This window comes from Anoplophora glabripennis, unplaced genomic scaffold (assembly GCF_000390285.2).
Source record: "Anoplophora glabripennis isolate ALB-LARVAE unplaced genomic scaffold, Agla_2.0 scaffold570, whole genome shotgun sequence".
NCBI lineage: Eukaryota > Metazoa > Arthropoda > Insecta > Coleoptera > Cerambycidae > Anoplophora > Anoplophora glabripennis.
In genome coordinates this window covers 59,738-203,916 of record NW_019416711.1, presented here as the reverse complement: position 1 = coordinate 203,916, position 144,179 = coordinate 59,738, and the positions used below count along the sequence as shown (strand labels likewise).

Here is a 144,179-nt window from a genome sequence, read left to right as displayed (position 1 = left end):
GAAAAAATAATTGTATGCTTTCATAATACCCGCGAATTTTAAATAAGTCACCTTATTTTTTGGACACATTAGTATAATTATACAGTAAATATGTAAGTAACGAGCGTTCAAATAAAAACGTGGTCAAGTTGGTTCTGAAAATTTGGACGTAGGGCGTAGCGTATAGCAAATGAACTTAAACGTCATCTGTTAAAGCGCTATATCGCCGCTATCAATTTGAATATTTTCGTTTTAAAAAGCGTTTAAAATGGTGTTTTCTCAAGAACAAAAAGTGTTTATCATAGAGTCCTACTTTAGAAATGGACGCAAGATTGATGGAATATGGAAGTATTCTATTGAGGAATGTTTCATAGAATTTCAAAACCAATTTCCCGGCGTTGTTGAGTACAAAATTTTTCAAAGTGCAGTTCAGCGTTGTGTTAATGTTTTTCGTGAAACGGGCAGTGTAACAAGAAAAGAAGGAAGCGGCCGACCTAAAAAGCGGACTGAAGAATTAAAAGAAAATGTCCAACAAATAATGGAAAATGCGCCAAGAACTTCTGTACGTGTTTTATCACAAATGGTGGGAGTATCAGTCGGTACCTGCCACACAGTGTTAAAAAAAGATTTGCGTTTGTTCTCCTATCGTTTAACTTGTCAGCAAGAACTTCATGAAGTTGATTTTCCGCGACGGGCTGTATTTTGTGAATGGTTTTTAAACAACTACGGTGAACTTCATAATATCACCTTTTTTTCTGATGAAGCCTGGTTTCATTTAAGTGGTTACGTAAACTCACAGAATATGAGAATGTGGTCTTCTGAAAAAACCAGATAACTTTTTTGTCGAGGGCCCTCTACACGCTCAAAAAATTGGAGTTTGGTGTGCTCTCAATCGAAGGAGGATTTATGGACCTATTTTTTTTAATGGTACTCTTACTGCGCAAAGGTATAGAGAAGAAATTATCGCTCCTTTTGTTAACCAGCTGGAAGAAAACGAAATTACAAACTTTTACTTTCAACAAGATGGCGCAAGGGCACATACGGCAGGCGAGACGATGAATATGTTGAGGGAAGTTTTCCAAAATCGACTAATAAGTCTCAATGCTGAGCATGAATTTCCACCGAGGTCATGTGATATTACGCCGTGTGATTTCTTTTTGTGGCCTTACCTTAAAAACACTATTTTTGAACTGCCTATTCCTGATTTAAACCATCTGCAAGCTCGACTTATAGACAAGATTAGTGAAATTAACAATACCCCGAGCATCTTAGAAAATGTCTTTAATTCTTTGAGGAACAGGTGTGAAAAGTGCTTGGAACAAGGAGGAGGACACTTTCAGCAGCTGCTTTAATTTATTGTTATAACGAGGAGGGGGACACTTTCCGCAGCTCCTTTAATTTTTTGTTATTGTTATCACGATTATTCTTTAAAATAAAGTTATATAGTCATTAACGTTATTGAAACTGACAGCTGAGAAATGAGGTTAAGTTGGTCGCTATAAGCTACTCCCTACGTCCAATGTGTCAGAGCCAACTTCGACCACGTTTTTATTTGAACGCTCGTTATATTTTAATATTAAATATTAAGTAATTTCCTACTCCAAAAATAAATGCAAATTCAAATTTTAATGTGAGTATCTTAACACATTTTTAATAGCAGCAAGTTTTGCTTGCATAGTATGACTACCTACTCATGTTCTAATAACATAATTGACATATTACATAGTTCTGTCACATGATTAAACGGTATTTTGAGACATCATATTTGTTGCCTGTACCAAACTAGATTATGATATAAATAGCCCTCTTAATTGCCTGTTAAATAACAGATACAAAGGTAACACTTTTTCAAATGCTATTATGAGAACGCTAAAATAAGTTACATTTGTCCAATGTCCGCAATGCAACTGCATTTTCTTATATTGAATTGCTTCTCTAGGCACTTAATTACCAATCGCGCCAACATACAGAATAATATTGAATTATATTCCAGTTGTATACAAGCCATTATGGTGGCATTACAACAATCTGAACTAGTTCTACGCCTTACACAATTTTCTCAGCATTTCCTTTAAAGGTTGGAATAGTTGGAATTAAAGCAACATTAATTAAAATTACTACACATTGGGGTCTTAAATATCCAACGCAGCTGTGGTAATCGAAAATTAAATTTGCAATTCATCGATTTTAATGAAAAAGTGCCACGCTTTATCATCTGTTGACATTTGTAGTCCCTCCCTCAACATGAGTGTTAAGGCCACTATTTGAATATAAAAAACTCATAAGGTAATTGCTTTATCTCTCACAAGGCGGCTATAAACACATTTCGCTAAACGCGTCAATGTTGTGGCTTTTTACTACAGTTGTAAACGCGACAGTTAAACTCAAGAATTCAGTATTGGAATCCTACTTACTCAAACCCTTTTTTGCTTCCATGAGGGCACTGTTTTTTAAATTTATTTTAATGTTTTTAAATAAGCAAATACAGTCCATACAATATTTGTTGAAATAGAATTCCAAAAAATTCCAAAAAAATAATAAGCCAATAAAGTTCTGTTATCGGAACTACTGTAACAATTTATCAGGCAGGGACGTGCGTTGAAATTTTCCGTGTTATTTTCAGGATATTAAAATATATATTATAATAGACACGATACTCTTTGAGTGAGAATTAATTCATTTCTTTTATTTTTCACCTCCAATGATTTATTTTAATAAGAATTTATACTGAAAATGCACATGGCGACACACTTACGAAGAAACACGTCTTCGTAACTGCAAGGCACAGTATGTACTCGGGTGTCGAATGCGGTTAATTCCAAGAAAGCAATGCAGGGGTCTTCCTGGAATGTTATCTAAACAAATGTTGTACGGACTGTATATAGTTCCAATATCAAATAATTCCCGTTTAGGTTACAGTTATACAGGTTCCTCGAGAATGTTTGCAATTATAAAAAAATCAAGTATTTTGTAAAACAAGTTCAACTTAATATTCAAATCGTAAACGCAGATAAAAATATACAATGTGTTCCACGATTGTGTTCCGCAGAAGAAAATATTTTTATTCATGATCTTATGAGAAAAAAATCATATATTCTTTATCTACATCTTTAAAAAATTTTCTTCTCGTCTTTCTTAAAATCATTGCTGTTCTTGATTTTATGTGCAGGGTATTAATTATATAAGTCAATCAGTTTCTGGCAGAGAAACATATGCACAATTCCATTAAAGTTGAAAAAAAAAACAGTGAGTATCACTTTGACTGAAGTGCTTTCTTGGGACCTAGAGATGCTTTGCCCAAAATCGATTCATTTTATTTTATTTACTTAAAACTGGAAACAATTGTCTTGAAATTTACTAAATGTTTCACAAAAATAGTTGTTTACATTTTTTCCATAGAACAAGTCTGCATCGTGCACACGTGGTGTGCATCAGCAGGTTAAGCGCTGTTGTCACGTTGTGATGAAACTCCCCAACATTAATACTCGCTGTATATTAAAAACTTTTAATCTTACGCCACTATAATATACAACTTTTTTGTTCATTTATGATTACTCTATCTCAGGCTTCTTACACCCTGTATATACATATTATGATTTCATCGAGCTATACCTTTCATGTAAGTCTTGGTTGTAGAATTACGCACAACTGCTATCACACGTGTGAAAAGATTTCTAAAACGTCTTCCACAACACGACAACAAACTATTTACAAATCGCCTTTAATCTGGAGTCAGTACAGCGCTTCACACAGTAATCTTCGCTATTCAAAGTGAATGCTTTTCGGTCAACATTGTTCAAGCGGGGCGCTAATAGAAAGTAAGAGGAATCTCGAGCAAGTAATGTTCTGGTAGTTGCTTCAGTACACACTTTGGTGATTAAAAATCACTCTTTCACTTTTTGTGTAAGTACATGGGATGGGAGGCAGCAAAGCATATCATTGTCCAATTTCCTGTGGACCTCCATCTTAATTGTAAACGGTAATTGGATAGCTGTTTCCTTGTATCTACTGTTAAGCAATGAGTATTTCTTTCTAGGAACCCAACCATAAAAATCCTAGCTGCTATCTGTTGGTATGATGAGCACAATTACACTAATATTTGTGATCAACTACTATTACTTGATTATGTTTTATCACCAAATAATGTTGTAAAACTTTCTTTAATGTCACATACTAGTGGAATATTTAACTGTTATTTATAGGTTATTTGCCAGTTACCTCTAACAGCAGAAAGCTTACTTGAACGTGATTATTGACAATAATGGGAAAAACAATTTCAAGAGTCAACAAACAAAAAAACAGAAATAGTGGTAAGGTTTTTAGTATTTTAATAAATAAGCAATTGTTTCTTAATTAATCCAGTCCCGTTTAGCAGAATACTAAATAATAAATGTTAGAAAATTTAACTTTGAAATTAAAATAATATAAAAAAATTTAAATTTTGGGTCACTTAATTATAATAAAGCGAAATTCTTCTACAACCCTCTTTGACGAGATAAATAACTTATTAAAAAATAATAACTCATTAAACAGACACAAAAAATAGTGGTCTGTTTTTTTTGACCAGACTCAGATGAATACGATTTAGCGTAAAAGTGTTCGATATTGTTTTCTAATTAACGATTTCGCTTTTAACTAACTCTTTTGTTTTTTAAAAGATTTATGTAGTCTTTCTCCTTTTGCCTCTAACCTTCTCTTTGACATTCAACAGTAGTCTGCCAATAATTTCACGTCCCATTTACCATAATACATTTCTTCCATATCTTTTAAATCTTGGTGAAATCGGTCACCTTGTTTTTTGCTATAATCGGAGAAGTAATCTACATAATCCATAAATTGTTGAATGATTTTGTATTGAAAAATAATGAAATTAAGGAGGGCTGTATGACAAAATCTCAAAAATGTAATAGAAACCTTTTTGGATAACTCCAGTGGATATTTAACGAATCTGAGACCACGTGAATATGACGGTTGTTGGATGTTAAAAAGAGACTGTAAGATTAGAGCTAAAAAGAGAAAGAGAAACCATAGAAACAAGACAAAAGAGTTTGCCACAAACCAATTTAAAAAAAGGCTACCGAACACTTTTACACTAAATCGCATAGCATGTCTGGTATATTCGTATATTTTTTTATGAATTCAATGGGAATTTTTTAGAAAATGAAGATATGGGGTAGGGTTATACAATCCAATTTACAGACCAGTTTCTCCCATACGCTACAATCGTTAAGCATATTCGCAAATAATCCATTTTTTAAGGAGTTGGGGGAAATTTTGGGAGCTTAGTGGGTCCTGGTGCCAAACTGACTTCAGAGGATCTGAAAACATAGCAATAATAGGGTCTCATCAAAAGAACAGAGCACCTTTTTGTGTGCTTAAAACGTTTATAACGTTAATTGTTAAATAACTATTGGACGTATCCGACCAGGACTTTAGAGCCAATTTTCAAAAAGTTTTATATTGACAGTTCATGTAATAAACGCGCTAATTAACAATTAATATATTTTTTAAATTATTATTAATTTATTAATTATTAATTTCAAATTTTTGAAATTTTTGTTTTTCGATCCATTTTTTGGATCAATTAGAACATACAGTGTCCCCTTAAAGTCGTGCACAAATTCATTATTAGGTAAACAAATGAAATTATTAAAAATTCCCGAAACAGGTCGATTTTTGAATTTAATTTACTATTTTTTCAAATAATAATTTAATATACAGGGTGACCTATGTTCGAGTCATCACATTTTTTTTTTAAATGGAACACTCCACTTTTTTTCCAATTTTCGGATTGCCCTAACAGAGCTGATTCCAAAAATATACCGCAAATTGCTTCTAATTGTTACAGGGAGGACAACAATACCCAAATTATTTACAAATACTAAATTTATTTACAAATAAATAAACGTACTAAAAATTGAATCAAATCACCAGAAACACCTAAATTAAATGTTCAAATTGTTGACCATTTACTGCCAAACAATGGGCCAGACGGGAAGTAAATTCTTGCTGTACATTCCCAATAACTTCAGGCGGGATCGCTCGAACTTCTTGCCGAATTCGTTCCTTCAGATCGTTATTACTGTTTGGTTTATTGACGTATATTTTGCTTTTTACATAACCCCAAAGAAAAAAGTCGAGCGCTGTTAAATCTGGTGATCTGGCGGGCCATTCCTTAGGTCCTCTTCTGCCAATTCACCGATGAGGAAACACGTCATCTAAAGAGCGGCGAACAGAGCTGGCATAGTGCGGTGGTGATCTGGATCTAAATTTCCTTCAAAGAAATACGGCCCCAAAATTCGATTACCAACAATTCCGGCCCAAACATTGATCTTTTGGGGATGCTGAGTGTGTGCTTCCATCATCCAATGTGGATTGCGATCTGACCAGTACCGGCAATTCTGTTTATTGACGGTGCCATTCAAATAAAAAGACGCCTCGTCGGAGAAAATTATGCGTTTCACAAAATCCGGATCTGCCTGACATTCTTCCATCATCATTTCGCAAAATTCTGTGCGTCTGTCGAAATCATCGTCACATAATTCTTGTACTAAGTGGACTTTGTAGGGATGATACTTGTTTCTGTGAAGAAGTCTACTCAATGTACTTTCACTAATTCCTAAATTATCTGCTACGACTCTCAGACTGGATGGTCAAAAGGGCTTGTAACTGCACTTCTTCATCTACAGTCGGTCGGCCAGATCTGGGCATATCTTTAACATGACCATGATTTCGAAACTTTGCTTCAGTTCGGCTAACCGTGGATCGATTTATTGGTGGACGATTGGGATGAATTTCATTAAACAAAACCCAAACTTCCTCATGAGTTCGAATTTTATCACCATCTCCGATCATCATAAGAATTTCAATCCGTTCGGTTTCACTTAGAATCATGTTTTTTAATTAATTCAAAAATACTCAATATTTTAAGGAAGAATCATTCAAAATGGTTAAAAATGATTGCCTGCAAGAAATACACGAGCACGTTCTATCAGGCAGATAAAATTAAAAAAGCATCAAAGAAATTATAGCAAAAAATAATGACATTTTAAAATGATATGTGCTGATTTGATTCAATTTTTAGTACGTTTATTTATTTGTAAATAAATTTAGTATTTGTAAATAATTTGGGTATTGTTGTGCTCCCTGTAACAATTAGAAGCAACTTATGGTATATTTTTGGAATCAGCTCAGTTAGGGCAATCCGAAAATTGGAAAAAAAGTGGGGTGTTCCATTTAAAAAAAATTGTGATGACGTCATTATTCGAACATAGGTCACCCTGTATATTAAATTATTATTTGAAATAATAGTAAATTAAATTCAAAAATCGACCTGTTTCGGGAATTTTTAATAATTTCTTTTGTTTACCTAATAATGAATTTGTGCACGACTTTAGGGGGACACTGTATATCTGCGATATTTACTTCTATAATTAACGTTTAGTAATTAAACAATTAGTTGTAAAAAAATCAATGAAATTAATTAACAAATACCTGAAAAAACAATTTCACAGTCAATGGAATCGGCCTTTGGCACACACCATGTTGGTCATTGGATTGACCGTCTTTTCCATAAATTTTATTATCATCCATCGCTTTTTGCAATAATGCGCAATTTCCGAAAACTGGTTTTCCGCTTTCGACCTTTATTTTATGACTTTAAGTACATTAAATTGTAGGTAATTTAATTGTCTACAACATAAAATAACTAATTTTTCGAGGGGTTTACATGGACAGTAAAAAAAGTGAAAAATCACGTAATTTTTCAATTTCAATTTGCCAACTTAGCGTCACCTCTTTCGAGTTAGTTTTTTGATATTATCATTCATAAAGTGCAATAAAATTTCTACTAATAATTTTTTTACGTTCAAACTCTGATTTACAACAACGCGCAAAGTTTTTAGTGGTTCGCATTTTAGACATCGCTGATACAGAGATGAAATTAGTTCGATACCTAAGTATAATTGATTTTTTTCCTCAAATCTGGATTAAAATATGAAATATGCACTACAGCTTGATTTTTACTTTTTTAGTAATACATATGATCATTAATTTATTTATATTTTTTTTTTCACTTATCATGCCGCATTGAAAGACTTAAACAATCATTAATAAAATATGGATGTCTATAGAACAATCGGCAATTTAATTTTAATCATACCTTCCAAGTTTGTTGGCTGGAGAGGCAATGCAATCTGCGAGCAATGCACGGCCGTATTAATTGCAGTGATCGTCTTCGTGCAATAAGGAAAGAATAGGCGAGGGCGAGGGTCAGTTTACTCACAGTCACATGATGAGTTTCTCTTGCATCACGGACCTCTCACCTCAGTCACGTGAAATGAATAAAACTAATGATGCCATAGGCATCAGCAGGTAGCGTCCTTTTAAAGTAATTTAATAAATTGCTCGCTAATCGCAAAAAGGTTAGAAGATAGCTAACCGTTCGCATAATTTCTGATACACAGTTTTCCCTAACATTTCTCAATCGTATTCACTCATGTTTATTCATCGCTCCAAAGTGGACCAAAAACTATGTTTTTTAATCGGAAGTTTAAGGTCATAGAGAAAAAAGCTAATCAAAAACTTGTTTAAAACTGTTTTGGAACTGCTGAAATACATGTATTTTATCACGGCGAGTACAAAAATCCTGTAACACTTTTTACGAGTTTATAGGTTTCCTATGAAGCCGGATTGTATTTGAAAGTCAGTTTGTAATACATTGTTGTAGTGATTGCTGTGCTGTTTTTCGAGAGTACATTTAATAGGTGTATTTCCAAGTTTTCTTTTGAAAATGGCGCATTTATTTAGCAATCGCGAATATTATGAAATGCTCATAATTTATGGTGAAGCAAACGAAAATGCCCACAGAGCTTGTCAAGTGTGCCGTGCAAGATATCCTGAACGACGTGAACCCGCACCGCGAACATTTGTCGCGGTAGCGCAAAGAGTTTTGGACACCAGTGAAGTACAGCTGCGTCCAGGGCGACCACTAAGAATCTTAAATGTCGAGGAAATAATTTTAGATCTCGTCGAAGAAGATCCGCATCGTAGCATCAGAAATATCGCACAGCAAGTAAATATTTCGCATCCTATTGTGTGGCGGACATTATGAGGTTTTTGCGAATGGTTGCTTCAGGAACATGCAAGAAATCCTCAATTTACAGCGCAAATACTTGAAACCTGCTTCGGTCGAAATGGTGACGTAACTTCCACAACACTCACCACTGGACTATCGAAAATTCAAACGAAATATTTCGCGGCGCCATTCAGCAACAATTTTCAGTGAACAGGTGGGTCGGTATCGTTAATGACCTTTTGAATTGCCTAGACACTTAGACGGTGCTTCACATCTAGATTTTTTTTCAAAATCGCTTGACGGAGTTATTGAAAGACGTGTCATCAAATGTTCGCCAAAATATGTGGTTACTGCATGACGGAGTGTCCACTCATTTTTTTCGGAGAGTGCGCGACTTTCTAAACATTACTTTTCCCGATCGCTGGATAGGCCGCGGCAGCCTAGTACGATTCGAGAGGACGTGGCAATGTTGCAACGCATGCGAGCGAATTGGATACGTCGCGCTGAAGCTTGTGTGCAAGCAAATGGTGGATACATCGAATTACATTTTACTCAACACAAATCCGTGTACTTACGTAATTATTAGTGATTGTATAAATTACTAGACAGCATCACGTCACTCTTAACATAAATATAAAGAAATTCTTGATTCTATCTAGAAAATTATATTCTCTTATTGCATTTTGTCAGCACTAAATTACTAAATTGCACTAAATAAAGTGAAATTATATTTTAAAATTAAATAGACTTGTCAGAAACACAGAAAATAATATTTAAATTTATAATAAAAACGTTTATAATAAGTTAAATCTGGAGCTTTGTAGAAAAAGGGCCAATGTCCATTGCAGTGGGCATTGGTCGTTTGTCAAACGTTTTAAAAGTATTTCAAGGACCAAAGTCCATACATTGGCCCTTTTTCTATTAAACTAAGATGGACTTGGGCCATTTTAAAATTTAAATAATTAAGGCTTATAATACTTGTTGACATTGGCCCTTTTTGTGATGCAAATATGTAACATGGGTAGTCCAGGAGACTCATTGGCTGTTAAATGTAATTTTTGGACATTGGCTCTTCATATCATGTAAGTATGCAGACGGTACTGTTAGATACACCCACTTCTCGACAAATGTCGCGAGTACTGTGCCTCGGAGCTTCCTCATCGAGGTATATGATGTTTTCTTAGTCCACGACCATCATATATGTCAGGTAGACATTCCCGGTATCCTGTGATCTTTGAAATACCTTCTGTATCGTTCTACTGTTAGATTGGCTCCCGTTACGAAAACGGACCACATACAAACGGCAAGTCTCATTTAAATTGTACTAACATTCTCCGTACATTAACACCACATCTGATAGTTCTTGATCAGAAAACATTTTATACGCCGGCTAAGTAATACTGCAACACACAACTGAAGAACACAAGATATACTGATTTAGATTTGTTTGATTGTTGAAGTCACGAGAAACGTAGGCCAATTAGATAATCACTTCGCGCATGTAACGAATTTGAAGCCATGCACGTGCACAAGATGCACAGGGTCGGCTAACATTTATGATTAATTTTCTTGAAAACAGAAGCATTTAGACGTTTAGACCATTCGTTGCTTAATAAAAATTGTTCATTTTCATCCCCTCTATCACCCTTTTCAAGGAAGGCTTTTATTTCAGAAACTAGCTTTAGATATATGGAGAATATAGATCTATAGATGTAGATCTTTAGCATCAGCAAGCAGATATGATGAAAAGTTTCCTGGCCAGCAAGTTTCTTGTTCCAGCATTTTTTCTGCAATTAACCGAAGGTTTCGACAAAGAACTAGTTTTAGGTCATACTAGAGGACAGTCTTTAAAGACTGTGGATGTCTTTGAATTCTGTTGAAGAAAATACACACACACAGTACACACACAAGTGTAAGAAGAATAATTGCTGCCGATTACAATGTTCCAAAGTCTACAGTCCACACAACATTAAGAAAACAACAATAACGGTTCTATCACCTAACAAAAGTTCAACGAATTTTGCCCCAAGGTGACAACTAACTATATTTTTGTAACTGGTTCAGGAATCGGCAAAACGAAATTAATGACTTTTGCAACACAGTCCTGTTCACCGACTAGTCGGGTTTTACAAAAAATTAAGTACCTAATAAATCTGCACAACACGGTAATACAAAGGCGTTCCATTCTCTACATCAATATGTTACTAAGATATGAGCTAGAATTATCGGTGATTTATTAGGTCCCGCTGAGCTGCCGCCATGTTTAAATAATATTCAGTATCTAAATTTCTTAGGACAGATGTACTTTGCTAGACCTTTTAGAGGATCTGCGCTTGAATGTTAAAAAGACGCATGGTTTATGCATGACCGACCGACCGAATATTCTGGATTTTATTTTTGGGGACCCATAAAAAGCAAGATTTACGCCACATTACCCGCCAAGTGGCGTATAGGCACGAATTGTGGAAGCGTCAAGTTTTGTCTAGGGAGCAGACATTATTTCTTCAACATATAGCCTTGTGCATAGTAGAAAATTGTATGCACTTTCATTATTTGCTATAATATTTTGTTTATTTAATGGCTTCAAAAAAGAAAATACATTTTTTTCTCTACAAATATCAGTTAAAAGAAAAACCTTACCTTTGTCCTACTTCTAGATTACCTTAATGAATGCTCTTGAAAATAAAATATGTAATATATTTTATTTATATTAATAATAAAACTAGATATCTGTAGAATAGTTAAATTACTTAAAGTGTTTTGCTCCAAATTTGTTTATGTTCCTTTCTAGATAAATTCAATATTTAAGCAATGCTATAAGATCTCATAAATCATTGAAAATTTATGCACAGGACCACGCAAACAACTTTTGCACCAATTAATTTAATCGATTCTCTATTTTTTTATATTGAATTTTGCGTCTTAGATAATAGCTTCATTAATCTCTTCGATTTTTTTAAGTAGGTAAGTGGTCCTAAACTACAAATTATGTAAATAAATATCAAATACCGAGGTTTATTAGAACTGTCGAAAGGATATAGACCAATCAATAAAATACTAGTATTATATAACGTCAATTTTTTATCCAGATTAACTGGTGCTCTTTGTAACCTCTTAATTGAGAAAATAGGGCATCAAAAAAGAATATATGAATTAGGTATGAAGTTGTGTGTTTCTAAAGGAAATTGTTTTGTATATTTATATAATACACTTTCGAATATTTATTTATTTTTTGTAAAAAAATTATCGGGCACTCTATTTTTTCTTGTACTGGAAAAATTTCATCTCCTAGTTAAGAATTTTGCAATATTTCACATTACAAATTTGGATTGGGGCGACGAAAATAGTTGTCTAAACATTTCACGTCAGTTATTTAACGACTGGAGACGTCTTAATTTGCAAATTACATATTCCACTTTCCTAAAAACGCGGTCTATAATTAAATATTATCTGTAACAACTTTTTTATATTATATTTTGAAACATGTAATAAGATAATCATCAATCACGGTAACCTAGTTATGTTGTACATCATATCATCACATTTAGATGTATTTTCCCATGGTTCATATATGACTATAATTATCGCTAGTTTCCAATATGTTTGGTATATATGGTAACATCTATTTTCTAGGTTAATGTAATTCATTTTATTTAATAAATCGATAGGCGTTTTGTCAGTTTACGTATTCTTTGGTGATTAAAAAATTGTATTATTAATGCCGATGGGTATAAAATATTTCTGTACTTGTATCGTTCTACTGCTTAAACAGTTGTTCCTAATCCTACTTTTATAAATCGTAAAGCTATGTTATTTCTGAATAAGTGAATGGTTATTCCTTTATAAGGATTAGTAATAATAATTAATAACTTATTTTTAATGTCTTTATTAGATTTGAATGGGTTTTTGACACCAATAACCAAATAAAGGACTTCTAGTTAACTATTATAAAGATCATTCAATATAAAGTTGTTACTTGTTTCATAACAGTTCAACTTTGTTGAGGTAAATTCATTTTTGTTTGCATTTGATTGCCTACTAATGTAATTCTATAACCAGCAGGACATTTGTCAATAATAGACGTCTGATTCGTATATTTTTCTTCAAAAAAAAAATAAAGTTCACAAGTAAGTACTTCGTGATAAAACATAACGTTGTTATGGGGAATAAACACTTTTCAAGAAGACCACATTATCTAAATGAAATTAAAAGCCTGGTAACTGTCGTCCCTTAATAAAATACATTACTCCTAATGTACTTAAAGTAAGAATTTGCATAAGGAGATACAGTAATGTCTTTCAAGGTTATAGTCTAGCGTTAGGTGAAAGTCAATAATTTTGTTACTTAAAAATGCTTTTTAAATAGTATATTCATATCTTAGGAGTATTTTGTGCCGTATTGGGGTCTGAAGAACTGTAGAAATTACTTGAAACCAATTAAGGATTTATAGGACTCCTCGTGGACAGTTAAGTAGCGCAAATGTGTTTAACAAAAGAACACCAACACCACACCTGAATTAAAATCATTTAATCTTACTGGTACGTGATGGGATTTGAAGGCATTATTAAGTCGTTTAAACTGGTATAAAAAATGAACTTACTGCGATCCAGCTGGATTCTCGTTTGGTCTTTCGGGTCATGGTGATTGAAATTGGTACTTAATTTGCTAATTGTGTAATTAAATCCAGTTGTTTGAAGTTTTATTGAAATGTTTACGTTAGCCGAAACGTGGAAAATATTGTTTACGCCTTGCATTTAAATTCAGTACCTATGACTGAAGTAGTACTTGAATACTTAAATTGAAATGCGTATGTATTTTTGTTTAAATGTCTGTAGCTATCTAACTTAATTAATCTTTGTTTATGTGCTTCTATTATCATACCGCGTCAAGTCATATTTAATTGATTGTTACTTTTTTCATAACTGCAAGTAAATATTTATGTGTAAAACAGCAGGAAGCTAATTGTGACGTAAAGACCTTGCGTGCACAATATTATGAAAGTTTTATTATTCATCAGAATATTTAATGAAAACCACTTTAGATTGATTCTTGGATATTAATTTTAAATAGTAGTACGTTTTCGTATACTGTTACATAATAGGACATATATTATTTATAACAATTTGTTATAGAGCGTGCTTCCTTATCATGGGTGGTATTTTAGCGCCACTTAATAGCAAGTATTGCTCAATGCGAATACCTTAGTGTTGACGGCAAAATCTTTTCTATAATTTATAGCAGCATGGAAATAATGTCATCAGAAACTTTCTCAAAATGCCACAAATTATTACACAGTCACACAAATCAAAAAAGTTATTTGTTCTTTTGACCAGACCCATCGACCACGAATCTGAAGTCAATTTGGTCCAACTCTACATTTTCGAGAAAATGCCCCTCGAATCCTTAAAAAATTTTCGAATTGATTGTAACGACGTGGAAGAAGATGGTCTGTATATTGAATTCCATAACTCTATAACTCGAAAATTTAGGACCTGCTGAATGCGAATTTCAGTTTGGCATCAGCACAAACCATTTTCGTGAAAATGCCCACAAAATTCACACAAAACGGTGTAATTTGGGGTAAAAATGTTCAATAATTTTTTTTGTGTCAACGTTTTCGGTTCCACCAAACTTTTTTTTGTCTTAATAAGATCTATGTAGTGGGTTTCTCTTTCCCTTTTTACCTCTAACCTTACATTCCTTTTTCAACATCTAATAGCTTTTCATCATGTTTACGTCCCACTTAATCTTTTTTGATTCCTTAAATCTTCATGAAAGCGTTCATCTTACTCTTCTCTATAGTCAACTTAGGTGAAGTTCGGGGAAGTAATCCACAGTATCCAAATTTTCTAAAATTCTTCACCATTTCCGCATTAGTTCTAAAATTATGACTTTTGTAGTTAGGTACTCAATCAATTTTCTGTCACATTTTTAAAGACTTACTATGTAACCGTCTCAATTTCATTAATTTTTTATATAAAATCGTCACTCAATATTATACAGTGTGTGGCGTGTATAATCTATAAAAATTAAACTACAGCTTCCTAACGATATTTGTAATAGAAAAAAGTCTTATACGAAAAAGTTCTATTTTCGCGCTTTTTTTCGTAAATTAAAGTTCAATTATGAATCAAAATATTTTCTCTGGAACGGTACTATCCGTGTATTGTACGATGAGTTACATGCTGTAGACCAGCCGCGTAAACAAATCTTCGTTGAAAGATAGAAAGATACTTCTCAATTTTTGGGGAATTTTTCAATGCAAAAGTACAAACTAAGAAAAAAAGATATTTAAAAAAAACTGATATTTTCTTATTATAATAATTAATAGTAATTACAATCTTAAATACATTGTTGGTACAGTTACTGCAAGAGTTCGCAAACAAAACCACATCCGTAAGCATCTGTAGTTGCCATCTAAACAAACTCCCTTAAAATATGGAACAAAATGAAATAAAACTTACCATTTCTAGAGAAAATGTTGAAATTCATCCCCACTTCAAGTGACTCCAAAGATTAAAGTCCATTGGAGTTAGATCGGGTGACTGAGGTGGCCACGGCACAGGACCAAAGCGTCCAATCCATCGCTGAGAAAACATTTCTTTCAAAAGAGTCGTCACTTCTCTAATACTGTGTGAAGGAGCCTCATCTTGAAGATAAAACATGCGTGCCCGAACTTGTAATGCCACATCGTCCAATAATTCAGGAAACCGGTTCTCCAAAAAGTCAGCATTGTTGGTCCATTTAGTCGTCCTTCAAAGAAATAGGGTCCCACAACCCACAAGTACATCTCCTATTGTGCCAGCCCAAACATTTACCGAGAACCGATGTTGAAAATGAGTTTTCCTTGTCGCGTGAGGATTTTCATCGGCCCATACGTGCATATTATGAAAATTCACTTCATCACGGGTAAATGTCGCCTCATCTGTTACACAAACATAAGCGGGAAAGTCTACTTGATTGGCATATTGTCGTAAAAATCTTCTCCAAAAACGCATTCGTTGATCACAATCTTGGTGAAAATCTGGTAAAATCTGTTGAACTGGCTGCAGATGATTGCAACAGCTGGCGCCTTAAGATACGATGTACGCTACGAAATGAGGTTCCTACTTGCTGTGTGAGTCGTCGAGTACTAATTGTGGGGTCTTCGTCAAGATTTTCCAACACTGCATCTTCAACATTAAGGTTCACTTGCTGATCACGTCTTTCTCCTCGAGGAATAACATTTCCCATATCTCGCAGCCGCTGAACGCACTGTAGGATTGTNGGGGGGGGTGACGTTGTAGCCATTGTTCCCGGTACAACTGCGTTTTCTCCGGCTGCACAATACACTAACACCATATCGACACGTTCGAAAATAGTAAATGCATTGTTTTCTCGATTCATTGTAAAACTAGTTTGTGCACAAACTAAAAAATTAAGCAAAGTAAGAAATAAGAATCTCATTTTTAATGTAATTGGCACGCTAATCTTATTTTCTACTTCTATATAAAAATTACACTGCCACTATCGTGGAATTACAAAATAAAAACTTTTGTCTGGAATCGTTCACTTTTTAACACTGATGGGTCGATGGACGATGCTTAATATTTAATAATTAAGTGAATAATGAATTCAGTACAAATACAATATCAGTTGACTGCACAAATTTTTTGACAATGTAACCTAACTTTCTCTTAGTATTACTAGTATTAGATTATACCGACTTAAATTATAGGGTTGCATCTCGGGTCGCATAAAAATATTTCCAAAGTTTTTAATAAATAACACAGAGTCGACCTTCACTTTCGTTGAATAAATGAACTTTACAAAAAAAAAACGCGAAGATGGAACTTTTTCGTATAAGACTTCTCTATTACAAATATCATCAGGAAGCTGTAGTTTAATTTTTATAGATTATACCCGCCACACCCTGTAGACATTTAAGGTACATCGAATATACCTTCTTTCAGTTTAACATTGCTGATTTCTGAAAATATTTGGCCAAAAATCCATAACATTTACCTTCAAAGCCTCAACGAATAGTTTAGTTTTATATTTTCTTTAGAATAAAATATACATCCCGGAATACACCAAGTAAAACAGAGGAATAACATTTTATCCTTAAAAAAACTTTCACCTTCCTCACGACTTGGTTTCACGCCTTCAAAAATTTACTTATACCTTTTAATCGGCAAAAGTGATACATTTACGTAAAATAAGGTCACGGTGAACTACGGCCGGGCACTTGAATGTTGGCAATTTGATTTTTTATCAGTGTTACATAAAAATTTCCACAGTATCCGCGCCTGATTTAATCATTTTTGAAATCCGGTTACGTTCAACTTATAGTTGTATTCAAAGGTCTCATTCATACTTATTTGTAATCAAATTAAATAATATTATTATATAGATAATTATAGTTTCATATCTGATGGATACAAACGTGCGACAGATATATTTCTGACTCATTTTATTAATGAATGTTGTTTTGTTTTAGGGTCAGAGTCAGCGCATATTAACAAAATTAGTCCTCGAATCGATCTTTCACAGTAAACAAGAACCGATAACAATTTATATTCAATTATGATAAAGTTGGTAAAAATAAAATTAATTAATTAATTAATATTTTGATCTACTTGTACTATTTATCTGTAAGACACAAGAAACATTAAATAATTGATTAATTTTATACCTATTTGTTCTTTTTGCTTTCACAAGAGACAGAATTTTAATTTCTCATACATTTGTAATATATGAAAGGGAATGGCATATTTGTTTGCTTTCTCAGAAAAATTGCATTATGTCATTTCGTTTGTGGGCAGAAATGCATATAAAGCGATGCTATTAATTTTGCAAATTTGTAATTTTAGAGAGGTACCTACTTTTACTATATGAATAAAAATAGCTGAATACAGAATTATGAAGAATATTCCAAATTTTTAGTATATTAGGAAATAAGGCGAGTGAACGACCGATTATGTCTAGTATCTTATGTAATTTATTCAGTTTTATACGGGGTGTTTCAGAATAAAGTACTATACATTTACAGATTGTGCGAATAATTTAGTAAAACAGATTACTTTTGTATAACTTGTTTTATTAAGGTAATATATTATACTTACATAAAAAATAAATACAAATACCAATCTGACTTATATGAAATATTTTTTAAATCGTTTAAAATTTTTACAATTACTATTTTCTTAAGAACTGTATGTTTTCAACTTGTGAATCTCGATGTCAATGACCTCTGGCATTGACCTTGTTCAGCTGAACTGTACTACTGTCACTACGTACAGTAGAAATGAACCCCTTTAAGAAAGTTAAAGCAGGTACGTCAAGAAAGTATATTTCCACTCTTCTGATTGATTCAGCAGCGAATCACTGCTAGACATATTAAATTAATTCAAATTAATAAAATAGCAACAAAATTAAACCGCGAACAATTTAAATTTAAGCCAAATCCCATCATGTTCCGAACGCCTCCGAAAGGCAACGAAGGTTAGCCATAACTATGGAATTGATATGCCGCATCTCGTGTTTGAAAGGTGGTTACTGCAAATTGACTTTACACCTGGTATGATATGACGCTATGGTAAACAGGTTTGTTACATTTCTATTTTAGTTTTCCACTTAATCTGTTTACGAGAGCGTGCTTGTAAAGTACCTGTGATGTAAGTCTATAACCCTATAAAGTTATTTATTTCAGTGTTTGGTGACGGTACAGTGTAGTTTTGTTTATTAATTTTCAAGTTTTAGTATGATATTATGAAAAAGCATGTATACGAATCAGGAAGGAGTTGACATGGTCACAGCCTACTTTTTGTCCGGAGAAAACAAAAGACGATATCAGATGGATTTTCTAGACCATCAAATAAGAAAATGTTTGTAAGATTGGTTCAACATTTAAGAGGTTATGGGACCTTTGAACGCCAAAACGCGAATGTTAGACGAGAACAGACTCAGAGAATGATAAATTTGGAACTAGAATCTTTGATCGCTGTGAAGAGGATCCTTGCACTACTACTCACTCGAAGATTAACCGCAAAATTTCAACTATCTCATATGCTGTAAAAATCAGGTGAGTAAACAGATTATGTACTTATTTTTGTGTATTTCATTTATTGTTACTGATTACTGCCTGATTTTTCTCTCAGATTAATTTTTTAAGTACTTTTTCATGCTTTATCTTATTTAAAGAAATTAAATTTTCGCTTATGACCGATGATGGGGCTCCTTGGTAACACGAAGTCAAGAAAATTAACGCGTCAAAGAGTAGTACCACACAGTGGGTTGTGTGAATATTTGCGTTTTAATAACTTTTCTTTAAATTATGATATTTGACAACAATGCATAGCCCAGTTCTCAATTTAGCATGCGCTGAGACTAATGCTCGCCCTTGTTTGAGGTCGCACTAGCTTGTCCAGCGGCGGGGGTATGAAAATTGCTAAAAAAGTTGAAAAAAAATTAAGATTTCTCGACAAAATTTGAAAAAATAAACTGTTGATACATGTTTCTAAAGGTCAAACGTAGCATCCGTATAAATTTGACACCCATTCAAAGTTACCCTGTATAATTGAAAAATTTAAATTAGATAACTCTCAGAAAAAATAGGACACCCTGTTTAATTGAAAATAATTTACTTCAAATAATACTTTTATATTTATGAAACTTTTTGTATTTAAATTTTGAAAATATTTATGGCATAATACAATTTCTTCATAAACGAAATCAAGTAGGTAATGTACATTTCGCAATATGTTTCACAATAACTGCGTTATGTAATCGAAGACCTTATAAAGGTTTACTACCTATTTAAAAAATCCTAAATAAACGAGTCTCCTATAAAAATAGATACTTAACGTGTTATTGGTTTCCTCCGCGAGTCCTTACTATTAAAAAATAATGATTTGAAGACTTCCTGTTACTTCATAGAGGGCTTTTAGATTCATGGGAAAAATTCTCAATTCAAAATGAGATCACTCGAACTTGTTTAATTTTGCGAAACCACAAACTGGTCGTAATTAAACTCATATAGCATATAAATACCAAGCTTACATAAATGAAATATTTATATGAATGTAAGCATTTAAATTAAGTACTCTCTCATTTACATAAATTGCTGATGCGTTAGATTTCGTGTTACTAATGACTAGCATTTTTACTTTCTTCAATGCGCTTTTTAGAAAGTACCCAAGAAGAATACAAAGTGAAATACGATGAGTAATTTGGTTCATTTCGTAAAAAGCATTGTCCGTCACGTTTTCATAGCAGCTAAAATATGTCATCCTTCTAATTTGTTTACATATTCTTAATAAAACATATGTTATGCATTTTAAAAACAATGTTCTATACTATATATAAGTCGTCGACTAAAAGAAAAAATATGATAAAAAAATTAAATCGTTTGCAACAAACAACCTACCCAAATATTATACGATTTTTGCCAAACCTTGTTACAACAATTTTAATAATTAACAATAAAATATTAAAATCTACCATTAGAAATTTCAAAATGATGGATATTTTATCTTTTATGGCAGTATCAGTTTACTGATAAATAATACCCTATAACACGGAATTAAATCCAGTTTTACGTTTTACGCCTTGTTACCAACCGGACTTAATCCATTTTCTTCCATTGGTAATATTTATATGATACATGATTATTGTAACGTAATCATTTTTAGCCGTAAAAGGAAGGTACACTCGTTTTAATCTCCTGTGTTGTGTAGATAGGTGTTGAGTAGCTTTATAAATATTTATTAGACGAGGAAGTTTGATTTTATAAAATTGAGTTACAGCATATCATTATGTCGAAATGAGTCATCTGTTGAATAAGTGAATTTTTGGTTGTACTACTTTGGGAAACGTGATAAGTTTATATAGTTTTATTTCTCAGCACGTGTTTGTTTCGCATTTCCCAACTTTTCATTCAGAAAGTGTCCATTTTTAAACAAAATTACTTATTGTTCAATATCTAAATAAAATTGTCATTGCTTTTTAGAGGCATTGTCTATTATTGTATAAACAGTAGTGAATTATCACATGGCATAAAGCCACGTAAACCAGCAAATTCAGATGATCAGAAATCATGACACGCACATAACAGACTGTTTTCAGTCTGTAGAGACCCCCCACAATTCACTAGCTATGTATAAACAGAGAGATATTTAAACATTTTACAGTTTGGAAATCATATTCGATAAAAATCGAAATGATGTACAGCTTTTACAAACGCAAATATTTCTTACAGTAGTTCCTATATTTGCCATACATTTTAATAATAAAATATTTCAGGCAATGCATTGCATAATAGTTTTCACACAGAAGCATTTCCGACCGTATTTTTGCATTAGAGAGTTCATCTTGGAATTATATAGACTATTCCATTGCTTTTGTATGCAAAAAATACTTTTTTAATTTAGTAAACAACATGGTGAAGATAACATGTTAAATAATAAAAACTTGTACATAGTAAATATAACATATACATTCTGTCAAAAAAGTATCCGGAATTTGACATTTAAAAATCCCGCGTAAAGTAGATTTATTTTTTTATTGGAAGTTGGTAGCACTGTGCTTTACTCCGGCCTTAGACCTAGTAAACTATGGACTGGCCCTAGAAAGAGAGGTCAATCACGCTGATGTGTGCAAGGCAGATGAAGATAGTGCAGGCAAGTATAGGTAAAACAAATAACGGTACACCGGTATACCGGCACAAAAAAACCGTAAACAAATCTTAATGTTAGAGTAAAAGTCATGTAGAAGGTATCTTAAATTTTTGTGTGATGTAGCTTATGTGAAATAATTGTGAAAACTAAATATGGTGCAATCGTAGTAATTTTGTTACTTGGAAAGGTTTTTTAATTTGTGGTAAGGAATCGAGTATAGCTAGCTGATTGGTTGAATTAAGTTTAGCGCGCTACAGTCGAAGTTCTGTGTACGAAGCATTAGACTGCGCTATCTCTCTTGCACACGTCTGTGCGATTGCCGTTTATATTGGCAAAATGGCAGTTGGGTAAGTCCAGTAGTTTGAGCGCGATCTGTCAAGTAGTTTGTTTACAGCTGTTAATTTTGTTAGTCCACCTAAAGTCTGTTCCGAGAATTTTACTATGGATAATATTATTGAATAAAGAGTTTGCCTAAAATTTTGTGCTACCAACGGAATTTCTTGTGTTGAATCGTTGAAAGTGTTGGAAAATATTTACGGTAATTCGGTTTTGCCGAAAGTTCAAGTATGCGATTGATGCAAAGCATATAAACATGGTCGAGAAGTGGTTAATGATTTGCCACGTTCTGGTGGTCCTTCAATGTCTTCAACTGAAGAAAATAATCGTTATAGTTTCATAGAGCTGACACATGAACTAAACATATCTCACGAATCAGTTTGCACCATTTTAGTTGAAGTTTTGGGTATGAAACCTGTCGTAGCACAGCTAATTCCAAAAGAGCTCAATTTTCTTCAAAAACATCGCAAATATGTCGCTGAAGACATGCACGAACGAGCTAATTCGGACTTTACATTCACGCAACTCATCATAACGAGAGACGGTTTAAGAGTTTAACATGCAAATGAGCCAACAAAATGGCGTTTTTCTAATGAACCGAAACAAAAAAAAACACGTGAAAGTCGATCAAAAATCAAAGTCATATTGAATGTTTTCTTTGACTATCGTGGTGTTGTTCACACAAAGTGCCTCCCGGATGGAGAAACAGTCGAGAAAGAATATTATCCAGGCGTTTGGGAGGAAGTATCCGCCTCAAAAGACCAGATATATGGAAGGACAATTCTTGGATTTTGCACCATGATAATCCACCATCACACAAAGCGATAATTGTGAATGAATTTTGACCAAAATCTTAACAAATGTCATCGAGTAGTCACCGTATTCACCGGATATGGATTCTGTTGACTTTTCCTCTTTTCCATACTCAAATTACCACTTCGTGGAACACGTTTTAGGTCGATAAAAGCCATAAAACAAAAATCGCTAAAGGAATTTAAGAACATACTGGAATATGTGTTTAAAAAGTGCTTTGACGATTGGGTTGTTCATTAGAGAAAGTGTATTGCTTCAAATGGAGCCTATTTTGAAGGAGACAAAATAAATTTTGATGATGAATTGAATAGGTATATTGTATATTATTTACAAACTCCGGATACTGTTTTGACATAGTGTATAGTTGCAAGCATTAATATCAAGTAATTTTAAGCAGCATAATACCAAAATAATTTTCCAGCGGGACTATGGCTCTTTCCCAACAATTAAAATGCCGACAACGGAATGAAATTGTTGGTTTACATATATACGCCGAGGATGAATTAGGGTTTAACAAAATAAAGGTCACAAACAATTCCTAAACTTAGAGCACAAAATAATGTATGTTATGCAGATTTTTTGTAAGACATATAAAATTCCTCAGATTTTCTTATAACGGTAGACACATTTCCTGGTTCACAAAATCCTTGTGCCGCAGCTATTGTTATTATGTCAATTTTCCTCGATATTAATATTCATAAAGAGATTGTTTAGTATTTTATAAGAATGTTGCACGATCTATCTGTTACTGTACGACATAAATAGATCGGTCCTAGATACTATAATGATGTTTCGACATAGAAAACTAGGGAGGTGGTCTAAGAATCCGACAATGAATCTATAGTATGTACGCACTCCATGTGAGATTGTGCAATACTCAGTAGGTCCATACTGCTACAACTATATGAGAAAGGAGGGGAAGAAAGAAAGAAGCACATGCGGCTTGATGAACCACGAGTGAACTAAATTGTGAAACGAATGAGATTAGTCTCGGCCAATTTTTTTTGCAAGATCATTGCTAGACGCAATATGATTTATTAGAAAGTAATATGTTCTTCTGCTACACATTGTTTACAGAACATTCTTAATTAATTCTACGTAGTCATATATATTTTTATAAATATTCTTTTATAAAATTATTTCCTGAGGACAATAAAACTTTTGAAAGAAAAATTTAAAAATACATTCCAGCAAATAACTTTTTATGGACATTCTAGTTTAATAAAGCTTCCAAATTTTTTTACCCTAACATTTCTTTGTTCTTTCTTTCGTAAGCATATTTTTCAATAACCAATATTTGAAACTTTTGCCTTTCGTCTTCGCTATTTAAATTTTAAGTTAAATGTTTATATTTGCTAGCGTTTTTAGTTTGACCAATTTCCTTGTGTCCTGATGTATTTAGACATTCTATTTCCTATTGTATGATTTGTCGACAACAAAAATTTACATGTAACAGGTGTCAACTGTTGACGTGTATTTAGTGCGGAGGTCATATTTTAACTGTTATACAATGGAACTTGTAGAGTAATGGCTTCTGGAGGCCATCTTCGTTCTTTGCTACTAATATGAAGTAGTAGGCGTAGAACAGAATTGAAAATTCACGACCTCCCGTTCTATATTCTTTCAATCGTTTTTGTCTAGTGTCAAAGTGATTTCATAGCCGCCTTGTCGAAATGTTCTGTTTTTCTGCTTCACTACATAAATAAGAGTGGGTATATAAAAGATTTGTCAATAATTGTGCTTCAAAATATGTCAAAGACAAACAGTTTCGCTTTAAATTATAATTTTTTTAATGACGGGCGGTATGTTCTATAAATGGATTAAAATAATTTACTAAATAATAAGTTGTATTCTATAAATGATATAAATAATGTCTACTGAAGGGTTGTAAAAAAAATTAATAAACATTTATTAATTTCGTGGTAAGATTAGATAAGATAGAATTGGGTTAAGGTAGGTTAGGTTAAGCTTCTATTAATAGATTTAGAACATAAACGATGCAGACATTTATTATAACTAATTGTTTACCTTTGGGTAAATTAAAAAAAATGGTAATAGATAATACAAGCATGACACCGTATGAAATATAGGTGTATATCTAAGCAAATACCCATAATAAGTGCAGTTTTAATACACTACAATCATTTCTGGGAAGAAACTGAATATTAGGGTTAACTTTAATGTATAAATAATAAACAGCAACAGTAATTTTTTTCATACTAGCTGAGCTCCGTCATGCTTTGCAGTGGCTATTTTCTTTTCCTTATTGCTATTATTACATTACAATATTGTACATTATTACCGTACAATAATGGCAATCGATTGAATTTCTGTAATAACGCTCAGCGCCACCTATTGAAAAATGCTCAAGCTGCTTTATGTATTTTTTCAGTAATGTGTCGAACATAACCTATAAAGAGCTCAATCAATCTAATAAGTGACATACAGACTAACGTTGATTTATATATATATATATAATAGATCTTATCTAATATCATTAGAAGAAAGTATTTCAGATTATACACATTGTGTGCAATACAGCCTTTGAAAACCCAAGTTCAATATATTTCCTGTTGTGACATAATGTGAATAAAATCTTTTTTAAAAAGAAAAATCACATGTTTTATTGGCGTTTATATAATATCTTTAATTATGTGAGATATTTCACCTGATCGTACAAAACGTTTATATCATCGTATATGAAATAATGGTATTCATTCAACCGTATATGAAAATGTACATAGAACTGCCGCAGTATCAGTATTTAAACAGGCATACTTGTATGTCAGTTTTAGAAAGCATACAGTGAACTACATTGATATCGTTAAAATCTTGTCTGGCGTGTTATGCAAAATGTGAGGCAAAATGTGTAGGAGGAAATTTTGTAATATACCTATAATACGTTCAAATTTTCTAATCTATATGATTCATCTTTCACTTGTTTCCGAGATCTCGTGAAATTTGTGAAACTGGTACTAAATCAACTGCTTATTTTTCTTTGCATGAAGGATTTACACTACCTACCATTTAAGTCTAAATAGTTTATTCTTTTGTTTTCGGGATCACTGAGTCTTATTAAACTTTACTATTAATAATAATAATTATGTTTTCTCATCTGAAACTACTTTCTGTATTTTGCAACGGAAGTAATTAGGCACAGGTAAACAAAAATTGTGGGAACTGTTCAAATCGATGTAAATTTTGCAGACTTAAATATAATAGACTTTATAGTAATGCAGCAATTTTTACACTGGATGTTATTCTGTATAATTTGTAGCTTTAACAGGCATTTTTTATTTCTAATTGTACATTATTATTTTTCTAAATGTAGTTGCTTGTACCTGACTAAAATATAATCAAATGGGCAGTATTTAGTTCTCTATTAAATAATTTATGATATTGAAAAAGAAGAACCCACTGTTATATCGGTTACTTAACATTAAACTAACTAAATTTGAATAAATCATCTTAGTTTAATTTAAATATGTTCTGTGCGCACCTAAAAATATTTAAGAAGTAGCAACATTTGACTTGACAAGTACCTTCTTTTGAAACAGCAACAGCAACATTTTCGGATATTTCTCTAAATTCTTCCTTATTTCGACTTCAGTTTTAATTTTTCATTAAAATATGAATTAAGTAATCTGTATTTTTTCTATGTTTAGGCTTACTACGTTCTTAAGTATTTACTTATATCTAAATAATTTTGTTCATAAAAATATTCCATTTTTAATCCCATACATCGAATTGAACTATTAACAGTAATAGGTATGGGATATACAGGGTGTCCGGTAAGTACCTCCTAATCTCTCGGGAGTGTATAGGGGAGGTCAAAATAAAACTAGTCCTTCCTATAATTTTTTTTCCTAATGTGCCCCCTAACGGAGTTATGGGGGGTCAAAGGGGTACCTAGAAATTAACGTTTAGGGTTATAACTTTGAAACCACCCTGTATATTTTAATAAAATTTTCGTACGTTGTATTACACATGGAGCTCTACGATTTGATGCTAAAATCAACTTTTTGCTATTATCAGGTGTCCAGAAACGGACTGGCCCTATCACAATTTTTCTCAAAATTTTGACAGAAGTAATTTTATCAAACTGAAAATATTATTATTAGATACTCTGAAGGTTTTTCTTTAAAAATGGTACTCTTTATTTATTTCGAAAAAATGAACGGTTTGCGAGATAAATCGGTTTTGAAAAAAATTGGTAACAAATACAACAACAATTAAAATTTATTTTTTTTACATATTATTTCATGCATTTAATTTCTTTAACTTTATCAAGTCCAGAAATCTTTGAACGGGTTGGCTATACTTTATGAGCAAGTAGTGACCAATTAAAAATAACATTTGAAAAATAACTTACTTACAAGACATGCAACAAAGAACATTCAACAATGAACAAAGGTACCTAAATGTTACTTCGGTAGATGTTCAAAATGAGCACCCCGTACTTCAATGCACTTTCTAATCCTACGAATGTTTTCCCGGTGCACTTGAAATAATATTCCGTGATTATTGCGGAGATGGTCACAGTTCTGTGTTAGCCTCAGCAGAAGTTCCTCTCTACTATTTACGGGTGTTGAATAAACGTTATTTTTTAAATGACCCCACAGAAAAAAGTCTAATGGGTTTAGGTCGGGCGACCTAGGTGGCCATAATACAGGTCCGCCTCGACCTATCCATCGATCACCAAAAACATTCGTCAGATGTTGACGTACTAAACGATCAAAGTGGGGTGGTGCACCGTCATGCATGTACCACATTTCAGTTCTTATTTGAAGGGGCACTTCTTCTAACAAAATATTTAGATTTTCCTCTAAAAATTGCAAATAAAGAGCACCATTAAGTCTTTGCTCCAGAATAAATGGACCAATCAAATGATTCCCGATAATGCCAGCCCACACATTCACCATAAACCTTTGTTGGTAGCGAGTTTGAACTAAAGCGTGAGGGTTTTCTTCATCCCAGACATGTAGATTATGCGAATTAATTATGCCGTCTCTTGTAAAACCTGCTTCATCGGTGAACAAAATAGATGTACCAAAATTATGATTCCGAATATGATGCTGTAAAAACCAATTGGCGTATTGAAGTCTTTTTGGATAATCATCTGGAGACATAGCATGTACTTTTTGGATGTGGTACGGGTAAAGCAATTGTTCTTTCAGAGTTTCATGTACAGCCCATTTTGTAACATTGTTTTGCGCCGCAAGCTTCCTTATGCTATTTGAAGGATTATTAGCAACGTCTTCCAATATTTGTTCCTCTACATGAGGGTCTCGTACTCTCCTCGGGGCTCCTGCTCCACCACGGCGTGGCAAAAAGCTTCCTAAATAAAGGATTCGGAAGAAATTAGTTTCACTAACGTTTTTCACTATTTTTTTTTACCTGTTTCTCTTAAACTACGATCAACTCTTTCAAAAGTTTTTGGACTCGGCAAATGTCGACCCGGAAACCTTTCCTCATAAAGTCTTCTTGCCTCCACGGAGTTGCATAATGCTTCCCCATAAATTAGGTGCATATCAGCATATTCTGCACAGGAATATTCTTCCATTTTTAAATGTTATTTCTAACGGCTTAAAACGAATACCACAATAAAATTGAATTTTTATTCTGTCACGCGCCTTTGACAAGTACTTTAAAATCAACAGGGTCTAACAACGAAAACAATAGAAAAGAACTCCATGGAGACAAGAGCAATAATAATTTGTAGATGTATTTTGGTCATAGATGTTGATTTTACAAGAAACGGCATTATTCATTCCCTTAATTCACCACCAGTAAATGTTTATGGTGAATCTGTAGGCTGGCACTAGCGGGAATGATTTTATTGTAAAAAAATAAATTTTAATTGTTGTTGTATTTGTTACCAATTTTTTTCAAAACCGATTTATCTCGCAAACCGTTCATTTTTTCGAAATAAATAAAGAGTACCATTTTTAAAGAAAAACCTTCAGAGTATCTAATAATAATATTTTCAGTTTGATAAAATTACTTCTGTCAAAATTTTGAGAAAAATTGTGATAGGGCCAGTCCGTTTCTGGACACCTGATAATAGCAAAAAGTTGATTTTAGCATCAAATCGTAGAGCTCCATGTGTAATACAACGTACGAAAATTTTATTAAAATATACAGGGTGATTTCAAAATTATAACCCTAAACGTTAATTTCTAGGTACCCCTTTGACCCCCATAACTCCGTTAGGTTAGGTTAGGTTAGGCACATTAGGAAAAAAAATTATAGGAAGGACTAGTTTTATTTTGACCTCCCCTATACACTCCCGAGAGATTAGGAGGTACTTACCGGACACCCTGTATATTAGTAAACAAAATCTATTGCCAATAATGTGTTTTTAACAGTTATAGAAAGTACCTACTTATTATAAACATTGGCAAGGGAAAATGTGTCACAAGTGGGTTGTCAATTTATTCTAAAATTATTGCAAAACTCATATAGCATTGTTGCAAATCACTACAACATTTTTATAACTGTCACACCTAAGTTTAAATATCCGTTAGTTGTAAAAAATTTAAATTGAAATTTCCAACTACTACTTCGTTTTGCAATGGAATTCAACATTTGCCGTATATTTTATTATCTCCTTAAAATAGTTATGGTTGATTCTAGATTTTGCTAACGTCATCAATTAAAAAAGCATGAGAGAATGTAAAAACGACTTTGCAATTATGTATCAAACAATAATTTTTCGAAAAATTACTGTAAGTATTTTTAAAATTAGTAAAAAAGGAAATTAATATTTACTACAGTATAAAAAACTAATTTGATGATTATAATAGAAACATGTATTGATTAGATTTTGACCTAAAATCTTATGACATACCATAGGAACCAGACAAAATATCAATAATCATTTGGTTCTGGACACAAAGCATAGTTTATGCTTTGTAGTTCTGGATACCATATTTGTTATACCTGTTGTATTGCTTAATACCTTAATAAAGAGTAAAAAAACTGTGAGAATAATAATAATAGAATATATTTATGAAAGAAATTTAATAATCTTGTTTCAAAACTGTTTAATATTTTTTTATAATTAGATAATATAGTTTTGAAAATGAATTAATTCTGTTAAGTGCATAAATGAGTATAAAAAATTTTCCTCGCTATGGTAATTTGGTTGTCCTTGCCCCAACCACATTATACTGTACGCATTCCAGTCCATCTAGACATACAGCTTTCGAAGTTGTCTGTAATTAAGCTTTGCAAATTGCTGCTCATATTTAATTATGTACGTGAAATCGGTATGTACTTTTTTTTTAATCAATCCCTAGAGTTGTTTCTCTGCTTCTCCAGCTAATTCAGCTAAATGTTGAAATGTTTCTAAAATGATTTACTCTACAGTACTTAATAGGCCATTTCATATTTTTATATATCTACAGGATGTTCCCTTTTTAAAAGTACTAATTTTAACAGTTGATAGAGGACTTGATTTGGAACAAAGGGTTCATTGAAGACAGACGTGAGTTGCTTCCTAATCGAGATACCGGGTATCGAATTTAATTTTGTTTACCGTTTTTTCAGGATACCTAAAAAACAGCAAGTAATAAAGAAAACAAATTTGCGATATAATGTTCTTTAAAAATGACCTATAAACAGTCCACTACAACCATCAGTGACGTGGTAAATGGGTGGTCAGTGTTTTTTTTAAATAATTCTACGCTTGTGTCATATTGTCAGAATTAAAGGATTCTGAGTAAATGGCATGAAATCCATTATTTTAGCTAAACTCAACAATTTTTATTATTATTTCTATAATATATGTATAAATTATTGTGTTATTAATTTCAAAATAGGAATTTAACCCGTTAACGCCTGAAGGCACGTATTTTCACGTATTTTTTTTTCTTTTTTCAACGGCTGCAATGACAAAAAAAGGTCAGATTCCTCGAAAAATGCAGCTGGAAGTAACTATATGGGATTTTTCCAAAAGATTCCGAATTTTCTACTTGACTTAATTTTTTTCAAACTGGATTTCCGTATCTAAATCAGATAAGGATTTATAAGTGGATTGAAAATATCGTGGCCTACGACCCTAAACTTAAAGATGCGTGCATCCAAAAATTTTTTTTGAGATCTTAGCAAAAAAGACCTCAAAATCTTTAGAAATTTTTTTCTTGAAAATGGTGGGGTTTTCGAAAAAATGTTATAAAACAGAAAGTTGTTGGTATTATGCAAAGAATACGCTCAAATTTTTTCACAATTTTTTGAGACGTTTTTACATTTTTCAAATTTGGCCGTTTTTTGAAAAATCCAAAAATCATTCCAAAAATTCTGAAAAAATTTGAGTATACTCGCTGTTATTGCAGCCGTTGAAAATTTTTTAAAAATACGTCCCTTCAGGCGTTAACAGATTAAAAGCGACCGGTACCCACAGAAGTATGTAGCAGTAAACAGAAGTCTTTCAAAAATCACTAGAAATGAAAATTTTTCTATGCGCGTAAAAAAAACGTGGGCTTAACTTTTGGCGGCACAATATGTTTAAAAAATTCGAAGAATGTCATATTTTTCTTCCTATTTAATTATGTATCTTTTCAAGAGTTGATTTTAGGCGAAAATGGAGGAGGAAAAAAATGTTTGCAATAAAATTTTTTACAAAACATGTCTAGTTACAAATCGAATTAATCATGATTATTATGGTAATAATCGAAAAAATCGCAAAAATGGGGTTAAAAAACAATACTTTTTTGGGAATTTTTTTGGGGCATTTAAATTGGGTATAGGACCTTTATACTTGGCTCAAAAAAACTTCATGTTATGTAGAATTATCACACCAAATTTCATCAAAATCGGTTCGATAGATTTTGCATAATAATTTTGCAATCCAGATTTTGAAAAAAAAATTGCAAATTTTCAAAATTTTGCACAGCATAAACCAAGGCACTTAGATACTTGAAAATTTTATCACATATAGAAGGGCTCTCAAGCTTTCAAACTTTTTTTGAAAATCCGAATCCGTCAATTAGGAGAGATCTGGCGCTTGTATAAACATTGGTCGAATTTTTGTACTTATAAACAATTAGAACTTTGTGAATATTCAATCAAATCAAATTTTTTAAAGCAGGTTTTAAAAATTCTTGGAATTCTTTAAAAAAAAACAGAACGATTGATCAATTATTTACGTAGTTATAGCCGATTCAATTTCGAGCAGGCCGAAGCGGCCACGCTCTCTGCTTTGCTGTTTTTTTAATATCATCAAAAAAACGTAAAAAAATAATTCAAGACCCTTTTTCTCGGTTAGGAAGCTATTTACGACCTATGTTCACATGTTCAATAAATACAGTGTGTTCACCCTGTATATATTTTAATACGTACATCTTAAATTTTATTTAGTTATGTTTACAAGTTGAGAATTTTTAAAGGAAAAAAAAACATACATTTTATCCTGTGCTATGCCACGAGGGACAAGGATTTTAGAAAGTAAAGCTAAACCGTTTTTTTTTATAAATGTAGAATTTAAACACAGACCACGCCGGGGCTATTGGCCATGAATAAAAACCGTCTCATTTTTATTAACGTCGTTATTCAATGATAACGAGGAAACATTTTTTATATGCTAGTAAATTTCACTTTTCCCGTACTTTAGATGCCAATCATACAGCAGAAGTAGCCGCAACTGTTTTAAGTTGCTAAAGATAACAGTATCTGTGCAGTGAATGTTAATATGAAAATTAACACAGAATGGAAAAAAAGTCAAAATATTTATAGCATAATACAAACGTTGTGACAGATACACAAATAAATTTAAAAAATTTCGAAGTTAGTTGCATTTTCTTATTTTCAGTCATCCAGTGACAAATTAAAAAAAAGTTATATAATTTTTTGTCACATTTTTTTTTTATTCAGGGGAATAATACAAATACCACTGTTTTTTAGACACGTAAATTATATCTATATACGATGCATTGTTGTGACGAAAAAGGCAAAGACAGGTTCAGAAACGAAATTAAGATTACCGAAATGGAGATCGCAATCGGTAAAGGGATTATAAAACATTAATTCATCATCGTCAATAGCTGTCAGTCAGTTTCTAGGCGTAGACTTCAAGCAGTATCAATTATTTTTGATAATTTTGAGCCACACCCGCTCACGATCATCTAACCATGTAAATTATACGAATTTTTAAACCTGTACGTCCATAAAATTGTTCGTACAGAAGGGTATCATACTAAAAATTGAGAGGTATCGAAAACATAAAAAGATATTCGTAGCTTTATCGATTTAGGCAAACCAAATATTCATTAAAAGCTAAAACGGTATCTAACACGAATCAAATTCTCTTTGTAACTTACTCATCATACTTAAGTAAGTAACTAATTTAAATAATATTCATAAAATAAATGATCTTGCAGTTAATCAGATAAAATTGAATAAGTGAAATTTAAAATAGTAAGCCAAAAAACTTGCGTGAGAAATTCAGGAGAAATTTTTAATATAGTTCGTAAAAACTGTATATAAGATACAAATTGCCCAAGAAATTACAGTAACAACGAAATTATTAAATTATCCAACACAAAAGGAAATATGAAGACACAATTAAAGCTTCACTTCAGTGATTTCTCAACATGTATGTAGATCCATACGAGGCGATGGTCGAGGCACGCGGCAAATGCGATTCCATGGGCGTATCATTTTAGAAGGTTCCAAAAACTTTTTATAGATAACAGTAAATCATACGTCGATTTTAGTAAAAATTAGATTACACTCACCTTGGTATATCCAATTTGCAACAGGTAGATGGTACTTTACTATTTATACTTTTTCCTTCTTCTTTTTGTACGCGCATAATGCTCTTATTCCATATCTCCGAAATTTCCCGATTAATCACCTCCTACAGAAGTACTTTTATAAATCTCCTAATCTAAAAGTTGTATATTTCGTGATGCCACATAAATTTTTATATTCGCCCATATTAGAAGTATAATACCCTTTTCATCTACTACACATTTCATCTATTTGTATTTTTATCGCACCTTTATCTTTAATATGTTTTTCATTCAACCATTTCATGACTTCCATTTTCTCCATGCAGATGGCGGCAATTTTTATATTCGCGGGAAGGCGCCTTATCCATAACAATCATTGCACCAGTTTGCATTACATGAGACAAAATGGATGCAAACCGTTTTTCGAATACCCCACTATTGTCCGAAAATTCGCATTTACTTCACAGAAAGTTACTTTAAATCAGTAGAAAATTCTCCTAAAAATGCTTCTCAACTGCTATTGGTAAGTATATAAATTTTGGCAAACTTTGGAAATCGTATGTCCTTCATTATTTGAATCAAATGAGCAGATGACATTATTTACCGTAAATGTTATTTTATTCTATTCAAATGTATATATTACTTTCGCCAACCTATGTGAAATATTTGCTGTGATCTATAATTTATCTGTTTAGTATTAATGTAGGAATTATTCAAGATAAATGTAGCATATTATAATCATACTTGTGTTTTTTTGAAAGAAAATTGTAGCAGGTCACAGAATGGCGTAGGTGGGAAGTAACACGACAGATGGAGCCACTTACGCTCTGTGTATACTCATCTCCTTGTGAGTAATGACACTACATCAATGAGTCTCAAACCGACCTATGTCTGGTTGGTTAAACTTAGTAACGATCCTAACTGTTGTACTAGAGGGTAGAGGTGTTTTGGGTATGAAACAAAATATTTTTTATTACTAAGAAATATTTATATCCAATTAAAATAATTAAAGTACATACAATTTGACCAAAATGATTCAATTTTGTATTAAACAAACGATACATTAATACAATACAAAACATATTTCTATAAAATCTATGTAGATCATAAAATTAAGAATAGAATTCGTTTAACCGTATCAACTATTTATTTTAAATGCTGGCTATTTTTAAAGTAAGAAATTATATTTCTGGGTAAAAATTTAAAATATTTAAATAAATAAATAATTTTCTTGAAAGAAGAAAATATTTTCTTGCGTATATACGGGGTGGGCCATTAATGTGAGAAAGTAAAATAACTCCCTTTTTACTCATAATACAGAAAAAAGTTTATATAAAAGTTATACAGAATCAAGAAACTTAAACTACAAAATTAATTTTATACATACAGGCTGACGAGAAAAACGGGACACGCCAAATATTACATTTTTTTTAATGGAACACCCTGTATTTTATTGTTCTATTTTATCCACATATCGGTCCACTTCAACTTTTATTAAGCACGTTCTATATCTAAAATTGTTAGTTTTTAAGATATAGCAACATTTCTGAAAAAACTTAATTTTTATTATTTTATAGAATACCACAAATAAATATTAACTAATAAAATTAACTCAAAATGGAATGATAAATTATGAACTGACAAGTTGACACAATGTGACAGTTTTTTCCAAAGCCATTTGGTGCGGCCCGAAAATAATAAAAATTAGGTTTTTCCAGAAATGTTGCTATATCTTAAAAACTAACAACTTTAGGTGTAGAACATACATACTTAATAAAAGTTGAAGTGGACTGATGTGAATAAAATAGAACAATAAAATATAAGGTGTTCCATTTGAAAATCAAGTTTATACTTTCTTAATATCGATATTAGCTAATATAGAAGTCTTTGCCTAACATTTGCCTTCTGTACTACTTTCATAAACATTTTTTCTGTATTATGAATAACAAGGGAGTTATTTTACTTTCTCACACTAATGGCCCACCCTGTATGTATAAACGTTCGATACTTTAAAACCAAATGTTATACATTTGAAGCAAGATTTTTTTTGCGTGTATATTTCAGCGAGACAAAAAACTTTTCGTTTTAGATGTATGACACTATTATATTCTCTAACTTTTATTCTTTTTTGGCATACTTTTTGAATTTAATTCCAGAAAAACTTTTTGGAACAACATAGGCAAATCTACGTCTTCTGCGATTGCAATTTTTTAAGGTTGGATGTTCACTTTTAACGGAAAGTCAGTGGATCTCCCTATACATGTCGTACATTTAACGTCTTTTTTCTATGCTGTATGTTTCTCTGCTTTTTTACATTCTCACCACTTTTAACACGATAAACACTTCTGACAGACTTTTAAACAACTACACTTTTAGGCGACACATCACCCGACACATCCTTATTTCGTGCTAGCTTATCGTACGAGCTTTTTGATCTGTTAAACTTCCACAGGATTCCATTTTTAACAGAACTTATTAAAATGACTAAAATGTAAAAATACTAACAGGTTTTTCTTACTTGTGCGCTTATGACTCGCACTGACACGCATTATATGGCAGAATTTCAAGAAGTCAAACAATGCTGTCTCTCTTTTTATGCTCGATGCCAGTCTCTTGCGCGGGCTAAACATATAATGAAAATCATGGACTGTTTTGTAGTAATTAGTCAAAAAAATGCACAAATAAGCTGTCATATCTGACAATATTGGTCATTTTGATGGATTACGAATTTGATGAATTGCTTGTATATTAATAGTATATTAAACAACAAGGTTTGGAAACGACTCTTTGCACACGAGTCTTTGCATACTGGTGGACCGAGCCGAAGGCGAGGTCTACAAGTCGAGCGAGTGTGCAAAGATGTTTTCAAACGGTTTTTTTTACGATACTTTTTATACGACTGCAAACAGAGACCACAAAAATCAAATTTTAATTTTAATCGTTTTTATTACTAAAATTGCCAACGCATTAACAAAATAAATTAAATACAACTTTTAATTTAACTCGTTTTTATTAAGAAAATTACTAACGCATTAACAAAAGAAACTAATATTTAATATTTATGGTAACATTTGAACATTCCTTCAAGGTTGCGCTGGGAAAAGCAGTATTATTGTGCACCTTGTTTTCGGTAACAGAGAATATTTTTGGTGTCGTGTTTTTAGTGCAGTTTTTCAGCGTGCGGTCGTTGTTTTCTTGTTATATTCCAGTAGACGATCGTTGTTCTGGTTCTGTGGCAGCAGAAGACACTGAAGACTCTATCTTTTTCGAAACTTCAAGTTTGGACATTTTTGGCTAGTCGCCAGTCCATAAATCGGCTTAACTCAGCTTCATACCTGCTTCTGGATTTTTTGGGCAGCAGTTCCGAACATATTTCGCTTGCTTTCTGTAAAATCTCTTCAGAATCACACATTTTCACACCCAAACTTCGGGAATTCAACAATTTTTGAAGTATCTAATCAACAAAATAAAGGAGCCGTGACGGTTGCTATGAAACTCAGCCAACTTGAAACATTGCATAATTTGGGTGACAACATCAAACAAAAATCACAATCTGGAGACGCGTGTGCAAAGATGACATAACCGTGTGCAAAATGTTTAACACACGGCGGGTGCAAAATACCGTTTTCAGAGCGTGTTTTCCATGCGCAAAACCCCCTTTTGCAAGGCAGTATATAAAAAATATTTATCATATTTGTTGTTTGGACACAATGTATTGCCTAAATTAGTTCCTTTTTCCTATTTAGGTATTTAAATAATGGATTCTAGCAGTTATAAAAATCGCTATTGAACCAAATTACCGCATTATAAATCATAATGCAAGATCTATTATTATTATGTGTATACAGTATGTTATTGGTTCTAATTAGAATTGCGTAGTAAATACCAACGCCATCGCAACCGTTTTATAGGTTACGCATCATTAATTTATTGAAAAATGGTCTCAAATCTATTGCCACACTCCTTTCAAATTTTAAATCATATCTATAAAGTCAAATTAAAAGAGTTACTCAAACAAACCGTTAACTTTAGACCGTAAATTATAAATTGTTAATAATACGTTGTAGATACAAAATGTGTATTGCATTTCGAAACTCGTGGTGGGCGCGGTGACTTAACAATAAGCACGCAGACAATCTTGACAAGTAGTTCACCAGATCGCAGACGGTGTGATTCTTATGCTTATACTTACTAACCTTGAGTATAGGAAACGAAAATTCTGTAAAGGTCCCCTGAAGTATATATTGTTAAATTTGGATAAGGCACTTGGAACCAATCCTTGAGCTTAGCTTTCATCCGGATCCTTGTTACTTTTTTTGGATGATGTAAAAACAACTTTGCGTATGTTTATCTTCTGCCACTTCTATCCGCATAGTCAATAAAAAAATCCAATAGGTACTACCCAAAGGACGTACTTGAATTTCGAAAATATTGACTCAATGTAACTTTTTTACGTATCACCGTCTGTTTTGAACTTAAATAATTTTTTTTTGGCAATATCCCAATCTATAAATGTACTTGAAAATAGTTATGTTATGTTTTATACAACCTTACTGAATATTGAGTGATTTTATTGAGTTATTTACAAAATAAGGAAACTAGCAGCATTTCTCCAGTGCATCTGTCTTGTTTTATTAAAACCTTAATCAACCCCGCAGGCGTGGTCTCTAAAACTGATTAAATATTTATTTATTAATTTAATTGATATTAAAAAAAACATCCGCATGTGATTGTGTCCATTAACTTTTTTTTATAAATGAGGAAACATTAGTATAATACACGTTTTATAACCGCTTGATACTTCCTAGTATTATCGCATCAAAAGGTGAATTAAATATATGTACAATATTACAATATTAGTAATAAAGAAGGAAAATTACTTGTTTAATGAATTAATAATAACGCATAACTTAAAATTTAAAACTGAATTAGTGTCGTTAATAAATTACATTCTGCTTAAGGAAGTGACAGTTTTGATCTAAATAAAAATAACAGTTACATTAGTTACTAAAATAATTTTTCATTCAACTTTATATATAAAGTTTATATATAACAATGTATAATAATATTTCGCGAAATGTAGATATTGTTGTAATGTATAATATTCAATCAGGAAATATGTAAAACATTAAAAAATATACAATATATCCGCGAATTGAGTTGACAAGAGGACAAATGGACCAAAAAGTAAAAGTTACGAAAAAAGGCTTTCTTGATAAAAGTAGAATCACTATGACGAACTTCAATTTTGTTTTACAGTGTCGGTCAAAAATACAAAAATGTTATTTTGCTTAAGAGTAAACATACCTTATTGTGCAAAATACGAAAAAAAGGTATTCTTGATAAAAGTTTTTGCTGGTTTATAGAATACGAATCACCGTGACGAACTTCAATTTTGTTGTACAGGGTGGGCCAAAAACACAAAAATGTTATTTTTCTTAAGAGTAAACATACCTTATTTGCAGGATACACAAAAAAATTTTTTCTTGAAAAATGTATAAAAGTCGATATCTGCCCACGCCATACTTTTACAATAACACCTGCAATATAATATCGTACTTAGAAAAGCTTGTTACATTTTTTTAGAAATTCTTTCGGATATTTAATGAAGCAATTAGAATAATGTGATTCTGATTATGGGGGTGGTGTTTTTGAAATTTGATATCTTCATCATATTGCTTTGTTTAATTTTTTTTAGATTAATTGTAATTATTTTTGTATTTAAAAATTACACTTTAGTAAGACGTATTTTAGTTTTATACTTTATTCCCTGTATAAAAAATTAAATTTTTGATAACCTGATTCATATTTCAAGCAAAAATTTTTATCAAGAATGTCTTTTTTCGTATCTTGCAAAATAAGGTAAGTTTACTTTTACGCAACATAAGATTTTTGCGTTTTTGACCCACCCTGTACAATAAAATTAAAGTTCGTCATGGTGATTCGTATTTTCTAACCAAGCAAAAACTTTTATTAAGAATACCTTTTTTTCGTATCTTTCAGTTTTTGGTTCATTTGTCCTCTCGTAAACTCAATCCGCGGACATACTGTAGACAAATTAAAAGAACTTATACAAGCTATAGAATAAATAAAACAAAATTTGTATCCAGCTAATACCATCTGCTGGCAATTACATGAACTAGACATAAACCAGCTAACAAACATATTTCTTTACGTAAAGTTGGCTAAACATTAAACCATAGTGATTCTAAATTTGAAATAATGACTTTAGATCAACTAATAAAAGCACGATTTCTAGTTTTTGGAAACAATTTATGTCATTCAAAATGAATTCGAATGGGGGATACAGCATCTCTAAACGTATACCAAAATGTAGAGCACTACATATATTTCACTAGTAGTTGTTGGTTAGTTAGTTTAATTGGTTGTTGATAAAGTGCAACGATACCTCTTACGGCAATTATCAACTACACACTAAAATTTAGATAGGATTATATTATTTTTTTAAGTTAAGGCTGAAGTTAAAAAATAAATGATAATTAAATAATTTAAAAAAAATTAATATTACTATTTCTTTAGAATGTATTTTTTATCAATATTTAAATCTTGCAATTATTGTCATCTTCTTCTTCTTCTAGTGGTTGGTCCTAATAAGTCCCATAGCACTGCGGCCTAATTAAGCCTATTGTGCGTCCCACTACTAGTCCTATTCAGCAAGTAGATTTATCCTTTTTACAAAGTCCAAAAGCTTCCTTGCTGACACTTCTCTCAGTTTCTTGGGTTCCAAATAGGGTCTCCCAAGGAGCGCCATTCTGCTACGTGCAAACGCCCGGCACTCGCCCAGGATATGCAGAGAAGTTTCATCCGCCGATTCACATCCTCGGCAGACCGGACTGTCTACCAGCTTATGTAGATGTTTCCTAAAGTGACAATGTCCCGTTATGAGTCCTGTCACTCTCCTGAGCCGGATTCTGTTCAAGCTCAGTAAATCATTCGCTCTTTCCTTCGAAAGATACTCCATGAGCTCCTTAGAATGGCTATGTCCTGGCCTTGAAGTCCAGTATTTCCTGTGTTCTGTCTCAGTCCATTTGCCCAGAGCTCGCCTGACCACAGTGGGAGATGTGCTACAGAAGGGCTCCGGGCCAATGAACTCTGTCTCGGATCCCTTCCTAGCAAGTTCATCCGCTTTCTCATTTCCACAAATGCCTTTGTGCCCTAGCACCCAACACAGTCTGACTGTATTGTTGGTGGCCAGTTCAGTTCAATTATTCCGCGCTAGCCTAAGGGCCACCTTAGCAAAGCGCATCCCAGGCTGCGTAGCCGCACTGCCCTACCCAACCATACCACACATAAACATGACACCACTCCCGGGGTTTACACAGACGAGCCGGCGAAGCAAGAAGAACGCCAGAAGAAAGGGCCCTAGCCGGCGGGGCCCAGCCAGGACAAAAGGAGGTCCCACAAAGCGCCTACACTGGCCGCATTTGCGGTCGGGGTAGACGACGGATGGGGCCCACCTACGAAGGCTGTCCAGGCCTACACGAGATGAAGCAGGATAAAGAGGGATAATCCCCCTCGATCCAAATCATTGAGGCCAATTTCTAGCCATGGAATAATGGCGCGCGAGTTCAATTATTGTCATAGTCATTGGGATAATAAACTTGCAGCTTTACTTTGGTTAATTTGAACACTTAAATGACAATAACACAGCTCCACAAAAAAAATGGAGAAATATTATCCCTGGAGTCTGACTATGAAAAATCCTGACGTGATTAGATTAAACGGATCCCGAATTTGGATTCAGAGGTCCCGAGAACATATAATAGACATAGTCAGACTCCAGGAATAATTTTCTCGATTTTTTTTTTTGTGGAGCTGTGTAATTTATTAGACCTGACTGACGTTTTATTCCCATGAGGCTTGAGTACATTTATCTGGTTATGTAAACAAACAGAATGATAGAACTGGGACTCCAGAAAATCTGTATAATTTTATTGAAACAATGTTACATTCTTAGAAGATAGATGGATACCAGTTTCAAGAGGACCGATAATAAGCCCATTTTTTTTCCGAGAAGTCATAAATGAAGAACGATAACGTAACATTTTACAGCAAGCCCTGGAATTAATGCATGACGATGAACATGGGTACTTTAAGTAAGATGGAGCTACAGCATATACTGCAGCAAAAACTATCTTCAGGAAGATATCTTCAGGAATATGGGTTTGTGGCCTCCTCGAAGCCCTGATCTCATACCTTTAGATTTTTATCTTTTTAGCCACATCAGAAATAGTATATTTAAACATCTTCTCCACACACTTGAAGAGCTGGAAGCAACAATTGAACATGAAATATACATTATAACAGCAAATGAACTTGAACGCTTTTTGGGTGCATGAAACGCAGAGTAAATTTATGATTGGCAAAAGAAGGTGGTCATTTTGAATATCTAATATAAATATGATTAATATAATAAGTATTTGTTAGCTGAGTAACTCTGTGTCTATGCTCTTAGCATTGTAAGGTAAAACAATTTACCTATTTGTATTTAGTTAGTTAGATAGTTAGTTAGTTCATTGACCACGTTTACATACATTAGTACATTTGAAGTCATAAATTTAGGTGGTAGATCTACAGTCACATCCACTTAAATAATTGATATATTCATTTACTGTGTAGAAACATTTCTTGAGTAACTCACCTTTAGCAAGTTTAACAAATTGATTAAAGTTCATATTATTTGTCTGAATGTAATAATTAGTGAATTTATTATAGAAATTTATATCCAATTTGTTAAGCTTAGTTGTACGGATTCGGGAATACGGCTGAATTAAATTTTCCGCAAACCTTGTATCATTAAATAATGAAATAATAATGATAATAATAATAATGAAACAAATGTTTTGTATTTTATTAATATTATTTTTATTATCTCCGAATGAAAGTGGTTACAAAAGAGACTATAGTTTTTAAAGAACAACCTCCTTCAATCAAAAAATACTTTTTCAATATAGAATGAGATAAAAATTCAAAATATTTTAGAGGAGTATGATTATTTTGTTAAGTAAAAATGTAAAAAATGAATTTTTTCTATTTGCAGATTGAAGCAAAGTTTGTAAAGCAATGTAAATGTACCCCACTGGTCTCTCATTTGTCTTTAGGGAATAGTGTACTAATCAATGCACGCAGTGTAAGTGTGGTTGCCTAATAGTCTCGGTCTCATGGAACTCGGACATTTATGAAAGCACTGTATGTATTTTATCAACCTCATAGAGCAGGGGTCGGCAACTGGCGGACCGCGGTCCAGGTACGGACCGCGGAAGGTAAAATACTGGACCGCCAAAAATTTTTTGAAAGTGTAAAATACTCAAATAAATTATTTAAAAAATGTTTTTTTGCGATTGAGTGCCAACCTTATCATTTTTTCTAGTATGTTACAACTGTGTGAGTGTTTTGAGTTCTTAATGGTTAATAAGCAGATTAAATTTGAATCCAAATTAAAATAAAAAATTTGTAAGAAATATGATTTTTTTTTTCTGGACCTCGTTAAAAACTTTCAAAAGTATCCGGACCCCACCTAAAATTACTTGCCGACCCCTGTCATAGAGCATAATCGGTTTGGACTTCTGCTGATTTCATCAGTTTAATAACAATAATAAAATAATGATAATATACATTACTGTCGTATATATCCATAACAATTATTATTTACAAATATCTAACAGTACATGTTGTTTTACAATTTCGTGTAAAAACATATTTTTTCTTAATTTTCAAAAAACATTCAAATTGTGTCGTTTCCCGTCGATTATTTCTTTCTGACACAAGTCAAAAGGGGTCGCTTACAATGTGAATGATTTGTTCCAAACATTTTGTTCTTTGCTATTTAACCAATGAAATATTATTCTTTCTGAGCAGTGTATTTATCTACAAACATGGAATGATCGCCTGAATATTTCTATTGCTTGCTAAAGGCCTACGAATTGAGACACAAGGCACAATTTACGAATCGTTTGGAAAAATTTACATGTATTTCTCGTTAGAATAAGTATTGGGACATTTGCCAAATATCCCAGTAGGCTGGGACCAGCTTTAGAGGGTATAGCACAACTACTTTAAAAAAATGTATACTGTGTGCAGGTTTTGTCAAATAAAAGATTTTATTCAAATAAAAATAACGACTTATGTACAACTGAAGTATAAACTATACATACATCTATAAAATGTTTAATAATTAAGCTATATCTTTAACAAAAATATATTTAATATGTTAATTTTATGATGATATTTTTGCAACACAGTTATTAAATACAAAGGAATTATTTACATTATTAATATGATACAATTTTTACATTCAATGATATTGCTATTTGCACTCTGATAGCTTTCAATGTCACTTAGTAAGCTATATAATAGCTCTCTCTGTTAGTAAGTAGTAATCCAAAAAATACCTAAGGATGCGGAAAATTTTAGTTAAATCCTATCAAGTCTTAATTCTATAGATTGCAAAGCAGCAGAACCGCTGTGACACTGTCTATATTTAAAAAATTGTTATTATTTATAATTAAGCTAAGTGATCAATGTGATTGTAATACTATTTGTACCACAGTTATAAAGTACAAACATAAATATAGAATGTACTGTAAAGAATACATTGTAATAAATATTTCAATGTAAGACAAATGACCTATATCTATTTGGGATCACATTTCGTAGCGTTCCTATTTTACTAGGTGCTTTCAAAAAGTAATATTATCTCAAATCAAGAACACTTCTATTTACCTGCATATTATAATTGAATTAATTAAAATTTCTTAAATAAATGTCTCCTTGGAGGAAAAGAATTTACTTAATTTAAGATTATGGTATGCCCATCAACAGCAAATAAGTGTGGTTGTCTCAAGATAATATTTTCTTCTGTGTATCTTGTTTGTCACCATCGGAAGGCTTATCGGAAGGTATGAACCTTCACTTTGATTATGAGAAATGAAAAAATTTGAAAAAATTGCAGTCATGCGTGTTTTTATTCCTCAGTTTTTGAGTTAAATCCAGTCAAAATGATGGGTCAATACCTTTGCATCCGACAGCAGTTCAAATGATCTACATAACCTAAGTTTATATTAACATTGATTTCCTTATAGATACTATCACATTAAATCTGACACCATAGGAGTCACTTATTCATTTTTCCATCTCGAACGCAGGATTTGCTACTCCATTCTCCGAATTTTTATCGCTCACGTTTTTATTCTTGTCATTCTCCTCCTTCACTATGCCGTTCTCGATGCTTCTGTTCCTGATTCCGTTCATGATTGGTGATCCTATCCGCGCCTCCTTGGGCGTTGTCGATAAGATAACATCAGTGATAACGGAATTCTCTTCTGGTTTAACGCCACTTTCTAAGTCTTTCTTGGCTTCAAGGGACTGTGCGTCTTTCTTGTGTTGGACGTACATCCACCTGAAACGGTCAGTGATTAGCATTAGTTCACTTCTTTTCGTAAACAACTGTGGTTGTTCTCGAAAGATATTTACGAAAGCTTAATAACATGTTCTACGACACAATCTAAAAAATTGTTTTTATTGCAATATAGACATGTAAAAAGATCTGGGAACTCAGAATATAGTAAAGACTATTAGCCAATTTTTTGGTAGTAGTAGAAATAATAATATTTAATAATTCAAATACATATTTAACGGAAAATTTAACAATGGACTCCTTATAGTGAGAAAAACCTGAAATCTAGTAGAGAAGCAAAGTAGACATATGTAGATATTATACACTTTGTCGTATTTCGTATCGAAACTTTAGTAGTAACATATAGTTATTTACACCGTAAAGGATGTAAGTATTATTTGCACGATTTGCACGAGGACGATTTTGCGCCCGAGCGGAGCGAGGGCTGGCAATAGAGTCCGAGACTGGTAAATTATACTTAACTGCTGCGTGGTGTATAACATTTTATCTGCTCCTACAGTTCATTATGGTTCATGAAATAAAGATTAGATTTTATTTTTTGATATTTCTTAATCGATTCATTTCGACATTATTCGAAATCTTGCAAAGTCTCCTTGGTTGTTTGGATTTTGTCGTTTCTAAGGTGTTTATAAGCAAAGCTACATAAAAGTTGCAATTTTGTTGGTTTCGAATTATTATTTCTAAATGAGTGATTTTCAAATAGAAAGTGATGCCTGCGAATTTTTATTTCCCGAGAAGTCGAAAGTGCGCTACGGACGAGCATATAGAATTTTTAAAGAATGGTGCCAGATCAAAAATACTAGTGTTTCTGAAATGTCACTGCTAACATATTTTATGGAGGAGTCAAGAACTTAAAATCACCGGCGAGTTTGTGGAGTGAAAAAGTCAAACGTTTTTACAAGAGAACAAGTGAACGATTTTCTCGTTCGGGCACCCGATAACACATATTTGCTAATGATGGTAGTGACGGTCTTAGGCATTGCAGAAGCATGCCGTTCTGATGAGTTATGCAAACTTACTTTGGACAACGTCAATTTCAAAAAATTCGATGACATTATTATAGTTACAATTCCAGATTCTAAAAATGGTATGTCACGCGCATTTACAATTACTTCTGTTTCTCACCTAGAAATTGTCAAGAAATATAGCAAGATTAAATTGGAACCAGTCGGCAAGAATGCCCGTTCTACGATTCCTAATAAGATTGCACAGTTTTGGAAACTAGAACATCCTGAAACATATACAGGCCATTCATTCCGAAGAACATTGGCAACGTTACTGGCTAATACAGGAGTTGGAGTATTAGCAATCAAGATACATGGTGGGTGGAAATCAGCCACAATTGCAGAAAATTATGTATCGTAATATTTCGTATACTTACCCAAATATTAAAACTGCAGGCACGGTAAGTATTCCGCCGAGAATGTAAAAAGCTCCTGGCATGGCGTTAATTGTAGCAGCGTACGTGGCGCTGTACATAGGTCCATAAACGAGAGGCATCAGTGCCTCGCAAGCTCCAAAGAGTGAGTTTACCTTCCCTGAAAGCATATTTATTAAACTATATAATTCGTCCCCAACATTTCTTGAAATATTGAAGAATATGTGTCACTTATTATATTATTCACGTTGCTTCAGTTAAACCAGATTTTTCTATAGCGCTGTCAATATTAATAATATAAAAAAGTATTTCGAATATTTCCATTATAAATTTTTCTTTGCGAGTATAGGTGTGTCCCATTTCTTATGGATGCTAGTTAATTCCATTTTTTCGAGTAGAACACTGCGAAAAAGACGTATTGAATTTTTTTAGTTATTCGTTGAAATTAAATCACCCTTTGACAAACAAATATTGTTTCTAAGACAGTTTGTTTCGGTATTATTTGACATTTTTTGATGGCGTTTGTACAATCTTCGAATAGTTATTTATGTACCAAGGGAGATACAGGGACGATTATGCCCGCAGAGCAGTCGCCTAAGAACATAATCATCCTAGTGTCTCCCGTGGTGCATACAACGTTTTATTATTTTTTTTCAGACATCTGATTTTATATTTATTTTTAATTTAATAATTAGTAAATAAGAATGAAATCAGTTTTTCAATATATAAACGATGTATCCAATATGTATCTATGACACCCGCAAATTTGTTGATTTTGATAGTTTAATGTTTTATTCTGAGGATACATGTTGAAAAGGCAGAATAGATAATATTCCAGCAATAGTTGCTGCTAGAGCCAATAAAGCCAACGAACAATTACTGCCTAATAAATCTAAATTACTTTATGATAAAGATTATAAACGTTTTGAGACTTGGACAAGCAGAAATCCAGTGACAGCTGTTAGTGATGAGATATTTAGTAGTTAGTAAGGAGATATTTCCAAGCCCTAACACATTGTGGACAAAGCATTCAGTCTGAGGACCACAATATTAATGCGCAGAAAAGTAAATATAGGAGAATATCATCGATTAGAGGCTTATTTGAAGCAAATATCGAAAGGATATATTCCAAAAAAATCTAAGATATTGACAAGAGAGGATATTTTGAAATTTATTAGAGAAGCATACACATCTTTTGGAAAAGGTAATATAGGAAATAATTGGCTATATTATTGCATGTGCTTAATAGGTTTTTGTTATTGTAGATTATTCTAGTAATGGGTGTTGTTGGAGGATTAAGAAGAGATGAGTTAGTAAAACTCTCGATAGATGGTATAGATGACAACAGAATCGTTGTTGTAGTAAAAATTAACGATACAAAAACTGGAGTACCAAAATCTTTTACTTTGTGGAAGAAAACGCTCTCCAATTGTATCGACCAAATGAAATTAAAGAACGGCGGATTTTTCTGACATATTGGAATGGTCGATGTACTGCGTAACCAGTGGACAAAAATAGTTTCGGTAGCGTACCGTCCAGGATTGTAAAGTATTTCAGCTACACAGATGTTAAAATGTACACAGGACATTGTTTGCGTCTTACATCGGCAAGTCGTACATCGTAGATGCAGGTGCAGACATAATAACATTGAATAGACATGGACAATGGAAGAGTGTTGTAGTATCAGGATATGTAGAAGATAGCATAAGGTCCAATAACAAAATATCTCGTTTAATAGCAGGAATCGAAAGAACTACTACTGATGCCAATTTTTCTGAATTAATTGTGAGGGAAAATGAACAACATTTATTCGATGGCAAAGAAAATGTAGGTAGTTTTTCTTGTATTACTGTTAAAGATTCATTCTCAAATTGTACTTTTAAAGACGGTTGTAAATAATATTTGTTGTTAATTTAAAGCAAATTATTGTTATATATCAAATATTAATGTTAATAAACTTTATACTTTCATTTGTTTGCTTCATTTATACAAGACACATTTACTATTCTACCCTTGCAGAAGAGAAGGGTACAAGGGTCAAAATGCGGGTGATAATATTTAGGTCAGCATATTTCGCCCTAGAGTGATATATAACGTTGACTTCCTAATCTGTTTCCTAGTAATAAATAATCGATCTCGTGTAAGTGAAAAATAAATATCAAATATCCCCAAAATTAAACTTGACAAGAAAAAGCGGTTTTCATCATTCCTTTGAGCATGAAAAAAAACTTATATTATCCATGACATAATTAATATATTTCAAATATAAAAATAATTGTTTTGAATCTCGGAAATTTTTTGTTTTTATTAAGGTCATAAGGTTTAAGAGGTATTTACGTCTATTTTAATAAGTACATAATCGTGTTATTTTTTCAAATTATGAAAAAAGTTACAGATTATTATAAACTCCATTGTGACAAACTGTTCATTTTGCGTATGCCATACTTATTCATGAAATGGGACACCCTATGTAACGAAAAATATTTTAAGATACGAAAAAATTTATTTAGTGCAGCTTTGTACTACTGATATTATCAGAGAATACGTTTTGAACAAGACACACTACAGGCAAAATATTTTTTATATTATGGCGAAGTCGCCGGTTAAAGATGTTTGATATAGCAATGTAACCTATTAGCTTTGTTTTGGTTCTCTATTTCTGAACGATTCGGAATTATCCGGAGTTATTTGAAAACCAGTACGCATTACAAAAATATACTCATAAAACCCAATTAAAAGATACTTTTCTTAAACGAAAAACAGGAAATGAAAAAATTATGAATGACAAACGGAGCTTGGGAAAATGGAAATAACTACGCATGCACCAAATAATACAGCTCTATTCGTGCTAGGAAGCAGAAGTACTTCGGATGATTCAGAATGGTTCCGAATCAAGTTCGAATAAAACCAAAACAAACATCTGTGAAATTCTGAACCGTTCAAGTAAACACAAACGCATATTTCAGACTGCGCATGATTAGAACCGTTCGGAACCGGATTTTATGGAAACCAAAACAAAGCTATTATTGTTATTTTGTTACCTTTTACTTTTGTTTTTGTTTAGTTACTATTTATGAGTGCTGCTAATTTATATATTATCAGTAAGTGAAGAAAAATTATATTGGAGTAAAGTTATCGCACTTACCAAGTTCGTCTGTAGGTACAAGTTTTGAAGCGATCGATCTCATAGCTATGAAGGAAGTTCCGTTTAATATTTCAACGATGGCACCTAAAAGAAAGGAAAATAATAAATTTATAAACTTACTTTTATAAAGTTCTTCGCAGCATCTAGAAAATATACAATATACATAAGAATAGTAGGGTAAACATTTTTTTGAAAGTCACCTTCGTTACATCCTGTTGTGTTACTAATCAAAGTACCATTGACTTTCAACTGTAAATACCCCATGCATTTGAATATTCTGTGACAATATGTATACAAAGAAAAACATATGTCTATTATTGGTATCTGCGGTTTAACATTAGAAAGAAATAAATATTCCATGTCTAGTTTAGGAAAATCCAATTTTTATGCAGTGTTGTTCTGAATTTATACAGGGTGTTTCTAAAATAGGGTTCCAAACTTCTGCTGCGTGTATAACCCATTAAAATAAGCCAAAAAGTTCCTATTAACATGTGCCCTAAAACGCACCCTTAGGAATTTATATGCCCTTAAAAGGGCTCAAACAAAACTGTTTTTTTTTTGAAACGGTCGCAAATAAATAGAAAAAAATTTATGGGTCTTACATAACTTTTTACGTTAATTAACATGGGCTGCTCCGTTTTTCGACATGCAAATCATATGCGTCCCATTTAGGTAGGTGTAGGGGGTTTTCGGCCCGTAATTTTTTTTATTTCAATTTTTTTACAATTTTCTCTACAGATTTATAAAATCTTAACAATTTTACGTAAAAAATATTATCTTTGTCCAAATCGATATTTCCAATGGTTTTCGAGTAAATTGAGTTAGGCCAAAAATTACAAAAATCTGTTTACCATGGCAAATAAAAGACTGACGTTGCCACAACGCTTAACAATTTAAGTTATTGATAAACTGTCAATTGAGCTTTGCAGTGTTTAATTAGTAAAAGTGGTGAGTGGAAAATTTAAGTATAAAAAAAAACAGTTTTGTTTGAGCCATTTTAAGGGCATATAACTTCCTAAGGGTGCGTTTTAGGGCACATGTTAATAGGAACTTTTTGGCTTATTTTAATGAGTTATAAACGCAGCAGAAGTTTGGAACCCTATTTTAGAAACACCCTGTATGTTGCGAAAGGTATTAATGCTGGTCTTTCAAGTTTTGTATCTACCAATTTAAAATGTATATAATCATTATATAATAATATTACTTACACCAAAAATGAAGGATATATCTTTTTTGGAACCTAGAACCTAGTTTATGAAATTCCAATTTACTCAGCAAATAATGATAATAATTCAGTGTTGCTGTGTTGCTGAAAAATTCGCAATATTCGCAATACCTCTAAAGAAATGTTACGTATTATTTAGAACCTCACGTGCCATTTTTTACTCAGGAATTTTTGGATTTTCAAACTTCATATTGAATAGAAAAATGTGTGACTTAAAGGGGTAAGTCGGACCTTGGCCTGTAGGTGGTTTCTTTCTAACCTTTTGAGGGATAAGTTATATCATATTTTTTTGGTATGTTGACTATCAATCTACATTTATATACAGGGTGTCCGCAAATTTCACCGACAACGTTTGACTGTATATTCACGACGATAAATAAATACGATCTATGAAATTAAGTTAAATAAAAGCTTGTTGAGTTACATGCCTTCAATATTGTCAAAAATAAAACTAATTTAATTAATTACTTCATAACCCTTTTACGGATCGCGTTAAAATTGGGCACATTTATTTAGACGTTTATGGCGTATTATTTCTTAAAGCTTTAGTCAAATTGATAGTGACTTTTTCATTTACAGTTTATAAAAACCATTGAATGTATACAGCAAAAACGATATTACTAAGCAAATATTCGGTAGGTATATTTTTAACCAATGCCAAAAAACTCGCCGTCATGGTCTCAGTTCAATAAAATTGTTGTAATTGACAGATGTGATTTCGTACACATAATCATTATAACTTGATCTTTGACTTTACTATTGTATGTATTTCATTGCATTCATTGCATGTTCGTTGTTTCCGTAATTAACAATTAATAGATATAAAAATCACTACGACGTTCTCAAATCAGTTTTGTGGTTGATTTTATATATAACACAATTTTTAAAAATTTAATCACGTTTTTATAGGAATGCAATAAATTACACAATTACTGTTGAAGCTGCTAATTAAATTTGTTATGTAAGCTGTTAGAAAAAGTCAGTTATAAAAATTACTTGCACAAAGTTGTTTTGGAACCGCTTTTTTAAATTTAATTTACCATTGAAAAGGCATATAAACTGAATTTTTTTAAATCTATCTATCTGCACGTTCTAAGAAAAATTATATGGTTATTTGGAGGTAAGTTTTGTTATAGCGATTATTGCAGCATGGAAATTTTATTACTTATTTTTTATATATTTTACGTTACTTTTTTTATGCAGTACTTAATTTGCATCTATAAAAACATGCCACATTAACAAATCTGACCATGGAGCCACAATAATAATTAAAGATTAATTATAATTAAAATATTTTATATAGGTATAACAAATTTTAATTGGACGTAGAACACAACCAACTAATTTTGAAACACCCCGTGCTTACTATTTAATATTAATACATTTTTAAATACAGGGTGTTTTTTCGAATTTGACTTATGCTTGAATAACTGTTTTTACGAATATAGTAGTCCTTTTGCAAACCGAAAACCTATTATACTATGAAAAAATAACAGTTTTTTTAAATAGTATATAGATTGGGTAGTAGGATTCAAATAAAAATTTGTATGCAAAGTAGTGGTTTTAAAGTTAAAGCAGAGAACAGTTTCAGTCAAAGCCAAATATGGTAGTTCACCCAAAAAAAGAAATTCTTGAAGCAAGGGTGGTATATTTATGTATACAAAAAGAAATATATTCTTGATACTACCACAGTCTTAAACTAAATAAAATTTCTTCATTTAAATGAACCTTTCCTTGAAAATATTTCTTTGCATATATACAAGGTGATTCACAACTTATCCAAAAAAAATTGGGAATAGATGAAGCATGAGAAATGGAATCAATGTCGTAAAAAATTTTTTGTAAAATCCTTATAGTTTCCGAGAAAAAAAATATTGAAGTTATAGTACATTCAACCACTACATAGCTGGACAACTGTAGTCTCTAGCGTCATTCGCCACGTGGCCTCAGCGACTCCGAATACTGAATTCGGATTTTGCAATCGTCGTTGCGATATTTACGACAGGTTTTTAGTAGTTAGTGTCAAAAATGGGTAGTTTGTGTCAAAAATGGTTTGCGTGTACTCGGAGTTGATGGATATGGTTTTAATTTATGGCGAAGTATTTGTGTTATGGTGAAACAAGACAACATTTGTGTTAGTTCGTAGAAACTGAGTGTCACGGACCCAAATGTGTTTACACATTGGTGGATAAAATTTTGAACAATTGTTGTTGTAACATCGGGTATGTCAAATGATTTTATTATTTAAAAACACAAATTAATTTTATTAATTAATAAAGGCAACGATATAAAATAGGTGCGATAAAATTCTATTTACATATTTCTTTCCTTGCGATTGTTTTTGTCCGTTTTTATCACACCGCCATGCCGGTCGCATTGTGCGAGGTCAGGTTTTACAGTGGACCAGTTTCCAGTGCCGTGCAGAAGTGTATTTTTAAATCATTTTCGAACTGCCCTTTTTGATTTTTTCTTTACAAAATTGTATTTGTAAGGGTCCCCTGTACATCCAGAATTTTTTTTCTTTGATAAGTTCTGAATCACCCTGTATGTATAAATATACCATTCTTGATTTAAGAATGTCTTTTTTGCACGTATGTTGGGACAAAATGCATAAATCGAAACTTTAAATATTAGTAAACTGGAAAATTTGTTATTTTAAAAATATGGTAGAATTTATAAAATTAATTTAATTTTTTTTTAATAAAATATGTTTAATGCCAAAGGAAGTAAATATAAAAAGCAAGTAGAGAAAACCATATCAGAGAGAAGTGGATAGAAAAATATTAAACTGCAATTTTTCAACCTTGTATAGCAATATTAATTGATATGGCCTCAAAGTATTAAGCGAACCTCTTTTTTAAATAAGTTTTACTATTACAGTTCTTTCTTCGTTGTATATCCGTAATTAATAATATATTAGTACATGCAATATGGTAAGAATTTAGTTAAACTTAATGTTATGAACTACTGTTTGGTTACGAGTTACATAATTTCGTTCTTTAAGGTTATTTAATACGTCCGTAAACTGTTACAATCATTCGTTTTTATTATTAACAAAAAAAGTACTTAAATAAACACATTTCTCATTATCGCTAAATGGTACAAAAATACTTCAAACTTACACATTTTACATATGAATTATATATAATATGTAGTTGTAGTTACGAAATATGACGAAAAAAAATAAATGAACGACGTTCAGACCATGAACCACTGTAGTTTGAATGAGAGGTTTGCCTACAGCACGAACACGTAACGATAAATCATTTATCTCTACACAAATCCGCACATTCTTAATATTTGTGCAAACCAAATGATTTCCCAACAACACGTCGCATAAATATACATAATTCGATTTATGTAGATAAATCGTTACGGTTTGTCGTTAAGTGTAAAGCTAGCATTAAGAAATATCACTGAACTTGCTTTGTGGCTTGAGGGATAATAATTTATTCATCCTGTAGGATATCCAAAAAAAGTTTTAACAAAAGCGGAGATTGAGAAATTCGTACGAGGCATCAGATGAAGGCTTATTATTAATGACAGTGAGTGACATTAATTCATTAGTATTTTTATAGATTTGTTGATCAAGTATTTATATTGTTTCAGGTTATTTTAGTATTTTACATATATGGGGCATGGAGAAAAAGCGAAGTATTGAATTTAATAATCGAAGATATTTAGGATAAGGAATCAATTATTATTATTGTTAAAATCCAAGATTCAAAAACTCGCAATCGAAGAACATTCATTATTTCAAATTTGGCTCATATTAAATTAAATTAAAATATTATACTTTGCGACTAGAGTACACTATCAACCGTAGATATTTTATTAGAAATGTCAATAAGTAAATCAGGTTGTTGGTATTAATAAAGTAGAAATACTCATTGCAACATATTTAAAATTACCGAAAACAAAGAGTTACAGTGTCATTGCTTCCGAATATGATCTGCTACACTGCCAGCTGATTCTGGAGCAGATTTTTCCAATCATAAAAGACATGGGGGCTAGAAATCTTCTACGGTTGCGGAGGGATATATTGAGAAATCAATTGAGAAAAAAGTTGAAATTTCTTATAGTATTTTATTTGCTCCCAAATCTGGTGCTTTACAAGTTCCTTAATCAAGAAACTATTGCAGTGAGAGGCTTACCATCCTCGAGTGGAGTCAGTCTTCACAATGTAGAAATAATTACGTAAAAATTTACTAGACGATGTCCATTGACGATGAAGCCATTAGTCCTTTTCAAAAATTACTTAAAGGATTATACTTAACTAAATTATGAAGAAGGAATTTAGAAGCTAAATTATTTAGACGTGATTTATTTCTAAAATATATTTTTTTAATTTTGTTGCGTTTATCGTGGCGCTTCATAACTAATTCAAAATAACCTTCAAGGTTTATTTTTACGAGCTACTTCTCTAGTTATTACTCATCAACATATCCTGTACTTTCTCCTATACCCTACAGATAAAGTTTCAGTACTTAAAAACACATATTTTTCAGTTTTGCAAAACATATCCCATTCTCTAAAGAGTGAAACAACAGAAACTAGTAAGTTTCTAAATCAAGCTAACGTTAGAGAAAGAAAGAAAATAGCTTAAAGTAAAAAAGAGGAAAACATTTTTCATAAAGAAATAGAAATTAAAACACAAGACTTGAAATCTTATAGAACAATATCATATAAAGAACAGAAAAGCAACACAAACAATAGTCACCCTTCGTAGGCAGCATCATTTCAGGCAAAAATTGCAAAAACAGCTGGATTGACTTTCCTGTGGTATGATGATGATAATTAATAAGTTCGAAACTTATACAGGGTGATTCAGAACTTATCCAAAAAAAATTCTGGATGTACAGGGGACTCTTACAAATACAATTTTGTAAAGAAAAAATCAAAAAGGCAGTTCGAAAATGATTTAAAAATACACTTCTGCACGGCACTGGAAACTGGTCCACTGTAAAACCTGACCTCACACAATGCGACCGGCATGAGGGTGTGATAAAAACGGACAAAAACTTTCGCAACGAAAGAAATAAATATAATTTTATAGCACCTATTTTATATCGGCAAATTCAAATGCTTTTGCTTTATTAATTAATAAAATTAATTTGTGTGTTTTTAAATAATAAAATCATTTGACATACCCGATGTTACAACAACAATTGTTCAAAATTTTATCCACTAACGTGTAAACACATTTGGGTCCATCTTAATCACTTTCTACGAACTAACACAAATGATGTCTTGCTTCACCATAACACAAATGCTTCACCACAATACAAATGTTGTCTTGCTTCACCATAAATTAAAACGATATTCATCAACTCTGAGTTGCTATACATGCAAACCATTTTTGACACTAACTACTAAAACACTGTTGTAAGTACCACAGATAACAGATAAAAACACTATCGCAACGACGGATTTCAGTATTCGGAGTCGCTAAGGCCACGTGGCTCTCCTTGCGTATTGCGAATGACGCTAGAGACTACAGTTGTCCAGGTATGTAGTGGTTGAAGGTACTATAACTTCAATAATTTTTTCTCGGAAACTATAAGGATTTTACAAAAATTTTTTTTACGATATTGACTCCATTTCTCATGCCGCATCTATTCCCAATTTTTTTTGTATAAGTTGTGAATCACCCTGTATATGTTTGATGGATCCGCTAAAGAATGATTTTCGCAGATATTACGAGTATAATTCAAGGCTGGTCAGAACTTTAGTCCGCAGAGTTGTTGTTTCGGTTTTGCCAGAAAAAAACTGTTTGTTGTTCTTATTTTTAACAATTCTTATTTACTTTGGAACGCAATACATCAAATTTAATAGTGCTTAGGGAAATATTGGGAAATAACAATAGCAAATACTGCATTAAAACTGCACACAATTCCTATCAACAGAAAAAAAATAAGGAAAAAATAAATCAAATGAAATTGAGAAGATGTGACCATCGTAACACACGTCAGCGAATACAGATGGGATGGCCAATAAAAAATTTAAAGAACATTAACCTTTAAATTTGCTTTGATGACATGACCGAACAAAGCTCCTCAGACCTGCTATTCTGCAGAAAGAAACTATGAAGCGAATCAATGTTGATCTTACGTGCTAGGCATAAGTCTGACTTACCTTCAAAGTAACATATCGCTGACGTCAATTTAAATTCGACAAGTCATTCTAAAGAAACCGGAAGTGATACGAAAACCTCGCTGCTCTTTCAACCCGCGAAGAACCTTCCAGCGTATGCACGCTACATAGTAATTATATTACGATTCTGGACAATATCCCGCAAGCACCTCGTTCTGCATACAATTATATTTCATTACAGCTACAAGGCTTTGGATTACATACATTACCAGATAGCATCAATGACAGCACCTGACATAACAGGCACTTATAGAATTATACGCCAGAGAAGGTATTCATAAAAACGTTTCTGACCTTTGAAAGTACCTGATGGAATTAAATTACTGATCAGTTTGTAAAACCAATTAAACGCAATAATGTTTTTGATTTGTCGCAGTCGTCAATGCTGTAACAATTATCTAAATTGCGGCTTACTAAAAAAATTAGTGGTATACAATGTTCGCCTAGGATTTACAGAGAGGTACAAACATTCTACTATAAAATGGAACTGTAATTATAGATGTGAGCAAAATGTTTACTTTATTTTTTTTGTATTTGTCACGGAATTGCGGCAAATTTAATTTTGTTGTTTTATTTCATATTTCTTGAGAAATAAACTTAAATATTTTCGCAGTGAGAAACTATTCTATTAAACCAATTAGAGTAGATAACTTTCTACAGTAAATAAACTTCCTCATAGCTTCCCCAGATTTCAGAGTACAGTGGCGTGCTTATAGTTTTGCTTGCAGTTCCGAGAGTAAATTAAAAAAAGACACCAGAATTAATAAAAATTTTTTCGAGTAATTATATTATCTATATGTGGGCCACCAGTAACGCCTCGATCGCTAGTGACCAAACGGCAAATGTTACAGAAACCTGTGTAGGTGGGTATGTGTAGGTTGATTACGGCTAGATTTTAAAAATATTTTGAAATATACAGGGTGTCCAAGAAAAGCGTACCATATCAGAGTTATTTTTTTTAATGGAACACCCTGTATTTTATGCATTTTTGAAAGCACCGTAAAAAAATAGGTGAATTTTATTAAAGGTTCTGCATACCTAGGACTTATTGTTTGTGAGATATTTCAATTTTAGTGAAAATGCAGGCAGCTTTAGAGGGTCTATTTTAGATCCTTGAAGTTATAAATTGTTATATTTGTCGTCACTGTATTATAATACAGGGTGTTCAAAAAACTGCTGACTACTTCTCAACTTTAAACAGCAATAACTTGATTATTTTAAATGGAACACCCAGTATATTTTTACTTTGGGAGTTAGGAAATTTAAAACTCTTTCAAACTGTGTAGGTTCCCTATACATATCTCTAACGGTATTGGAGATATTTGAGCTGTTTTATTTTTTATCGATTTTTTTTTGTAAGATGTATGTATCCACGAGTCGTTATCGATGTCTTTACTGAATTGGTTTGGGTTCTTCTTGATGACAAATATAACAATTTATAACTTCAAGGATCTAAAATAGACCCTCTAAAGCTGCCTGCATTTTCACTAAAATTGAAATATCTCACAAACAATAAGTCCTAGGTATGCAGAACCTTTAATAAAATTCACCTATTTTTTACGGTGCTTTCAAAAATGCAGTAAAATACAGGGTGTTCCATTTAAAAAACATAACTTTGATATGGTACGCTTTTCCTGGACACCCTGTATATTTCAAAATATTTTTAAAATGTAGCCGTAATCAACCTACACATACCCACCTAAACAAGTTTCTGTAACACTTGCCGTTTGATCACTAGCGACCGAGGCGTTACTGGTGGCCCACCCTGTATAATTTAGTACGTGACTTTAATATCGTTAACTTAACGTAGTATTAAATTATGACGGTGTCTTTTATACTTGACATCAAATTAATCAAATTTGTCGAGGAAGAAAAGAATGCTCTTTTAAATCTCAACTTTTTTCAGACGATGAGTTTAGTATCCTATCAAAGAATATGCAATCACAAGCTATTTTGTAGATAAAATAATATTAAATGCATGCAGTATATAAAAAATTCGATAAGGGAACTATTTTTCTTAGGAAATCTAAACTGAACATGACAGTTACGAATTATTAATGTAATATCGTGAATTCCAAAGAAAATTATCGAATGCATACCGCACGAATCAGTAATTATTAATAATAAATTGTTACTATTCCTTTTTTTAATTTGTGATAGGTGATTATAGTTCTGAAATTAACATTAGGTTACCTTGACATTGCGGTAATCAGTGTAATAAGTACATGACAATAGAAATACATGTATATTTAGAAATTCCGCATGTGTACTTAAATTGTGATAACATCTAACGTACACATACGTAGTGGGAAGAGGAACCTACTTATGTTTTGTAAATGAGTTAAAATTAAGGAGAATTATACAAATTGTTGTGTTGAAAACAATTTATATACTTATGTTTTATGTTGAAGATGTCCTTAATAATAAATAAAGTTAAAATATTGCGAAATGCCTCTAGGTTTTGCATTTTCAGTTTATAAACGTAGTTGCTTGTAGAGATTCAATACTGTTCATTTTATACGAAGACTATAATTTGCGCAGTACATATTAACTTTGTTCCTAAGTACAGACTCGTATACAAAGTTGAGCGACATGTCGTATTTTCAAAATTCACCTACCTTTCCAATAGGGATTGGAAAACTGGATGAAACCGGAAAATCATCAATCTACCGTCATCAGAACCAAGGATGATGACCATTTGGACCCAAAGTTGCTATACGAAGAAGCTCAGAGCACGGCGTGCCCTAATTTTCGCGCCGTCGCTCCCGATTCCATTCCAACCATTCAACGAAAGCACTGCACACAGCAACCGATGTCGCTCCAAAAGATGGAGCCAATAGCTGCATCCATAAAACGACGTGGGTACAGTTTTCGAAGATGTTTCCAATTTTCCAGCCGCCGCCGTCGCTCCCAGATACCGCTCCACGATACTTTAACCGCCCTGATGTCGAAGCCCTCATTCCCGATAACTAGATTTCCGTATCGAGCCCGACAATTAAGTCCAAATTCAGAAATTTCAAAAATTTCAGAATATTACGAAATTCGGACCTAATATATAATAGTAACACCATGTCCATCACTATTTGAGACGGTCCAGGAAGATTCCATAATTTGGAGTGGGCATAATCTAACATCAATCAATCTGAACCGGAGGGAAGGAGAATCACTCGCCAAACTTGGCAACGCCAGACACCAAATCCAATTTGTGATCGAACTTCAACCCTGGGCATATGCACATCTTTAAGCAGGAGATGGGTGCCTGCCCAGTGTTCGTAGTACTCTCAAAATAGCATAGGAACGAAGTTTTAGAATTCATAGGCACTCTACGGAGGCCTATAGAACTAATATAAATTAAGTGCTCTATGAAATCAATGCAGAAAACTATACAGGGTCAGTCGAAACTCTCAGAAAACAAAAATTTCTTGGAAACCAAAAAGAAAGTGCAGTTCCTAAGTATATCTCCGAACTCAAATAGATCGTGGACCATCATTCCGAAGCCGATACCAACGTGTGGAAGAATGGCAAGATTGGGAAAGTCAAAGGGACTAACCCAGATGGCGACTGGCTCGTATCGTATACTAGGAAAAAAGAAGCCAAGACGTTGGTGGCGACTAAAATTATTTTCTGAAGGATTCAGTGTTGGACGCAACCATTTGGATAGGTTAATACGTTAACGATGGTTCAGGATTTTGAAATTTCACATGCATGCCATCGACTGATTTTGAAATATTACTTGGGCCCAAAATTGCAACATCGGAGACAAGATTTTGAGACGCTATTTTTATCTCAATCAGATTATCTGTTATTATCATGAAAATTTGCGCAACATTGTATAATGTCATCCATTTAAAATTGAAGACTTTTGTACAGCAACTGTCGTAGGACATCAGATTTTGTCGAGATACAGTACAGGAACAAGTCTCGCGGCAATTGCAGACATGTCGAGATATACATGTCGCTCAACTTTGTATACTAATTTGTACTTAATCTTTTTAGAAACAGTTTCCCAATCACATTTGATTCGAAACAATGAGCATGTATTCATTATATCGGAATGAGCAAGCGGCCGACTGTTAGAAATTGTTTTGGATTCCTCTAGGAACAAAGCTATTACGTTAACAATGAATTAATAACCAAGACATACATAACAATCAGACCATTTGAATAATAAGAATAGACTACAAAAATTAATTACACGGTTTAATAGTGGTTCTGGTACATTTACTATAGTGAATATTTTAGTTCTATTTGTAGAACATCTTATGAGAAATATAGCGAATCTTAAAATGGATTATACAAGTGAGGAACTTACCCAAATAAAAAACTAAAGACGTTTTAGCAAACCCATAGACAAAACTTGATAAAATTTTGCTCATCGATGAATATATTCCAATAATGGCATCGTCAATTTTTAAAATGTGGCTGAAGACTCCTACTGACACCGAAGTTCCTGTAATTGAAAAAATATTTTACAAAACAACGTAAATGTGTGTCATTAGAAAATTGCATTTGATTAAGTAATTTTGATTGTCTCAATTAAAGCATTTGTGTGCTCAGCTGTATATTTGTGTAAATGACTTACCTATTAAGTTGGTTACCATGCTGTATGTGGAAAATATACTGAAGTCGACTTCATCCCAGTTGAATCGATATCTTGTAAATAAATACGCCACATTCATCTCACCTAAAACAAACATTTCAGTATAAATTTGACGATTTGTATATGTTTTAATGAAAAAAAATCAAGATTTACTAAAATACATGAAATTCTTGAATTTCAGTCAGTTATACAATAAAGGGTGTCCCATTTTCAAAATCTACTGGTTAAAATTTATACAAGTTCAAACTAACTATTGGTATGATTCCTTTTGAAGATATAGTTGCTTGAAGATGGCCTATTTAAAAGTGAAAGAATGATACTTGAAAAAATTTGTTTGTGCTAAAGGACGCGGTTTTCGCGCTTGTTGAGTTGTGATCAAGATTGTCATCAAGTACAAAAAAAAAACAACAATAAAGAAACCGTGATGTAAATAAATGATTAGATGCACTACAGAAAATAAATATTTTTCAAAAAATATCATTTGAATTCTTGCGTCAAGGTGAAACAGTGAACCAAGGCATTTTACAACGGTTACAAAAATCAAATTACTGAACTCCCTTACCCTCCTTACTGAAACTGAGTTCACAAGGTTACCATTTAAATTTTTCGAATAGATATTTGTGTTCACCTGTTATTTTCTGTTGGTATATCTTGCTTGTTTTTTTTTAGTTGTTGTCTATACTAAAAAGAGTAAAAATGTCTTGAATATTCCAGTACAGTAATCCAAGAATTTTGTTATGATATTGAAGTTCATCAAACCGCATAAATTTCGAGCTAAACTAGCAGATTTGTTCTTTTATAAAAACTGATCCGATCTTAAATCAAACCTAAATTAACATAAATTTCGAACCCATTTGACAAGTTATTTGTCATACAAAATTGATCACCGACCTTTTTCAGGCATAAAAAATGTCGTCGCTTTTTCTTCTTGTTAAATGTAGACCATTTGTTAGCTGCAAAATAAATTGTTGCATTGAAACCGCATCTTAATTAGCATCGAAATCGATTTTAAACACCGAGTTCCGTCTGATCGAAAAAAAATCCCTATTCCGACAATCCTATTATTCTGTTGGTAAAATGTTATAGCTGGTGATTTAACAATAAAACACCGCATGTCCTTGATCATTTTTCTAAATATAAAACAATTAATGGTTACGCTCTTTATAATATACGTAGTACCAAATAAATAAATGATGAAAAATTTATAATAAACGATTAGCTAATCTTATTATCTTACCACAATTGAATTATTGCGCCATTGTGTTTAGTTTTGATTCAATTAACACAATAATTTGTTTTTTTTGAAGGATTAACCAATAAGTTAGGTACAAAGTGTAACTTGTTTGTGGTAAATATTAAACATTAAGAATCGAAATATCAATTTTATTACAAATACACAGTAAACTAGAAATAACTATTACAATAGATGCAAATAAAATGCTTGGCTAAATTTTAATGACGAATTATAAGTCAGACATTAACAAAAAATACCAATCATCAACGAAAAATGTCTTATAATAACTGGCGATAAGCTATATTGTCTGTGTAATAACTACGTGAATAACATTTATTCTTAAAGGATAGAGTTGTTTGATTTATTATTATTTCATACATTGATAATTATTTAAGAATATATTTTTATAAAACTGTAACAAAAACCGGGACGCGTGGTAATTTATTGGTTAGTTCTCGGAACAGATGGGCCGAAAAGTAAAATATTTCAGTCAACACTAATAAATTTACAAACCGATAATTAGAATAACCCCAAAACACTTCGGGAACAAAGAAATCGATATTTTTAATAACGCGCGAAACCACGAGAAGAGCGTAGAGGTTCCAAATTAGAATTAAATCAAATTGTTAAATGGATAATAATTGGAAAGGAAAGTAATAGATCAAATAGCTGGTTTTTAGGCGGATTTTCCAAGCTATGTAAGTATATATTAAATGAGATTGACTAATCCGTCCCGTATTGCTACACGGAGTCACTAGAGGAAGGGTAGAGTTACTTGTAAGTTCAGTTAGTCACAGAATTATTTATATAAATGTAAGTCCAGTCAGTTAGGTAATTATTAACATGGCATAGTTATGCCAAAGTGTCCCGATATTCACGTTCCCGCCAATAAGATAAGAACAGAATCTTCTGGACCTAAGAAATGGGCGTGTCGAAGCGAGGTGTCGAATTCAGGAGAGATACGAAAAACAGGCAGTTTTTTTCCTTAGGTTCCACATTGAGCAGTCGACTTAGTTTTAGAGCCTCGGGTTACAAAACATTGTGACTACATATTTATAGTTGGTCTAGTGACTCCTCTGTATATAAAAAATATAAAATTCGTTTGAGGAAAATCAAAACTGACAACTATGTCAGGAAAAGTGTAGGAAAACCATACATTTGCAAACATGTTTGTAAATAGAATTTTTGTTTCTTAATTTGTCTATTATTTTAATTGCAATATGTAATTAAGCTTAAGCAGATAAATCAATAAAAATAAATCAGTCCAATTTCATATACCTTTTGCAGTTCAATTTCCTAAAAGAAATTGCATCGTGGGAAATTAACCTAAACTGGTGCAATGCATACAGGATATTTCGCAAAACATTGAGGTTAATTGTAGAATATTTCGTTTTAATTTGAACATCCTTCAGAAAATGTTTATTTTTTTAAATTCTTTCTTTCCGTATCCGTATATTATAACCATCTTGTATAGTTGAAATGTAAATTATATTTTGTTACTATTGCTCTTAATTTACATTTTGTAAACAAAATTACATTTAATTTTATAACTGAATCATTATTATATTAGTTTCTAGTTATTTATCAACCACATTTTATTCATAGATGATTCATGAGTATGCAAAAAAACCTTAAGTCATTTTATTGAAATAAATTATAATGAAAATGTTAATAATAATACCAGATACTTGAAGATACTACATATTAATTGAGTTTAAAATCATAGCAGTAGGGAAAGAAAGGACAAGATGGAAAACCCCTGGAATTGAGTTATTAAAAATACGAGTAGTTTAATTAAAAAATAATTTTACTTATGAGACTTATAAAATATTATACGTTCATTATAAATTATTGCGGTCGGCAAAATTCCTGTATTTTCATTTGTTCTTCGAGTTTAAATGTGTGATTTTATTGATTTGAGTTAAGTAGACAAAATGGGAAGCATTTTACATATAGCTAAGCAGGCCCGGATCCAGAGGGGGTGGCGATGTGGCGATCGCCACCCCCAAAGCACAACATTTTTTAAAGATCTTCAATTTCTCCAAACGACAACAGGCAGTTAGTCGATATTAATGCAAGTCCCCCTTCCTAACCTACACCTTACGTCATCAAAAAAATAACAACAACAACAACAACAACGACAACGACAACGACAACGACAACGCCAACGCCACCGCCACCGCCAACGACAACGCTAACGATAACGATAAGGATAACGATAACGATAATGATAATGATAAAGAAGTGCTTTGCGCCACCCCCAAAACCAGTCTCTGGATCCGGGCCTGTAGCTAAGCTTACCACACTGCCTGTTTTTCGTCTTTGTTAATTATAGATGGTCACAGAAATTATATAATTTCATAAAAAAACACTTTTTTGACGATAATCGCACGATTATCTCGTCTATAATGTCATGTTTAGATGGAACGAAATTATATCTTATATGATTTTAAAAGAAATAAAAAAAATTATGCTTATATAAACAAAAAATAACTAACAATTTCAGACGAATTTTTAACAATAAATGCGAAAACAAATAAACAGTGATATTGTTATATTTAATGACATATTGTGTTGGATAATGTGAACAAATTATATTTTATGAACTAATTCCTAGAAGCAATTTAAACATTTATAAATGAGCTATTTAGCGAATGCTTGTTTTATTGCATTTGATTAAAAAATGCCTAGCTTGTTTGGAACCTCGAAAAGCAGGAATTAATAAATTCAAGTTATTTGTAAAGAAATTCATATTTCTGAATTAATTTGCAGGATTTTAGCAATATCGTGTTTTTGAGGTTACAGTATAAAAACAAAATTTAATTTACATCCACTAATATTTTGTCATATTTGAAGGATAAGTGTTTTAATTTTATTTGCATTTTTCCCCAAAGAAACAACAAAAAAACTAAAATTATAGTAAAACGTCTGTACGACTCCTTTTAGTTTAAATCAATTTCTTCAAAGCTCAACAACATGCGTATTCAAAATTTTTGCGCAATATTTGTATTTAGGTTATGAATGCGAAACAGTTTTATTAAACAGTAGTAATCTATACTATGCTGCTAATAAGCGGCAATAAGTATTGTAGTAGCAGAAACAGGCTAAATCTATGGTCAACCGTGTGCCGCTCTATGCTCACGATACTACTGATTGTGAGTGCCAAAAAACATAAAATATGCCGTCTCTCGATCAAGCAAAGTTCCAACGTCCTTCAGCAAAAATCAGTACTGTTCATAGGCACGCCAGGCCGATAGAGCAGACATTAGGGTACTAGATACGTATCGAATAAACAGATCGATGCGAAGCTTCATATCAGAGCCAAACATGTACTATATGTTATTGTACAATGACGCCGATATGGTTTTCTGCGAAATTAAAATGGTTTGAGCTGGAGACTTTTTTTGGTGATGTAATCTTCTTTGGGAATTTGTGATTTTTTTTATATGTATATACGTCTATTATTCACATTTAAATTTTATAATGCCAAGTTTCTTAATTTTTCTCTTTTAACATTTAGATATCTGGTTTAGATCATCAGAAAAATAGGAATATACTCGTATTCGGCGTTGAATGTAATAAAACGGGGATCAAAAATTCAATTCAATATATTGAAAGTTATATTGAAAAAACTTTTGCTTCGCAGTGCCACATTGGGAACACTATACCTCAGTAGGCGTTGACTTTTGGATACAAATAAGTTGGTCTAAATCGTTTTATTTTAACCGAAGGAAACTACGGTGACTTGCTGTATATGCATTTCATAGATAACCTTTAGGTATATTTTCATGTTATCTAAAGATCAACAGTACAACGCTGAAAAATAATTGTTGCGCGAACCTTTCACGAAGTATGGCTGTTTTACAAAAACTGCGCCTTTGATCTTTGAATATTTCTTAGATTAATGTTAATATTGAGAAATTGGAATGGTGAATGCGCTCATCTGAAGACAGAGTAGGTCATGGTGAGTAATTTTGCAATGAATTAATGCAATTCTAACAGCTTAATAGTAATTTTTTCTCAGTAAATCAAACCCAGAGATATGAGTATCTAATTAGCATAGGTCGTTGACTCGAAACACCTGTATTTGTTGCAAAGTTTATTGCATCAGATCGCGTTCAGTTCATATTCATTAATAAACCGCGTGGAGATAATATGAAAAAAATGATCGAGTTGGTATTAATAAAGTGCATAACTATTATATTTATAATTAATGATATCATTAGCTGTGTCTAACGCGGCTAGACTTTTTCTGAGGGGTTATTGAATGGCTGAGCTTATATTAGCATAGTGGCTTATTTGAGGAAAATTCACTTTAAAGTTCAAATTGTAATGTTATATAATGAGGTCAGAACCATCATCGTTCTAACTTTTTATAAATGCGATGTTTAAAAAATTACCAAAATTGTTAATGATCATCATAGCTGGAGAGAAATTTCAACTACCTATCTTTTGCAATCTATTAGAAATGTATCTTATAGGTTTCAATATATTCGAGCATGTTTTATTTTCTTCTGTAGCGTGATAAACTTGAATTAACCACTTTTAGAACAATTCTAAAATGAACCGATTCTTTCAATAATAACACAAATTGCAGAACATCATTTGATTTTGTTTGGTTGGTACAGGGTTTTTATTTACATGCTTAAAGGGTATGTTATAAGTATACAAACGTGTTTTCGCTATTTTCGTTAGACTCAGTCGCTCAGGAACTGACAACACAGGCCGACAAAAATCCAGGCTATACTTTTCCGAAGGTTTTTGACACCCGGAATCCTAATTCTACCACTGTTTTGCACCATTATGTCGTATTTTCGAAATATACCAATTTAAATATTCGTAAAAAATGCGGTTTTTCACTATATAGGTATGAAGGAAAGTTTCCCAAAACTCGTTATGCTATCTGAAAGTACTGCTATTCCCCTTTAAAATCCATTTTGAATCATTCTAATATCTTCTTATTATGACCTTTATCATTATATAAAAATACCTTTCAAGCCTTATATAGTGTTTCCACAGACAATATCGCTACCGCACCAGACAGCGTCTGGAGTAGGATAGCAGTTTTAAATTTCTGAATTGCCGATAGAGTACACCACCAGCTAAATTTTAGGAAGATTCAAATGCTTAGCCGGTATTCTTAGACGAAAAAGGTGGTTATAACTCGAAAACGGTGCGCTGAATCGAGAAAATAATTCAGAAAATCTTCCTCACATCTCTAGTTCTGATTACCCGTTCTGCGTTGAATGTAAAAGGTCTGATATCCGTATGTCGCAAAACAAAAAAGTTAGTCAAAAATTGCAACAGCAGTAGCGAACGCATTATATTATATCTGTAAGGGATCATTGATTGATGATTTGTTTTTGTGCGTGCGTGCGTTTTTTAATAAACTTCGTATTCAACCACCCCTTGAGATACCAACAATTTTATTGAATAAAATTTTCAAAAAAATTAAAAATTAAGGTACTTGTCTTAAGGAAATTTTACTGTTTATTTATTTTGAACACCTTATTGTGTCACAAATATGAGCACTACCAATGGCGTCCATGATATGCAGCTCTGCCATCGAGAATTATGTTACCTCTAGATATTCTAGATATCAACAAGTGCTTTAGTTGTATTTTCTTAAATTGTTGTTTTTATGATTGTGTGTTTCTTTGACTTGCTACCATAATATGTTATATATAATATTAATAGAGCAGTAGGTACCCATCTAAGGATTCACAGTAAATTTATTGGTTAGCCATATTTATTTACCGGTAAATACAGAATATTCAATAAAAAAAGTGATTAGCTACATTTTTATACGATCTGTATAAAGCAATTTTTTTAACATAGGTATTAATATCGTACCAAATTGGATGTCGACGCACAAATCTAAAAGCATTAATTTCAAGTTTTTGAATTATCCCATTCCAAGGTGAATTCATATAAAATAAATAATTAATTAGGTAAATTCATATTTTTAATTCTAACTTAATTTATTTTATTTAACATTTAACACAAATGGAACCGCTAAAACTGCCACTTACTACCTAGTAGAAGAGTTACCACGCCAAATTTTATTATATCCTTTTTGAGTTGTCAATTCCCAGCATTTAACGTGCTATCTGGTGCGGTAGCTATATTGATATTGTTTGGGTGTTTCTTCAAAATATTGAAGTTGGCACTTTCTGACAATCATTTGTTTCTTTTAATCATTGGTTTTATTAGCTACACTGGCTAATGTTTCCAGAGAAAACTTCAAAATGTGTTTCTCTAATACTAGTTGTCAAAATATAAATGAAATGTGAATTGTTTTAGTCATATTATTTTTTGTACATTACTGTTAGTTCAGATATGTTTCTGTTTGAGTCGAATAGAAATAATTACACTCGTTAACTGAACTTTTCTTATCTTTCACTACAACTCGTGCAATGCATAACAGCACACATTGCAAATACATCTACAGGCTATAAAACTAAAAACCTGATTGTAAAAATAGTTCGCATCTCAAATAACTGTTCCTTTATGAAGACGAATGCATTAGTTATGTATATGATCGACACGTGAACGGAATATTTGAATATCATGTGATTAAACTGGATATATTTTTTAGTAGATTTGCAATGTGTATCTACAATCGTTTTGCTATTAAAAAGGCTAGTTCTAGGCTGAACTCCTACTTCAAGTGAAGGTCAAATTACAAAATTTGTACAAAAGAAAGTAGCAACGTTGGTAACTGCACAGTTGTATTAGATTCGGCATGACGATGCACTTATGGAATCTTTTGTTCGTATATTGAAATTTTTCCATATAACACGCGTCAATATTTTTTGTAGGTAATTCGTATATATTAACTTTAATCACCATAATAAACTTATAATTAACTAACGGAAAATTAATATTATTATTATTCTTTATTGATACGAGACAGGCGAAGGTATGTGAATATTTATTCGAAGAAAAATGTGATACTCCTTAAAGAGGTGTAATTCTTAATGTCAAATTTTAATAATTATTAACCTTAACAAAATGGGAGAAAGTATCCTAAAACTATTATTGGGAAATTTATTTATACTAAATGATATATATCATTTAGTCTTTTCAGTTTAAATAGATAGGGTTACATACATACACTGCTAGTATATCATGTTTCCTATGGAATATCATGAAATTATAACGGTGTACTTTGTAGACATTTTTACTCCCCGAGTATTGGATTCCACCAAGGCTGGCTGGCAATATTTTACTTTAATGTATTTAATTACTGAACTCCTGATATCAAATAAAAACTGCGGTACAAATACCTCAACGGCTATTAATGTCAATGATCAGTTGTCAATAATTTTTGTACCACTGTCATTGCTTTTAACGTAAAAAGACTGCGGTATTAACTGCAGAAGGTTTTCCATTATATAACGGTTTTTGCTTGTGACTTACAAAAAAGGATAATTTTTAAATATAATTTGTTTAATGAAGTTTTTAAACCATTGTTTATAGTCTGTAATCGAAGAAATGTTAAGTGGAAGATTTCAGACACAGAATTACTTGATTTCGAGCTTGAAAAATAAAAAAATAATGAAGAGAAATAATTGTCTTCTTCAAGGTATAACTTAAGGTGGCCATATTCCCGGCTGAGAAATAGTGAAATTTCTGGCGTTTTTAGGTACTGAAATCTTTAAAAGTAAAACGTGTAGAACAAAAGTAAGCACAAAAATAAAATCCTTGATGTTTTGTTTATTCATTGTTACCATTTAAATTTACTCAAATAAAATAATAACTAAAAAAATAGCGTTTGTAAAACATGCGTTTGCTGTTATTCTAACCCCACATTTTAAGAATTATTTTCACGTACTTATAAATAAAAGTAAACAATTTTATATGTAGGACTAAGCAAGTAAATGTTATAAGAATATTTACATGTAGAGTTATATATAAAAAAGTTAGTATTTTCGTAGATTTCAGTACCTAAAACTTTGATGGTTTGATCGTTTTTTGCACCTGTTTATTCGTTTTACTGCGGCGTCTTTGAAAATATTCAGGTGGCATGACATAACATTCCTATTATTTGATAAGCTTTAGATTATTCAGTTATTAAATGTTTGAAATTATTTGTCTTTGCGGAAAACACTATTTAAAGAATATGGGGCCCTTAAGTAGTTAAAAATATTTTAAAGGATATCTCTTAGACCATTTTGAAAAGAGAGACTCGTATGAATTTTTATCCTAAATACTTACTCAGAAACTTAGACAGTACAGAGTATTTTGGAAATTCTATACAGGGCGATTCATTTTTTGTGATTAGGACTTTAACCATCGATAGATCTCGTCAAAATAATGTCATTTTGAGGAATACGCTTTTTTCCAAAGGTTTCCTTTTAGAGACTCTTGAAAAAACTTTTCACATGTAATGGATCTATAAAAATCCATTTTTCTCAAAAACCAAGCATTTCATTTAAGAATAATAAGATACCTTTTTGCCGTAGAATAAACGGCAATGTAAAAAGAATATATTAATCTTGAAAAATTTCCAGTGACGTAGAAATTATAAAAAAAATTAGGGGTTATCAGAGCCCCTTGCGGACGCCTATGATTGATTTATTTTCACAATAATTTGTAAAATCGATAGAGCTATTCATTCGTACACTTCATACTAAATATAAAACAAATGGCTTTCATAGTTTAGGAAAAAATAAATAAAAATCAAAACAAAAGTTTCTTCAAGAGCTTATAATGTACAGGGTGAGTTAGTTTTTTGTAGTAGGATTTTAATAGTTGATAGAGAATCATTTTTTAATAAGAGGAGTTCCTATAAACGTAGGTCTTAGAACGCTTTGTTTGTGAGATATAGGGTGTTGAAAACAAACTTTTTTTAAGAATTTTTCTTAATATCTCTAAAAGACCAACATATATTGAACTGAAATTTGGTATTAATAACACATTAGTTATAGTGAATAAAACAAAGATATCTGTTATCCATTTCACTCACCAGTGACGTGCCTGAGGTGGGTTACTGCCCCCTTTAAAAAAACAATTCGTACGCCCGTGGATTTTTCTGGAAAATACCATCATTTCTAAATTTTTTAATCAATTCTGAACAAAACAGCTCTCTTCCAATTTTTTATAAAATGAACGGTTTTTGATTAAATTCATTTGGCATGAAACTGTTCCAACGATATTGGTAATACATTAATTGTAATAAGAAAAATATGATGTACCCTGATAATCAACAAAAACGATTAAATGTGATAACGTTGACATAAGAACGCAAACATTGTGTAAATTAGTTCTTTTTTTAAGTTCTGTGTTTGTTTTTTCATGCCAAATTTCAGTTTAATATCTGTTGTTCTTTTAGAGATATTAAGAAATATTCTTTAAAAAAGTTTGTTTTCTAGACCCTGCATCTCACAAACGAAGCGTTTTAAGACCTATGTTTAGAGGAACTATTCTTATTAAAAAATGATACTCTGTCAACTGTTATTATTCATTCAATCGTGTTTGTTGAATTTCAGTGCACATCATATTTTTCTTATTAATTCACAAACGTATTAGGTACAAATATCGTTGGAACAGTTTCATGCCAAATGAATTTAACTAAAAACCGTTAATTTTATAAAAAATTGAAAGAGATCTGTTTTGTTCCGAAAAGATTAAAAAAATTAAAAAATATGTTATTTTCCAGAAAAATTCACGGGCGTACGAATTATTTTTTTAAAGGGAGCAGTTACCCACCTCAGGCACGTCACTGGTGGGTGAAATGGATAACAGTTATCTTTATTTTATTCACCATAACTAATGTGTTATTAATACCAAATTTCAGTTCAATATATGTTGGTCTTTTAGAGATATTACGAAAAATTCTTAAAAAAAGTTTGTTTTCAACGCCCTATATCTCACAAACGAAACGTTCTAAGACCTACGTTTATAGGAACTTTTCTTATTAAAAAATGAATCTCTACCAACTGTTAAAATCCTACCACAAAAAACTGACACCCTGTATATCTCTAAAAGGAAGCCTTTAGAAGGAAAAGTGTATACTTCAAAATGACATTATTTTGACAAGATGGTTAAAGTCCTAATCATAAAAAGTGAATTGCCCTGTATATGCATTTGATGTCTACTTATATTTTAACGAAAAAAGGAAATATATGTAGGTAATTTATTGAGAAAAAAATCATTCTTGAGTTATTGTTGATTTAAATCTAAAAACCACTGTTGAATAAATCGACAGTAATTTTATGTTCGTCCCACAGCATCTCTAGCTGTTTAAAATTAACGTTATTTGGCTTCATTTGATAAAATTTTTGGAAACATTTATTTAAATTTAATTGAGCTTAATAGTCCAGGCGATATCCGTTTCGGGTTGGGTAAAACGCATATGATCGGAGATTTTTGCTTTAACGGCTTCTAAATAACATCAGAAATGATAATTTTTCTATGCAAATAAAAAAAACGTGGGCTTAATTGTTATTGCAAAAAAGTATAAAATATAGCAAAAAAATTCATTTTTTTCTTGGATTTTTCGTCGGCAACTTAGAAACTATTCGTTTTAGACAAAAATGGAAGAGAAAAAAAGTTTTGTAATTAAATTCTGAACAAGATAGAGTTAGCTGCAATTCGAAAAAATAATTATTATTGTTGTTGCAAAAATTGGAAAAATCATTTATAAAATTGCAAAAAATGCTAATTTCATCCAATTCGGTTCGATAGTTTTTACATAATAATTGTTTACATTTTTTTTAATTAAAAAATTTTCAAAATCGAATTTCTAAAAATCTAAAGCCTTTGAATACTTGAAAATTTCATCACAAAAAGAAGCTTTAAAATGATTTTTGAAAAATTCAAATCGGTGAGCCGTGGGAAAATTGTTTAATGTGCTTTTTACCTACATTTAATTCCAGTAAGAGTTCTTTGAAATAATTTTGATATTAAGTTTTCAATTGCAAATTATAATTTTAAATAGGTATTTAATATTATAGTAAGATCGTATTCAATGCAAACTAGAGCAAAAAATTATCGGTCTTTTATCAAAGAAAAATCGTCTCATCATTTTTAGGAGGCGTAAGATGAACCATTTCAAATTTAAGATGAAATTGAATGTAAAATCTGAAATACCGCTGCATACGCACTGTGTTCTGGTAGTAGCTGTAGTCGCCCAGATGCATCGAGTGTACGAAGTGGTCGGTTATACGTCAAATACTAACCTGGCGAGCTTGGTCGTAAATCAGGAACTGTCTCCAAAAAAACAAGTAAACAACAGTGGCGCGTACAGAGTTAAAATGTAGTACATGCGTAGAATTTAAAAAACAAATTGGATTTATAATAAATTACATTTAAAATAAATAGTTTATGAGAATAAAGGAATTTTTGTAGGAACAAGGGTGCCAGACGTGAACTAATCCCTTCGTACCTTCATAATGTATAAAGAAATTATTCAGTTTCTAAACCCCTGAAAAGAGTATTGCACTGGATCCCTTGACAGGCAATGATTTATTACTTTGCATCAAATACGATCTTACTATAGTTTACCTACAAACAACAATAATGAGCAAAAAAATTAAATCAAATGGAGATTGCCATCTTACCGTGCATTGGTCCAATAACAACCATCACCACCAGCATCAACGACATAACTTTCAATTTCCTGTTGTTCTCGCCCTCCTTAAATGCTACTTTAAAAGTGTCTATGAGGTGTTTCATATCAAAAAAGTCTCTTAGGAAGGCACAGGACTGATCGGGCAACGTCGGCACGTCAATCTTCTTCGGCTCTTTAACCTTCTTGTATCCGTAATACAGCGCCATAACGTACATAACCGCTGAGATCGAGAACACCCCGTAAAACCCGATTTTTTTATACAGGACGCCACTGAGCGCCAGTCCCACGGGAATCCCCAGCGAACAGAACACGTTCACTATACCTATCCGCAATGTCCGCATATCCACCGTGGTCACGTCAGCTATATAGCTGAAGACGCCCATGAACATAGTGAACCAGCCTCCTGTGATGGCGGGGAAGAAGCCCTCCACGAAACCAGCCACCTCCATGGGCAGCTCGTAGAAGAAGAAAGTACATATCATCAGCCCAACCACCGTCATGAACTCTCCCACGATGGGTAGAAGCATGCAGGGTTTCCTCTTGCCCCACCTGTCGCTCCAGGAGCCGACGAACATGATGAGGAAGGCAGGAAGGGCGCTTTGGAGCATGGTCTTCCACACGCCCATGGAAGCGACGAGTTGCTGGACCTCCCTTTCCTCCATGGTGTAGTTTTCCGTCCTTCTTTCAGTCAGGGCGTCGCATACTTCCCGGGAATAACCGAGGTTGACTCTACAAGCTTTTTCTAGGTTCAGGTTCTGAGTGGCTAAGCTAGCAAGGACGCTGGGTATAATGTAGCAGGCCAGCATTGGTTCCACGGTGATGTTTTCCATAAGGAAGTTGTACCTCTCCTTCCATGTCATGGAGTCTATGTTGACTTTGGATTCCGCCTCTTTGATCTTGTCATTGTGATTCTTCTCGGCATTTTTCTTCTCTGCCTTGGCCATCTTGGTCTGTTTAAGAACCTGAAAATAAAATAAACATTGGCATTCAAATTATTCAAAAACACTAATATCAAAATAAATTACGTTGAATTAAAGGTATGTTTTGTTCAAAATAATTTCTCTATTTTATCTCTGCTGTTGAGAAAAACTCTATAAAATAATTGAAGTGGATACTAATGGCAATAGAAAATATTATAGGCTTTTATTTTAAATATACTAAGTTTAAATTAATTCAGCCTTGTTTTCAACTATGGTAAATATGTACAAGAAGCCTTTGAGAAAAAAGCCCCGAAATAGACTCTAAAGCGTTGGTCAGCTTTACTATGGAGTTGTGTTAAAGGAACATAAGTGTAAGGAATTACAAAGGAGTTAAATCAGCACTTGAAGACTTCAACTTAAGTTTCTTCTGAAGAAGATATGTCTCCTGAACCGTCAAGAAACAAGATCGACGGCATTGCAATCAGTCCAAAAACTCTTCTAAACTTTTCATCAAATGAAGTCTATATATACTATAAATATAATAATCGATAATAATTTATTAGTACTATTTGGACAGAATACGTTAACATCTGACTTCGTTTGATGTGAAACATTTTAGAATGAATTTGATTTACCTTATACATTTAAAGTAAAGTAACAACGATATTCCTCTCATTCCTATTAGTATAATATAAAATATTATAAATGATGGTTATTTATTTATTGCCATTTGAACGCGATGTACTAAAATAGGTATACCGAAGCAGTTATAGTCCAGGCAAGTTAGACCAAAATCACCTAGAATACGGAGACATTTTTTTCTGATGAACCGATCGAGTTGCGGTTTTCGGCATTGTCAAATGGTAACAATTGACTAAATGTTGTAGAAATTTGTGTGCACGGCTTTTCGGGGTCGGAGATTCCGAATCTGACCCTGAAAAATATGCCCGAAGACCCTGGGGCCCCCCAGAGGGCAAGGGGGGTTTCTGTAAAACATCGAATAATTGCCTTCTAAATCCCCACTCAGGGGTTTTTGGGGTCGGGGATTTCGATTCTGATACTGAAAAGTATGCACGACGCCCCTGGGGCCCCCAGGGGACAAGGGGGGCTTCTGTAAAACATCGAATAGCTGAGTAATTGCCTTCTAAATTTCTATTCGAGGGTTTTCGGTGTCGGGGATTCCGAATCTGACACTGGAAAATATCCATTAATCTTAGCTTGTCTATCACTGAGAAAAATTGTCGTAGAATTGGAGAAATCCTGGACAATCCGTTCCCAAGAGACACATTTCGTTAAATTGAATAAATATTCCTTAAAACCGAAGAATATTTCAAGGATCATGAATTTTCAAAAGAATCTCTTGGGCCCGTGCGACTGCGGATAATGCATAACAATTAGGCGACAAAATCCGATTATCGAAATTTAGAAGGCAATTACTTAGCTTTTCGATGTTTTACAGAAGCCTTGCTCCCCTGAGGGGCCCCAGGGCCGTCGGGCATATTTTTCAGGGTCAGATTCGGAATTTCCGACCCCGAAAACCCGTGCACACAAATTTCTACAACTTTTAGTCAATTTTGACCATTTTTAGAAAATTCGGAAAAATCGATGCACTCCAAGATGCACTTTATGCACCCGCAATGCAGTTTCGATCCACCCCAAAGTGTAATAGAAAGACTTTTTTCTGATATTTTTTCGAAGACAATGCGGAAAACCGCAACTCGATCGGTTCATCAGAAATAATTTTCTGGTTTATTGTCTAACTTGCCTGATCTATAATAAAAACGATTTCAAAGTAGCAGATTTATGTTACAATGTTTGCAATAGAGAATATTACATAAAAAACAATAGCATTACGTTTCGTTTTCCAATGCTTGATTTTATGAAGTCATTAAAAATAATGCCTATAAAACACTGGAATGCATCCAATAAAGCCAATCATCAAAACAGGAAAGGCCTTTTAGAAGAAGCGAGTAATGTAACATTAAAGCGTAAATGTTCCCTGCGATTTTACTACAATCTTTATTCATGACATTGGCACTAAGGTCGTAACAAGCCGTTTTGGTTATTAGCATTTGACATTCAAAATTCATATTCACCTAGAACTGAGGTAAGTTTACATAAAATGTAGCTTAATGTTGCATTTGAAGAAATATGTAAACTTTCTGGGAACTTTAACAAGACAATTTTTCAGTTACTTTGTGTCGTTGTTCCTTGGAGTTAATTCAGTCCAAATTTTATTGATTTAGAGAAGAAAATATATGGAAGTAAAGTAGAAAGAATTATACATTATAGTGTATGTGCAGGTACTTGAAATAGCTTTCTAATGACTAAACAACTTTTATTGCTCTCAAATGTATTTTTTAACTAGGCGACTTTCGAAGAAGTAAATATAGATTGTCCCAAATCAAGATAATTCGTAATAGAAGATTCTGCTACACGGCAAATGTTTCTGTATAATTACATAGCGTTTCTGCCACTAGGATTATATTTTATCGGCAGTAAATAAAATACCTGTTAAAAAATAATAATTACATGTGCTCAGGATTCCTTTTGAAATTCAAATTGTCATAAAAGAACTATGATTTCAAGAAGATTGCGCATATTTTTTGTTTTATTTTTCTTTTCATTTTAAAATAAATTAAAAGTTTATAGTTATTTCCTTGTTCACTATAATCTAGTCAAAAATGTAAAAGAAAACATTAAAATCAAAGTACTTAAGGATTTTAATATTCATTATAAGATTCCATTCGCGAAGTTGTATACTGGCTGTTAAATATAAATATATTTAATTGCATACGGTTTAGGACTTTGGTGAAGGTCAAGTAAAAAAGCATTTAATTTTAAAAGAACTTCTAACTCATGGATTAAACAGTCAATTTTGATTAAAAAGAGGGAAAGCAAAAAGCTTGTTAAATGTGAAGACTTAAAATACATCTAACCCATATTCTAATATTTAAGGCAAAATGCCTCGAATATACATGCCAATGTACCGCCAAATTGTGACAAGGTACGAATCAATCTTTGTTAGCCTGTTTCTAACTGTTGATTTCGCAACGCAGCAGGTTTTCAGCACATTCCAATTTCGTTTTAGATTAAGACTGAATAGCAGAAATTCTTTGGTGACAATTACGTAACAGCCGATAGCAAAAACTGCCCATGTAATTTTGTATAGAAAGTGCAATCAGTTATCGAACATTTCCATTAATGCACTTTTTGAAGAACCTGTTGAGTAATAGTGACACCACCACGAAATCAGTTTAGTGGCAAGCGATGTAGGTAAACAAAATCATCAGATCATTTATTTGTCGTAGGTTGTAGTGACGTAAATTTAAAAAAAATATAATTAAGTTATCATTTTGAATATCTAGAGCAACAGTAAATTATACATCCCACGACATATGGGTTAATGTATCTAACTGTACAAATGAACAAGTAGATAAAATTAATTCAAAAATTTTGTTACACTACTACCATGACTTTATTTCAAATTAAATCTAAATTTAAGTTTAAATAAAACTGAAATTTCATTAAAATTCTATATCTTACAGTTGCTTCAAACGATTGATTAGTAATCATTAGTACACACTAAAATATTAGCATTTAACCAAACTTATATTAGTTCAAATGATGATACAGAGATATGGGGCGTCAAAGTAAAAAATTGGTTTATAAAACAAAAGTACAATGCGGTAAAATGTGTTTTTTGTATTGTACAGTAAGAGAATCATCTATTGTAAGTTTCTGTATATCAGAATACCTATTTGGTTTCTGTCATCAATATGATGTACCTAATAAAAATAAATAATTATCCCAGAACTACAACAAATGCAAACATTTTTAACAAACCCTGCATCTTTAAGACAAAAAATAGCTCTAGCATGACCCCTCAAAAAATTAGAGCAGATTCACTGTCTCATATGGAAGTAGTAGTGTACCAAAGGAAGAGGGCCAATAAGGTCGGTTTTCGACTGTATCAGAAATTGATCCTAAACATATGGAATATGTTTTTTGAACCTAAAGCAACAATATTAAATCTTTTCTAGGCAAGACACTCAAAAACTCTTAATAACATAATAAAACCATTTTTCTTACATCTGATGCACATAATCATATAAATAACATTTTTAGTGTATAAATGAAGTAAAATACCTCTACCCCTTCCATCTTTTTCCCCCTTCTACGTAACCCCTGAAAGATACTGAACAATATCAAAGAGATTTCACAAAAACATTTATCTGTCAGTCTAATATAAACAATAATAAAATGTTTCTAGTTTAAAAATAGGTCAATCCACCTCCTTCCATTCGAGCGTATATCTTTTTCTTCCTTAAACCTCCATCTTGTTTCTCTGATTTTTATAAACAGGCATAAAAATAAGTTTTAAGTATAATATTACAGTTCATTTCTAATATTTTTTGATATAGTTTGATGTGAGTCCCCTTGCCTCTCTCTGATTGGGGTGCTGGTTTAAAGTGAATCCCCTGTGTATTGCTGGCACTTTTTACACGATGTATAATTATATTCAGTTCTTTACTTAAGTGTCTTTTTGAGGTTATGCAGTCGAGTGGGAGGGGGAGTAGAAGGGGAAAAGGATAAGAGTTTACCTTTATAATTATAAACAAGTGTTTTTTACTAAAATTGTGCCGGAAAAATATTATTTATATGATTCTGAACACCAGATGTAAGAAAATGGTTTTATTAAATTTTTAAGCATTTTTTAATGTTCGGGTTGGGGGGGTTGTATCCGAATTGCTTAGAATCGATTTAATATTGTTGCTGAAGGTCAAAGAACATATTCCATATGATTAGGATGAATTTCTGTAGGGCCGAAAACCGGCCTTATCGACCCTCCTCCTTTCAATAAAACCTTTCAAGGCATTTCAAAGTTTGTTGAAAAACATTATTTTTGTCAAATCTGCTTATTTCGATACCAAGAATCTGTGGAGCTCCATGTACATGGAATATTGAGACATCCTGTATTAAAAAAATATCTAATCGTGCCTGCAATTTTCATTTACATTAATCTAGGAAATAAAAAATCATTACAGCACAAGAATGTTTACAATTAAAGAAGTGTTTACTTAATCAGAACTAAGCAATTGTTTAACCTCAACATTCATTTTATCTCTTCTTTTCTGAAGGACAGGCAGTAAATTGATTTTGTTGGCGTTATAAACAAATATGAATAAAAATGCCTCATCGCCTTGAAAAAAATCTAAACACGAACAAAAATGATAGCGATAGATAGGATCATTGTAATGTCTTATTAAATCATAGGATGCTACAAGGACTTCGCTGTAACAAATCGTATGAGAAAGATTGGTTCGAATTATCTATATTTAATTACTTTATTTATTAAATGTAAAAGCCTTGCAGTTGGTGTTTAATTTCATCATACATAATAGATATACAGGGTGATTCACAACTTATCCAAAAAAATTTGGGAATAGATGCGGCATGAGAAATGTAGTCAATATTGTAAAAAAATTTTTTGTAAAATACTTACAATTTCTGAGAAAAAAATTATTGAAGTTACAGCACATTAAACCACTACATAGCTGGACAACTGTAGTCTCTAGCGTCATTCGCAATACGCGTGGAGAGCCATGTGACTCCTAATACTGAAATCCGTCATTGCGGTAGTTTTTACCTGTTATCTGTGGTATTTACATCAGTTTTTTAGTAGTTAGTGTCAAAAATAGCTTGCATGTATAGCAACTCAGAGTTGATGGATATCGTTTTAATTTATGGTGAAGCAAGACAACATTTGTATTATGGTGAAGTATTTGTGTTATGGTGAAGCAAGACATCATTTGTGTTAGTTCGTAGAAAGTGAGTAAGACGGACCCAAATGTGTTTACACGTGAGTGGATAAAATTTTGAACAATTGCTGTTGCAGCATCGGGTATGTCAAATGATTTTATTATTTAAAAACACAAATTAATTTTATTAATAATAATTAATAAAGGCAAAAGCATTTGAATTTGCCGATATAAAATAGGTGCGATAAAATTCTATTTACATATTTCTTTCCTTGCGAAAGTTTTTGTCCGTTTTTATCACGCCGCCATACCGGTCGCATTGTGCAAGGTCAGGTTTTACAGTGGACCAGTTTCCAGTGCCGTGCAGAAATGTATTTTTAAATCAATTTCGAACTGACCTTTTTGATTTTTTCTTTACAAAATTGTATTTGTAAGGGTCCCCTGTACATCCAGAATTTTTTTTGGATAAGTTCTAAATCACCCTGTATATATTATCTATGATTCCAGATTTCAGTAGACAATATGTCTATATCTGACTTTTTATCATCGAAGTTATTAAATAATAAACGTTAATGAAGTCGAAATTAATTATTATCTGTAAGTAGTAGAATAGATGATATGGATGAGTTCCCTTTCCATTGGCGTGGCAAACTTTTTATAACAATAGTATGGAACTTACCTTCCTCAAAACTGTCTCCAAAATAATGCTCATTTTTTTTCATTTATATTCGTACTATGTGGGATATTTCCTCAATGCTTAGATCTAAAGGCGCCATTCCCACGAAATAATGTTTTTTTACAAAGACAAAATATTCTAAACAGCTGAATTATTTGAAGTTTAATGAATAACGATAACGTCTCAGCCTAATTTCAAATGTAAGGAGAACGAAGGACAAAAAACGAGCTGACATACACATTTTGAATATTTCTACCTAAATTTTCGAAAAGTTAACAACATTTTGAAGTACCCGATATATAGGTAATATATTTTGCTCTGCTTTTTCCAATGTAAACAAAACAATTTTCATAAAAGTAATTCTTGGCTGCTCCTTTTGACGCAACGATTCATTTGATTATTTTTTTAAATTGTAACGATGTAATTTTTTAAATTTTAATGATGTAATGTTTATTCAGAATGTAATTTAGTTACTGATTTTAATAGATGTTATTTCCTTTACCTTTTGAAGAAGACGCATAATCTAACTGTAAGCACTGACTATACGAATGCTAATTGCACACATTAATAAATTTACTAATTATTATTCTGATATTATTCATAACTTTTCAAAGAACGTAGGATAGTAATTCTTTAAGTGTGTTGAAGTATTTGTATAATTGAAATACCTCACTAAAACGCTAATATATTCATAAATTAAAACGAGTAGGTACTCTTTTAAATCTTCGAAATCTTATTATAAGAATAATATTTACATTATCTTTACAAAAAAATTCGCATTATTTTAAATGTAACCAAAAATTAAAACTAATTTTATCTAAATTAAATCTTTTTTTAATAATGTTATACACTATCTGGGAAATAATTTAAAACATGTTCATTTAAAATATTTGTAGCGGTCATTAAATTTAATAACAACTTAAATAGGTTGTTAATTAAACAGTTAAAATTCGGGTATATGATTTTTTAAAACCTTCACAGATACTAATATCACTGACAAGACATTTTATCGTTCGTTTTAATAGCGAACAATTACTAGTAATTTATTATTATCTCGTTATGAAAGAATGCAATTATGATTTTTTCACATAATTATGAGTATAATCATACTTATCATACATCTGGAAGCAAATCATTCCTTATTACTCTTAAAGTATGTCGAAAATATCTCGTACGTAATATCTTCATTTTAATGGCAAAAACTGTAATACCTAGTATAACAGTAATATCTAAATATTTAAATTTATTATTTTTGTCTAATACATAACTTTTTAAATATCCGACTTAGATACCACTGTCAACGAATTGGAAAGTTTAGACAGAATTATTTTACATTCTGCTTTATTCTCTATCAAGGTTTGAACTTTCATTAATGTTCTATTTCCAAAAGCAGGTTCTGTTTAATAATAATGTTGCCTAAATTATTTCAAATACATACTTCATTTTGTTTTGGTCTATAGATACTTATCTTTCTACACAATAAGATCTGCCAAAATGTACCCTATATTCACGAAAGGTTACAATAATTTTATTGAAAACTACAGGCCCATTACATTTTTATGTAATTTTGTTTAAAGTTAGTATATCGTTTACATTTCCATGTTAAATCTCAAATTCCAATTTATCAAATTGGATTCGATTTACGGCAAATATATCTACCTTAACCAATCTTGTTATTTTATTGCATATACATTAAATATTCGTGGACATGTTGACATGTTGATGTAGTTTACACGTTTTTTTTAAAGCAACAAGTGTCACAGGATTCTCCTTCATAAGTTATCAAATTTTAGTATGTGAACAAATTTTTTAAACCTTACCTATCTGTCTAAAAGGTCACTGAAAGCTCATACTGTTGATTTACATCGACCGAAATTGTTACTTCTTCAGGAGTACCTCAGGGTTACGATCTTGGCCTGCTAATATTCAATATGCTCATTAATGGCATTTGTGATAATCTTATAATGTTCCCTTATATGCAGACGACTTCAAGCTGTCTACCTTTATTACGTCTGTTGATGACTATTGTAACATACACAAGAAAACTTAAGCTTGGGTACTGTACACGAGTTAAATAGAGGTGCAGAAATTGTATCACGTTGCGCCGAAGTTAAAGATATTGGTGTAGCCTTTGATACAAAAGTAACAGCCCCTCACACGAACTACATTATATCCAATGTTAATAGATGTCTTGGTTTCGTTATACGATTTATTATATAATGCGTTTGTCGGGTTAAAACTTGAGTATGCATCCATTTGGAACAAAATATATGTTAGTTACGTACTTTGGAAAAAGGACAGAGGAAATTTCTTAAATATCTCTCCTTTAGTCTTGATTTACATAACATTACGCCGAAAGTACATTTCTCTTTTATTTTTACACAAATTATTGCACAGCGATATATATTATCCTGGCGTTCTTTGCCTTGTAACATTCAATACTATATTATGTTAATCTCGCTCTTATACGTTATTATTATACATCGGAAACTTTGTGGAAACAATTAAGTAAATGAACAGTATTAATCTGAGTTGTGTTAGTAAGAGCAGCAATTCGCGTAGCAGAAATACAATACACAGAGCTACTTATTACGTGCCATAAAAACACGCTCCATACATTCGACCAAAGCGTCAAACTCACGAACACACGCACAAACGACAATGAAATGCACAGCGAACGTCTCTCAACAAAAAACCGGAATTCACCGGCACGCCAAGCCGACAGGACAAGTATTAGGGTGCCACTAGATACGTATCGAATAAATTGATCGATGCGAAGCTTCATATCAGAGGCAGATATATATATATGTTTTATGGTAAGTTCCATGTGAAACGTTTAGTGTAGAAAAATACACTTAAAAATACTTACATATAGGTATATTCTTACAATGTAAAGAATGCAGTTATAAGAGGGCAACAGTTGTCTCACTTTTTGTTTGAATAAAGTTACATAAAAGAGAACTCGGCTCTAAATAATAGAGAATTTCAGTCAATCATTAATTTATTTAGCACTAGTTTTGTGTTTCAGGACGTTAAATGTGTTTATTTTATAGTATATAGAATCATTTTAAGTATATTTTTTGTCCTACCCTAATTGAAATTTTCTGGCAGGGCAGATTTTACAGTTACTCATATAAATCGATCTGTTGCTCACATTCGATTTTTCTAGTGACAAATAAGATACAAAACAAACTTAAAATTGCAAAATTTTAATTAGAAAGGGCAGAGCAAAATTCGTACGGCAATTAAGTCCGTCACATATGTGAGTGCATCATCTTATCAACACTCGCATAATTTGCATATGAAGTAATATAAAAACAATATTATCGAGGAATTTCACGAATCGTAAATTTAATCACCACAGCTAATTGCTCATAAAATCAGAATGCGCATGGCCATTTCTAATTGTTCAGCGAACATAAAAAAAGTAATAATGATTTAATTCAGCGTTAATTATGTTTGTGGTATGTAAAATAAAAATATAACATTTAAATTTAACTGGCAATTTGTGTAAGAGTTTAGTTATTGCCAGCTAGGACCAATGGGTATGTTCCTATCTTGAACTCAAACAAATCACTGATAAATGAAGCGATTTGATCTATGGTAGGTCATGAAAACAAGTGAGAATTTCAACTGTAAGGCTTTGTGAACACCTCTGTATATTTCTTCTCCGGTTGAGTACTGAATCTGTTGCAGTTGCATAAAATTCCACTTACCTCGATGAGGGTTATATAGTGGATATAAAAAAAATGTCGATAACCTTAATGAATACCTTGTCAATTAAATTGTGAAGTGTGGTTTTGTTTGTCATTACCTGTAAATTATTATAATTCCACAAGTATTTTCACATTTTTACTTGTGTAATAACGAAATATTTTATGGTTTAAAAATTATATGTATATGATGTGACAAGTTATTGATGTTGAAAATGTTTGCAATACAGATGCAAGTGAAATTATCGAAAATAAATTAGGTTTTTTTAGTTTTTTATATTAACGAAACCTTCTGCCCGGTAGTTTTTTGTTTGTCAAGAAATTCAAGATATTCAATTTCGGTTTATACAAGTACTATACATTTTTTTAGATATTATTATTTCAAATTTGATAAAAATAATTTAATACATAATCTGATGACCATTGACATAGAAGATAGAAGAGCAACGTTCTGAAGGTCAATTATCAGCACAAAAATTTCTGAAACAATATATTAAAACTACATTTTATCTGCTACTTTAATTAAGTACGAAGATAACAGTGGCTTAAGAATTGTTTGAAATCTATTGTACATGTCAAAGTACAGTGAACAGAATTTTAACTACACTGATAAAAATTGTGAAAATTGACATAGGATTTTTACATGTCTGTAATGGCTTTTATATACGAAAAATATAAATGAATTGAACATACATGATGCATAGTGAAAAATTGATCGTTTGAGTGTATAGGTATTTTCTTTTTGCCTTACCTTTTACGTTTTTACTATATTTGATGTTAATATACAAATAAAAGTGTAAATTTCATGACCTGACAACCAATCAGATTAATCACGTGATGATCCGATGTGGTGTTACCGCGCATGTGTAGAGAACTGTTCTAATTGTTCAGTAGGCATGCTTATATTCATTTGTGGCGTGATAATACAGCTCAATGTTTTAACTACCGAAATATAATGTTATACAAAATACTGAGGTAAGTAAATAATATGACTTTTGTAAATTATATAAACCTATCGGTATATTTTCATTTAAAGTTATTGGAGTATGAGAAACATCAATAATAACTGTATTGAACTTTGTCCAACCTTTACACATAGACATCCAGGTTATAGCTTACCATTTAAGATATATTTTACTTGTTTTACTTTGATTATATTTTGTTTTTAGTTTAATGTTCTCAAGAAGGGACCATTGCTCTCGAAATGGTTCAAAGAATCCACCTCAAAATGCACCTAGACGCGAGAACTAGGGCAAAATATCCAACCAGAAAAAGTCTTTATTTAAATGAAAATCTCAGAAAGTACATGAAGAATGTTTTTCATTATACCTAATTATTTTAAATTAGGTCAATTTTCTAAGAACATATTTTATTTGTCTTAGAATGTTGCTTATTAGTAGTTACTCAAACTTTATACGATTTTCGAGTATATGAAGACATAACTAGTTGATAGTATATAATAGCTCTTTTATAAATTTAAACATTGAAGGACAAATACGCCACTGAAAAAAGGGTGTGTAAAATTAAATATATACTTTGTCCTTTAAATAAGTAAGGAGGTTTTTTACAGATTGCTTTATATATGCATATTTTTTTAATTTTTACTGACTTCGTTAATTTAAATTTGCTATTCCAAGTTTTACACTATATTATTTTAAGAAAGCTAATTAATTAGTTTAAATAATATTTTGTATTATTTATCGCTAATAGGATAATTCAAAACTGTATATTTTACTGTATAAAGAGTATGTGTCATTATTAAATAATATTAATAAATCTTAAATTTATTTAAAGTTATTTTAAATAAAGTTTAAAATTTATTATTATTAAGGTAAGTCGTAACCTATCTTGAAAAAATATTTAAGTACGTAAAAAATATTACATAATAATATTTTTTCCTGTTTCTTAGTAAAATACACTTTAGGTGTCGTAAGTATACATACATATATCGATAATATAAATTTACATTTTGAGTAAATTGCACAAAAAGTATAAAATTACATGTTTAATGTAACTTTGTTTATATGATGTATTTTTGTATTACCTGTTGTGGTGTCAGACTAACCAATGATCTAATATGTAATTTTATATAAAATTGTTATGAGTGTACTATTATTTATCTGGTGCATCCAAAATGTGGATGACATCTATTTCTTTTTATTTCATTTTAGAACAATTTTGTGAATTTTCATGATATTGTTTCCTGTGTGTAAATATGTGTTTGATAATCAGAATAGTTGTCATAGAACTTTTAAAAGGAAAAGAATTTATATAAGTCGCAAAATATTCGCATCAGTTAGCACCTACTATCACAAGTAGGTATTTTAAGAATAAAAATAATTGTTTTCAGAACCAAATCTTTTGATTTAATAATGAAATATCCAATTCCTCTTATTCCTAAATTAATTTGTATCGCCAATCTTGCTTGCTTGACAAATTAATGTTACAATTTAACGCGCATTGAGATAAAATATTTGTTTTATTGAGAACAAGATTGGACATTTTAATTTTCCATTATACCATTTTTACTCAAAATCAAGCAAGACCAAATTATCGATATATGAAGAATAAAAAATATTCATAATGAAATTTTCGAATTATTGTAGAAAAATAATTTTTTTATAATGGCATTTTTGGCTCAGGCTATGTCCCATTCTCATTAGAACACCCTGTATAAGCCTATTTGACAAATTATTAGTTTCCAAAGTTCTATTCATTTGCCAAATTATAGACTACCAAGCAGATTATTCCACATTAGACAGGCTCTTTTGATTTTGGGTACGGGAAACGGCAAATTCAATGCAATTCCGCAAAATTAAATCGGAATGCTATTGATCACGGCTTACATAACAATGCATAGAGGAAATAGAATAGAGGAAATGAACGCAAACAATTATTGTCACTTCATTACATTGCTTCAGTAACTCTGGTTCAAGTACGTTGTTTCAAGTTGTACAGTATTGAACGAAAATAGAGAATAACTTACTTTTACTTTTATCTATTGACAATTTAACCGCAAAATTTCTGTTTGCGGTTAAGGTCGTTCCAATTTGATAACAGTCTGACTTTCTGTTTTAGTTGTTCCTGAAAGTAATGATATTATACACAGTGACAGAATAGATTTATAGGATTATAACCGATTAAAGTGTTTTGAAAACTAAAGTTACTGAAGAAAATAACTTCTTCCAAAATTAATTATCTAATTATTAATTTTACATTAATTAGATGGTTCTTGTGGCGGCCAAATAAATTTATAGAAAACAGATTTATTATTTGCAGGTTCTCGGATATATACTTAAAATTAAAACAATATCAGCTTGACGTTTTTATGAAAGAAGTAAGTAATTTTAGGTAGTTACTTATTTAACTTTTACTTATAGTAATAGGTAATGATTAATAAACAAATTTACTTGTTATATCATTAGATAAAGTACTTAAAATGCAACATAAAACACCGAAACTAATTAAATTTAATTTTTAGAATTGTTTTACAACAATGAACAAAATTGACCAAAAATTGTTTTACATACTTCTATGAATACTAAAAAAATTTGTTAAGAATAATACAACTAAGATATGCGAATGATATTATTGATATTTCAAAATCAACGTAAAAAAACTTCAGTAAATTTTCACTCAAAATCAACATAGTTTTTTGTAAACATCCACACTCAATTATGTTGAAATAAGAACACTTTTCGTTGAACAATGTTCACTCAACTATTTGTTAGCTAAATAAATATTATAATGACAACATTCGATAACTTTTAAGTCAGCTTGCTAAATTATGTGTGTCATATTGGTATCCTTATAGCATCCTCATTGGTACATAGTAATCAAAATCAACTCATAATGACAACCAAATAACTAAGTAAATGTATTTGTTGTCTGACAGCAAACACAGCTTTGTGTTCCCCAACTCAAAAATGTGTAATATTAACAACAAATGGAGTGATGTTTCCATAGTTTGTTCCCATTCTCATGTATATTAATTCTAATTGTGTTGTTAAGTTCCTTTACTACTTTTTCCTGGGTATATAATTTTATCTTTATTTTTGTTCCATACATGTTAAAGAATACATCCGCGTAATATTATCATTAATAAATGGAAAATCCTTGAATATTGCTGCTAAAACACTGAACTCAAATTACATAACATTCTTTTCATTGCAAGGATATTGGAAAAATTACTGTTTATTTTTACCTGTTCCGTAATTTGCAAATTTATGAATGTATAATTTTTCTCATTAAAAGTTTAATAATAAATAACTAGGAAGTGGTTAAATACATTATTTTTTTTGGGCGTAGTTAGCTTAGATAGTGAATTTAACAAAGTTAGAAAATATGCAGTGTAATAAATTATATGCGAGTAAAAGTTTTAGGCAGATATTTGTATATAGTCATTGTCATTAAGATGTGACAGTAATTTTATATTATATTGTACGTATATAACGTTAACATTAGCTTCATTAAAATAGGTACTCGAAGGTTGTTTCAGACATTAAAAATATATTTATCATAATTTAATAGTACTTTGTCACTATATGAACAACTGAGCAAATTACGCAATGCAGCACTAGTTATTCTAAACATTACCAAATTTATTTAAAAAAATCAATTCCGACAATTCTCGTATATTTATGTAAATTCACTCAAATATTCAAAACAGTGACTATTTATTTCATTCACATTAAAGTAACATACCGCATATGTTATGTAAAATTAGCTTATTTCAAATAAATAGTACATTATACACATTTAAATGAAAACAAAATAATATTATTGCATCAGAATGTCATTCATACATATTCATTCTACTGCTTTGCATGACATTCGTTCCGTTTGTAGTGTTATGGGAAAGGACATCTAGGAAGGATATTTAAGAAGAACAAAAATGGAACTAATAACAATATAACTATTTATACGTATTTTGTAATTTAGAATTTTGGAAATTCACCTTAAATATTAAAACAACTTTTTTTTCAATCTCCAATCTCCAACACCTGTATAAGTTGTTCGAAAACATTTTTCCAGGTATACTGCCTTTTCAGTATGCTTATGAGAAAGTTGCTTAGAATTTCAGATGTGGCATTATACCAAATAAGAAAAAGTTACTCAGAATTAGACATCTATTAAGGCTGATTCCGATAAAGCTAATGAAAATTAAAAATATATATTCTCTTTTCTATGAAATCGAATGCATTATGGGATGTTAAACTAGATAACCGTTCTTTAGAAATAGTGTTTTAAAAATCGTGTACCACTGTTCTACTTGCAACAATGAGACAAGCATAAAATATTTTTATATAATGAATATCCTTAAGAGTTATTTAAAAAATCAGCGGTCTAAAGAGGCTGGTTGCTTCTGGTTGACGTATTTGTATGTCAATATAGCGAATCTTTACTTCCAAGTAAATAAATATGTGGTCCAAGTTTCACCAGTCTACGTCAAACATCCTCAGACAGGCTGGGCCATTAGTGTGAGAAAGTGCAATAACTCCCTTGTTATTTATAATACAGAAGAAAAGTTTATATAAAAGTAGAACAGGATTAAGAAACCTAAACTACAAAATTAATTTGAAACATACAGGGCGATGAGTAAAAACGGGACACGCCAAATATAACATTTTTAAAATGGAACAACCTGTGTATTTTTAAAAAGTTGGATTTCTGAGATAATTCTATATATGGCAATATAAACAGTTTAACATTTTAGTGCGGGGTTGCCAAGTTACGTAGAAAATTCTTCGAATTTTGGAAAAAACATGACCTCGAAGTTATATTAACTTTCAACAACTAGAACCTGGAGCGAAAATATTTGACAGAGTTATAGGCAAATGTTCGACAACGGCTCCTATATTAGCTAATATCGATATTTTATACAGGGCATTTTTTATAAGATGATCATTTTCAGAAAGTGCAAACTCGATTTTCTAAAATTTTTCAAATGGAAAACACCCTGTATGTTATTGTTCTATTTTATTTGTATATCGCTCCACTTCAGCTTTTATTAAGCATGTTCTATACTTAAAAGTGTTAGCTATCAAGATATAGTAACATTTCTGAAAAAACTTTATTATTTTCGGTAGCACGAGATGGCTTTGGAAAAAACTGACACATTGTGTCAACTTGTCAGTTCATAATTTATCATTCCATTTTGCATTCATTTTATTAGTTACCTAATATTTATTAGTTGGTATTCTATAAAATATTGAAATAAAATTTGGAATTATACTACATATTTGTTTATAAAAAAACCTTAATACAACAACAAAACAAGTAACAAGGGAGTTATTCTACTTTCTCACACTAATGTCCTACCCTGTATTTCAGAAAATTAATATTTTTTCTAATTTTAATTTCATGTGTTTAGAAAACGAAGCCAACTACGATATGGTCAACATTCATATAAAACTTTCTTTAAAATAACTAACTTTATTTTCTAGTGAAGTTTCCAAGCTAAAACCTGGCCCTGTTAAAAACATAATATACGAGTACATTCTATTGACATACTGATTATGTTTGTACAATCAATTTTAAAACGTAGGGTACGATTTTCCGTAATAAACTTGTCCACAGAAGGTGGTGAAAATGGCCACCATCGACTAATTTTTTTCAAATCACTAAGGTTGCATAGGAAAAAACGAGAAAAAACTACATCTCAAGAGCGAAATGAGAATGGACGACAGAGCATTTCCCCTTAAACGATGGTACATGTTATATGAAACATTTTGTGTGTCGTGATGTGACGAAGCAAACGACTATTCGGAAATGTAATAAATAAAATTTTGAATTAAACCACGGTGGGTAGGTATTATGCAAAAATTCATCTTAGCGGTAAATTTGCAAATTTTTTATTTATCTAAATATTTTATACGGTTTCACAAATTAAAAGAATTGCAGTATCTTTTTTTATCAATCGCCAATTTGAAATTACTTAAATATAATTGAGATACGGGATGCCCCGATTTATAGGTGCATGTACCGTTAACATACCTAGTGAGCAAAAACAAATACAGTATACAAATATTTTTTTATTAAATAGATCCTAGGAACGCATAAATTTAGAAAATTCATAGAAACCGTAAATTCTAAGTCTGCCACGGTCTACGGTCTGCCAATAATTAAAAAATTGTATTACGGATATTTTTTCCAAAATTGATTTCGAAATTTGCGTACAAAATATTTACATATAGGAAACTTGGTATCTATATTTTTATATATGACAATTATCACATTATAACTTTTAATCATTCAATTTTTTTAATTACTGTCGAAAAAGAGCCATTTTTCATGATTTTTTCAAAAAATTTACTGTTTCTTGTTAATCGTTAATAGTAAAAAAATCGCAGCAGGCCAAGCCGAGGGGTATAGTATGGTGTTTTTAGATTCCGAATAACAAATTGCCAGTACATTTAATTTCAAATGACTTCAAAAGTTTTTTCTTTATTTTTATAAATACCTACACAATAAATAAAGAAAACTATGCCACAAACAAATAACTTCAGACAATGACTTCAGAAGTTATATTATTATTTTAATAGTTTTAACGCGAAATTAAGTCAATAATTTTGTACAGCTTTTTTATGCTTCTCGATGGCGAGAAACTATAATCAAACTATTCTCAGTCAAATTCGGCATTTTTTATGGGTTTCACATATTTCCGAAGCTCGATTATCTAGAAAATTCTCGATTTCTTTATTCATTTATGATATACTGGGCGTTTTTAATTTTTTATGATTTTGAATAACTCTTTTGTTTGTAAATATTTGATTTTTGTTAATAGATTTTTATGCAGTTTGTTTAATTATTACTATTTATTTTTTTAAACCTATTCGAAATCTGCTTAAAATTTTCTTTCAAATTATGTAACAAACACGATATTTATACAAAAAAATATTTTCATAAAATGAAATCGCTGAATGGTATCATAAAACAGTTAAATTACAATTTTTGTATAAATATTTTATATAATAAATGATATGAAAAGAAATTTAAACATGGATATCAAAAAACGAAGTATATTAGAAAGTTTGAGTTATAATTGAAAAACTGGATGTTATAGAAATATGTTGCGTACGTCACTGAATTTTATGTAAAAACCTGCATGAAAAAAACCTCTTTCCAAATATTTTTACATGCAAAAAAGTTATTCAACTATCATTAAAATAGTCACGTATTTTTTTCTCGAAATAGTGACTGCTCCGTACTTTTTGTCTATCTATCTCCTAGGAATATTTGAAAATCCCTCCAAAGTGTCGAATTGGCCCACCCTGTACAGGAAACGGCCGCTTTCCAGAAAAGTAAATAAACCATTCACGGATTCCAGAATCCGCCGGGCTAATAAAAACTTGACTGACCTGAATCGCTGAAAGCCTAGTTACGATCGAAGATGATTTCTCCCGGGCAACACTGAAGAACAGCACACATATCTCGATGCACTTTCGCTTACGGAAAACACCGGCCGGCCAAATGTATCGGTAATGGTAATCCGTGAATTCAAATGAGTTTTGAGTCCGGGCAACCACTTGATTCAGTTTAGTACGGGCTCCCACCATCCGGTACGTCTAAACGTCACCTCGCCAGACCCCCTACCTGACAGGTATCATCGCCGACATTGAACTTATGTAATGTTTATTGGAGTCGTTATGTAAGGTTCGATGGTAGCTGCTGTGAAGGGTAAATGATACATTTCAGTCTAGGGATTCTGAAAAATCCGGAGACACGGGAATCTCCAGTTACAAATAGTACCCCCTGTTAACTTATTCATTAAACTGGTTATGAGTACATTACTGGACTTTGATGTGGTATCAATCATACAGGGCGTTTTTAGAAGTGGTGATGACTGACCATTTATATCAAAAAGAACTAGTATAAGTAATATACAGTTTTTTTTTACCACACCGAGAGACATATGCTTAGTCCATTGAAAAGGTACATTTGGGGTTGCAAAAGTCAGAGCACGCAATTTTATTTTTTGAATGTCAAGAAGGGGTTAATGTAAAGTTAAATCCATGTTTGTGGGGACGCATCCCTTGTGCATCGGCCGCCATCTTGTAAAAAGGGCTTCCAATGGTTTTTACTACTACTTACTATATCGGGCAAACTATTCGTCGTACAGAAAATTTGTAAATGCATTTTTTGTTGCAAATTAAATTCTCTACAAATTTGGTAGCGTAACTTTTAGTCGTGGAACCAAAAATAACAAAGTTATTAACGAAAATAGATAAAAATTTGGGAACGAATTTTCTTTTGTTTGTTATAACTTTTTTTGTGGTCATTTTACAAAAAAATACATCAGAGCATTTTGATAGAGGGGGTTTCAAGGAATAATTTCCATTACAAACTTTTTTCAAATTTTATTTATTTATTAGGGTTTTACAGCGATGCGAAACTTACACTATTCTCCAGTACTAGTAAGTATACATTAATATGAATGATTAGGCATTAGGAAGTGCCCTTCAAAGTTTTCTTCCAGTTGTGCTACCACGTGCGTGCGTGACGTATTTAATTGTAAAAGGTATTTTGAGTTTTGTGGACACTATTTTGAATTTTGTGGACAAGAGGTGGGTTTCAGTGTCGACCAAGCAGAATCTGATGCAGATACCCTCATCGTTCGCTCCGCTCTTGCTGCATCCCAATCGTTCGACTCAGTCACTATTGTCGTCGAAGATATCGACTATCGGTCGATAGCCGCACGGTTTAAGGCGTCAGTACTTAAATCGATGTGTGCTATCTGCCCGGGTTTCGAATCCCGCGGCCAGTAGACCGTAGATTAGCTATGCTCACACGAAGGATTGGCAGCCTCTGTGCAGGTATGGTATTGTGGAAGAATGTTGGATTGGATCAATGTGAGAGATTGACAGCGATTGGCATTTGACCACCCCCCTAATTAATGAGGTTTTCCAGGTTTCCCTCATTCCTGCACTGAATGGTGGTTAGGGCCTACCAACATAAGCCGTTCCTGGGCGCAAATGCGGCCTGCTTAATAATAATATGCCGCCTCCTCACCCGCACAAGTCTCCGACTTCTGGGCTAATTCTCGTAGTTGGAATGAGGAGTAGAGATATTATTATTATTCTTGTCTTGCTCACAGGATTTGGAGGAACACTTCAAATGTATTTTTTTTTAACCATCAAAAGGACGTACAGCCGAACAATTATATTGTCCGTCAATTTTTATGTACGGAGACGTCATTGTGGATAATCTGTTTGTTTCTCCATGCCTTCTCAGGATGTGACACGATTTCAGCAGCTTACAACATCGGTAAAATGAAATTTCTCACAACCCTGGAGACACGTCCTGAGTTAGCTAGTGGAACAGCGTTATTCCTCAATGAGAGAGTCCCCTACTTTGCTCACTGCCGTTGGCGAACCTTTTTTCATCTCTTTATATGGTAGCAATAAAGATGATGATTCTCTTGACAGTCTTAGATATAAACGATTCGCCAAGTCAGTGACAAAGAATACATTTAATTTGTCTTCACTTCATCCAACACAAGACACAGCCCGCTTGCACAGCCTCCGAGTCTATCATCAGGTCCAGTCGTGGCTCGGAAATTACAACGACCCTCAACACTGGGTCTGAAAAAAGTATGAATAAATATTGGTGCCTGTTCAAAGTTCAAAACCTCCAGCATCCCCTGAGCTTCTAAAGTTAATATTCTGCCGATGCAAAGGAAACTGTGGAGCAATGTGTGGATGTCGGAAGGCAGGCCTCAAATGTTCTGCAGTTTGGCTGAATTGTTCTGGGGAGACATGCAGCAACATAATGGAGATATCAAAATTGATCGAGGAGAATGATTTTGAAGATGAACTGCCAACAATGACGCCACTTCATTCTCCATCCGTTCTCAACAATTCAATATCGGAAGCTCAACCAGATCCTGAGTCGCAGCCTGGCCCGTCAAAGAGACTGAGGACACAGTAGATTGGGAAATATATTTCGATATTTTTAATTACACTAATTATTGTCAGCTAGAAAATGTCCGTGGATTCTGCCTACTAGGGATACGACGTAAAAAAAACGCGCCACCAGACTCTACCTCGTAGGGGGTTGGGAAAAGAGTCAATAACTAATTAACAACATTGCAATGTCAATCATTAAAATGTTTCTTATAAAAGATTAGCGAAAACTATGCCTAATCATTCATATTAATGTATACTTACTAGTACTGGAGAATAGTGTAAGTTTCTCATCGCTGTAAAACCCTAATAAATAAATAAAATTTGATAAAAGTGTGTAATGGAAATTATTCCTTGAAAACCCCTCTATCAAAATGCTCTGATGTAATTTTTTTGTAAAATGACCAGAAAAAAAGTTATTACAACCAAAAGAAAATTCGTTCCAAAATTTGTATCTATTTTCGTTAATAACTTTGTTATTTTTAGTTCTACGACTAAAAGTTACGCTACCAAATTTATAGAGAATTTAATTTGCAACAAAAAATGTATTTACATATTTTCTGTGCGACGAATAGTTTGCCCGATATAGTAAGTAGTAGTATAAAAACCATTCGCAGCCCTTTTTACAAGATGGCGGCCGATGCACAAGGGCTGTGACCCCACAAACTGGATTTAACTTTACACTAACCCCCTCTTGACATCTAAAAAATAAAATTGAGTGCTCTGACTTTTGCACGCTAAGCCCAAAAAAATGTAACATTTCAATGGACTAGCTTGTCATAAACAGAAATTGATTAACCAGTGATATCAAAGTTTAGATATGCAAAATATATCTATTAAATCTTCTGCATATCTTGGCTTGATATCAAAAAATCTAGACAGGTGTGCAAAAGGCATCTTAATTGACAAGAGTCTTACCTGATAATATTGCAGCAAACAATTATTTTACAGATATATGTTGTTTATCTAGATTTTTGGTATCAAAGAACATTGCTTGACTTCAGTTGACAATTACATTTAAAGTAAAGTAAAAGTACAAGAACTAGTAATAAAGTATTGTAATAGAATGATTGAGGTAAATATTTTAAAATATAAAAGAGAACAGTAAATTTAGTAATTTGAAATTGGTGAAAATTGATGTAAAATAAATAATAGATTTGAATAATGTATTGTACAGTAAGTCCAATACTAAAATAAAATTATACTGTTATAGTGAAATAACCAGATAGAAGTCAACATAAATATAAACCCAGTAGAAGGAAAAGGCATAACAATAAATGGGACTAACCCAGAAGATAAAAATCCCAGGAAAGGAGATGACAGGTGTCAATTAAGGACTGTGAGTGTACTAGCAGGAATCAGAACGAGTTGAGGTGGACTAGCAGGTACGAGAAAGAATATCAGGCGATCAAGGACCGGAGGAGATAAAGGAATCAGAACGAGTTGAAGTGGACGAGCAGGTACTAGAAAGAATAGCAGGCGATCAAGGGCCGGAGGAGATAAATTAGTGTCGGATAGTGTTGCAAGTTATAAACTAAGAATATTAATTAGACTTGTGCAAAATTTAATTCCAAACATTCATACTTCAAACGTTATACAATAGTTTATGGTATAATTTTCAGTCATAGATGAGGCATTGACGTAGGTAGATTAGAATCACTTCTATTAGAGAAAGCATTGTTTGAACACTAAAAAATAAATTGTGGAAACTAATCACATACAATTTTTTATTTAAATTTAAAATATAATTGAATAGTAAAAATTTAATTATTTGAAATTAATTTTTAAGAGATATAGTAATTGAAATTCTAGTAATTTTCATTTTCTTTTCAAGAACATTATCTAAATTTATTTGTTGAAATAAAATTTTAAAACGAAACTTCAAATCTTAGAACCGCATCCTCAGATAAGATATATCATGTTCTAAAAGTATAATTGCTCTTAATTCAATCTGGTATAATAACAAGAAATTTCTCTGTAAATATAACAAATAAAATCCAAACTATATTTCAATTATTTGCTCGTGTTAATTGGTGCCCAAATAAATTAGGAGATCCAGAAGAAGCAGTGAAGCAGAATAAGATAGCAAAGATAAGGAACTTATCAACAGTTGTACATAAGGAAATTATCACACTATATATTTCCAAAAAAATCATATTGTCAACACTTTGGACATTACCTATCGTTGCAATAGTCCGTTTTCTAAAGGCACGCAGTTTTGTTCTATTAATTATACAGTGTAGAACAGCGAAATGGAATAAATCCAGTATCTCAATTATTATTGTGCATATTCATAAAAAAAATTCCGATGTTGGATTCTGAAATGACGGAAAACTTTCCTCCCTAAATTCAAGCTCCTTTGAGTGACAGTTGTATTATATTTAAATAGGAAGTAGAGGCTTTTGATATCTCATTTGGAAGGCCTTTTCAATCTTTATTCAAAAATATTATGGTTTTAATATTTATTGAAAAAATTTACAGTAAAACAAAATATATCTGCCAGGCGAAATTCGCTACAGCAATATAGAAAAAACTTAATTTTAACGTAGATGTTCCAAATAGTTCCTTGAGTTTTTTGGCAGCATCCTAGTCATAAATAAAAATGTATTTTAACGTTTCCTACATCTGAGGCGTGACCGACTTAACCGCAACCGTTATTTTTCTTCTCAAGTCAGTTATATCGCGTGGCTTAATTTTGTATATGATACTTTTCACATAGCCTCATAGAAAGAAATCTAAGGGTGTAATCAGGTGAACGTGCTGGCCATTCCAGTGATCCTCGTCTCTCTATCCACCGATTTGGAAATGTTAAATCGATGTATTGCCGGACATTGATTCGGTAATGTGGTGGTGCTCCATCCTGCTACAATCATATCACATCATCTGGAACTGGTGGGTTTGCTTTAGCAGGATATAAGTTTGACAAAGTTGGCACGACAATATTTTGAAGTAGAAGTAAATATATCTGCATTCAAGTTGCCATCAATGAAAAAGGGACCGATGACATGGTCTCCAATTATGTATACCCGCCCAAACATTAACCTTTTCAGGGTTTTTCGTTCGTAATTCTCTTATCCAGTGAGGATTTTCATTGGCCCAGTTTTGACAATTAACATGGCTGTAAAGAGTAAGAGTGGATTTGTCAGAAAACAAAACATTTTCTAATTGGATAACATTGTTATCTAACCTTTACACCACTTGTTTACAAAAATACGTTCTTCTATCAAAATCGCCCTCAAGCTCCTGAGTTGGAATCGGTTTATAGGAATGCATTTTATTTTCTTTTAACACAAGAATAATCAATGAGCTAATTGTCGTCTTGAACTATGTGGGTTTTCTTCAAACTCTAGCAGAACATCTAATTTGGTAGCGTTACTCATTGCATTTGAGGCTTCTTTTTTTATCTGCAGTACATATTCATTTTCGCGAAAGTGCTTTTCAATTTTGCTAATTATATCTTGGGGCATAGGCGGCAAATCAGGAAATTTTTCTTCAAATAGGCGGGCAACTTCGGTTTGTGATCGCATTCTATCTCTGCAGCCAATCATCTGTATAATTGTTACCTATTTTATGCGTTTCTGATAAATAAACGAAATTTAGGAATTGCAGGCAGCAAAACTCAAACAATACGCAAAACACTAACAACTATTTATTGCTGCCAATTAAATAGCAAGTAGCTACGCGTTTTCAATAAAACTGTCGATTATTATGTCTTCTTTTTTAGTTTTTAGATAATGTTGAAAAAGAACAAGCACATGTTTTTGTTTGTTGCAACGAATTTTATCAAGTTGACCGCTAATTTTTGCAATAAATATTAAAACCATATAATTTTTTAATAGAGAATGAAAAAACCTCGCTTCGCTCGTGCGACTTTTCCTCACTCGTCACACAATGTACTATTTTATATTGCAGGATGTTATTTCAGAATCGAAAATCGACGTGTCTCGGGATTTTTTACAACTATGCACAAATAAAGATACGTACTGAGTGTATTCTATTTGACTATTCCACACTGTGTTGATTGTTTAAGACTTCTGACCAATGATATGAATTAGATGATGAGTATGTACCAAATGTTGCATCAGTTAATGTATATACTTGCGAAGCTTATAATTTATTCTAACCGAAAGTTAGTTCGAGTTCTATACTAACGGCGTGTGTTTCCACAAGCAACGGGATGCGGTTCGTTGTGGTCTGGTTTATTTCGAACCAGAGCTGTCAAACCGGCATGTGGTGTAATTATAATTAACAAGTGTTGCAAAAACGATTGAAAAGACATGTAGATATTTGACTTGTGTGTGCTTGTAGAGAAGTTTGGTCAAAAGGCCACAGTCCATTTCCCAGGTTCGCTAAACTACACGCTGTATAATCGTGTAAACCTACCACTTAAGATATTTTTAACAAAATTTTCGTCGCTCTGTACAAAAACCATCTTTTATACTAATTTCCAACTACAATTTCATTGACATTTTGAATGCTACTTCCGTATATGTCTATTACTCACTTTGTGTAGGTAAATTTTTATTGTCTTTTACTTTTCTCTTTTCGTAAATTCTGGAGATATGTCGATTTTCTAGATAAATCGCTAGAAAATGTATGATTCACGCCATTTTGGTTTCTTTGAAATATTAAAAAAGACATAAAATTTTTAATGTAGTATGACAAATTATTATAGCATGATAAAAAGGTGTTAAAGCATTTGGCCTTCATTGGCTAAATTGTCTTTCATCAAATTTAATTCCTTCCGTTTGTTTATAATTGTTCTAATTGTTAACTACAGGTATTGTAATGGTCAAGAAACATAAATATAATAGATTTGTATATTACATTACCTCGAGAATTTAATTTAACATTTTAAAATATAAATCATTATTTATCGAATACTATCGAAACAAATAAAGTATACCATTTTTATGTCAAAAGGTTAGGAAAACAAAAATATTTAGTCAAATTTCTTATAAAGTGTAGCACAAAAAAGTTGGAAGCATTCAAATCAAAATAAAGGCTCGTATGTGGCGCCCTCTACAAAATGCGAAAAAACGGTGGGCAAATTTATAATCCTCATCCCGAAAAAAAACCCATATACGAAATTTCGTCAAAATATTATGAGTGTGGCAAAAGGTATTGCAAAAAAAATGCAAATAAAATTTAACTTTAACACCCTGTAACTCCGTTAATAATCAGTTTTGGAAAAAATGTTATAGAAAGAGGTAGCATTTATTTTCGGTCTAGAATTATTCCCTGATTTTTTTGCTCATCATTTCCGGACACGCTGTATAAAATTACAGAAAAGAAAACTGCGAATGAAGATCATATATTTAATCGTGTTTGTGGATCATCTCTTTTAGAATCATTTATATGCAATACATTTTTGCAGTTTCTAGTAAGTACAATTTATTGAAATCAGTGTTCCGTAAAAATATGTATGTAATAAATGAGCTCATTTCAAATTTTTCGTGGGAAACATCCATCTCGCATTGCAATTTTAACTTTTGGTCAGTCAGCAGCATTGTCTTTGGAATGCAGCGGCTTCATGGGTTGTGCAGCAGTGCCTGCATGTATTTGGTTTTTTGCTTCAGGTCAACGCAAGAGTATTGGAAAGTTGATGAGTTCGTAGCGGTACTGCCCATTGCGATTTCTGCAGTTTTCTCCACAGAACGCTGCTCTGACCCATTATTTTACACGTCTGTACGTAAATTACTACCAAACTTTGTTATAAAAAAATAATATTGTAAATGTCATTATTTTAAATGACATTATCTATTAAAACGTAATTTAAATTTTTGTAAGAAACTTACTTCCCATTTATGTAGATGTTAAATAACTCCAGTCCCTAATATTTTGAAAACACTTAACAATGTTTTGTTTAATTTGTAATCGTATAATTAACAAATATTGTAAGAAGAATTTAAAACGGACCATAGTAATACTCCATTTTACAACGATACAAAATAATTTTATATAGTAAAAAAATTGTGTTTTGCATGAATTAATGTGGGTAACTGTTTTTAGGGAGACACTGACATTAAATATGACCATTTCTTTGTTCATCTGAATAGTTGCAACCTAGGAAAAAATCAAATTAATCGAACTAATCCTTGCAGAGTCAAAAGGATCAACCAAGAATTGTTTTTATAGTATACAATTATTATTGGTGGAAGAATGAGTTTAATCAGTTTTTAATTTTTTTCAAAAGGGCAAAATTTGAAGAAAAAGTAACCAGTGAAATTGAAACTGTAAAGAGTCTGCGTTTTAGGTTATGTTAAAGATATTATTCAAATTAAATCATTTTTCTTTTTTCTAAGAGATATCTAACTCTGAACAAGATAAGATCTTTAACTGATTATATTGTAGAGAAACATGCCCCGATTAGCACTGAATTAATCTTGCAATATCTATTAGGTAAACACTTAAGAATTGAAAACAATATATTCAAATAACTATTATTATTAATTGGAAAACATGCCCGACATATTGAAATCATTAAATAGTTTAATTTTTCAAGGAAGCAGCTTTTATTCTTGTTATTCTAGAATACTTACTGAATGACAGTACCAATATTTGTCTTTCAAGGAATATCTGATTATATTTTGAATGTAATATTCTTGAGAACAGAAGAAAATCGCAAATATCTGAGAAAATTGAAACTGTAGCCCTTACAATGCCTATATGTGTATAGATGAAAAGACAATTTGATTTTCTCTAATATGGTGCAAAAAATACAGGGTGTTCCATTTAAATTTAAAAAATGTTGTCGCTTTTAAGTTTTCAAAATGTAACATAAGCACTTAGTATAATTTTCTTCAGGTGATTTTGATAGTAGAAGAGTGCATCTTATGTTATTTGTGTGTTTGAAAAAACAAGTGAAAGCTTCCAGAACGAAGAAAAATATAAGGAATATTCGGACGCTTTCGTCTGTCAAATTTTTTACAAAATGTCGATTATCTCGAAAACGGTTAGATTTAGGTACAGGTAACATTTTTGACTTATTTTTTATTTATCTTGCTGATAATGCAATAATATATAGGGTGTTCCTTTTAAAATAACTAAGTTCTACTTCAAGTATAACCGGAAGTGTTAAGTTGATGGCATTATTTTCATTGAAGAGAGCTTATCTGATAATCCCCGTAAACAAAATTTCAGAGTTATACTAACCTTGGTTTCTCTGAAATGTTTAATAGGCCACTTACCGTGAAGAACCCCTTATAGGTATAAATATAAATGCAGTAATATGTATTTAAAAACAATGAAATTAGGTAGGTTGCAGGAGGAATGAGGCATCCTGTATGTTGGAAGGTTGTTGTAAAATATGAAGAAACTTTCACGGAATTTTTATTTGAACTTTTTTTTGTATTATTGATACTATGGAAGAACTGGTTGCTGTATACTCACTTGCTGAAAAGATTTGTAAAAAAAAGGTCTATTTTAACATACTACATTCATGCAGTGTCCTAAAATAAAACTATGTGAAAGACCAAGAGACTTTCCACACAAGAACCTTTCAGATAAAACTAGATAAACCCAGTCATATTTTAACACATGGAACTTTACCAGAAATGTTTTTGTCTTTAGAACAGAACAATATTTCAACTTTCAATAAACAGAAATGATTTAACCACTTTCATACGCTTATGGCGTTACAAAAACGTAAAAATAACGAAAATTATTAATCAAAACACTAGAATTGACTTTCCATGTTGTTTACTTTACACTCATGCTGTCAAACTATCATTTTCCGCAGAAGAGCGTTATGAAATAACAAATTACCTCGCACGTCACTCCGGCCACGGCCTTTGCCTGGGTCTGCCTCATTGCGAAGATTTTACTCACTTAAGTCACTATAACCAACATCCGCACTAGAATAATCGCGTACAAATCTCTCGGTCCAGCAGTGCAACGCGTGTCCGTCTGTACGTGTGCCCGCGATAGTGCGTAACACAAGATCTTTAATGATTAAGTCTCATGGTCCTACGAATTAGACAACTTCCTATGGATGGGACGTCATTATGTGCCCTCATTACCATCTAATTGTGGGAAATTGTCGTTGATGATGTTTTCCTAGCAATTCAAGCGAAACTTTGCTCATTTCTCTGGCATGTAGATAAGGTACCGATGCGATTGTTTTAATTAGGATTAAGATTTAACAAAATTTATTATTTTCAATACCAACATTACATATTTCTGATATGAAAAAACAATTTTTACATAATCCGTTTCAGAAATTTTTATTCAGAAACTTCAATTGGAATAGTAGATCTATTTAATTAATGAATACAAAATTGAGGGAAAAATTAATAACTTTTAAGGAAAGCAACATAATTTCGGTTTCGGCTTATTTAATTTGAACGGTGAAGGTCGGGGGACATAGTGACAAAAGGAGGAGGGTGTCCCCAGTGCTAATTTCGTTTCATAGAGTAAACGCTACATATTCCCAAAAAGCACATCAAAATTTGAAACAAACTTATAAATGCACAGAGGAGAAGTTATAAATAATGAAATAATGAATGTGTGTTTCAATACATTTAAACGTAATCCACTGAATTCTCTAAATAGTACAATAGTAAGAGAAAACGCAATTAAGCTAGTTTTCGAACAATTAACAATTAAATTATAAGTTACTTGACTGCTGTTGTATAATTTTCTCCTTTTCTGCATTTTTATATGCATCTTTTCAGTTGATCCCATGACATATGATAGTGGTATCACAAAATTTGTAATTTCATTAATATACGGAGTGTTCCAGTTTTATTGATGAAGCAATGAGGTCATAATGCTCTTCACTTTTGAGGTAGAGTGCATTAAGTTTTTCAAACAAAAAAGAAAATTTTCATTTTTTAATTTCCGAACTATCAAAGACGTCCAAACTAAATTTAGTACAGGAGATAAATGTATAAAGGGCAATATGATTAAAGAATACCAAGTAATAAATTAATCAGAAGCGTAGATATGGGTAATCAGTACCACAGTACCATTAATTAGGTAGGTCACAAAAGAAGTCAAAATATTCAGGCCCGTGTGTATAATAAAAACAAAAATTATTTTTCGATAAAACATTTATTTATGAACAAACAACGTCTATTAATAATTTTTAATATCTATGTGTCGCCGTTTCGCGGCAAACTTAATTCTTGACTGGATTTATTTAATTTTCAGGATTGTTTTCTAGTGGTAACAAACTATTTAAAGTCTCCTAATTTTTAAATTTGAACTATCTTTTCGTCTTTATTATAATATTTTATAACGCTATAAGATAATAATCTGTAATATGTGTTTGATATGTTTTGTATATCACGAATCCAATTTTCATTTTATTTATTTCATTATTGAATATACTATAAATATACCTATTATTATTGAATATAATATAAATATGTGATCAATAATACTGCGAGAATTATTTGCTACCCTTGAAGGTTTACTACTAAAATCGGTTTGACTGAAAGCAATAAAGATTCGGAGTGAATTCATTGAGTGAAATTATTGAGTACATTTTCACTCAATATCGGGCATTTTGATCATTTTACTCATTTGCGATTATATTCAAACTGAAACTGAGTAATTTCACTGAAATATAGGTACGTCTTAAATAAAATCTTCACGTAAACTCGTATTTGGTGCACTTATACCTAAATCAGAGTAAATGTCCTCATTACTGAGTGAAATTAAATGTACATATATTAATTTCGAGTAATTTGATTGGCGCCGTGAAGATGGCATTACTCATATAGGGGCTCGTTAGATGCTTCATAAAAGCGCGAGCGCCAGGAGAACCGGCCTTAGCCGGCGACGGCGGATCTCAGCTGGCGGGTCTCAACCAGGACAGGAGGAAGGAGGCCCCGCGAAGTGAACTAATTTCAACACTGTATATCCTAATTAATCATTAATGAGTGATTTATTTTTGCACTCAATATTTAGTTAATTAAAAACCAAGTCTGAATAAAAATTGACTCAATAATAGTTAAATTTAAATCATATCAAAATTTTGCAAGAGACCAATTCGATAGACAATTGAATACTTTATACGAAAATAGTGCCCGTTTGACAAAATTACCAGGGGCGTAGAAAACATTTTTCAAAAAGGGTCACGTTGACCCCGACTCTACGACACTGCTGCTCATAACATTTTGAGCAGTACATCAAACATTGGTATTAAGGTGCTAAGTACGCATAGCAAATTTGAAATAGAAATGTTCAGGCATTTTGGAATTATTGCAGACAATGTTTAATTTTATAGAAACTTTGACGCCCTGTATCTCGTTAAGGAGGCATTTGCTACCCTATGTTTATTAAGGCTTTTTGTCTTAATTTTTCATGTATTATCTACCCTAGAAGTCTGTCAGCTGTTTTTTGAATCACCCTGTATTTATTAAGTCTATTACCATTTTATTTACTACCAACAACAATCAAATCCCTATATCTAACATAAATTACTGAAGGTTTGTTGCCAAGTTAATGAAATTCCAATAACAGTGCTAATTTTTTTGCAAACTAAATGCGATATAAAAAATCAAAAACAGGGAGAATGAAATAATCACAAAAAGTAATGATGAGATCATTGTATTGTGGATATATTTAGTAGCGTGGTTCTAAAACCTTGTTATTTATTTTTACATAAAGATTAATTTGAATTTGGTTTGGTTTTTATTAATCGTAGAGTACAAAATTATTTCTGGTTAATTATTACAATTAATCTTGGTATACGAAGGCACTTTGATTAAATGCTTTAATTGAATTATCGTGTTGTGAATGACATCATACAAAACCAATAATCTTGAAACTGTAAAGTACTGAACGGTAGAAATTTTGAAGTAGATGTAGATAGGTACATACTAAAATGCTCGGCCTTACTTTAATAGTGATACAAACATATGTCCGGAAACGTTTCGTTTGGAGATACGGAGGATTACAATTGAGGAAAAAATGTTTTTTTTTTGTAAGAACAAATGAAGCAAGAATTTTATTCAAAGTTGATATGCAATTTCCATATGTGCACCCTATATTTTTTCTTCTATCCAGAAATTTTTTAAATAAGGATAATATAATAGATATATGTATATATTATATATAGATTTGTTGCTAATTAAAAATATATATATATGTATTATATTATAAAAGTAACACTTTCATTTTATTTTCACCGTTCCAAATTTTGTAGTGATATTTATTTTCCTTCATAGGTGTATTGAACTGTAGATCCCCTCGTTTTATTACTACCTCCAAGTCTGTAAAGTCCCGAAGAAAAAAATTATTTTGCATTGTTGGAGCAACTCATTTGATTACTTTGTATCAATCCCAACCACATACTTGTCATGTCTAGATGTAGATACAGCTTTTACAATAGGAATATTTCCAGGTCAATGTCGCTACATTTCTGCAAGAGGTCGAAATACTTGTAATGCAAATATATGGTCCGTTAACATCGCAATGAATTTGGGAGGTGCCCGGCCTAAGAATTTATTTTGTCAACTATCCAAAAGAAGCTTGGTTCTAATTCAAAACTTATCTACCTCTGAAATTAGTCCATTCAGTTCTGTAGTCAAAAGTGAAAGAAGATGTATACACCCTAATTATCAATCATACTATAAATAGTAAGTATAGTTATACAATACACCTCAAGAATAACAAGAATATCCCTCTTGCAATTTCTCTTGGCTTAACTTTGATGGCTCCATCCATGCTATAATGTTGAAATATTTCAAGGCAAGATTTTTTAGCTCTATTTTATACCTACACGTTTATACCTTCCTTATTTTAAATATCATGTAATGCGATCTTTAATGCAGACTCCGAAGTACATCAATCTGTTTCCATTACAATTTGATATACGATTTCGATCCATTAAATATAACCTTGACGATGGTTTCGGAAATAATCGACCTCAGAGTTTACAAATAAATTTAGAATCACGTTATCCATGAAATTTAAATATTTCAACAGACTAGATTTAATTCGCTATAAAATTAATTGAACATTTACCATAAGTTAAGATTTTTTTAACTTCTTAGTTCTTAATTTGTATTAATTGTTTAGGAAATTTCAACATGACGCCTTATGTCTGAGGATTTACCATTTAAAAACACATATATGGGTTTTCCTACTGTAACTGTAAAATAATTATATAATAAAACAGATATTTTTAGACAGCAAATAAAGAAAATTTTAGTTAAGCACGGGGTTTGCGATAACTATAAAACCAGTTTTGATTACTTTTTAAGAAATCCGGGTAGGTATGAGAAGAAAGGTAAAAATGTTAGACGCTATTGTACTCGTATATAGCACAATGACTATTAATATCAATATTTCAAGGAAAATATATTTTTTATGTAACCTTTACTGTAACTTAAATATGTCCTTTCTTTTCATTAACGTATTAAAAGTTAAGTAGCACAAGATTTTTGGTAGTGTATGTACGGAACAATGGATATTTCGAAACAGATGGATAATGTGATTTGGCACTATGCATGATGCCCAGTCAATGTGAAAAAAACTGAAAAATTGCCTCACTTTCTTCTAGCAGCGCAATAGAAAAAAAAGTTTAAGGTCATTATATTCAAGTAAATATGCAGGTTAAGTTAAATTAGGTTAGGTCAGCATATGTACACAAATTTTGTGAAGAATGTGACTATACAGAGTGTCCCGTAAGTACTTGTACAACAAAAGACCACATACCTATCCCTGAACTTCAATTAGGTTGATTTAATCCACTTACATCCAAAAAAATGTTTAATCTTTTAAATAACTCTTGATTATTTTTTAAGTTTAGGCTTCTGCGTTCAACTGACACAATCTGGTGTCATACAGAGGGTTTTTTAAAAGTTACAACTGATGTGAAAATATCGGTCCTTAATATTTTTCCGTTTATACAATACTGACAGATACTTTCATTAGCTATCTAGCTATCAGTTATTAACTGATAGCTGATAGGATTTGGATGCTTTTGTCTCTTGTATAATTTTCAATAAATGAGCGGTTTAGGTACACACATCTGATTTGACTGTATTTGTTTGTGCTTTCAGTTTGATTTTTGAAAGTGGTTGTACCTGTCAATTCTTAATGAGTATTTAATACCACAGGATGGAAAGATACACATATGACGAAATATATTCTAGTCGCCAGGTATCCAACCATCAATCCGTTGCAGATATTGAAAGACGCCTTTGCAAAAGTGGTAGTTATCCATTGATAAATGAAGATCCAGGACGTCACCGTACAATAAAAATTACAGAAATTTAAGTACAAAGGAGGAGGGTCGATTAGGTCAAAAAATTTTTTTTTATTTTGAACTAACAGTTCTAACTACAATTTGAAGCTATTCGAGGGACTTAACAACCCCAGTTTCCAGAACTAACATAAATTTATTCATTTCGGAGATATTGGGAGCGGGAGTGTTAAATGGCACACCCTGTATTCCCGCCACTGGAGCTTCTAAATTTTAGGAAAAGGCCTCAAAACTTGGACAATGTTTATATACATACATGTGTCCAACTTCAAATTACGATATTTCAATTACTAGTTTTTTAATTATTTAAAAAAAATTAAAAACATTTTTTTAAGTTTTTTTTTATCTTTTTAACGAAGCATTCTAGATAAAAACTTTATACGAAAGACTGCCCTTACAACTCACCAAAGAATACGAAGTTTCATTTTTGCAAATGCAATATGCAGATCTAGCCCACCTCTATGCATCTTCTTCTGTATACGAGCCAAAAGACGCTATATCTAACACTAGTGAAGACCTTGATTTATCAAATTTGCATAACCTGTTTTTTAAACGCCGCTAAATTTTGTAATAAATCTTTGTCACAAAGTCAAACCACATATTATTCGTGTCAATAACACCACAATTCCTATTCAGCAACAGCCAAAAAAATTTAGATTAATTTATGGATGAAACCCTTAGACATACTTACACTTGAATAAATATCTCTAAAGCCCACATGGCAGCCTGAAAATGTAATTTTTTCATAGAAGTTGTTTATGCTATTTGTTATGTTATTTTTTATGTAAGATATTAAGTTAATATTGATCACAAATAAAGTATTATTGACAAGTACTTATATTATGTCTAAGAAGTGAGGATTTATTTACGGTCCAAAAGCTACTTAAAAATTAACGCAACACCTACATAAATTAAAACAATTCTTAATTCTTTTAATTTTTGGAATAAACAACAAAAAAACTGTTAACTTCTGCCAAATGAATGAAAATCTAAGTAGTAACCAAATGTTGAAATTGAATTGAATGAAATTTAGTTGGAAATTAAATAATTGTAGTTTGGATTAAATTCAGTTTTAAAACTGGTGGAATATTAATAATTAATAAAGGCATTGGCATGCCATTATATATTTTTTTAAATAACAGTAGAATGCACAGTAAGTACGCCACTGGTGAATCAATCAACGTGAATATTGGCTCGTATATAGAACGCACTTCAATAAATATTTGTTCCACTTAAAAAATTTTTCTTTCTATTCACGAGACAATTGAAAAAAACATTTTTTTAGAAACTTGCAACACTCTGTATCTCGAAATTAAAGAGATTTGACGAATATGTTCATTACATCAAATTTATTTGTTGGAAAACCTGTACCCAAATAAATTAATCAGCTGGAACCCCGATATTATTTTAATTCTGTAATAAGTAACCCAAGACAAGCTGTCGCTTTTTATTGATCCTACAGATAACTTTATAACCCGTTTGAATAACCTCTACTTATTTGAGCTACCCAGTGTTGCAAAATATAATTTAAAATACCATAAACAAATTATGCAAATTATACCATTAGCTTAATAGTTAAGTGTAGAGTCCAACTAACTGGAAAGCACATACTTATTTAAGTTTTTTTTATATAGTTTTTTTTATTATTATTTTTAGTTAATTAATGCAGCGGAAATTTGGGTCAATGTCGAAAATAGTTAATGCACCTACTTAAATTCAATTACGTAGATACTACTCCAGTGGGTAATAATTTTGTACTTAATAAGCAAAAAGTTTTTGGACACTCAATCTTCCATTCTACAGAGTGACCCATTTGAAAGCGGGCCACCCTCATAACATTTTTATTTATGGAGCAATTTTGACGAAATTTTTTTTGAAATGTAGAGGGGGGAAAAGTGTATTTTGGGGCCAAGCCCCGTCCAGTTCTTTTTAAACTAAGGCCTACTAGATCACATTCAGAGGCTGAAAAATCCAGAATCCATATTAGCGATTTTTTTAGAAAAAATCTACGTACGCCACTGGATTCGGTGTCCCCTGAAATGGATCTGTACCAAATTTCATGGACAAATATTCAACATTAACGATTCTGCAGTTAAATTTCTGTCAAATTGTTTATTATGCATAAAGAAACTTTTTATCTAGTAACCCATGCGATAATAAATCAATCACAACAAATATTTAATAACACGTTTAATAGACAATCCTTATATCAAAATACAATGAAACAAACAGAAAAACAAACGAGAAATTAACATAAAATTTACAAAAAACGCAGTAAAATAAAATAAAATTAACACACATGAATTAACTTTAAATTCTAGATTTTTCAACTAATCTCCATTTAATTGAATGCATTTATTGTATCGTCTTTGAATGTGTGCCATAACATTAGACAATTGATGTGTTGTAATTTCAGCGCATGCCTATCTTCTTCTTTCGCGCAGTTCTTCTGCATTCATTGGACGAGTGTAGTAAACTTTTTCTTTAATGAACCCCCATAAAAAAATCTAGGAGAGGCAACATTTACAAAAATATTCATTCAATTAAATGGAGATTTAGTTGAAAATTCCAGAATTTAATTTAATTCATGTGTGTTAATTTTATTTTATTGTATTTTTTGTAAATTTTATGTTAATTTCTCGTTCATTTTTCTGTCTGTTTCATTGTATTTTGGTATAATGATGTCTATTAAACGTGTTATTAAATATTTGTTGTGATTGATTTATTATCGCATGGGTTACTAGATAAAAAGTTTCTTTATGCATAATAAACAATTTGACAGCAATTTAGCCGCAGAATCGTTAATGTTGAATATTTTTTCATGAAATTTGGTACAGATCCATTTCAGGGGACGCCGAATCCAGTGGCGTACGCAGATTTTTTCTAAAAAAATCGCTAATATGGATTCTGGATTTTTCAGCCTCTGAATGTGATCTAGTAGGCCTTAGTTTAAAAAAGAACTGGACGGCTCTTGGCCCTAAAATACACTTTTCCCCCCTCTACATTTCAAAAAAAATTTCGTCAAAATCGCTCCATAAATAAAAATGTTATGAGGGTGGCCCGCTTTCAAATGGGTCACTCTGTATATCAGTAAAGATGAGTCGACCAACACTTTGGTAGGTATTTATTTCAATGGCTTATTTTCAATATATGTTAAAAACAATTTTGATGCACTCTATATTGGCTCAATTGAAAGAAAAATATGCTTTCGTAAAATAATATACCTATACTGTACCCAGTTAATGTTACAGATGAGGAATACCGCTGTGTGCAGCTGGTAACCCTGAACAAAATAAATATGTAATAAAAATGTCTTGGGGGTCCACTGCTACAGATATTTTGAACTGACTTTATTATCCCATACGGTCGGTGAACTTTTCCGAAGAAACCAGATTGGCATGGTGTGCGTAAAAAGAAAACATGAATTTTAAATGAAAATAATGAGAAATAATTTTAGTCGGACCTGTTTGGCATTGTGCGTAGTAGTCCAGTCGAATTAATTTTTTTTCAAAAAAATACATTAAGGGGGTATTTTGTTCTTGATTCCTTGGAAGGGTATCCAAATACTAGGAAAATATTTGCAGTCAGTTGCTAGTGGTAAAATATTGTTTAAATATAATGAAAGAACAGGCCCGGTCTGGCCAGGTCGGGAAGTCGGCAAAACCCGACTTATTTTGGAAGATAGGCCCCCGAACGACTAACAAGGCGCCAAAAGTATAAGAAAATTTTTTGTAAATTCTTGAGATATAGCCACCGTAAATTGAAAAGAAAATAGAAGAACGTAAAAATGAAAATTGAATCTTTTGCAGAAATGGGATTTTCCCAGGTGAAAAAAATAACACAAATTTTATTATTTCGCCCTATACCCCTATAAACAGTGTATCTACAGGAAAGAAAGAGAGAAACAAATATATTTTCCAAACCGTAAGCCCTTTAAACTAATAACTCCTTTATCTATAAGCGTGGGCCTGGAGGAAAACGAGAGAACTCGAAATTTAATATAGCTTTCTTTAAGCCAAAAAAGATTCCGTGTATAGTGCCTATAAGAATACAGATTCCGAGAAGCAAACAGAAAAAATGATAATTATAATAATCATAATTTAAACAAAATCGCGGTTCGAAATCTGAAAAACATCGATAAAGAATTGTCGAAAAATGATAAATCTCTAACAACAGCATGCTTTGATTTGCAGAAGGTGTTAGTAACGCCCAAGTCAGAAGTCAGCGATTTTTATTATAAAAGTAAAATCGCAACATAGAACTTTACAATTTATGATTTAGGCAGCAATCAAGGCTATTGCTATGTAGGTATGGCATGAGCAAATATCGAAGAGAGGACCGGATAAAATTGGAAGTTGTTTATGGATCATTTCAAGTGTTAAAGAAAATGGCATACAAAAGGTTATTCTTTATTCATTCCGACAATTGCATACGGTGGTCAAAACCTTAATCCTTTTGTTTTTCCGATGTGTGCTTATGCTTTAATGACTTTGGATTTGGAAATAACACACCGTTTTCTTGAAATTGGCCACACGCAGAATGAAAATGACATGCAAAAAAACGTCGCTCTGCTATATACACTCCTGATCAGAGGATTAGTCTAATAAAAATGGCCAAAGTTACTGCCCCACAGTACAAAGTAAAAGAAATGTCTCAAGAAGATTTTGTAACTTTTAAACCAATGGTAAAGAAACAAAACTGGAAAAAAGATATTACTGGAGAGGCTGTAAAAATCAGCAAAATCAGATAAATCCACTGCGATCCAAAGTCTCCCAATAAAGTATTTTTTGTGTATAATTTTGGAGNTTTTTTGTAAATTCTTGAGATATAGCCACCGTAAATTGAAAAGAAAATAGAAGAATGTAAAAATGAAAATTGAATCTTTTGTAGAAATGGGATTTTCCCAGGTGAAAAAAATTACACAAATTTTATTATTTTGCCCTTTACCCCTATAAATAGTGTACCTACAGGAAAGAAAGAGAGAAATAAATATATTTTCCAAACCGTAAACCCTTTAAACTAATAACTCCTTTATCTATAAGTGTGGGCCTGGAGGAAAAACGAGAGAACTCGAAATTTAATATAGCTTTCTTTAAGCCAAAAAATATTCCATATGTAGTGCCTATAAGAATACAGATTCCGAGAAGAGAACAGAAAAAATGATAATTATAATAATCATAATTTAAACAAAATCGCGGTTCGAAATCTGAAAGACTGATAAAGAATTGTCGAAAAATGATAAATCTCTAACAACAGCATGCTTTGATTTGTAGAAGGTGTTAGTAACGCCCAAGTCAGAAGTCAGCGATTTTTATTATAAAAGTAAAATCGCAACATACAACTTTGCAATTTATGATTTAGGCAGCAATCAAGGCTATTGCTATGTAGGTATGGCATGAGTAAATATCGAAGAGAGGACCGGATGAAATTGGAAGTTGTTTATGGATCTGTTTAAAAAGTGTTAAAGAAAATGGCATACAAAAGGTTATTCTTTATTCATTCCGACAATAGCATACGGTGGTAAAAACCGTAATCCTTTTGTTTTTGCGATGTGTGCTTATGCATTAATGACTTTGGATTTGGAAATAACACACCGTTTTCTTGAAATTGGCCACACGCAGAATGAAAATGACAGCATGAATGCTGTGATTGAAGTTGCAAAAAACGTCGCTCTGCTATATACACTCCTGATCAGAGGAATAGTCTAATAAAAATGGCCAAAGTGACTGCCCCACAGTACAAAGTAAAAGAAATGTCTCAAGAAGATTTTGTAACTTTTAAACCAATGGTAAAGAAACAAAACTGGAAAAAAGATAGTACTGGAGAGGCTGTAAAAATCAGCAAAATCAGAGAAATCCACTGCGATCCGAAGTCTTCCAATACAGTATTTTTTGTGTATAATTTTGGAGAAAATCATAAAGAACTAGACTTGCAGACAAAAAACACGCACAAACGCCGAAGAATATCAATTTCCAAAATTGTGTCAAGGTTTGCTGCCAATTGACGGTAAAAAAATTAGGGGTCTGTGTAAGGCTAAATTTTATACCACCTATGTATATTTTACAACTCCCTTCGGCCTGCTAGTAAGACTGACCACCAGGATGAAAGTAATATTGACCAAGAAGATGACTCTGACTCTGAATCGTAATAAATTTTCCTTTTATGTCATTATTGATTATTAACAAATATATTTTTTATCTAAAAATAGAAAATGTTTAATTTTTTCTCAATAAAAATTTTGTAGACGAAAACTGTAGTAACTCATTCAAAATCCATTTTTTTCTTATCCTAAACTATTTTATTTATATCATCAATAATTAATTAAGACCTAAACAATAATTACTTTGTTAAAGAAATTAACGAGTTAGCTCTTGTAATAAAAAAATAACGAACATTATTATTTTCTCAACTATTCAAATGCAATTATCTCAGTATAACCAAATTTGAGATATAGGCCCCGATTTAGATTTTTCCCGACGGCACTTGAAAGAGCCAGACCGGGCCTATGAAAGAATATACGAAAAACTGTTTTTTTTTTCATGTAACTATCGAACCGTTATTACTGGTGAAAAATAAAAAATACAGGCTTATAAGTATTAAAAATACCTACAAAATAAGGTACGATTGTTTAAAATTCGTCAATTTGTTTTCTTGTAAAAAATCAAAAACAGCAAATATGAGTCTTTTTTTTCAAAAGCATATTTGCTGTTTTTGGAAAAGTATATATGGTTTCTATAGTTTAGAAGGTAAGTCACATTTTATTGTGTTATTTTCCAAAATTTTAGAAAACAATACCTATGTCACGAACTGTGAAAATGTATTAATATATTTTCATAGCTTCCAAAATATTTGTCTGAATTAAAACCAAGTAACAAAAATTTATTTTGTAGAGCCATAAAGCTCTCCACCATGATTCATATTAATTAATTAACTTAAAGTCATTGTTTTGAAATTTGGCGTTAACAGTCAAAAATTGAAATTTCTTACTCCCAACTGTACAATTAATAAGTACAATGTTAAGTCTGTTACGTGTGCATTGGATTTAAACGAACTATGTAGCGAAATCTATGCAAAAAATGCAATCTTTATTACGATTTAACCCAACATTCCATAAAATATAATAATAACAACCGAACAATCACAAAGTCTACCTAGGGTAGGTACAAATTTATATTTTTCTATTTTAATAAATCTACTTAAAAATACTGTTTTATTAGAATAATTAATTCAATTCCGTTACCAGCTTTCTCCTTGTCAGTAAATGTTTTGTTTATTCCTGAAATATATGTACCTCCCATGTTGACAAAAAAAAATACCAAATAGTGTTTTAAATATAAAATAGTATTTTGTATTTTGCAATTAAAATACTATTGTTATGACCCTTAAAGTATTTTGTATTTTAAAATAGTATTTAAAATCTTCTAACAGTAATTTAAATACTCTTGAGTATTTAAATTACTCAATGTATTTAAAATACCCAAAATATCTATCACAAACAAATACTTTTTGTCTTTTATGATTGACGACTGGTGCTAAAAAAAATTACGCACCTGTACGCCTAGATTTAGCGCATTCTATTCTGCAATGTGCTTTGTGTTATTGCTATTCTGTCTACTTTTAAGTCACTATCATCACTAGCCAAGTCAGTAGACAACCATCAACATTTAAAATTGATTTCTTTTATGATTAGTTACGGTGACCAAGTATAAATAATTGTTTGAATTGTCTCTAATAAATTTAATTAAATCCCTTCCTCAGTATAAGAAACGATCTACGCACTTGCTAATTTAACCACCCGGTACAGTATGGTAAACACTGTTCAAGCTTTGCTGAGTCTCTATTGAAAACGATGGACAAAAAATTGCATGGTAATTACTTACATAACAGGCTACAAGTATGTAATTTAGTTCATTCAGATAAGTAGAAAATTTGTAGAATTTACTAAAAAAACAGTATATTTGCCAAAATTAATAAATTTATGAAATGTCCTTTAATTATTTCCTATAATAAACAATTAAGTATGTCTTTACATTGTTACACATGAAAGATTCAGTATTCAAAACTATTTGAAAAACATGTACCTAGTTTATGAAAATCGTTCAACTACCCATATTATAATGAGCAATCAGAAAAAATACATCCGAATTTGTATAACAAAATCTGCTAAATAGTCCACAGTTCAGCCAGTACAGGCCCCCTCTGGAAAGTTGATTACCAAGTACTTTATAACTCCTGAGGAGCTTCGTTTTGACGAGTCTACCACATATTTCCTCTGCAACTTTTCTCGATTCCTCCGCTTTTCCACTCGGAAAAGTCCAAAAACATGGCAATTTCTCGGGGTCCTGAAAAGTCAATACCACATCTTTTATTTTTAGCTTAAGTAACTGGAAATTTTGTTGCAAACGCCGATTTAAAGTCCGACAGAAATTCTTCCGACATTGACGTGTCTACCGGTCGAAACATGCCAAAATAACAGGGTATTGAAAATCAATTACCACATAGGTAANTACAGGCTTATAAGTATTAAAAATACCTACAAAATAAGGTACGATTGTTTAAAATTCGTCAATTTGTTTTCTTGTAAAAAATCAAAAACAGCAAATATGAGCCTTTTTTTTTCAAAAGCATATTTGCTGTTTTTGGAAAAGTATAATATGGTTTCTATAGTTTAGAAGGTAAGTCACATTTTGTTGTGTTATTTTCCAAAATTTTAGAAAACAATACCTATGTCACGAACTGTGAAAATGTATTAATATATTTTCATAGCTTCCAAAATATTTGTCTGAATTAAAACCAAGTAACAAAAATTTATTTTGTAGAGCCATAAAGCTCTCCACCATGATTCATATTAATTAATTAACTTAAAGCCATTGTTTTGAAAATTGGCGTTAACAGTCAAAAATTGAAATTTCTTACTCCCAACTGTACAATTAATAAGTACAATGTTAAGTCTGTTATGTGTGCATTGGATTTAAACGAACTATGTAGCGAAATCTATGCAAAAAAATGCAATCTTTATTACGATTTAACCCAACATTCCATAAAATATAATAATAACAACCGAACAATCACAAAGTCTACCTAGGGTAGGTACAAATTTATATTTTTCTATTTTAATAAATGTACTTAAAAATACTGTTTTATTAGAATAATTAATTCAATTCCGTTACCAGCTTTCTCCTTGTCAGTAAATGTTTTGTTTATTCCTAAAATATATGTACCTCCCATGATGACAAAAAAAATACCAAACAGTATTTTAAATATAAAATTGTATTTTGTATTTTGCAATTAAAATACTATTGTTATGACCCTAAAAGTATTTTGTATTTTAAAATAGTATTTAAAATCTTCTAAAAGTAGTTTAAATACTCTTGAGTATTTAAATTACTCAATGCATTTAAAATACCCAAAATACCTATCAAAAACAAATACTTTTGTCTTTTATGATTGACGACTGGTGCTAAAAAAAATTACGCACCTGTACGCTTGGATTTAGCGCATTCTATTCTGCATTCTGCAATGTGCTTTGTGTTATTGTTATTCTGTCTACTTTTAAGTCACTATCATCACTAGCCAAGTCAGTAGATAATCATCAACATTTAAAATTGATTTCTTTCTTTTATGATTCGTAGACCAATTAAATGGACCTTTAAATCGCAATTTTGGTCAACTTGCCTAAATATTATATGTTAGTTTGAGGTATATAGTAACAATAAGCAAGTGACAGTAATTTTTTTTAACCCCCCGGCCAGGGGTGAAAAAAGATAAAATAAAGGGTTTTTTTTCAAGATAACTCAAAATGGATAAGAGCTAGAAAAAAAATTCTTATAAAAATTGTAGGGCATAAAATTCTACATAAAAATATTGACGTTTCCTTGTACTATTAAAATTAACAGAATTACGGTGACCAAACATAAATAAATGTTTGAATTGTCTCTAATAAATTTAACTAAATCCCTTCCTCAGTAAAAGAAACGATCAGCGTGCTTGCTAATTTAGTCACTCGGTAGAATATGGTAAACACTGTCGTTCAAGCTTTGCTGAGTATTGAAAACGATGGACAAAAAATTGCATGGTAATTAGTTACATAACATGTTACAAGTATGTAATTTAGTTCATTCATATAAGTAGAAAATTGTACAATTTACTAAAAAAACAGTTTATTTGCCAAAATTAATACATTTATGAAAGAATGTCGTTTCATTATTTCCTGATTTTAAACGCTGACCACTATAATAAACAATAATGTCATTACGTTGTTACACATGAAAGATTCTGTATTCAAAACTGTATGAAAAACATGTAGTTTCTGAAAATTGTTCAACTACCCATGTAGAGCAATCAGAAATACATCCGAATTTGTATACAAAATCTGCTAAAGTCAGGACCGCATCTAAAACTTGTAAAGCAGTTGGTATGCAGCCATCAACATTCGTGTGCTTACTGTAAACCAACGTATATTTTGACAGAATGTCAATTTATTTTTAACTTTGAAAGTACGTACTTACGTCAATCTATTGCCCGCAACCATGCCGCCGAAACCCAAACTGACCCCCGAAGAAAAAAAGGCCTTAAAAGCGGCAAAAAAAGCCGAGAAAAAGCTACAACTGATAGAGAAAAAGAAACAAATCAAACGGGACTACCTAGACCGAGAAGTGAAGTATGGAGAACTCACAATTAAAAGGCACGAAAGAGAATGGAGGCAGATGCTTATTAACATAGCCTTACCGAAAATGAAGGAAGACTTGGAATTCGCGTGGCACAACTTTGAGAGGGTTATAGATTGCAAGAATTTCGCAATATCTCTCCTTATGGACGAGATAAGAGACGCGGAGCAGCAGTACGTAATGAATGACAGGAACCACATGGAACATATTAATAAATTAATAGACTTGTTCCGCATGCAGCTAGAGGAACTGCAAAAGGACAATGAACAACAGGTAATCAAAGACAGACTTCCCATTCTAAATTTCCTTGTGAAAGATAGAAGTCGTAATCTACCAGTAGCTGATTGATCTCTTGATATAATGTGCCATACCAAATGAAGCCATTTCATTAATCAATTCATAATGCTGCCATTTTGAAACCATGCTTTTTCACAAAAGAAATTTCACGGCATTTTCAAGCCCTTATAGACACAAGCCCATCGGAAATTTTGAAGGGGTCATTTGACTCAGCATGAATTTCTTATAAATCAATAATAACCACATATTATAAATTCAGAAACTATAGGCTTTTTTTCGCGAGTGAAGTCGTTTGTTGTAGTATGTGTAGTATGAGTGAATATTACGTTTTTGCGAGAATAGTCAGTCATTTAAACTACTATGTAACGTCACGAGTTTAAATCAAATGACTGAACTCTTCACCCTTCAGCTGAATATTCTGTTGATATATTCAACTACTATTGTCAGCCGGTAACTTAACCTTTTTCTTTTTGACATTTTGTTTGAATGAGGATAAAAATCGTTCAGCAAAATGATGGATTCTGATACGGCCGTGGAAGTGGTCACTTTAAATTTAAACTTTAGAGGCACAGATGTTTTAGTAAACGTAGACGTTGAAACAGCAAATATTTTACTTAATGGTAAGATTAATTTTTTATATGGGACATATTTATTTTTTCAATCGAAATAACTGAAAAAATACTATATCATTATATGCTTCTAACCATTCTTCTGGATCTGGAATAGAGAATATGTGATATGATTCTCTAAACTTATAACATAAATAAGGAACATCATCATCCTCATTCCACAAAAATATCAAAAAATATAGAGCCATGTCACAATTTCTGTTTTGAAGCCATTGACATAAATGACCAAATTCCATTCTCTTACGATAACGATTATGTCGAATATTCGCATATCTTGCAACATCAGAATCTACATACTTTTCACGCTTTTTAAATTTGCCACNTTTCGAGATACAGAGAGATAAAATAAATTTTTTTTAAATAGAATTTTTACGAAAATTTACAAACGGTGCGAAATATTTTTATGAAATTTGGTATTCCGGGGTTTTTAAGGGTGCCAAATGGGCTAGTCAAATTATTTTTTGTATATTTCATAGAAGGCGCAAGTTTTCTACATTCTTATTATATTTTAAGTTCTATTTTTTTTTGAGGTTAGGTTTTTTACCATTCGGGCTCCAATTTCTATTGTACAATTTTATTTTCTAAAAATAATGTACTCTTGTTAGAACCTCCTAATGTGGGCGATTTTCGAGAAAAAAGACTTACAATATTACATTATAAAATAAGTGACTTCGCCCACATTAGGAAGTTCTAACAAGAGTACATTGTTTTTAGAAAATAAAATTGTACAATTGAAATTGGAGCCCGAACGGTAAAAAATCTATCCTCAAAAAAAAATAGAACTTAAAATGTAATAAGAATGTAGCATAACTAGCGCCATCTATGAAATATACAAAAAATAATTTGACTACCGTATTTGGCACCCTTAAAAATCCCGGAATACCAAATTTCTTAAAAATATTTTCCCCGTTTGGAAATTTTCGTAAAACTTCTATTTAAAAAATTTTGTCTCTCTGTATCTCGAAAACAAGAGGACATGGACATATAGTTGATAAGAAAAAAATTCTCATTTTTGTCGTACTATCACCCTCTGTATTTACGGGAGGTCTTTCTGAAACATCCTGTATTGTATATTTATATGGAATTTTGCTTAATAAATGAAAATAAGTAGGTACCTTATTAGAAATTATAAATACATGTGCACATTTTTTACGTTTTCATCATTTTTTCTCGGACTGCGGATATATTTTTGTCGGACATTACAATTTTTGCTTATAAAAAACACTTTTCTATTGTGTTATTTTTGTCCGACATGTGGTAATCGATTTATCATACCCCGTGAAAATTCCGATTTCCAGCTGTCGGACTGAAAAAACGCGGCTTGAAATTTGTCGGACAACAATACTTTTTGAATGAATTAATTATTTACAATTAATTTTAGTAAAAATTACCTATGTGGTAATTGATTTTCAATACCCTGTTATTTTGGCATGTTTCGACCGGTAGACACGTCAATGTCGGAAGAATTTCTGTCGGACAAATTTAAATCGGCACTTGCAACAAAATTTCCAGTAACTTAAGCTAAAAATAAAATATGTGGTCTTGACTTTTCAAAACCCCAGGAAATTGCCATGTTTTTGGTCTGGAAAAGTGTGGTAGACTCGTCAAAACGAAGCTCCTCAGGAGTTATAAAATATGTGGTAATCAACTTTCCAGGGGGGCCCGTACTGTGGACTAAAAGTCAGGAACGCATCTAAAACTTGTAAAGCAGTTGGTATGCAGCCATCAACATTCGTGTGCTCACTGTAAACCAACGTATATTTTGACAGAATGTCAATTTATTTTTAACTTTGAAAGTACGTACTTACGTCAATCTACTGCCCGCAACCATGCCGCCGAAACCCAAACTGACCCCCGAAGAAAAAAAGGCCTTAAAAGCGGCAAAAAAAGCCGAGAAAAAGCTACAACTGATAGAGAAAAAGAAACAAATCAAACGGGACTACCTAGACCGAGAAGTGAAGTATGGAGAACTCACAATTAAAAGGCACGAAAGAGAATGGAGGCAGATGCTTATTAACATAGCCTTACCGAAAATGAAGGAAGACTTGGAATTCGCGTGGCACAATTTTGAGAGGGTTATAGATTGCAAGAATTTCGCAATATCTCTCCTTATGGACGAGATAAGAGACGCGGAGCAGCAGTACGTAATGAATGACAGGAACCACATGGAACATATTAATAAATTAATAGACTTGTTCCGCGTGCAGCTAGAGGAATTGCAAAAGGACAATGAACAACAGGTAATCAAAGACAGACTTCCCATTCTAAATTTCCTTGTGAAAGATAGAAGTCGTAATCTACCAGTAGCTGATTGATCTCTTGATGTAATGTGCTACACCAAATGAAGCTATTTCATTAATCAATTTATAACGCTGCCATTTTGAAACCATGCTTTTTCACAAAATAAATTTCACGGCATTTTCAAGCCCTTATAGACACAAGCCCATCGGAAATTTTGAAGGGGTCATTTGACTCAGCATGAATTTCTTATAAATCAATACTACCACATATTATAAATTCAGAAACTATAGGCTTTGTTTCGCGAGTGAAGTCGTATGTTGTAGTATGTGTAGTATGAGTGAATATTACGTTTTTGCGAGAATAGTCAGTCATTTAAACTACTATGTGACGTCACCAGTTTAGATCAAATGACTGAACTCTTCACCCTTCAGCTGAATATTCTGTTAGTATTATTCAACTAGTATTGTCAGCCGGTAACTTAACCTTTTTCTTTTTGACATTTTATTTGAATGAGGATAAAAATCGTTCAGCAAAATGACGGATTCTGATACAGATGTTTTAGTAAACGTAGACGTTGAAACAGCAAATATTTTACTTAAGTAATGGTCGTAAGATTAATTTTTTATATGGGACATATTTGCGATCCACTTTGCTTCAGGATTATCCTCTTTTTTTTGTGACCTAGGCCAAAGATAATATTGGTGGAATCATTTGTAATTCAGGTCTTTTTCGTATGAATTACATAAAAAACCGACCTAACCTCTTTCTAGTTNCTGTCTCTATAAATAAGGTGTTATTATTATTATTGTTATTGTGTTACTACTGAATGAATGACTGGTGACGAGAGTGGATGGTAAGGCCGAGAGGTAGTCGTGGCCCAGGGGCGCCGTATCAGGCGAGTGATACGAGAATGAATGGTGAGGCCGAGGGCATTAGCCAAGGGGCGCCGTATCCAGGGGCTGAGCCGAGAGATACGAGGATGAAAGAAGTGAGCGTATGTGTGTGTAGTTTTGATTACAGGTGTTCCAGATGCATGCACAACCTACATCGGGGATGCTTATTCGAGGGACCGCCAGATAGGACAGCGAAGGACGGGGCGGGGCGCCCCCGGTGAGTGTAAACCATAATTAGTTACGTATTAAGAACATACAGCAGTACTTGTTTGTTACATATCACGAGTGATTGCCAGGAACCCTGATCACATCTCATCTGCCCATTGTTGCCTCTTGACAGTCAGACTGTATGTTTACGTACTACACCCGTAAGGTAATCCTAATCATTAATTGTAAATAAGCTCCACTTGAAAACATACACCTAACATAATAGGAATCAATATATATTTTATTTTGTAATGAAAACTATCGTGGTTGCCTTGAATCAAACCTCAGCTGTTCACACGGAATGCGCCAGCTAAGTGTTTATTTGCTCTTGAGGTAATGTAATTTATGAGTACCAAAATGTAGGCCGGGATTCCGAAATTAAGAGAGGGGGTTCTTTGTGACAATGGTGCCTGGCCAGCGCCCGAATAAGGTTGATTATTTATATGTGTATGCTAGCTTGAATACATTTGTTACTATGCTCGTTTATGTTTATGGAAACCCCAGGGGGCGCCACGTGTTCCCGGTCTTAATGACTGTGGTTCATTCGAAGTGTGCCTTGTAAGTTATTCGGGGTCTTTTACCTGCGCTTCGATTGACACATACTGGGTGGTGTTGAGGTAGGTGGCATAATAAAATGATTCACACACCCTTTAGATTTTCCGAAAATTTTGGCCCGGGTTTTGGTGATTTATTACAGTACGGCATTTATACTGCAAGTTTCGGATCGATACATAGATAAATTTTTAAGCAACGCCGTACGTACTTGCTGATACATGGGTTAGGAATACCTACTCGATTTGTAGCGTATGGGGGGTGATTTGAACCAACATCAAATTCACTAATTTTAATTCTATTTTATAAAATAATGACATTTTTGGCCATTCTGTACATTTTTCGTGAAACATGTACTTACTATAGGAAAATTAATTTCCCTCTGATAGTGAAAAGTAGGATTTCACGGTGAAAAATTTTTGTACGGCATTAATATATAGGGTGGTCCGAATTTTATGCAGGAAACTTCGAGGACAGATAGATTTCTTTAAAATAATAGTAGTTTGCCTTCTAAACATAGGTCTGGAACGGCTCCATTTTAGAGATACAGGGTGTTGAAGTTGTTAAAAAAATATTATTTTTTGTTTATATCTCAGGAATCTATTAACCGATCTCAATAAAATTTGGTACAAATAATGTACGATAGTAGGCCTTGCATTCCCTATAATATGAGCTCTAAAGGTTTAGCCAGTGGTGTACAACTGAACAGGGGTCACCCCCTTTTATAAAAGAAACCTACGCCACTGTATTTTTTACAAGTTATTGTAATGGATTTATATTCTAATGCACTAAATACGTAAAAAAGGTGCCTTGAATTTTTTCTCTAAGGTTCACCATTTTCAAGTTATTGATACAAATACAATCCCCTTGTGGCAGACACTTCAGATCATAATATTGCAAAAATATTTATGTTTATGCTTAAAAGTAAGTGCAGTTTATAAGCACATCAACAAAATTCTTTCCACATCACTTGTGAGGTAGTGTTCCTGGTGTTTTAGTTTTCCCTGGAGGTATTATCTTTACAAATAAGAACAATTTAAATCAAAATAATAATAAAAATACATTTATCAAGCAACAACAACTAAACAAGAAACAAAATTAACGTTACGTATTTACAGCAATTGTTTAAAATGCGAACCACCCATATTGATACGTTTCTAACATTTGTTAATGGAACTAATTCAAGCTAATATCATATGGTGTTTTCTATTCGCTGCAGTAGTTGTGGTCTAGTATCTATTGGAGTAGAGTAAACTTTTCAGGTAGGTCACCCCAAACATAGAGGTCCAGGTAGTTTAGATCTGGCGATCTGGCTGGCCAAGACACTGGACCCTCTGCACCATTATGGTTGACATTGACATTTGGTCTTCTACCTATCCATCATCTCATATAATTTTCATTAAGCCATTCTTGTATTATTCTCCTAAAATGCGCAGGAGCACCATCCATTTGTATCCAGCTATTTTGTCGTATATTTAATGGAACATCCTCTAATAATTCAAATAGATGGTTTTCTAGAAAGTTTAGAAATGACATCGAATTTCATGAGGATTTTCTTGTGATCAAATATCCAGATTGTGAAAATTCACTGCCCCTCACCTTGTGAACGTAGCCTCATCGGTCCAAAGTATTTCTAGTAAGAATTCAAACAACCACTGATAAAAATTCAGGCGTCTCTCTGCATCTCCCGGAAGTAAATTTTACACAGGTTGTAAATGGTACGGATTTCTGTCATCCTTACGTAGAACTTTTCAAATTTTCGATTTACTCACCTCAAGTTGACGAGACGTTTTTGTGTACTTAGCCGAGGATCGTCGTCAAATGTTCTTAAAAATTTAATTTCTGTGCCTTTCATTGCGCCGTCGTGATTTTCCAAACATCGTTTTAATCCAAAAAGATGAAAGCGACGAGTGTAAAGAATTTTGTTGATGTGCTTACAAATTGCACTTACTTTTAAGCATAAACATAAATATTCTTGTAATATTATGGTTAGAAGTGTCTGCCACAAGGGGATTGTATTGGTATGAATAACTTGAGAACGGCGAACTTTAGGGAAAAAATTCATGTTACCTTTTTTACGTATTATGTGCATTAGAATATAAATTCGTTACAATAGCTTGTAAAAAATACAGTGGCGTAGTTTTTTTTATAAAAAGGGTGACCCTGTCCAGTTGTACACCACTGGTTGAACCTTTAGAGCTCGTATTTTAGGAAATACAAGGCCTACTATCATACATTATCTGTACTAAATTTGATTGAAATCGGTCGATGGATTTCGGAGATATAAACAAAAAATAATTTTTTTTAACAACTTCAACACCCTGTATCTCTAAAACGAGGCCGTTCCAGACCTATGTTTATAAGACAAACACCTATTATTTTAAAAAGATCTATCTGCCCTCGAAGTTTCCTGCATAAAATTCGGACCACCCTGTATATTTTGTTAATACTGACAACAATAATAATCAACAAAAACAAAATGCCGTACAAATAAAATGGTTCTAAATGGCTTGAAATGTATTTTTGCAAATAAGTATTACTTGTAAGAATTGATTTTATTTTTACTACTATTTTCCCCTTATTACAAATTATTTACTACTGTAAGGCCTTTCTATAATAAGACTCACAATATCATATAGAAATATTTTTCAGTAATGCCGTACATATTTGTCGATACAGGAGTGACAAATCCCGGATGCAAACCCCTATATTCTGACCCTTATGGTTTCTGATCATTGAAAATGGCCGGCATTGTTGCTAAAACATTATTTAAGATGTAAAATAATTTTTAAGACATATGCCGTTAAAAAACCATAGGTCGATATAAAAATTATTTATTTTAAAAATTTGAAAAGCTTATAGGTATATTAATTTTTTTTTTCACAAGTACATGTTAAATTTTTTCAAACTAAAAAATTATTATTAAAAAATCTGCAATCGAATATTTTTTTAAAAATTTGGAATTATTTTTATTGTAAAATTAAAATTACCGCTTCGAGTTTCTAGCTGGCCATCGAGACATCTTCTTTCTCCGTCTCTTTTTTCTTTTCGGCGTGTAAATTTTTATGTGGTTTTATTCATGTTTATAACCGACAATCTTAAAGTTGTTTTTGTAATAAATGCGCGTTTAAATTATTTTTACTAATTTTAAACATATATTGTATGACAATGGCTTCATCACAATTTTTGCATAAATAAATTGTTCAAACAATTGTAACAGAAGTTGCAAATATGCAAATACGAGGGTACTGTTACTTCAATACATATATTATATCACTGTTTTAAGTGTAAGTATTTATATAGGAATTCTCATGAATATTGAGTTAAAATTAATTGTTTATTATTATATTTATTTAAAAATAATTCTTTCTTGCGCGTCATTAAATTTCTAAATTTCTCAAAATATTTTCTCGATTCTCTATACACAAGTTTTTTTAACTTTAACAATGCCATCATAATCTACGGTATAAATTAAATTTCTCTTGAAATTAGGATAAAACTCATTTTGGACTTATAGGTACAATTTCGGAGAATTGTTCCAACAAATATGTACGGCATTCCAATTTTCATTCTTTATGTTATATTTCTGATGAAAATTTGAAAAGGCCATATAGTTATTAATGGCTTACAAATGTAGTAAAAATTTAATGACAAATATTATCAGCTATGTAAAATCTAGTGCTGGCAAAAACCAGAAAAAAATGAAACCGGTTAACCGGGTTCCGTAAAAACCGATTTCAGATAAAACCGGTTAGTCGAATAGTTGCTAAAACCGGATATTCTAAAACCGGTTATTCGAATAATCCGTTACTCGAATAATGAACAAAACCGGATATCTGAAAATCGGCGCTTTGTAAAACTGACGAGATATACGATGTTATTCACATATTTACATATTTTAAATTTTAAAATGTTAAAACAGTTAAAACAGTTGCACTTGTTACTGTGATTCTTCAATTTATTATTTATATAAATGGATTTGGTTGTTTTGTGTATGTGGGTGTGGGTGACTGGTTTTTTTATCAGTCTGTGTCTGTGTCCCAGGATAAAATATAAAAATAAATTGTATTTCCCTTAATAGATCAACCCTTCCAATATGTATGCACCATGTAGCCGGTGTCAATAACTACATAACACTAAGACTATACGAGTATTATGGTGTTATGCAGTTATTGGCTATAAAGAAAGAATCCGATTATTTAGATGTTTCCATAGATTATCGAATAATCGGTTATTTGAATAATCGCATATTTGAAGAATCGAATAACCGGTTTTCGGGTTTCGTAAAAATCCGAATTATCCGAAAACGGTTAACCGACTATCCAAAAAACCGATTTCAGTTGCCAGCACTAGTAAAATCCACTAGTTAAAAATGTACGGCATTTTTTTTTTTATTTTTTTATTTATGAAAAGTCAATTATTACAGTCATAATATTTTGAATACAACATTTATAGTTTATAACAAGGAATTTTCAAAATAATATAAATTTTCACAATATATTTTTTTGTTTTTTAATTCGAATTTTTAATTTGTACCATTTATTATAACCGGCCATGATTTAGTACGATAGTTTTTGGTTATGTTTTATCAAAAAAGTGGTTGCCGTGCAGGAATTAATGATCTTATCGAAAAAAAAAATAAAACTCAATTCCAAAATACAAGTAATTGTTTATAACCTTTTGCACTAACCATAATTTTCAGACGGCATAGTTGCTAAGAATTGTTTGGAGAGTTAAATAATCATGTGGAATCGATGCCGTACATTTTCTAATGACTTGAAACAATGGGGGCTAAAATAGAGGGTTGCGCTCTGCACTTCTAACCCCTTTATCAGCAGATACGTACGGCGTCACTAAAAAAGTTATCTATGTATTAATCCGAAACTTGCAGTGTAAATAACTTACTGTAGTAAATCACCAAAAACCGGGACAAAATTTTCAGAAAATCAAAAATTTTCCTTACATCCGATACTGCTATTTTTGTACGGCATTAGGTCGAGGTTCATTTTTTTTATATATCCTAATACTTTAGAAATGGCGTACAAAAATGTTTTGCCGAAAACCACCCCCCTTGGTGGACAGGTTTAACTTACCTGTACCAACAAGAATTGATGGCATATTTTCTAAGGTTATTCTTATATGTGGTAGTATTGATTTATAAGTAATTCATGCTGGGTCAAATGCCCTTGAAAATTTCCGATGAGCTTGTAGTCTATTAATAAATAAATAAAATTCCTAACGGAAAACAACGTAGGTACATGTCTCAAAAACAGAGATCGTCTGATTGGTATAAAATTTCTTTAAAACATTTTGATGAGAAATAAGAATCCGAGCAATTGGTTTTCTTTGTTTTCTATAAGGGAAAGATTATCTTTTCTCATTGGATTCCGAATAAGATTGGGCATAAAGGCTTTAACAGAAGAAAATCCACGTCAATAAATCGAATTTCATCATCAGCAACAGTTTTCTCTATTTTCTTTTGTTCTGAAATTCTTGGAGACCATAAACTTGCTTTCTCGAGGAATTACTTCCAGCACTTCTCCAAAATGTACTTAGTTACTTCTAACCCTTGCAACCAAAGGAGAAATTTCAGGAATTATCCAATTAATGTCTTTTTGTTGATAGGAAATGTATACAAAATGTTATTCTTGTAACTTTTTCCATATTTAAGGCTAAAAAATGAACCCTAAATTTTTCTCTTCTCGTTTAAAAGGAAAGATTTTGTTCTACCTAATTTTCGACTAGGAATCACCCCCTTAATTTTTCACAATCACTACCCATCAGCAGTTGCTTGAAAGAATTCAGGATGCAGCTAAACAGATAAAAAATGATTCAAATTCGACGGAATCTTTAGTTCGCCAATGTGAGGTTTGCATTCAAGCCGAGGGTGGACATTTTCAACAATTTTTATAGTCTTTAGAAATGTTAATTTGGTTAACAATTAATGTTTAAATTTTAAACACAAATTATAATAATTATTGTTATAGCAACCATCATTTTTATTTATCAGTTTACTTTGATTGAAATAAGAAATTGTATTTTTTAAACATCTTCTAAACAAAAACAAATCGGACATATATGTTCATATAACAAAAAATGGTTGAATTTAACCCAGCTACTATCTGTCAAAGTTTGTCATAGTCCTTGTACACCCTGAACAATAAACATATAATTTCCTTACTTTTAGATTCCTGCGTTGTTAATTTTTAAAATAATGTTCTAGGTTGCGAATTTAATACAAAGAGCAGAGGAGCAATCACAAGAACTTAAAATAGATGCCGTTGAAGAAGACATTTATTTGAAAACAATGATATACAAACTAGAGATGGCCTGGAAAGAACAGAAACAGAACGTTCGTGCTGAATATTTTTCTAAATTAGAAGAAGAAGGTACTAAATACGCCCAAATCATCCAGAGACTAAGAGGAGTTTTGGAAAAGGATCTTCTAAATATGTGTAAACAGACTCGAGAGTTTTTGCGAAACTTTGAGGAGAGAACCAGAGCTAGGAAGAAGGAACACGATAAACTTAAGGCTCAAGATGATTCCGTGCAGAAACTACTTGTCATACAACTTGGAAAGCTCAGGAAAATGTCGGAATGCGTGAGAAGGTTAAAATCGAAGTATAAAGATTCCTGCAAGTTATTAAGCAACAGGTTAAAAGACATCAAAGATGAAAACAATTACTTTACGTTTGTCTTTAGCCACTTAAAAATGAAGTTACAGAAAGATAGAGAAAGGGATTTCAACCAGATGAGAATTTTAACAGTCAATTACAACTCAGCCATACAATACTTGGAGAAACTCCAGGAAAAAGGCGAACACATCCTGCATGCTACGGCGGTGTGTAGGAAATTGGAAACACAGGAGGAGAAAATTATGCCTTTTCCCGTGCCTGAAGACTCAATGAAAGTATATATGGACGATCAGGACGAATACCTGGAGTCTTTAGATTTGTTTTGGCAGAGGGTTGCGCAAGCGGATGCATCTCGGTACTCTATAAATGAAGAAAGGGAGTTTCTGAAGTCAGAGAACCAAATTCTGAGAATGAAACTACATAAGTATTGCCAGTGTGTTACTTGCCCATTCGTCGAATCTAAAATGATAAGTAACGGAAAATGCGTTACGGATGGCGTTTTGGAAATGAAGAAATATGAAAAACACAATTATAAACAGTTTTATAGTAATGAGTATGATGACGAAATTGATGAATAAATCTAAAATCGTTCTAACATTGTGCATAATTTATACCAAAAACTGTCTGCCAAATCGCAGTACCTCTGCATTACAAAGCCGACGCGATCTAGCTGATTATGTCTTAACTAATATTCATATAAAAACAGCTAATGATAAAGTTTTAGATATACTTATGCAGTTGATAGTCACATAAATTTATAGAAAACTTGACTTTTTAAATTAATTATCAAGTTACCAACAGTTACTTATGTTTTTTTTTCTTCTCTTGGACAGATAATAGTTACTGAAAAATATGTCTTTTTAGTCAAATAATAAGTAATACACAGGCAGAAATAAAGTAGACATTTTTGCAACAACAAATATCAAACTAAGAACACTGTAAAAATGTCATTAATTGGAGACACAGAAATTATAAATGAAGTGCTGCTATAAAAAAAAAATAAACTTCGTAAGTAAAAAATTATCTTGGTATGATGAAATGACTAAAAAAAATACGAAGTTAGTACAATGTTAATTCTGGAATTTTTTTAATTAAATTATTATTTACTAATAAATAAAATATCTTGTTTCTTAGCTTAATCATATCGCTTTTTCAAAACTTATTTACTCCCTACAACTATATTTGCTTCAAAGTTGAAAATATGTTCAAGCTTTTATACTTCATTTTTGCATTTAAGTTTCTTTGATTTTTTTTTGTTTCTTTAGTTTATCAATTAGGTTGTTTTTATTTTTTATTTCTTTATTGTGTATATCTAAGATTAAATGATTTTTCAAAATATTCATGCATTTCTTTGTTACTGCTGTGTTGCCTTTATACGCCAGTTTTTATCAAATCTATGTGTTCTCTTAAGAACTTCCTTACTAATATTCTATTTTAAGAATATATATTTATTCATTAAATATAATGTATACAAACAGAAAGTAGGTAGGTATGCTATACTACTTACAGGATATTTATAACTTGCACAACAAATATTTGTTATGTATTTAATAAACTGGGTTTTGTTGTCTGCTGTAATAAATTTAATTAACACATCTTGGAAGAAAAAAGGAACAAATAGACCCTACCTAATGTCTACAGGTTCATGATTTGTAATATTTACTGAAAAAGTTTTAAACGTATTTACTTTCTCTTACTATCTCCTTCAAAGTGTTAATAACGGTTTATAAACGAAATTATATAAGTATACATGGTTTTATGGGGAAAATTTAAGATAATATAGGTACAATGATTTGATAATATAACATATAGCAGTATACAAATAAATTATGGAAATTTTGTCACTAGATGATAGTAGCATTAGTTTTTAATACTAGTTGAAGAATAATACCTATACAGATTGAAATAAAATTATCGAAATGAACATTTTTATTTCTAAAGAGACAAGAATTTTCCTTTGATACTACCAAGAATCGAAAGAACACATATACGACTGGAATACGCCTTTTCAATGTGCATTGTCCTGCGTGTTGCGTTTTTATATTTTCAGTTTTCACTCTTGACTTCTTTCTTATCCATGGAGACTATTCTTATCTATGGACTTCTTGACACCTTGACAGACAGATTGTTTCTGTGATCTGTGATCTGTGACAGACTGGATAGTTCATCATAGAAAACTTAAATACTATATTTTCTATGCAGTTCTTTTAAAAATGGCATCGCGTGAAGAGTGGTGCGCCGAAAAACTAACAAAACTTTTAAAAGAAGACTTAAGAATATCAACGTTAAATGAAATTAGGGATCATCTTACTTCAGTTCCTCAAAATGAAGCATCTAGAACTGCAAATCTCCTGGATTTGCCTTTGGTTTTCGATTGTTTAAATGATTCAAACACGTAAGTTTTTTTTCTAACCTAAAAAGTGCTGCGTCAACTTAAACATTATATTTAATTTTTTAGGGAACAAATTGATTTAGCATGTGAGGTCCTCTCCCTTTGCATGAATAATCTAAATCTAGGTGAAAGCACAAATAAATACAGTCTTCCACTAGAAAGAGCACTAAATCATCCCTATAATGCTGTTAAGCTTATGGCATTGAAGGAAATAGATCGAAATGTCTCAAATGAAGAATCATTAATAAATATATGTAAAAGAGTCTCGTTATTAAGCAACATAATAAGATGTATTGGCGACAGTGATATAACTGTAGCAAAGGAAGCTTGCGACATAATTGTAAAGTTAGGACTCTTCTCCACGGGATTAAAGCAGCTTATATCAAACGATGTGATGACAGTTCTCCATGAAGTTATGTCGATTAGTGAGGTGGTTCGATTAAGAGTTTATGAAGTAAGATATATGTGACATTATAGCAATAAGTACCAACCTGTGATTAGTTAAATTGAAATAGTTTGTCATATTTATTTTTTATTAAGGGTTACTGTATTTTATTAGGTGGTTGTTAACATATCTAAAGACTCGGAAGAAAACTTTACTCATTTAAGTTCAACTGGATTAATAGCACAGATATTTGAGGAATTAGACAGCAATGATGTTTTACTGAGAATGAATGTTGTCGAGTTATTGACACAACTTGGTTTGAGTAGGCATGGATATAACTATTTGGAACATAACGGCATCTTAAGCAAATTGTTTGGTTTCATAGATGACAATGAGGATCCTACGCTAGTCCAAATTTGTGAACCAGGTAAGCTATATTTATATTTTCTTTTTTTATCTTTACATTTAGTGGCTCCATCGGAGAGAGAGGCATATTAGTTACAACTACTGATAATGACCCGCTTTGCAGGAATGCAAACTTGTGTTGAATATTAACACTGAATAATTATTAGGACAAGTTTAGATAGTGTTTTGTAATTGGGATAAAGCATATTACGGTTCTTATGATATTTGTTGAGATAGAATTCCAAGAAGACCCCTGCGTCACTTATTTGGAATTAACCGCATTTGACGCATCAGGTAGAAAGGCATTGGTGGGGTGGCGTTCGCTGTATTAACTGTGTTTTGCAGTTACGAAAGTGTGTTTCTTCATAATTTAACTTGGAATTCCATCTTAACAAATATTGTACGGACTGTATCTTGACAGCATGTTATGTTATGGTGATTTTTCATGAAATTTAGGTATTTTAAAATTCTTTGGTCATATGGCGAACTGGAAGCCCATTGAATTACTCTCAAAATATCCAAAATTTTTCGACAGATTATTTTCTAACATTGAAAGTGGAGACTTGATAATTGTTGGTGTATCATTAGATACGTTAGGGGTTATTGGACTTACGAATTCAGGAAAATGTGCCTTGCAATCCACAGGTACAGCTCAAACTAATTTTTTTAGAATCAATGTATATCTTAATTATTCTAGGAAACAAAATGACTTATGCCATTAAAACTATTGTTAAACTGCTAACTTCTTTTCCGACTGAAGTAAGGTTAAGGGCATTGAATTGTCTTGAAAATCTGTTAGCCGTCGAGGAGCAAAAAAATGATATAATGCAAATCACTCGAAGGTGGTATGGACTATTTGGGGATGATCCGATGGAGATAATTTTAAGATATGCCAAAAATCCATTCTCTGAAATAAAATTATCTGGGCTAGGCATTTTACGTGTCATCGCTGACCAGCAGTGGGGACAAGAGGAAATAAGAAATACACCAGGTTAGAATATGTATAAAATTATTAACGATGAAATAACCTATTTCAAATTAAATAACACAAAATTTGGTAATTTTTAGGTCTAGTAGAGTTTCTACTTGATCGTAACATAGAGACTGTAAAAGAGGGTAAGGAAGCAAAGTATGAAATAGTGAAAGTATTGTCTAATAGCACGGTTTTCGACCAGTCGACTCTAAAAACTTTCCAGGACTTTGTGAAAGAAGGACCATTCTATGTTCACGCTGTTACTGAAGTGGCCTTTGAGAATGAATAATATCCGTGATTTGGCATTTGTTTATTTATTACTTAACATTTATTATAGTTTAAGCAATAAATGGTATTTTTCATTTTCTTAAGATGCATATAATTGAACCCAATATAATCCAACTTTTCTACAAGGTTTGATCAAAAAGTAACGGGAATTCTCAAATTGCGCGTGTTGTACAGTGTCTATCAAGTTGATTTTTTTTGTGGATCAGTGATCATATCAAATATAAATAGTGACAAGGTTAGTAGATCTCCAGTTTCAGAGTAACTTCTGAAGAAGAGAGCGATGTGCCTCTCAAAACATCAAAAGTTGTAAATCAAAGACATGGCAACGAGCACGGAAATCATTCAATCATTAACGACAGCCACGAAAGCCTACAAATAAAATTTGACACACAAATAAACATAACGCCACTTTTAATTTGCGTTTTTTAATTACTCTCCATTTTAAGCAAAACCGTACTAAAAACTGTTGAAACTTGCCAAACTCGACGAGCCATGTTAATCGCACAGGAAAGTGTACAGTGATGCATTTGGACTACCAGTCTTTTCGTCTTGCGTAACATGGCACAGGCTAAAACCGCTCGATTATTAGAGCATTATCATTTTTAGCTACCACTTTTTGAACGCCACGCCATTCTTTCTGAGAAAATTTACGATACCTGTTAAACCTCGTATAAATGACATACAAATGAAGTGTTAATAAATTATTAATAGTCCACAGTACACGCTCCCCCTAGAAAGTTGATTACCACATACTTTATAACTCGTGAGGAGCTTCGTTTTAACAAGTCTACCACACTTTTCCTCTGCGACTTTCCTCCGCTTTTTCACTCGGAAAAGTCCAAAAACATGGCAATTTCCCGGGGTCTTGAAAAGTCCAGACCATATCTTTTTTTTTTAGTTTAAGTTACTGGAAATTTTGTTGCAAATGTCGATTTAAATTTGTCCGACAGAAATTCTTTCGACATTGACGTGTCTACCGGCCGAAACATGCCAAAATGACGTGGTATTGAAAATTAATTACCACATAGGTAATTTTTAGTAAAATTAATTGTAAATTGTTAATTCAGTCAAAAAGTATTGTTGTTCGACAAATTTCAAGCCGCGTTTTTTCAGTCCGACAGCTGGAAATCGAAATTTTCACGGGGTATGATAAATCGATTACCACATATTTAATTTTCTTTTTTTCCACTTTTAAATTTACTTTAAAAGAGTGTTATAAGTGTCCGATGATTTAATGTCCGCAAATTATTAAAAAATCAATAAATCAATAATCGAGATGAAATTTAATTTTTTCACTCCAAAAATTTCATATTTATAAATGGTTATTAATTATTATTATGTAAATTATTATTTGTTTCAAATAAATAATTATAATATTGCTTATTTTATGCTTAAAAATGTAAAAGTTATAAACAAATGAAGCTATTTTCTCGTATAATACTTTAAAAGTTCCCGCCTCATGTTACTTTCATGAGTAGTAGCAACTACAAGAGGTTTAGTAGTAAACCAGTATAGTACAATCATGGGCAACTTAGTCACCACCATCCGAGCGATTCTCTTTCTATTTTGCCCCACTTCAAATTCTTGGGGCGTATTGACATTACAAAGGGCTTCGTTAATAAGTTAAAGGAGGAAAGATTTACTAGAAAGAGCTAGCTAGCTCAATCGCATTCTGATTTCAATATAAATAAGGCGAGATTTACAATTACAAGAATAAAACGAAAAATATATATGTATATATTTATATGGAATTTTGCATAACACATGAAAATATCTTATTAGAAATTATAAATACGTGCACATTTTTTACGAAATTTTTTTCATCTTTTTTTGTCGGACTGACGATTTGTGGATATATTTTTGTCGGACATTACAATTTTTGCTTATAAAAAACACTTTTCTGTCGAGTGTTTTATCATACCCCGTGAAAATTCCGATTTCCAGCTGTCCGACTGAAAAAACATGGCTTGAAATTTGATGGACAACAATACTTTTTGACTGAATTAATTATTTACAATTAATTTTACTTAAAATTACCTACGTGGTAATTGATTTTCAATACCCTGTCATTTTGGCATATTTTGGCCGGTAGACACGTCAATGTCGGAAGAATTTCTCAAATTTAAATCGGCATTTGCAACAAAATTTCCAGTAACTTCAGCTAAAGAAAAGGATGTGATCTTGACTTTTCAAGACCCCGGGAAATTGCCATGTTTTTGGACTTTTTCGAGTGGAAAAGCGGAGGAATCGAGAAAAGTCGCAGAGGAAAATTGTGGTAAACTCGTCAAAACGAAGCTCCTCACGAGTTATAAATAATATATGTTAAATTAAAAATGCATATTTTTAATAAATTTTATTTATTTTCACATTTTCCTAAGAAAGAACAATTATTTTAAAATAAAAATAAAGAACATTAAAAAAAATAAGTACAAACTATTGTAATGCCTTTGGCTTATTAATATTAACGTGCAGGATAATATCCTTAATAGAAATACTGTAACAGTGGTATAAAATAAAATTTTAATTTAGTTACAAAAATCAAGAAATAAATACATTTATTTCTCAGTATTTTTGTTTAAACAGTAGAAGTTTTTAAGATTGTCTAAGAAGAACTTCGAAAAGTTAATATTGTCCATTTATAAGTTCATTCTATGGTTTCTTTACATGTTTGTGACCCTGTATAAATCAGTTTTTGAGTTTTTATTTTGTTTTTACTAGATCTCCAGTATAATATAGTGAGAAGGAAAGAAAAGGACCATATTACTAAATGTTTTATCAAGTACATATTCTTATATTTCTAATAAATGTTTAATATTTTAAGGAATTAAATTTAGGATTTATAAACAAAACTCAAAACATGTAACAAAAATTCAGCAAACAGTTGTATCAGTCTGTTTCCATGTTTTTAACTACACAACACCTCTTACAAACAATACTCGCACACCACTATTTGTATATTAATACTAAGTGGCAAGAAAATTTAACAGTATCCTATTTCTTGCTTCATTACACACTTGCACACATTCACAGCAAAGGAGAGAATAAATATATACAAAATTACAATTAATTACAACATATCTTTCAAGACGGTGATGCGGCAGATTGACTTTTCTTGATTGCCACCACTTTTGATATTATTCTAAGCATCGACACAACAGGTGCTTCGAATGCGACTGAAAGTAAGAAAGATATTGCATATGAGGCTACGACTTGCCCCATGTAGATAACTAATGTTACGATGGTGCCTAAATGGAGTGGGCTGTCCATGCTCATTACCATCACTCTTATTATTATGGGGTGGAGGAGGTACGCACAGTATGTCACTCTGCTGAATGGGTAGAGGATTGTTGCCGATAGTATTTTGTTTACGATACCTGCAAATAATTTATACAAAAATTAATATAATTTTGGTATATGAAGTGTTACAAATTTTATTAAAGCTTTGATTAAAGAAATCCAGATCAATCAAATTATTTTAGTAAAAATTAAAGATATACATTTTATTATACACATATGTGTGTGGTGGGTTGCAGTAATTTGCATTTGTAAATATTCACTGATCTAATAAATACAGAAAGGAAACTATTCCCATTGATATTAGCCATATTACCCATTGAATTTTAATTAAAATCCTTTTACGAAAGTGCTTCAAATATGTTAGAATCAGTTTCATATTTCAGTTTATTAATCTTTAATTTAATATTCCATTTCTAATATAACTACGTAACTGTTGCACTGCAGCATTATACAATATTTTTTTTAACGTACTGCTGCTGTCTACATTAAAAATAAATTTTTTACACCATATGCACTTTCCAATTAAATACAAAGCCACTACTAGTGTGACTTTAAATTATTGTAATAGATAAACAACTCTCCATTATTCTCTCGTAGAAATTGACAAAAATGTTTTGCACTGCTTTATAACTAATTAAAATCAGTATTACCTCCATAACCAGTGCAACATGCCACAACAATCCAGGACAATCCTACAGCCCAAGCAGAATGACTAAGGGCACTGTACGCAGCACCAGCTGAAGGGGTGAGACGTGTTTCGTATAAACCATAAACAAGTGAGAGTAAACATGCTACAGATGCTGTCCAGCCAACTGTAACGCTCAGCTAAAACAATAATTATTTTGAAAAAAAAACAAATGTACACATACAAAATTGTTTCTTTAAGGCCCTACCTTTGACATACGTATCCTACAGTTTTTCTTAAAAAGCAGCCACCCCGTGCACATGCCTATCAGGTAGGGCCCCAACCTAGTCCAAGGCTTGTCATAGATTTTATCAAAAAGTGCCAAGGGGTCGTCAGATCCAGGCATATGTCTGTTGCTGTAGGCTATATATCCAGTTGTCATCCAGGAACTTGCCAGGAAAACCACTAGCAATGCAGCAGCACTTTTAAAATGACTAAAAGGAATTATATATTTTTTAATGAAAACATTTATAGTACTTATTTATTTATGTAAAATTTCAAAATTGAAACTTGTACAAACGCATATGCAGGGTATTAGAAGTTTGACTGCCTTAATTTTAATAGATGATAGAATACATTAAAATTAACAAAAAAAACCTAATATGACCTGGGTCCTAAACTCAACCATTTCCGAGAAAAAAATTATCAAAATCTCCTACTTGTACAAAAGTTCGATTAATTAAGGAATATTGTCATAACTGCGCGCATAGAATACCATAAAATACAATGTTTATCACTTTTTTAAACTTCTTTATGCTTAATTCCAAAAGATAATTAGCGTTGTAATAAATTTAAAATTCGATAAAATTCATATCGAACAAGGTAGCTACTAAGCGCGCGCGCCATTATTCTATGGCTAGAAATTGGCCTCAATGATTTGGGAACGAGGAGGATTATCCCTCTTTATCCTGCCTCATCTCGTGTAGGCCTGGACAGCCTTCGTAGGTGGGCCCCATCCGTCGTCTACCCCGACCGCAAATGCGGCCGGTGTAGGCGCTTTGTGGGACCTCCTTTTGTCCTGGCTGGGCCCCGCCGGCTAGGGCCCTTTCTTCTGGCGCTCTTCTTGCTTCGCCGGCTCGTCTGTGTAAACCCCGGGGGTAGTGTCATGTTTATGTGTGGTNTTGCCACCACTTTTGATATTATTCTAAGCATCGACACAACAGGTGCTTCGAATGCGACTGAAAGTAAGAAAGATATTGCATATGAGGCTACGACTTGCCCCATGTAGATAACTAATGTTACGATGGTGCCTAAATGGAGTGGGCTGTCCATGCTCATTACCATCACTCTTATTATTATGGGGTGGAGGAGGTACGCACAGTATGTCACTCTGCTGAATGGGTAGAGGATTGTTGCCGATAGTATTTTGTTTACGATACCTGCAAATAATTTATACAAAAATTAATATAATTTTGGTATATGAAGTGTTACAAATTTTATTAAAGCTTTGATTAAAGAAATCCAGATCAATCAAATTATTTTAGTAAAAATTAAAGATATACATTTTATTATACACATATGTGTATGGTGGGTTGCAGTAATTTGCATTTGTAAATATTCACTGATCTAATAAATACAGAAAGGAAACTATTCCCATTGATATTAGCCATATTACCCATTGAATTTTAATTAAAATCCTTTTACGAAAGTGCTTCAAATATGTTAGAACCAGTTTCATATTTCAGTTTATTAATCTTTAATACTGCTGCTCTCTACATTAAAAATAAACTTTTTACACCATATGCACTTTCCAATTAAATACAGAGCCACTACTAGTGTGACTTTAAATTATTGTAATAGATAAACAACTCTCCATTATTCTCGCGTAGAAATTGACAAAAATGTTTTGCACTGCTTTATAACTAATTAAAATCAGTATTACCTCCATAACCAGTGCAACATGCCACAACAATCCAGGACAATCCTACAGCCCAAGCAGAATGACTAAGGGCACTGTATGCAGCACCAGCTGAAGGGGTGAGACGTGTTTCGTATAAACCATAAACAAGTGAGAGTAAACATGCTACAGATGCTGTCCAGCCAACTGTAACGCTCAGCTAAAACAATAATTATTTTGAAAAAAAAACAAATGTACACATACAAAATTGTTTCTTTAAGGCCCTACCTTTGACATACGTATCCTACAGTTTTTCTTAAAAAGCAGCCACCCCGTGCACATGCCTATCAGGTAGGGCCCCAACCTAGTCCAAGGCTTGTCATAGATTTTATCAAAAAGTGCCAAGGGGTCGTCAGATCCAGGCATATGTCTGTTGCTGTAGGCTATATATCCAGTTGTCATCCAGGAACTTGCCAAGAAAACAACTAGCAACGCAGCAGCACTTTTAAAATGACTAAAAGGAATATATTATACATTTTTTTGCTGAAAACATTTATAGTATCTTTTTATGTTAAATTTCAAAATTGAAACTTGCACAAGCAAACTACAAAAGCATCAAATTTAAAGTCATACCTAAAGAAATACAAAATATAATTCATAATTTTATTACCTTGCTGCCAAAATAAGCATTATTGCTCCTATAATATAGAACTGAGTGTCGTCTGACAAATACCAACTCCATAACATGCACTGGAAAGAAAAAAATGGGATTTAAAAAAAAAGAATTAGATATTTTTAGTTGGAATGGTTTTTTTAAATATATTTTTTTAACTCTGTTTTTAAATGTCGTAGATGTTAGTACTTAACTGGATTTAAACAGTTTTCTAATCAATTTTGATAGAAACGAATAATTTTTCTATAATTTTTGCCATGTTTATTGCTCATTTGTGGGCGGAGCGATCTCGATCGAGACGCAAACTTATTTGTGACGGTCTGTACTTTTATAACTGTTAGACGAAAAAATGAACGTAACACATTATTTACCTCTGCTTGTTGAAATAGTGGTTATATTGAAAATGACTTACCATTTCTGGTGCTGGGAACAAAGTATTAATATACAACACATTCCTCCACCAATAATTTGGACAATTCACGTGATCCATAGCTGGAGGTTCAAACACAGAATTGTAATAGAACCATTTCATAGAAACTTCAACAACTCCTATAGTGAAGAGGTATGGTGCAGTTAACCTAATGCAAAAAACTATTATTTTATAATATGTATTAACATATACATATTATTTGTGTTACTTTAACAATTACTTGACCCTCAAATCATCAAAATCTAGAAATAATCAAGAATGGGAACAAGGCAAACAGAAGAGAAAGATCTTAATTTGATAGATGGTAAAAGAAATAGAAAAAAATAAAACAAAATAACACGTTTTGTAGTTGATAGAATTTGATCCCTTTTGGAAAAGACCTTGAGGATAAATCAAGCATGAAATCCATAATTTTTTTCATCTAAAATAAAGAGGTACAACAAAAATATATTGCCAAATCACGAATAAGAATTAGAAATAAATAAATTTCTACCATAGATAAAAGGAGAATATAAGAAAAGTGTATCAAGTATTTCAAATAATTTTTTAAATGAACATAATATGCATCGTGCTTACCTAGCAAATCTGTAGCCGATCAGTCCTACGAAATGTAGCAGTCCCGCCATAAGTCCGCTCTTCCCATTGGTCAAAGGATCAAGTTTTCCTTTCGCATTGCTTCTGAAATAAAGGAAAGACACCAACAATCCGCTCGTGAAGAAGAAGGTGTCTACACTGAAAGTCCCATTTGATATGGTTTGGAACATAAACTCTTTCTCCACTACCTTTCTGTATTCCATATTATCTAAAATGAAGATTTTAAACCCAAAATATTATGCGATTGTCTTTACGTACCTGAATATTTAAAAGCGATGATACAGGTGTGCCCTAATATGACCCAAGCCATACTGATTGCTTTTAATCCATGTAACACCGGAATGGTGTCACTACCAACTGTTTGGTCGCAGATAGACTTTAGGTTTGCTTTTAAAGAAAACGATAGTAGGACTTCTTTTAGAATCATTCCTGAAAATTAAGATGGTCCAGAGTTTATACAGGAGTACATTTATAATAAATATGTGTTGGTGTAAGTTACAAAGAAAGGAGAGAAGATGCTAGAGATGCTGTTTTACCAAGAATTTACCACTCAGATACATTT

General features: G+C 32.0%; 4 protein-coding genes across 5 annotated transcripts in view; 2 read left to right on the top strand and 2 right to left on the bottom strand.

Moving 5' to 3' along the window:
* Nucleotides 1-43,707: 43,707 nt before the first annotated feature.
* Nucleotides 43,708-104,401, bottom strand: LOC108912080 (proton-coupled folate transporter-like). The gene is made up of 7 exons (XM_018717241.2): nucleotides 104,086-104,401; nucleotides 74,333-75,305; nucleotides 61,514-61,615; nucleotides 61,244-61,381; nucleotides 49,554-49,637; nucleotides 46,412-46,568; nucleotides 43,708-45,012 (listed from the first exon to the last, which is right to left on the bottom strand). Exons 1-7 carry the CDS (start codon nucleotides 104,128-104,130, stop codon nucleotides 44,736-44,738), a joined length of 1,776 nt encoding a protein of 591 aa, XP_018572757.1. The 5' UTR covers nucleotides 104,131-104,401; the 3' UTR covers nucleotides 43,708-44,735.
* Nucleotides 104,402-122,959: 18,558 nt separating this feature from the next.
* On the top strand, nucleotides 122,960-132,236 carry LOC108912077 (coiled-coil domain-containing protein 65-like). Its single transcript, XM_018717236.2, has 2 exons — nucleotides 122,960-123,370; nucleotides 131,247-132,236. The coding sequence occupies exons 1-2, from the start codon at nucleotides 122,960-122,962 to the stop codon at nucleotides 132,234-132,236; spliced, it is 1,401 nt and encodes a 466-aa protein (XP_018572752.2).
* Nucleotides 132,237-133,849: 1,613 nt separating this feature from the next.
* LOC108912081 (26S proteasome non-ATPase regulatory subunit 5) lies at nucleotides 133,850-136,184 on the top strand. The gene is made up of 6 exons (XM_018717242.1): nucleotides 133,850-134,053; nucleotides 134,117-134,504; nucleotides 134,610-134,862; nucleotides 135,297-135,485; nucleotides 135,538-135,831; nucleotides 135,909-136,184. Exons 1-6 carry the CDS (start codon nucleotides 133,872-133,874, stop codon nucleotides 136,100-136,102), a joined length of 1,500 nt encoding a protein of 499 aa, XP_018572758.1. The 5' UTR covers nucleotides 133,850-133,871; the 3' UTR covers nucleotides 136,103-136,184.
* Nucleotides 136,185-138,552: 2,368 nt separating this feature from the next.
* Nucleotides 138,553-144,179, bottom strand: part of LOC108912078 (nose resistant to fluoxetine protein 6-like) — a 55,412-nt gene continuing 49,785 nt past the window's right edge. For both annotated transcript variants that reach the window (XM_018717237.1, XM_018717238.1), the window contains exons 11-13: nucleotides 140,292-140,517; nucleotides 140,049-140,223; nucleotides 138,553-139,475 (exon numbers count right to left, since the gene is read on the bottom strand). In XM_018717237.1, coding sequence (XP_018572753.1) covers nucleotides 139,183-139,475; nucleotides 140,049-140,223; nucleotides 140,292-140,517 — 694 coding nt within the window. In that variant the 3' untranslated portion in view covers nucleotides 138,553-139,182. The remainder of the gene's footprint in view (nucleotides 139,476-140,048; nucleotides 140,224-140,291; nucleotides 140,518-144,179) is intronic.

Bases quoted from the DNA above. Each gene is read 5' to 3' on its own strand.
- LOC108912080 (XM_018717241.2), bottom strand. From the start codon at position 104,130: ATGAGGCAGACCCAGGCAAAGGCCGTGGCCGGAGTGACGTGCGAG. The intron at 46,569-49,553 runs GTAAGTGCGATA...ATATGCTTTCAG, and splicing joins TGTACCTACAGACGAACTTG to GGAAGGTAAACTCACTCTTT. The intron at 45,013-46,411 runs GTAAGTATACGA...TGACCGTTTCAG, and splicing joins CCTGCAGTTTTAATATTTGG to GTGGATGTACGTCCAACACA.
- LOC108912077 (XM_018717236.2), top strand. From the start codon at position 122,960: ATGCCGCCGAAACCCAAACTGACCCCCGAAGAAAAAAAGGCCTTAAAA. The intron at 123,371-131,246 runs GTAATCAAAGAC...ATAATGTTCTAG, and splicing joins AAAAGGACAATGAACAACAG to GTTGCGAATTTAATACAAAG.
- LOC108912081 (XM_018717242.1), top strand. From the start codon at position 133,872: ATGGCATCGCGTGAAGAGTGGTGCGCCGAAAAACTAACAAAACTTTTA. The intron at 134,505-134,609 runs GTAAGATATATG...GTATTTTATTAG, and splicing joins TTCGATTAAGAGTTTATGAA to GTGGTTGTTAACATATCTAA. The intron at 135,832-135,908 runs GTTAGAATATGT...GGTAATTTTTAG, and splicing joins GGAAATAAGAAATACACCAG to GTCTAGTAGAGTTTCTACTT.